The following is a 144,179-nucleotide window of genomic DNA, read 5'->3' on the forward strand; positions in this document are numbered from 1 at the left end:
ATATATATATAGACAGTTTAAACTTAAAGTTAAAATGCACTGAAATTTTTGGAACATTGTATTTAACTATTTTCATGTATTTTCTTCATCTTATGTATATGTAATATATTTGTATGCATCTATCTATAAATATGAGCTTTTTTAAAGCTTTAAAACTGAGTTGAAACTTTTGGGACATCCTATACAGGTAATTTGGGAGAAGCACTGTGAGGTAGGAAGATTGGATCAGGAAATGCTGCACATAGAAGATGATGCTTGACCTTGTCTTAAGGGAAATGAAGAATTGTCTGAATTGGAAATGAGGAGGAAGAGCATTCCATGCCTAGGGATAGGTAGGTCAGTAGAAAGGCACCAAGTATGTGAACAGAGAAAGACAGTTTGACTGGATAACAGAGTGTATGTAGCAGGAAGAGAAACAATAAGACTGGAAAGATAGATTGGGGTAAGGTAAGGAAAAGGTATAAAAAGGACCTTTGTGTTTATCCTGTAGACATCTATCTTACAGATAGATAGGAGGAGCTAGACTGGTCCTGGAGTCAGTCTTTATGAGTTCAAATTTAACCTCACATTATTTGTTATGGGATCCTAAATAAATGACTTCATGCTGTTTGCCTCATTTTTCCCATTTTTAAATAAGCTGAAGAAGGAAATGACAAACTAATCTAGTATCTTTGTCAGCCTCCCTGCCTAAAACAAACAAATGAACCCAAATAGAGTCACAGAATTGAATACAACTGAATAGCAATAAAGATTATAATGTAGGGTTGAAGGACCAGTGCCCAGATCATGTTGTTTCTTTTTAACATGTGTGTGCCAAGAAACATGGCATAGAGGGAAGGCAACTTCATTCTGTCTGAACTTCACTCTCAGAATCTTGAGCAAGTCGCTCAGTCTCAAAACTTACTTTTCCTCACCTGTAAAATGGGGGAACTACACTCAATGATCTCCAAGGTCATTTTAGCTCAGAGGATCCTAGAAATAAAACTCCCTAAAAAGGTTAATCCCATTATCTAAGGAACAAGCCATAAAGTTGGAAGAAGGGAACTAAGATTAGCAGGGGATAGCTCTATAATAGGAATAGCTGACATTTATATAGGATTTTGTCATAACAACAAAAATAAATGTAATTTTAAAAGATAAACAAGGAGATTACATTTTGCTAAAAGGTAGCACAGATAATGAGTTGATATCAGTATTAAATATATGTCTATATGTTATGGCATCCAAATTCTTAAAGGAAAATTCATTGAATTATTGGAAGAAATAGATAATAAAAGTGTAATAATGGAAACCTCAGTTTATTCTCAATTCTGCATGGTATGTTCACAAAAAATCGATCCAGTGTTACACACATATAAATATAGAAATATTTACACACACAATAAAGTCACAAATAAATATAGAAAATCAGAAATAGTAAATACATTTTATTTAATTAAGAAATAAATAAAGTATTTCTACAAAGTCTCTAGGGGAAAAAAAGCCTAGATATGTGAATTTCTTTTTTTATTTAAAAACCTGAGGAGAAAAGCCAGCTGCACCCGAGTTAAATTGTTTACTAACTCTCCTGTTCCTCTGAAATCCATTCCCTCCTTATTAATGGATTTTAGATCATGTGCTGAGGCCATTTGGGTTTATCCATTTTGGCACTGGCTACCACTAGGATAGATAAGTGGGAAGAAGATACAGTATATTTCCTTACTCTTCAAGACTCCTACATTAAACAAGGTAATGTAACTGATGAGAGAAACTTTTCCCCCAAGTGCTTGTTTGTTTTTTGGTTATATAAAAATATGTACTTTATATGATGTCTGCCCACTAAGCTATCAATGCTTTCTTTTGCTCTGCCTAGAAAACCTTGTAGTTCTAATTGCTCTGTGACTTATATCAATTCTTTTCTGTATGCTGATAATTCAATAAAAAAATTTTTTTAAATTAAATATAAATTCTGGCAACTTGTACTAAATTTTCTCTTTAAAGAACCTGACAAGCTAACTTCTTTATAGGTCAAGAAATCTTTAAGCTTAGAAGAGAGAATAATAAGAGTAATAATAACAACAAAAATAATAGTTAGCATTTATATAGTGTTTTAAGGTCAAAAGAGTACTTTATACAAATATTATTTCATTTGATCCCCACACAACCCTGTGAGATAAATGATATCATCAGCCTCGTTTTTGCAGATAAAGAAACTGAAGCTGAGAGAAATGTGCCTTATCCAGGACCAGCCAAGTAAATGTTTAAGACCAAATTTGAACTTGGGCCTTTCTGACTTCAATTCAGTGTTCCACTTGCTGCATCACTGTCTAAGAGATGACCAAAAAGTACCATTAATTCAGTTCAAAAATCATTTATTAAATGCATAAGGTATCAGAGATACAGGGACAAAAATGACCAAGTGTTCAAAAATGGATCTTGGAGGACCTTAAGTTTTATAGAAAATTACAACATGCCAACAAATAAGTAAAAAGAAAGCAAATTGGAGACAGAGGAAGAAATACCAACTAAGGAGATCAGGAAAAGCATCCCATAGGAAGTAATAAGAAACTGACCCTTGAATGAAGAAAGCTAGAGATCTAAGGAATAGAAGATGAGGAGGCTGCAGTATAGATGGAGGGAACAGGATATAAAAGGGTAGAGAGGTAGGAGAAATGGTTTGGGGCATTTGACAAAGTCAGACTTGGCCAGATCCTGGAATCTTGCAAAAATGAATGTTGAAAATTGTCATTCGGACAAAAGCAGCTACACCCAAAGAAAGAACACTGGGAAACGAATGTAAACTATCTGCATTTTTGTTTTTCTTCCCGGATTAGTTATACCTTCTGAATCCAATTCTCCCTACGCAACAAGAGAACTGTTCGGTTCTGCAAACATATATTGTATCTAGGATATACTGCAACATATCCAACATATAAAGGACTACTTGCCATCTAGGGGAGGGGGTGGAGGGAGGGAGGGGGAAAAAAATCGGAACAGAAACGAGTGTCAATATAATGTAATTATTAAATAAAAAATTAAAAAAAAAAAAAGAAAATTGTCATTACATGTATTTAGGAAAAAAAAAATACTATTGAGGAAAAAAAAAATGAAGAGAAGCTCATAGTGTGAAATAAGCTTGCAGTGGTAGTTTGGATCTAGACTGTATTGGCCTTTAAATGTGTATTTTTCCAATTTGTAAAAGAAATGAGTTAGGGGAATTCCATTCAACAAGCTCTAGTTAAGCACCTATTAATAAATAGCCTTATTTGGCTTGAAGATTGGAGGTAAAGAATGTTGGGGGTGATGGTGGGGAGGGTGGCCATACCAGTGGGATAGCCAAATGATCCCGGGCAAATCAATTAACTTTTATTTGCCTTAGTTTCATCATTTGTAAAATGGGAATAAACACCTCCATTCCAAAATGTTCATGTGAAGTATATTTTTCCTTCCACACTGCAACTTTCCCCCTCAAGGTTTCCATATATCTAGAGTTGGCATAAGAAATTAAATGGGTGTGGGGGGTGTGGAGTTTTGTGAAAGTCACAGACAACTCATGAAGACCAGCAGATGATACAGGAAAAGTTTAGAAACTCAAAAATGCATAAATATATGGATAGTATTGTATAATATCAGCTTATTTTATCTTTTCATACCATAAAATTCAGATTTCTTCTCTGGTACAAAAGAAAGGCTCAATAATTTTAAATGGGTTTTCAAGATCAAGGGCTGCCATGCCCCAAACCACTGCAAAGTGGAAGGAATAACTGTACTTATCCCAAACCTGTAGTAGAGCTTGTATTGGTCTGATGAGCCACAGTCAGATACATTGTGCCTTGACTCCAAATAATGTATTTTTTGAGAATGTGGGACAATAATAGCACCACTTTCTGGGGTTGTTGTAAGGATCAAATTAATTTGATATTTGTAAAGCACTTTAAAAACTTTAATAAATACTAGTAATTTTTATTACTTCTATTAAGTAGATAGGTACTACTATTAAATAGAGCAAAGTGATTATACCACTTTTCCAATCAAATCCAAAAATAAATATTCCAATAAAGTCTTCATTCTAAGATGTTAGTAAATGTGTTTCTTCTCCCAAAAATATCTCTCAGTCAATTAGTCAATAAACATTTGTTAAGTACCTACTGTGCACTAAAGCAGTTAGGGTTAAGGAGAATAGAACACTAGGCTGTCTCAACTGGAGACAGAATTGGAAAAAGAATTGGATGAACCACTCAATATCTTTGCCAAGAAAATCTCAAATAGGGCCGTGGAGGATTGGACATGACTGAAACATACAACAACATTAACCATGTGCTGAGCTCTGAGGATACAGACAAAACCAAGAAGATAACCTGCATCCTCAAGGAGTTGATAGTCTAATGGAGGAGGCAACATGTAAGAACAATAGACAATATACATGGCTAAATATGGAGATTAACAAAAGAGTCACTAGCTTTAAGAGAGATTGGGAAAGGCTTCCTGTAGAAAACAGAATTTTAGTTGGCACTGGGAGGAAGCCAGGAGGCAGAGAAGGGAAGATAGAGCATTCCAGGCATGTGGAACAGCTAGATACTATGCCTGTAGCCAAGAAATGAAGTGTCTAGTTCATGGAATAATAAGGAGGTGTTATTAGATAGAACAGTGTGTAGCAGGAAGGTATAGGAAAACTGGGAAAGATCTGGACTCTGAATACCCAATAAAGAATTCTGTGTTTGATCCTGGAAATGAGAGCCATGTTAATTTATTGAATTGGGGCATGACTTGGTCAATTCTGTGTTTTAATATCACTTTGACAGCTGTGTGGAGAATGGATTGGAGTGGGAAGACTTGAGGTAAGCACACCCACCAACAGACTATTGCAATAGTCCAGCTGTGCAATCAGGCTTGTGTCAGAGGGGAGAAGAGGGATATTATGAACATAAAATTGACAACAAACTGGATATAGAGGGTGAGAGATCTGAAGATGACATCTAGATTGCAAGCTTGAGACACTGGAGGAGGGTGGTTTCCTCAACTATAATGTGGAAGCTATGGGAAAAGAAGAGTTGAATTTGGCTGTGAATGTGTTGAGTTTAAGAGGTCTATAAAACGTTCAGTTCCATAAATCCAAGATAGAGATTTTGAGTTTAAGAGAGTTTTGGGATTAGGAGAGAGTTTAGGACTGGATAAATAGATTTAAGAATCATCTGCAAAGAGATAACAATTGAATCCCTAGGAACTGATTAGATCACCTACTTGACCCTTCCTCCCACCTACTGAATTCTATGTCACACCCACCATTAGCAGGGCGTGACCAGGATATGATTTAACAAAGGAGACTAAAGGAATGATCACATAGGTAGGGAGAGAATGAAAAGATCAGTTATGAAAACTTAAGGGACAAGAAAGTATCTAGAGGAAGAGCATGAATGACAATGTCAAAGGCTGGAGAGAGTTCAAGAAAAATGAAAACATAGATTTGGCAATTAAGAGATTGTTAGCCTCTGATCAAGCTACTAGATCTATATGCCAAAGAGAAAAAAACAAAAAAGAACCTATAAATACAAAAATATTTATAGTAGTTCTTTTATTAGTGGTGGCAACTGCAAGAGTGAGAGTCAGAAAATCAGGAAGTGAGGGATAGGAGATTAGAATAAAAACAGAATAGGGTTTGGGGTTATAAGGGAGAGGTGGAAGGACAATAGATTGTGAGCAGATAGAGGAATTTTAAAAATGCATAAACACAGATGTGAAAAATTGTGGGTGAGGGCAGGGTCAAAAGTATGCCCTTCTAAGGAATTAAAAATTAAATGGATGCCCATCAATTGGGGAATGGCTGAATAAATTATGGTGTATGAATATAATGGAATATTATTGTTCTATAAGAAATGATGAACAGGTCGATTTCAGAAAAGCCTGGAAAAACACATAACCGATACTGAGTGAAGTGAGCAGAACTAGTATATTGTACACAGTAAGATGAACATTGTATGATAATCAACTATGATGGACATGACCCTTCTCAGCAACACAATAATCCAAGAAGGAATCATTGTCATCCACATCGAGAGAAAGAACTATGGATATGAATAAAAGCATCCTATTTTCACCTTTTTGTTTTGTTTGTTTGTTTTCTCATGGTTTCCCCTTTTGTTCTGATTTTTCTTTCCCAAGACAACATATATGGAAAGATTAAAAATGATTGTACGCTCACAGCAACAAGATTATGTGATGATCAACTTTGATGGGCATGGCTCTTTTCAACAACGAAATGATTCAGGCCAATTCCAATAGACCTGTAATGGAGAGAGAGTATCTGCAACAAGAGGACTGTGGGAATTGAGTATGGACCACAACATAGTATTTTCATTCTTTTTGTTGTTTACTTGCATTTTATTTTCTCTCTTTTTTCCCCCCTTTTGAGCTGACTTTTCTTATGCAGCATAAACATGGAAATATGTATAGAAGAATTGCACATGTTTAACACATTGGGTTATTTGCTGTCTAGGGGAGGGGAGTGGGGGAAAGACTGAGAGAAAAATTTGAAATAAAATGTTTTTCAAGAATGAATGTTGGGAACTATTATTTTAAAAAAGAAAAAAAAATGATTGTACATGTATAACTTGTATCAGATTGCTTGCTTTTTGGGGAGAAGAAAGGTGAGGGAGGGAGAGAGAAAAAAAATTTGGAACTCAAAAGCTTACAAAAATGAATGATGAAAACTACCTTTACATGTAATTAGAAAAGCAAAATGCTATTAAAATGGGAAAAGAATATATAGGTCCATCCCTGTGTGTAGCTGAGGTGGATTGGAAATATAGGTCATAGAAAGCATGTTTTTAAAAAATGAGAGATAAGCAAGCATTTGAGAAACCATCAATATGGAAACTGAAGTATTATGTCAAGAAGTGACATAATGAGGAGGCAGCTAGGTGGCGGTGGATAGAGCATCAGCCCTGAAGTCAGGGAAACCTGAATTCAAATCTGACCTAAGACACTTAACGCTTCCTACCTGTGTGACCCTGGGCAAATCACTGAACTCCAATTGCCTCAGCAAAAAAAGAAAAAGAATTGGAGTGGAAACACCATGAGCCAGGAACTGATGTCATCATAGAAAGAAATGAGTCTCTTGGAGGTCAATAGACCAACGGCCACCAAAATTTTGATTGAATGATAGATGGCTATCTTTTGTTTTTGAAGAGTACTAAAATGATATCCCTATGTTGGGGCCAAGGAACACTGTGCCCAACTGTGGCTGATCAGACCAATATAAGCTAGGACTGTTCTAACATAGGTCCAGCACAGAGAGTCCACATGAGGACATAGAAGTATGGTTAGAGTGAACACAGCTTACTGAGTAATGGAGGATACCTGGAAGGTAAGGGGGTACAAAGATAATTCCAACACATAATTCCACAACCAGTGAGTCTGAAAATGAGCCAGAGTGCTTCCAATGCTGGAAAAAGTGGCCAGAGAGGTTACTTCATCAGGAGAAAGCTAGGGAAGGAGGGGTATGCTAAAACCAGCTCAAACTGTCCTGCAAGAGCAATTGTTAAAATGTCATTGTAAGCATTTATACCTCAGAAATCTGCAAATGCTACAAATCTGGGCTTGACTCATTGTTTTGTTAATTGTTTAGAGTGCTAGAGAAAATCCTAATAATGCAGATTCGATTTAGAAATATGGGATGGGCACTTTTGGGGGCAGAATGGGGTAGGAAGTTGGTTGTTAAACATTTACTACCACTTTTCTAGAGCCAGGTTTCGGTGAGAGCCAAAAGATAAAAGGAGTGGGAAAGGAAAACATTTAATATCAAAGTAGGTTTGTTACCTACCAAGCAATATTCCAGAGTACAGTGGAAGGGGTGGGCAGCTCTAGAGTATCTCATTGGGGTAGGCTGAATTGAAGGGAAAGGGAGTGCGGGAAGGAGAATAGGATTTGTGTCATGACAGCCCAGGATTCAAGATCACTGGGATGGATAGGGTATGTATGGCTGATTCAAGTTTATTAATTGGACTGAAACTTAGCTGGAAAGGATAGCCAAAAAGATAAGAGGTCAAAGGCCTAGAAAGGAAAGTATAAAACTATTAATGATTGCTGAATGAGTTCTGGAGAGTTATTATCTCAAGGGGTTTGATCTTAGGGTGGTGGCTCTTGAGTGTTAGCCTGGAAACCAATGGGAGGAGCTATTTGAATAGTGTTAGTCTCCTATCCTAGCAGGCTGGGCTGAGAACAGGAAATAGATGAAGAAAGTAGGAAGGAACGTCTTCTCTCCCCCTCCCCATACAAAGGGTCCCCTTCAAGTAGGAAGAGGTCAGCCAAGGAGAATGAGACTACCTAGGTGTCTTTCCAGACCCCTCAAGCAGGAAGGGGCCAGGTCTAGAGACAGTCTTATGGCAAAGGCCCCAAGAAGCATTTAGCCCCAAAGCAGGGATTCTTGTTGGAGTAGAAAAAAGACAGTTGAAGATTAATAGATCCCAGTCCTAGTCCTACACCAGTGGTGTGACTTAAATTCTCATAGCTAAGTGAAGAAGCTGCATTAGATAATCTGTAGACTTCCTTCCAGCTCTGTGAGTCTAAGGAAAGGTAAAGCTTAGGGTTGGTGGGAGAGGAATTTAGGGTCAGTGATCTCAAATCCTACCAGTTGGGTGAATGGTGAAATAAATAGAGATCAACATGGAATCCTTCACTTAAATTCAATAAGTCAACATCACGAATGCAATAAAGAAAAGATGGCGGAGCTTCAGCTTGACATTTCATAAGGAAAGGACATGGGAGTTTTAGAGGATTGACTACAAACCTCAGTATGAGTCAAATGTGCAAGCTAGTAGTATTTAAATCCCCCTACACAGGTGAAGGCTTAGAAGCAAAAGCAACAAACCCACAAATCAATAACAAAGATAATGAGAAAATTACCATCATTTCCATAATAATTTTTAATATGGACTCTAACCATAACCTGTGGCATGAAAAACCATTGTTGTAATTCAACTACAAAAACTAATAACTAATCCTTGTGAAATCATGGGCTATATGAAAACAAGTTTGTCATAGAAGAGAGAAGTGTCAGCTTTGCTCTACTCTGTCCCGATCAGGCCGTTGGGTTTGAAGTTCTAATTCTGGGTCCCACAAATTTGGAAGGAAATTGGCTAGCTATGTATGTATGTATGTATGTATGTATGTAAAACAAAGCAGCTAAAGCAATGAGGAACCCTGAGGTCATGCTATCCATGGAAAGGTTAAAGAAATCCAGGTTATTTATCTTGGACAAGATATAACTTAGAAGAGGAATATGAGAGAGGTCTGTAGGCATTTGAAGAGCTGTCAAGTTCTCCTTGAACATTCATTCATCATTCAAGCCCTAAAGGGAAGAATTAAAGTCAATAGGGAGAAGCTATAAAGGGGCAAATTTGGGTTTGACTTAAGAAAAAATTACAGTGAGCACAGAATGGGTTGAGTCAGAGATAGAGGGTTGTTTTTTTGTTTTTGTTTTTTTTTTTTCCAATGGAGCTCTTGATGGCTCAGGGAGCTTTTAGGAAAACTTAATCCAGGATGAATTAGGTCACTTCTAAAACTATACAGTAGAAAGTGGGTTGGATTTGGAAGCAGAGGACCTAGGTTCAAATCTCAGCTCTGCCACACAAGATCTATGAGATTTTAAAGCAGTCTTTTAACTTCTCTGTACTTCACAGTGGCAGCTAAGATAGATAGAGTGGATAGAATATAGGCCTGAAGTCAGAAAGACTCATCTTCCTGAGTTCAAATGTGGCCTCAGATATTTATTTATTAGTTGTGTGATCCTGGGCAAGTCACCTAATCCTATTTGCTTCAGTTTTCTCATCTGTCAAGTGAGTTGGAGAAAGAAATAGAAAACCACTCCAGTTATCTCTCCCAAGAAAACCCCAAATGGGTTAAGAAAAATTAGACACCTCAACCACAACTAAAGACTTCATTGTAAAAATGAGGGGGTTGACCAGTGCTGTCAAATTCCAAAAGAAATGGATTTCTGCAGTCCATGTTAATTTAGAAAAGCACAAATTAACATTATCTATGTTGCAATGTACTTTCATTTATTTTATTAAACATTTCCCAGTTATATTTTAATCTGTTTCAGGCTGAACTTGAAAGTCTTGCAGGCTAAATGAAACTCACCAGTTCCCAGTTTGATTCCTCTGAGCTAGATGACTTTCTTTTTTGTTTTGTTTATTTGTTTATTTTATTTTATTTTAATAACTTTTTATTGACAGAACCCATGCCAGGGTAATTTTTTACAGCATTATCCCTTGCACTCACTTCTGTTCCAATTTTTCCCCTCTCTCCCTCCACCCCCTCCCCGAGATGGCAAGCAGCTAGATGACTTTCTAAGATAAAACTGTGGCTCTGTGATTCTGACTTTTTTGTTTTTGGAGGCCAATCCAACAGTTCATTAGAGAGGATACAGCCCTAAAGAGTGACTGTCACTGCAGGGACTAAATAATCTGAGCATTGCATCGCAGTTGAAAATGCTGGCCAAGACTTTTACTTTTGGGGTATTGAGGTATCTTGCCTTCCAGTACGAGGTAATTACTCAAAAAGCTGCTGCTACTGATCCAACTAATCAGGCTAAGCAGGTGTAATAATAAGACTTAAACAATACAAAGTGGTTCCGCTCAGTACCAGTTAAGGAACCACCATAGAATGATCAAGTTAGGCTTGCTGAGAATCCAAGGAAAATGAAATGGAAATCAGGATTAACATCTTCCCACCTTCAACTCTTGTTGAAAAAATAATTATCCCTAATATACTTCCCATTTCTTGGGACAATCAATCAATATTTATTAAGCTCCTGGTTCTGAGCTAAGCTACAAAAAGAGGCAAAAGATAGTTCCTGCCCTCCTAGAGCTTACAGTTGAATGGGGGAGAGAATATGCAAATAAATATATACAGAGTATGCTACATACAGCAAAAATAGGAAATAATTAAGGAAGGCTTTAGAATTAAGTAAGGCTGGGGAAAGCCTCTAGTAAAAGAAGGGATTTAAAAAGTAACTTAAAAGGATATTTACGAAGGTCAGCAGGTGGAACCTTTGGAGCAAGGAGAACTTCTTCCTGGCATGGTAGACAGTCCAAGAAAATGCCCCGGGCTAGGTTATGCAAAATGAGACAGACATATATTTTTGGACATGGCCAACCTGCTGATTTCTTTTCCTTAATAAGGAAACATTCTCTTGGATGAATGAGAGTCATTGGAAGATGACTTTTTTTTTTAATTAAGAAAAATAAGCTTTAAAGAGTGGGATCATACTTAAATCCTTTCTTAAGGGCATCTAGGAATAGAAAAACCAATGACCAACCAGTTGTCTATGATTCTTGGAAGTCTCCTATTCATTTGCCCACTAGGGTTGATCATTATTTATTCTGTTTTTCCTTATCAAGGCAGAAAATGGTAAGTCATTATTCTGAAGATGTCTCCCCTCTCCTACCCACTTCTCATTTTTTCCTCTCCCTTTCCTAGTCAACTGAAGTAACAGCCTGAAACAAATACTCCCTCCAGTCCTGTCTGAGTTCTCTCTCTTTAAACACAGACCTAGGTGCTGGATGTATCTGGAATGCCAGATAAGGAAGCTCACTAGACACCTGTTAGGTAGGTGGAGAGAGCTGACCTTTCACCTTCCTGTTTCTTAGTAGCAGGTACCTTATTAGTGTCCGACTCTTCCTAAGATGTGCTCATGAAAATCTGTCTAGACTTGCTGGGTGATGTCAGTACTAGTCAAGATAAAGGACTTTGTCAGCGGGTCCCAGACCAGAAATACTACCTGGGCACACCTGTTTCCACTTTGTGTCATTTCTATATTCTGCAATCAAAATCAACTTGAACTTTTGGGTGGAGACTCATGGGGAAAATGACTTCCTTCTCCCTCCAGCTCTCTCTATGCTTTTCCCTACTTGGCTTGAACTAAATGACTAAATACCACCAACCTTTTGATCATATGATATTTAATACACAGCCATGTATGAGATGATGGGTGAGACCACACCGGCAGGTAGGTGAGTATCTTCCCAATGACTAACTTGTGAGAAACTGAAGCTAGGATGCCCTCTCAGTTCTTGAAAATTCTGTCTAGTAACCCAGCATAAAGATTATTTGGCTTCCTTGGTGGAGTTGCCTAACCAATGAGAACTCCCCCAAAAGGAAGGGGACTGGATTTGGAGTTAGAAATACTGTGTATGAATTCTGGCTCAGCTGCTAAGTCATGTGACCTTGAACAAGCCCCTTTGTTGTGCTGAGCCTCAATTTGACTGTCTGTAAAATGGGAAGCTTGTACCTGTGAGAGCTGCAGCAAATTTCATGTCCTCTTTGTGACTCAGTTTCTTCATCTAGGAAATGAAGGGGTTGATGATATTGATATTCCTAGCGATAACTCTCACCATGCAATCTGAGGGAGACTATTTAACCCCTCTTTAAAGGGATAATAACCATATTACTTGCCTCAAAGGGTAATTGTGAGAAAAATGTTGCAGAAATGTAAGGACTCATTCTTCTGGAGTTTTCTACAACCCCATGGCTAACTGCCATTTTAGCTACCAATTCCCATATGGGTTGAGGTCTATAACTGGAAAGCTCTTGGACTTTGTAAAGGCTAAAAGGAAGTGACATTCCTTTATGATAAGCCTTTCCCTGCCCTATTCCAATCACCTCAGAACAATAGAGATTACATTGGACAGCTGGTGAGATGATGTTTTAACCCACACACACCTGAGGGTTATAATCTGTGCTCAGCTCTTTCTCCTCGACCTCTCTGCCAGCCACACTGGTCTATCTGCTGTTCCCCAAACACAGTATTCTCCCTCTCCCTTCTTCATGCTCTTCCTCCTCATTTCTGCCTCTTGGAATCCCTGTCTATGAAGCTCATCTCAAATGCCATTGATCCCTTCTTGCTTCTAAAATGACCTTATACTGTGGATGATAAATTAATTTTTCAGTACAGCTTTTTATTTTCAAAGTATATGGAAAGATAGTTTTCAACATGTTGCTGTGTACAATATTCTCTTGGTTGTACTCACTTCACTTAGCATCAGTTCATATAAGTCTCTCCAGATCTTTCTGAAATCCTCCTGCTGATCACTTCTTATAGAGCAATCATATTTTATCATTTTCATATACCATAACTTATTCAGCCATTCCTCAGCTGATGGCCATCCACTCAGTTTCCAGTTCCTTGCCACTACAAAAAGGGCTGCTACAAACCTTTTTGTATATATGGGTTCCCTGCCCTTTTTTGTGATCTCTTTGGGATACAGACCTAGGAGAGACATTGGAATGAAGGCTATGTACAGTTTAATAGCCCTTTGGACATAGTCTGGATGATAATTTAGAACTAGAACCACCATTAGAGTAACTCCAGTCCAACCCATTTTACAGATTAAGAAACTGAGACCCAGATAATTTAAATGGCTTACCCAATGTCACATAATAGTAAGTGGAACTTTATAAAGTTTTAATCGACTTATTTGTATAAATGTTGCTTCTTCTTCAAAAGGATATAAATTCCATCAGAACAAAATTATATTGTAGCTCTAGCACTTGGCACAGTGCTTGACACATTGTATGACTTAAATGTTGTTTTTTTTTTTTAATGAACGGAGGAACTCTGAATAATTTAACCTAACCTAGAAGAGGTCTTTGGATTTGGCAATGAAAAAGTTGAACAGTCTTTGCACATAGGAGAGGCTTATTGATTGAATCTCCATATAGTAAAAAGCTTCTTTCTCATCTGTCCCCTTCTCATTATTCTTGTGAACACTTTCCTACTTTCACAAAATTATTTCCTCAGAGCACAGATCTGATGAGTTCACTCCTTTGCTCAATCATTTGTGGTGACTCTCTATTACCTCTAGGATCAAATACAAACTCCTCTCTGGCATTTCAGACGCTTCACAACTTGGCTCCATCGCTCTTCATGGACTCTACAATCCAGCCTGGCTGGGGTTCTTATTATTTTCCCACAAAATAATCCATTTTAAGCCAAGCTTTGATTTACTTCCAGACCTGGAATGCTCTCCCTCTTCCCCTTTGACTCTTTCTCTTCATTTTACGCCCAGTTCATATTGTCCATGGTTACACAGTCAATCATTATTAGGGTTGGGCTTCTAACGCAATTCTAAACTCCTAGGCTACCACCTATTTATTACTTAATATTTGCTGTACTAAAAAGGCCACCTTTTGTGACTTTACTTTCTGAAATTTGGGTATGTATTTCATGGAGGTAAAATGATTGGGGGCAATCTATATCTAACTTAATTTAATCTAGAGCTATTTCCTAGACTTTGGAACTTGGAAGGAAGGATCCTGAGTTTCATGAAACAGGAAATGGAGTCATTGCAGATATAAAAAATGATAGAGGCAGGAATAGTTAAGCAATTAAAAAAAAAAGCCAAAGTCCAAAGTCAAGGCATGGAGAGCTGAAACTAAGTATGAAAGTTGTATTGATCTTGCTGAGTGTGGTGACGATTGATGTATATACTTCTGGACTTAGTGCAGCTGTGGGAGTAAATAAGGGTCTGAGAGATGCTGTTGTGTGTCATAGGATCATATGGTCAAAGTCCAGGGCTGTGTTTCTGTTGCCATGGCATGGATCCACCCTCCCCTACCTGACTAGGTTCGCATTTGCTGGTAAAGAATGATGCCAGCTGAAATGTAAAATATTCCCAGCTACGGACGCAAAAGGACTGAAGAGCAGGAACTTGTCAAACAAATATATTAATAGGGGATTTGTACTCGACGCCCTCCAAAACAGAAATCATTTTTGTCTACCATTCTACAAATTGGATTAGACTCAACTATTTACTGCTTACTCCCTAATATATCAATTGTGCTAGATCAAATGCTCATTTTCAAAACAAGCTTTTTAATAGACTTGACTGTACTTGGTATATATTGTGAATTTACGATGTCTGACTTTAGCAGCACCATCCATTTACCCAGTTTCCCATATCTGCCATTTTTGAGTCTTCCCTTTCTTTTTTTATGGCCTGTCAAAGAATCTTAAAGAGTCAAGAATCCTCTCCACAACATAACTGCTGAGTGTTTGGCCATCCAGCCTTTGCTTGAAGACCTCTGATGAGAAGGAGTCTTCTACTTCCCGAGGCAGGCTTTTTCCCTTTTGGACAGCTCTATTGATGAACTTTTTCCTTCTGTCTATCCCAGGTTTGCTTGACCATGATTTGCCCCTCTTAGATCCTAGTTGCAAAATGAATAATCTCTCTTCCACATGACACGGTCATTCAAATACTTGAAGACAGTTACTATGTACCCATATCTTTTTTTTTTTTTCCAAATTAAACATTTCTAATTCCATCAATTAATCCCTGTATGGCATATACTTGAGGTTCTTTACAATTATGGTTGCCATCCTCTGGATTCCTTCCAGTTTGACAGTATATTCTTTTTAAAAAATTTTAAATAGTATTTTATTTTTCCAAATACATGCAAATATAGTTTTTGCCATTCACCTCTGCAAAACCTTGTGTTCCAAAATTTTCTCCTTCTCTTCCCCCTCATCTCCCATCCCCTCCCTTCTCCCCTCCCCCAGATAACAAACAAACAATAAAGGTTAAACATTATCTGTATATTTCTCCTAAAATATAATAGCATCTGAAACAGAATGCTTTCTTTGCAGAGGTGAGGGAGAATAAGTATAGAACCCCATATGGAAAATTGAGTTGATTTGTTTTGCTGAATTGCTTTTTTTCTAGTTCTTTCTTTTGTTATAACTGAAGTCTTGCTGGATAGGGAAGGAGTTATGTATTTGGAAATAAAGGTAATGTAAAAAAAAGTATAAAATTAAAACAATTAAAGTGTATTGAATAAATGAATCCTTGCATTCATAACTATGTTTTAGGTGGTTATTATCAGAGAAAATATACTTATCCCACATAATCTTATTTTCTATAGCCTATGAGTTTTCCCCATATAATTACATAACAGTAACTTTTGCCATAGAACCTTGTTTCATACTCATATGTCTCTATGTTGACACAAACCATGTACTTTTCATCTTTTCATATAGCTATATAATGACAACTCTACCTATATAACTTCTTTGTAAAAGGTGAAATTTTTATAATAATAACCATGATTACAGAGAAGCTAAAGGACTCGACTAATTATCACACAAGTGATAAGAATCAGAGGCAGGGTTTGAATTTGGATCCTCTGATTCCACAGCAAGTGTTCTTTCTCCTATATTATGCTATTTTCCTCTGCCATAGCAAACCAACTTCCATATTTTCATCATTCTTCCTACTCAGCACTATATTAGTAGGTTGCCACTGTGGACCTTCTCTTAGGGAGGCCAATGTAGAAATTGCCTTTTAGTAGGGAATGATGGTTTTCCTTAGACAGAGGGAAGGTTATGTAGCTTCAGACCCCCCTTGACCCTCTGCCTCCATGTCCCATATCCCTGGTTGAGTAAGCATGATCGGGCACCAGCGTTCATAATCACTTCCTCTTTCCCAAACTAAGATTTTGGTTCTTCCCTTTCTCAGCACCCATAGAGAAAATAGGTAATAGGAACTTTCTTGGTAGATGTTCCTCTTTTTAAAAAAACGTTTAGTCACAATTGTCTTTTTTTTTTTTTAAGAAAAATTAGACAAAAGGCCAAAAATAGGCCCTCTGTTAATACTATATTATACCATTTGTGAAGTTCCTTGTCTTTTGAAACCAAAAACATCCATTCATCTGCTGGAACCATAATCTCAACTGAGGCAGTTTTTCAAATTGGGTTACGTCAGCTTAGACCCCTCACCTATAAAATGAGGGGAATGGACGGAGGTCCCATCCAGTAATGGGATGCCATGATGATGATGGAAATGATATTCAAATCCAACAAGAGTTCATTTCGTGCCTTCTGTGATCAGAGTCCCATACTCACATTCCAGGAAATGCAGATTTTAAATAAGACAAAGTCTTTGAGAAGCACTGGTGCCTAAATTTGTAATCAAGAGGACCTGAGTTTGCATCCTATAGTAAGCAGATATTCTCTGAGTTCCTCTGGGCAGGCCATTTCAGCGCTTGGGCCTCAGTTTACTCCTGTAAAATGAGACTGTTGGAAGAGAGTCAGTCAGTCAATCAGTATTTAGAAAGCACCTATGTACTAGGCACTGAGTTATTTGATGAGAAAACAAAGCAAGGCAAAAGACAGTCCCTGTCCTCAAAGAGCTTACAGTCTATTGAGGGAGACAATATACAAAAAACTACATATCAAGAAGATATGTATTCGGGACAATTGAGTGGTCTCATAGTGGGAAGATCTTATGACCCCCTCATGGAGAATGCAGCTAATTTGGGGATAAGAACAACACAGATCATGTGAATTCTGAATCATACATGATAAGGGCCTTAGTGACAAAATAGTGTTCTTTAAGGAAGTTGGAAAGAAAAAAAAATCATTTTAATGATAGCAAGATTAGTTTATGTCTCCGATGGTGGAAGGGGAAGTGGGGTCCTCTGTATGAGGTTTCTTTGGGGGACTTGCTTTGCCTAGACTATATTCAAATATCTCTAGTGAATATTTATGGTATGATGGGTTTCTAATAAGTCTATTAAAAATCTGCTTTAAAAAGGTCTCCCATTGCATCTGGGCCATCTCCAGCCATCCAGATCCACATCTGGCCACTGGACTCAGATGACTTTGGAGAGGAAAGTGAGACTGGTGACCTAGCATAGTCCTCCCTCACTTAATTCCAGTTCACTTGCATGTCATAGCATCTCCTTCCTGATGTCTTGGAGCTCTTTGAGAATGAAAGCAACAGTAGAGAAGTTAGTTCAAAATATTCCTGAGAAACCCTCCTCATTCTCAATACACTCAGTGCTTCTTTATTCTTAAGAAACATCTTTTATCACCGGCCCTAGGGGATTCCCCTTTAAGAGTAGCCTTCCATGGCTCTCGATTTGAAGTGGGAATAATTCTGCCTTTGGCGTCAGGAGATATCCAAATACCTTGTTGTCCAGTGCCTTCTAGCTGTGTGACATGTGGGCATGTCCCTTAATCTCTCTGAGTCTCAGTTTCCACTGCTGTGAAATTTTTATAATAATAACCATGATTACAACATTGTCATCCCCTTTCCTCCCCCTCTCCTGGTTTCCCTTGGTTTTCTGCTCAGATCCCAGATTCTTCAAGAGGTCTTTCTCAGTCCCTACCACCACTATAACTTTTCCAGTGAGACTAGCTGCTGTCTTCTTTGCATACATCTTATGTACATAATTGTTTTCATCTTGTCATTCCTAGTTCCTATAAGATGGTGAGTTCCTTGAGGGCTGAAGCTAGGTTTTTGCCTTTCTCTGGATCCTCAATACTTGGTGCAGTGCCCAACACACTTTTATCAATTATAAAATATTAATTATATTTTTTATTAAGCTAATGTTTAATAAGTGCTTATTGACTGACTGTAGAAGCTATTTTTCAGGGTTACTGTGAGGATCAAATCAAATTTATTTGAAGTGGGGCAGCTGAGTGGCTCAGTGGACAAGAGTACCAGCCCTGAAGTCAGGAGGATCTGAGTTCAGATTTGACCTCAAGTACTTAATACTTCCTAGCTGCTGTGTGACCCTGGGCAAGTCACTTAACCCCAATTGCCTTAGCAAAATATATATATAGAGAGAGATATATTTGAAGTGATCTATAAACTTGGGAAGACAATAGAAATGTCAGTTTCAAAAGGAGGGTAGAGCTGGAAACACTGATATCTCAGGTTGGCCTTTCAGACTGGCCAGAAGGAAAAAAGTTTACAAGGCAATGTCCAAATTCAATTCAACAGGTATGCAGATATGAAGACTTAAAGTATGGAACACTTCTTGTCCAGCTGGCCCTGTATCCTCTCTCATGGAAAAAGAAGAATCAATATCCAGGGCATGGTGGGTATGATTCCTCAGAATTAAGTAGGGGATTGCCTCCCTTCTGCCCTCCTCTGATATCTACTGATATCTGAGAGAAAAAGAGACACAGAGACAGAGGGATAGACAAAGGGATAGACAGAGAGAGAGAGAGAGAGAGAGAAAGAGAGAGAGAAAGAGAGAGAGAGAGAGAGAGAAAGTGAGAGAGAGAGAAAGGAAAAGGGAGTGGCTTTGAGAAAAGCAGTCTCAGAATGGGAAAGCAAACCAAAGCCCTTTGAACTCCATCCAGCCCCTGATGAGAATCTCTGGAACGTCCTTGACAAGTGGGTCATCCATTTGCTGGAACCCACAACCTCCCATGACAGTTGAAGAGCTACAGTTCACAGTTCTTCAGATTCTCTTAATGAACTCTTACAGACTCTTTGAATGATATTACCATACCACAGAACCTATCACAGAGATGCGGCTTTTTTTTTGTTTTGTTTTGTTTTTTGTTTTTTCCAGGCTGCAATGGCTTTGGCCAGAGAATTCATCACCCTTTTGGTTGGATCCAAATGTCTTTCCTCTTGCTACAGATACAGACAGGATGCTTCATCATGGCTTGAAGATAGCACTGATTTCTCCAAACCTGGGACAGAAGATTGTAGACTTTGGCTACAATAATTCTGGCCTTGGTGTCAGGAGATACGCAAATACCTTGTCTTTAGTGCTTTCTAGCTGTGTAATAAGGGGCACATCCCTTAATAGGCACATCCCTTAATCTCTCTGAGCCTCAATTTTCACTTCTGTAAAATGGAGTAACAATTCCCTTCCCTTCTCTCCTGGTTTTCCTTGCTTTTCTCCTCAGATTCTATCTTCTACAAGAGGTCTTTCTCACCATGCTTTTCCAGTGAAAATTACTTCCATTTTCTTTGCATACATCTTATCTGTACATAATTGTTTTCATCTTGTCATTCTTATAAGATTGGAAAGGTTTTAAGTTGGGAAGGAAGTACAATTTCTTATTTCTTCTCAACTAATTATTTAGCATTGTTTTGATTTTTAAAATTCTTTCCATTTGCATTATTGTATAATCATTGTATAGATTATTTTCTTACTTCTTATATTACACTTAACAGTTCATATAAGTCTTCATTTGCTTTTCTGTATTCTTTATATTCTTTGTTTCTTATAGCATAGGGGCACAAAGAAAGGCAAAAGACTATTTCTGCTTTTGAGGACACTTTAGTGGGGAAGACAACATGAAAACAATTACATGAATAAGATATATGCAGGATAAATTAGAGATAATTTGTAGAGGAAGAGCATTGAGGTGGAACAGTGGACAGAATGCTAGGCCTGAAGCTGGGAAGATTCAGCTTCCTGAATTCAAATCTGACCTCAGACATTGTTTGCCTCAGTTTTCTCATCTGTAAAATGAGCTGGAGAAGGAAATGGCAAAACATTTCAGTCAGGGTCTTTGCCAAGAAAACCCCAAATGAGCTCATGAAGAGCAGGACACAACTTTTTTTTTTTTTTTTTTAAATTTTATTTTATTTAATAATAACTTTGTATTGACAGAATCCATGCCAGGATAATTTTTACACGACATTATCCCTTGCAATCACTTATGTTTCGTTTTTTCCCCTCCCTCCCTCCTCCCCCCCCCAGGATGGCAAGCAGTCCTATATATGTTAAATATGTTGCAGTATATCCTAGATACAATACATATTTGCAGAACCGAACAGTTCTCTTGTTGCACAGGGAGAATTGGATTCAGAAGGTAAAAATAACTCGGGAAGAAAATCAAAAATGCAAATAGTTCACATTCATTTCCCAGTATTCCTTCTTTGGGTGTAGCTGTTTCTGTCCATCATTTCTCCAATGAAACTCAGTTAAGTCTCTTTGTCAGAGAAATCCACTTCCATCAGAATACATCCTCATACAATATCGTTGTCGAAGTGTATAATGATCTCCTGGTTCTGCTCATCTCACTTAGCATCAGTCCATGTAGGTCTCTCCAAGCCTCTCTGTATTCGTCCTGCTGGTCATTCCTTACAGAGCAATAATATTCCATAACATTCATATACCACAATTTACCAGGACACAACTTAAGTGATTGAACAAGAAAAGAGAAGGGGTGGGGAAAGGTTTTTGTCGGAAATTGGATTTGAAGGAAGGCAGCAAGATTTGGGGGCATCTGTGAGAAAGACAGAGTCACTAGATCACAGACTATGTAGGGTTAAGGGATTAAAAAACTGGAAAGGTAGAAAAAGGCTTTGAATGCCAAACAGATCAAATATCCAGACCTAGAGGGTGTAGGGAGCTACTGAAGTTTGTAGAATAATGGATTGACCTGATCAGATGTGTGCATTAGGTTAATTTGACAGCTTAACGACTGATGGATAGAAGTGAAAGAGACTCGAGGCAATTAAACCAACTACAGGCTATAGAAATAATCCAAGTGTGAGGAGATAAGGGCTTACATGAATATGATGGTAGTATGGAAGGAAAAAAAAAGCAGATTATGAAGGTGAGATTGGATGTGAGGGAAGAGAAAGAGTAAAGAGTCAAGGATGAGACTGATTGTCAGTCTGTTTGTGGGACTTTTTGTTTGTTTATTTGATCATTCTTCCAAATTATTTCCTGACTTTGTTAGCTTTGAGCTCCTGTGGGGTGAAATATTTGGGCTTACTTTTTGTCCTCCTTCCCCTACTTGTCTGGGATTGTATTATTCCAGGATATCTATGACAGCTCAGGTTGTGTGGTCTGGGGGGAAGGTTTGCCATTGCCATTGCCCTCCTGGTCTGAGCTCTGAAAGTTCCTGACTTATGTTTGGGTCTGAGCAAATTGAGTGGCTTGTCCCTGATTGGAGTTCCAGAAGACAACCACAAAAAATTGGAGTACTCCAAAAAACAAAACAAAACAAAAAAAAAACAAACCATGAGATGTGCAAATTTAGAACATTCTCCATTCTAAATACTCATATAGACGATTTGTGCCTGACTGTGGTAGAGTCTTCTGAACTCATAATGGTCTGATCAGCCACAATCAAACACAGGGTACCTTGATCCCAATGTAGCGATGTCATTTTGTCTTCTCCAAGAACAAAGGACAACAACCAATCAACCAACAGATTACTTCTGGGAATCTTTGCATGTCTGGAGTTACTGAACAGCATGCCTCGCACTGGATCTGGGATTTCTGCCCTGAATATTTCTCTTTTTCTTAAAGCTGTTTATTTTCAAAATGTATGCATAGTTTTCAACACTCACTCTTGCAAAACTTCGCGTTCCAATATGCGGGAACTCACAGAAATGAGTTCTTGCTCTGTTCCCAGAGTCAGAGCCACAAAAATATTGTTTGCTCAACTTGTTATTCACTCACTCAATGGCTAGGGTTCACAACTGCTCCTTTCTACCACCCCTCCTCAGTTCTGGATCTGTAATCCCAAAATGGTTAGGGGTAGGGCCAAGAGATGGCACCTGCTCTAGCAGTCTGTACAATTTCAGGACCCCCTTTGGCATGGCTCTAGGGATCAGCCTCGACCCTTTTTTCAGTCCTTGGACTCTGGAAAACTGTGTGGTACACATACCCCACTTCTAGTATTCTCATATTTCTGTGCCCATTTCCCTGTGCTGAACTGAGCTAGAAAACAAATTTCTTGGGATGCTTTTTTCTTAGATTTTCCAATCAGGATTCATGATTTTTTAGATCTCCTGGAGAGATGTGATCAGGAAGTTGGATTGTAACTTGCTATTGCACCATCTTGGTTCCTAGTATACTTCCCTTTATTACAAAAGAGATTCTGGAAAGGAAGGAGGAAGAGAGTTGCTGGGATGTGATGGAATTTTTTTTTAAAAGAACACCAATGAAACATTTGGACTGCATTAGTTATACAAAGCAAAATGATTTTATGACATGTCCAGAGGAAAAGGATGGATGGGGCCAGGCACTTGGGGCAGAGCAGTTGCCTCATTCCCAGATGTTCTATGGAACTGAAGCTTTTTCATTAGAGAAAGGAAGGGGACCAATTCCTCCACTTGCCCGAGCTGAAGCAAGAGAAGAGGAAGGCACAAGCAGAGGAGGAGGTGATTCTCTGGTCTGAAAGTAGCTGCTCCCAAGTCAAGGAGGAGAACCTCTATCTTTATTCTCTCTTCTTTCTCCTTCAGTCAGAAGGTTTTTGGGGGATTTTCCCAAAGGAGAGAATTAAGAGCTGTGGCTTCACAAGGAAAAAGATTGGGTACATGTCTATAATCTCTCCTTCTAGAGAGGTAGGCTGAGGCTGGTAGGATTCTCAAGCTGGAGAATTTGGGACTGCAATTAAAGCTAACTCTAGCACCAACATAGTGATCCCCTGTAGGCAGAAGGCCACCGGGTTGCCTAAAAAGAAGTGAAACAGCCTAGGATGGAAATGGAGCCAACCAAAGCTCAGTACAAATCAGCAGTGAGATTAGATTCAGGAATGATTTCATAATGATCATGATAATAAATAGTTAAACTCTTTTGCCAAATATATCTGATGAGTCTGTAATTCGAGTCAATTCCACTTCAAAGACACTTCTTCTCCCCATCCTTTTCCTCCCAGGGCCATTGAGTTTAAGCCTTCACTTTCCCAGATCTGCAAATTATCCTTCTAATTATGCAAAATTAATTATCCTTACAAAGTTATGCCATCACATTATTTCTGCTATAAATCTCCCTTGGCTCCCTATTACCCTTGGAATAAATTCAAACTCCTTTGTTCAACAGTCAACAATCTGGCACCACCCTCCTTTATGAGCCTTATATCATACTCTTCCTCTCCATCTAGATAACATAAATAACTTCTTCATCTATTTCCTCATCAGTAAACTTAGGAAGGTGAATGGGAAGGTGGACTATGTGACCTTTTAGATGCCTGATATTAACAGTCTCTGACTTGAGAAACAGAATAAGACATAGGGTTTTGGATCTGAGCAGTGTGGAAATATATCTTGACTATAGTATTTGGGTTTTTTTTTTAATTCAAATTTTATTTAATTTTTAACTCCAAATTCTCTCTTCTCTTTCCCACCCATTAACAAAACAAACAAAATCTATTACAAATATATATATAGTTAAGCAAAACAAACCCCCACATTACCTATGCCATATAGGCATCCATTGGATCCTATATCCGTTAAGTATATATACATATACACACACATCCATTAAGTATACACACACACACACACACACACACACACACACACACACACACACATATATATATACGTATGTGGGGAAAGAGGTAGACTTCTGGAATTCTGGTTCATCATTGTATTGATTAGTGTTCCTAAGCCTTTCAAAGTTGATCATCTTTACAATATTACAGTTACTGCATAAGTTCTCTTGATCTTGCTCACTTTATTTTATATCTATTCGTCCAAGTCTTCTCCAGTTTTTCTGAAACTATCACCTTCATTCTTTTTTTTTTTTCCTCTTTTTTCTTATATGGCAATTGGGATTAAGTGACTTGTCCAGAATCACATAGTAAATGTCAAGTGTCTGAAGTTGGATTCAAACTCCAGGGCTGGTGCTCTATCATGGAGTTGCCTTACCTTCATTATTTCTTCCAGCACACTAGTATTCCACACATTCAGATACCATTACTTGTTTAATCATTCTCCAGTTAATGGGCACCCTTTCGGTTTCCCTTTCTTTGTCACCATGGAAAGAGCTGTTGACAATATTTTTATATATGTGAATCCTTTTTCTCTATGATCTTTTTGGGATAACGTCCTGGTAAGAATATTGCTAGTTGACTGTGGCTACTCATAACAAGAGATTTCCTTTTCTTTTTCCATTGTAGGAAATGAGAGGAAGAGAAAGGTAGGTCAGAGCTCTATTTGGGTCCTATCTCCTCCATAGACTCTTCCTTGACTACCTCAGTTTCCTCATCTAGAAAAGAAGTCATTAGAACTAATTTATAACATGTATTGATTGCCTGCTGTGAGATACAAAATTTAGGTAAGAGATAATCCCTGCTCCCATGAAGCTTACAGTCTAGTCCAAGGATACATTCTGTAAACAAGTAGTTATATCAATTGATATTAAATATAGCTGTATAAAGGTATCTGAAAAATAGCAACATTTATGAATTAGTGGGTTGGAGAATGAGGAAGAAGATCTTTTGGAAGGGGAGGAAGGAGAAGAAAGAGGAGACAGCAGGATGCCAGCTGCTTCTGAAATAGGCTTTAAAGGATGAATTGGAATTCTTTAGGTCAGGTGGGGAAGGGAAAAAGTATTCCAGGGAAAGATCACTCTGATCAAAGGTGGTGAGGTGGGAAGGTATTAGACACCTAGGTGTGGAAGGGAAAAGGGAGAAGATGGTGAATATTCCAGGTTTACTCCATAGTGGAGTACTTGTGGAAAAAGAATACCCACCTGAGTGTGGAAGGGAAAAGGGAAAAGATGATGAATATTCCAATTTTGCTCCACAATGGAGTACTTGTGAAGAAAAAATATACAATAAGACTTAAAAGGTATTGTGGCTCCAGGTTAGGAAGGCAGAGGTCTTAGATGCCAGACAGAAGAGTATGTATTTCACCCAGTCAGTAATTTAGAGTCATTAAAGGGCTTGGGGCAGAGGAATCTGTGCATAAGAAAACAATATCTGTCAGTAGCGTAAAAAGTGGTTTGGAGAGAGAGACAGAATAGATGCCTTTTGATGGGGAGGGCAACTAATAGTGAAGCAGATGGAACACTGGACTTGGAGTCAGCCAAATCTGAATCCAAATCATGCCTAACGCTTACAAGCGATGTGACCTTGGACAGGTCACTTAACCCTGTTTGCCTCAGTTTACTCACCTGTAAAATGAGCTAGAGAAGGAAATGGCAAACCACTTTAGTTTCTCTGTCAAGAAAATCCCAAAGGTGATCATGAAGAGTTAGATATGACTGAATAATAACAAAGATGAGGAGGTAGCAAAAGTTGCTGATGATCTTCCAGGTCCTCTCCAGCCTTTTATATGATCTGTGGTTCGGTATATATTAAAAGATTTCCCTTCCCCCATTCCCAAATCACCCAATGTCACTCTTGTTTCATAAGTCTAATTTTTGTTTTTTCAATTAAATTGAAGACTGTATGGCTAATCAAAAGAGTTCTGAACTTAGGAGAAAGCTCTGTTCATATCCCCCTCTAACTCTCACCTGTTGTACCTCTGGGCAAATCACTTAATATCTCTGAATCATGTGTAAAATGTGAGCAATAATATGGAACATATGGATAGCTTCTACCTTATAGTGTTGTTGTTAGGATCCAGTGAGGTCATCTAAGAATGAAGTGCTTTATATAAAGAAATAAAGGGTTCAACTATTATTTATTGTTGATTTCTTGAAGTCAAAGGCTGAGTCTTACATTTCTGCATCTGTCTATACATATTTTGCCCACATACGTCCATAGAAAATCTGGAAGTTCTGGACAATGTGCTGCAGATTTTCCTGTAGGTTAAAAAAAACCCAACTAAAACATTCTTTGGGTGCAAGGATAGCTCATGAATATTGTGTCACAGTCTTGGCAATGTGGTTGGACTGATTGTCTCCCTTTCTGATCATACATTTCCTAAGATGATGTCTTATAAACCACATCCTTCTACCTTGGATAACTTAGTATCTGCCTGTCACCCTCTCTGGTTTAGTTTACCCACTCAGTTTTGGAACTCTGCCCTGAGGTTAAGCTCATAGGTAAGTGGGTGTAAATTCACATAATAGACTTTTTTTTTTTTTTTTTTTTTTTTAGCTAGTTGCTAACTGGCCCAGACCAAGTTTTGCATCAGGACAACCTGGGAGATTTTAATCCTTATTTATCCCGTTAACTATCTCCCTTTTCATTCTTCCTCTCAGAGTAGTAATCAAATATATTCAACCATTTTATTTAGTTAGATGAGCTATTGTATAGAATACTGGTCTTGGAGTCAGGAAGTCAAATGCAAACTCAAGTCACTTAAACTCTGTCTTATTTTCTTCATCTGCGAAATGCATCTAATAATAGAACCTACCTAACCAAGTTGTTATAAAAACCAAATGAAATAATATTTGTAAAGCCCTTTGAAAACCTTAAGGGATTATATAAATGTCAGTTATTATTATTATTATTATAGTCATTGTTATTACCATTGTTTCTTTTCCCCCCATTGGTTTACTTTTGTTACTCCATTATATTCCATAATGGCAAAAGTTTTAATTTTCATTTACTTCTTTAGCTTCTTTTTTTAAAAACATGTTTCCACATTAGTCATGTTGTAAAAGAAGAATCAGCACAAAAGGGGAAAACCACAAGAAAGAAAAAACAACGAAAAAGGTAAAAATGGTACGTTTCGATCTGCATTCAGACTCCATAGTTCTTTTTTTTTTTTTTTTTTTTTTTTGGCTGTGAATGGTATTTTCATTATGAGTCTCTTGTAATTATGTAATCTTTTTTTTTTTTTTTTTTTTTTTTGCTGAAAAGAGCTAAATCTATCAAAATTGGTCATTCTAGCAATATTACTGTTACTGTGTGAAATGTTCTGGTTCTGCTTACTTTGCTCAACATCAGTTCATGTAAGTCCAAATTTTTCTGAAATCTGCCTGTTCATCATTTCTTATAGGAAAAGAGTATTCCATTACATTCATATACCACAATTTGTTCAGCCATTCCCCAAGTGATGGGCATCCACTCAATTTCCAATTCTTTGCCACAACAAAGAGAGCTGCTATAAACATTTTTGTTTTGTTTTGTTTTTGCTAGGCAATTGACTTCAAATGACTTGCTTGGTGTCACATAATTAGTGTTGAGTGATGCTGGATTTGAATTCGGGTCCTCCTGACTTCAGGGCTGGCTTTCTATCCATTTTGTTTCTTTTCCCCCACATTGGTTTACTTTTGTTACTCCACTATATTCCATAATGGCAAAAGTTTTCATTTTCATTTACTTCTTTAGCTTCTTTTTTAAAAACATGTTTCCACATTAGTCATGTTGTGAAAGAAGAATCAGCACAAAGGGGGAAAACCACAAGAAAGAAAAAAACAACAAAAAAGGTAAAAATGGTACGTTTCGATCTGCATTCAGACTTTTATTACCTCTATAAACATTTTTGTACATATGGGTTCTTTTCCATTTTTTTAAATGATGTCTTTGAAATAGAGATCTAGTAGAGGTATTGCTGGGTCAGAGGGTATGCATAATTTTATAGCTCTTTGGGTATAGTTCCAAATTGCTTTCCAGAATGGTTGGATCAGTTCATCATCAATGCCTTAGTGTCCCAAATTTCCCCGAATCCTCTCCAACATTTATCATTTATCTATTCTGACAGAATAGCTGTGAGGTGGTACTTCAGTTATTTTAATTTTCATTTCTCTAATCAATAGCGATTTAGAGTACTTTTTCATATGATTAGGCAGCTTTAATTTCTTCATCTGAAAACTGTCTGTTCGTATTCTTTGACCCTTTATCAATTAGGGAATGACTTGTATTCTTATAATTAACACTGCTTCTTAAAACTTGACAACTTGACAAAGATGACAAAAGATGGGAAGAGTTAATATTGGAAAGAGTGTGGGAAGAAAGACACAGTAATGTCCTGTGAGTTCATTCTGGAAAGCAATTATGCAAACCAAGGGACCCAAATGTTTATATTCTTTAACCCAGAGATTTCACTACCAGGCACATGCATCAAGAAGTAAAAACAAAGTCCTCCAAATACACCAAAATATAGAGCTGCACTTTTTGTGGATCTAAGAAATGGAAACAAAGTAGATGCCCATTATTTGAGAAATTGTGGTATATGAATGTAACAGAATGTGATATATGAAAAGCAATAACTGATGCAAAATTAAGTAAGCAGAGACAAGAAAATAGTATACAAAATATCAATGTAAATGGAAAGAAGAATCACCACAAAATCATACAAATGAATGTTAATAAAAAGAGACATGGGAAGAGCCTCTCCCCTACTATTTTGCAGAAGCCAAAGAATCAAAAGTATAGAATACTACTTTAAAAAAATTTTTTCAATACATATTTATGGGTTTTGTCGGCTATATTTTTCTTTTAAAAATTCCTTTGCTGAATGGGATGGCTTTGGGGAGGGGGGGGATAGATATAGAGAAAATTTAGGGAGTGTAAAAAACAAAGTTGATAAAGAATAAAATTGATGGAAAATAATAATAACAAAGAAAATTGTCAACATCAGGAAACAGGGACATGATTGTCAATTTCCATGGTTCCACCTACCAAATAACTATATAAAACTCCCTTCAAGCACCACACCATCATTCCAATATGCTCATCTCATTTCCCTCTTTTCATCCCAATTGTCTAGTATACAACCTAATGTGTAAAAAATGCTAAATGAATGCTTTTCATTCATTTGTTCCCTCACAGACTGCTGCTTACACATTATCCCCTTTCTTCTCCCATCATGAATTTTTCAATTATCCTTAAATCATCTCCAACACTACTCCCCTGCTTATATTCTAGATTCATCCGTGTGTTAGATGGGGAGTCATCGGAGATAAAGCTGGAAAGATAGGGTGGTACCAGATTGTGGAGTACGTGCCAGTTTAGGCAGGAATCACTGGTAGAGACTGACCCTCCAATTCTTGTCTGGTCAGTTCTGCAGGGAGCTTCCAAATTGAGTAGCTTATCTGATAGTGGGGAGGAAGTATTCTAGGTTTTATTTAGGTCCAGAGTTAGAGGACCACATGAAGAAGATGGGGGCTTCAGGTCAGATGGTGAATAAAGACTTTCCTAATTGTCTAAAGGGGACTGGGACACTCAGGAGGTTTGAATTTGGTCTCTCTAGACCTGTTTCTCTCTCTCAATACCTGTAGTACTTTGGGTGTAATTAATGTTTCTGGCCTTATTTCTTCATCTATAAAACGAAGAGGTTGGACTAAGATCCATTCTATCCAAAAATAGAGCATTTATTAAGCACTTACTATGTGTCTTAATTCTAGTACCTTCTCTCTGCTAGGACATGCAGTGGTTAGAGCACTGGGCCTGAAGTTAAGACCTGAGGTCAAATATGGCTTCAGATACTTATTAGTGATATAACCCAGATAAATAGCATAGTGCCTGACACATAGTAGGCATTATATAAATGTTAATTATTTTTATTATTTACCCTGTAAATAATTTGCTTTGTCTATATTTCTTGGCATGTTTTCTCCCCTATAGGCTTTTAAGCTCTTTGAGGGAAAAACTGTTTGTCTTCTGCCTCTTTTGGTATCCTTAGCTCTTAGCTCAGTCATTAGAACACATATTAATAAATGTAAATTAATGAAGGTTTATTACTGATCTGGATATTTTCCTCTTTCCTCAAGGAGTTTTCCTTATACATAGGGAAGGCTACACTTAAAGGTGGGCTAGGAAAGGAGGAATTTAGTGAGGGAAGCTTTTGTAGAGATTAATTAATTGTCTAGTTCAATTTCCTTATTTTGTCACTGAGGAAACTGAGAGTAACCACCAAGTATTAATTAGCAGTCAGAATTCTAATCCAGGTCCTCTGACAATAAATTAACAGTGAAATTATGTTATATACCCCATTATTTTGCCCATCTTACTGAGGAGAAAATGTAGGCAGTGACTTGCCCAGGATCACAATATCATTATAGGTCACATAGATGGTATGTCTCCAGGCCCAACCCTCTGTCCCCTACTGTATAAGTTTGGAATACCTAGGACAGATGGAAACATAATAATATCAACAATGACAATACCTACCAGCACTTCAATAGCACATATTATGTGTCAGACATTAATATTGTGCAATTTGGGGATAAGAACTATTTGACAAAAACTGTTGGGAAAACAAAAACGGTACGCCAAAACTAACAATTTACATGGGATTTACATGAACTGATGCAGAGTGAGCAGAATCAGGAGAACATTGTACACAGTAACAGCAATGTTATGCGATGATAAACTTTGCATGAGTTAGCTCTTCTCAGCAATACAATAATCCAAGATAATTCCAAAGGATTCATGATGAAACATATCCATCTCCACAGAAAGAACTGATTGAAGTGTACTTTTTTCTTTCTTTTTTTTCCCTTGTATTTTTTTCTGGTCTGTTTTCTTTCACAATATGACTAAAATAGGAATATATTTTACGTGATTGTACATGTACAACCTATATCACATTGTTGACCATTTCAGGACAGCAAGAGGGGAGGAAGGAAGAGAATTTCAACTAAAATTTTTTTAAAGGAATTAAAAAATTGTTTTTACATATATTTGGGAATAAATAATAATTATTAATTATTACTTTAAAAATACTTTACAAATAGAGTCTCATTTGATCCTCACAAGAACCTTAGAAGTAGGTGCTATTTCTCTTTCTTACAGATGAGAAAACATAGACAGAGATTAAATAATTTGCCCATCTACAAAGCCAATATGTGTGATACAGGATGTCAGCACAGATCACACAGCTAGCATGTGCCTCCAGGCCTCCCTATCCCCTATGCCACCAGATGATCATTTGCAGTATCTCTACTACCTATTTACAAGCATGTCTGCCACAGATCAGATGTATCTTTAAAACGGTGTCAAAGATCCAGGACTAGATTTGGGAGACCTTCCTCCAACCAGTACCTCCCTGGGAGAGGAGTGAGTCCTATAACTTCTTCCACAAGTACCCCAAATCCTGGACTCCCTGCCAATCTCACCCTACTTCTTTCCTGAAGGAGGTATAGCTGCAAGTCTCCACATGCCTAGGTTGCTAGGCTTGAGTTTCAGAAGCCAGATTCAAATATAAACAAGAGGAAAGGGATCAGATTTCACAACCTCTGAACTGGGGCAGAGGTTGCAGAATTCTCAAGCCATAATCGGCTCTAGATTGATTCTGGGGCCTCTATTGGGAACCCCACGAACACCTACTGATGCTGATGGGGGACGGAGAAGGGGGAAGAGAGAATTTTTAATTAATATACTGTCTTCTCACCTTTCCTTTTCTCTTCTCCTGAGAGAAGCCACGAGGTGGTGAAAAGTGGGCAGATCCTTCCCTCCAAGCCTTGATGTTTTATTTGCCAAATGAAGATGCAAGAGGAGGGGTTTGAATCCTTTTTTGTGATTTGGGCTGCTCTCGGACCCCTTCTCAGGGTGATATTAAAGATAATATAAATTGAAGAAAATACTAAATTTCATTTGGAAGCTGGTAAAAATAAATTTTAAAAAATATACTTTCCTTCTAGGGGCATTGAAATTGACATTGAGGACTCCCTGAAACTTATCCATGAACCCCAGGTGAGGATCACATCCAGCTTTCACATGCTGGGATCCTTTGTCCTTGAGCATTTACACGGGTGCTGCTAAAGGGAGCTGCTCTCTTCTGCCCTCTACTGGTCAGACCAAGGGATAGTTTGTCAGCGCTTTTAAATAAAAAGAACTTATCAAGTACTTCCTGGCTTGCCAGACATTGTACTTAGTGTTGGGGGGAAAGAGAAGAGGGCCTTGGATGCTGAAATGTTTTAGAACCTAAATGTGCATGAAGAAAGCTGTAGAAATTTCTCACTAAAAGAGCTCTTTTTGGGAAGTGAGTCTAGGAATGGGAAAGGGGAACACATAAGGAGGTGGGCGTGGAGGGGTGGGGCGGGTGGGGAGGTGTTGCTCCCCCCCTTTTGTTTTTAAACCAGGGAGGAGCTAATTAAGCCTCTTGGTTGGGTGTTAAATGGAGGAAGTTTCTGAAATCAGGAAATAAAAAGAAAGATGGGCGTGGAATTTTCCCATTGTCTAGAATTTCTACATATTGGGCCATCATCTGCCTGTAAAGGTAGAAAAACCCGTACTTTGGACCACTGTTGATGCAAATCCTTGGGGAGGCTGAGAAAGCAGCAGGAAAAAAATGTTTTCCCAGTGATTATCACCCTAATGGGCCCCTTCCTAGGCTGTTAGGAAGTATAATACTTGGCTCATCATGGGGGGTGGGGTCTGGGCATGGGGGCAGGGGTGGGTCCCTTCTTAAGAGTATGCACCAATCCCCAGAGAGAAAATCCTATTTTCTAGGTCCCTTTCCCTATGGCCCAAATACAGTGTGACCCAAAAAGCTTGTTAAAGCCAGTTTTTGAAACACTCTAATGTTTTGCTAAATAGGTTTGTTCATCAGGGAAGGGAAAACATTTCCCATCTCTCACAAAGGTGATGGGGTGGAGAATGTTGCTTTACCCTATTAGGCGTGGCTTTTACATAACTCTCTGTTGCAAGGCAGGGTTGGGATGGATTTATTGGAAAGTGACTTTTATTTTCCCAAAAGCATCCATAAAATTGAATGACTTTATTTTTAAAAGTAGGGTTGCTCAGCATTTTTATGGAACTGTTTTGTATGACTTCACATGTGCCTTCTCAATGGGGAGGGGGGGAGAAGGCAGAGAATCTGAAACTCAAAGTTTTAAAAACAAAGGTAAAAATTGTTTTATATGTAATTGGGGAAAATATTAAATTAAAAAATTAGAGTTTCTCAGTGGTAAACATTTTATAACCCCCAACTCCTATACAACTCTTGGTCTGAAATCCATTGTATGGGAGTTTCAGCACATTTGGTGGGACAGAGATATATTCTGGATCTGACTCCCACATGATGAAACTTTTCTACCTGTGCAGGTCAGCACCTTCTCTGCAATTTATACAGAAGAGGCCTGAGATGTTAAATGACTTACCCAATGTCACAAAGTCAGTAAGTAGCAGAGACACAATCCCAGGTCTTTAAGGCCAGCCACTTATTATTCAGTCATTTCCAGTCAAGTCCAACTCTTCATGATCCCATTTGGCAGAGATACTGGAGAGCTTAGCCATTTCCTTCTCCAGCTCATTTTACAGATGAGGAAACTGAGGCAAGCAAGGTGAAGGGACTTGCACAAAGTCACACAGCTAGTACTTGTCTGAGGCTGGATGAGAACTCAGAAAGATGACTATTTCTTAACTTTATCTACTTTATTACCTAGCAGCCACTATGCCATGTAGCAAGTGGCCCAAGTGGTAATGGTGACTGTAATAGCATTCAATTGCAATTTTCCATGTTACAGCAAGTATTTCATTTTTCTATCTACAACCTATGGCAATTTTTTTGAAAATTACCTTTCATGACGTTGTCCCCAAATTTCCCCCATCCTCCTTTCTGCCTTAACTCTGAGGGAACTCTTACCCTGGATAGATGGGGTCCATCAGGATATAGATATACACATATATAATTTTTTTTTTGACAAGGCAATTGAGATTCAGTGACTTGCATAGGATCACATAACTAGCATTAAGTGCCTGAGACCTGAACTCAGGTCCTCCTGACTTCAGGACCAGCATTCTAAACACTGCACCACCTAGCTGCCCCCATTAGGACACTTTTTAAAGTGTTCTGTGATCAAGTTAGTTTTGAGAACACAGAACTAAAATCACCCCTTTCTCCAATACACCTTCCCTTTGCTTACTGTGTCTATATATAGATATGTAGACATATATAACTATCTAGATGTTTATTTGTTGTTCAATTATTTCAGTTGGACCTGAGTTTTTGGGATCCCATTTGAGGTTTTCTTGGCAAAGATACTGGTTTGCCATTTTTTTTCCAGTTCATTTTACAGATGAGGAAACTGAGGGCTCAGCCCCAGCTTGAAAAGAACAGAGCTGGGCCTCAAACAGTTCTAGAAACAAACCATACTCAATCCCCTAGGAAGAAGGGGGAAACTGTCTGAGATTCTCTTTCAGCCTCATTTCACAAATGAAGGACTGAGCCTTCATAACAGAGGTGTGACTATCCTAAAAAAAATTCACAGTTGAGCAGAACCTACGTTTTGAACTCCTACAAAATCCAGTGCCCTTTCCCCATTCCAGGGCGCTTCTGTAGCTTTATATCAAAGCGCTGGGTCAAGTCCCACCTAAATTATGTTTACTACAATCCCCCCCAAAACTGGATTTGGTTGAGCTGAATGCTTAGCACATTGAAGTCATTTACCAAATGCTTCCTGATTTGATTTTTAATCATTTCATCCTAGTTCCTTCTCAAAGCAATCCGTAGAGAATCATATTTGAGTCTGTTCTGGTCCCCACTCCCAAATACCCAGAATGTCTGGAAGGCTGGAAGGCCAGCTTCAACCACAGCTGAGGTACTCCTTATCTCCTCCAGACTTGGAACTCAAGTTACTGAGTGACAGTTTGTACAAGGGAAGATCGAGTTTCTTTCTTTGCTTGGGTTTGTAGAAAGGGGAGGGGAAAGCCCCAGATAAGGGGATGCAGGTGTGAAAAGACAGTGAAAAGGGCCAGGACTTTTGTTGTTGGGTGGCAGCCCCAGAAATCCTCAGAAAAGACATCTAATCCTTTCCTAATCTTATCAGAGGCCCAAGATGGGGGATTTCCAGGAGTGAGTCTTACCAGGAACACCCTGGTACCAAGAGGCAGCCAGGTGGTAGAATAGACATTGGAAGACTATATTGGGGGGAGGGATAAAGTGGGAGGGTAGCCCTAGATCCTCCTCTGATTAAAGGAGCCAGCACAATCCCCACAAAGGATCTTCCCATCCCCCTCTCATTGCAACCCAATACCCACCCATCCTTCTAAAACTAAACTAAAAACCCTTAAGTTAGTGAATTTCTGAGGTTCATAGGCCTAGAAGTAAGTAGCATGGACTTATTCAGACACTCACTAGCTGTGTGACCCTGAGCATGTCATTGAATCTCAGTTTCTTTACTTGTAGAAAAGGAAAAATTAATGGTGTTTATGTCACAGGATGGGAGGTTCACAAGAACCACAAGTAGTCCAAGTGATTATGGGATGCTAAATAGGATCACCAAGGCAATAAGAAGCACCAGAATCAAGATGTAAATGTAGGTCCTCTGAATTGAGTGGGTAATCTTTCCTACTGCTCCATTCCTTATTGTAAGGATCAAATAAAATGATAAGTGCCATGAAAATCTATGGGAATATTAAGCATTATCATCTTGAACAACCCCTCCCTTACTTTTATCAGTGAATTAAAAGAAACCTAGAAAGAGGTTAAGGAATCTGGGTTTGAGTTTCGCCTAACCCATATTAACAAATCTCTTCGTTAAGCCCCAGTTTCCTTAACTGTGGGAGAATAGAAGCAGGTAGTTGCTCAGTGGATAGATCCCAGGTCTACAGTCAGAAAGTCCTGAATTCAAATTCAGACTGAGACACTGGCTGTGTGATCCTGGCCAAATCACTTTTTGCCTTGGCCCATTGGAGCAGAAAATGGCAAACCATACCCGTATCTTTGCTAGTAAACCCCCAAGAATAGTATGGGCCACAAGGGTAACTCAACAACTCTCAGAAGGGGCTAAGTAGGATTACTTGCTTCCAGGGTTGTGGAGAGAAGTGCTTCGTAAACATTTGTAAACAAAGCTTTGTAAACACTTAAGGGCTAGAGAAATCTCAGCCCTACAAAATAAAATCACTTGCTTGGACTCTCACTTCCCCTTTCTACTTAGTCAGGAGAGAAAGAAAAGAGAAGTTCCCCTTAGAAAATTCTACTACTTCCTCCCATACTTTTGTTAAGTTTCTTTAATAAAAAGTTTTGGTATTATTTAACATGACACTTCGCCTACTTCACACACACATACACACATATATATTTTTAAAAAAAACACAGAAGTAATCTACCAGTATTCTATATATAAAAAAAAAAATGTTGTCATTGTCTTAGGAAAAAAACAAAACAGAACAAAATAACCTCCAGTGGCTATTTGATGGAGATGATTTCATCATCTTCTGGGCTCCATCCTTTCCTCCAAATGCAGAAAGAAATGAACTAGAGATGGCCAGCCTCTCTCTGGCCATTGTTTGGCTTCTGTCTCCAAATATAGGGTAGAAGAGAATGGAGAGATGACCACTAGTAGAAGCAGCCATTGTGCATGGCTAAGTGTCACTCTGGGCCTTCAGAGGTCCAGGTAAATGGCCAGGAGACAGCAATGGGCAGAGATTTAGAGTAGGACGAGTGTTGATTATCTCCAGATTCAAAGAAGGATCCCAGCTCAGTCTGCCATTTTTCTTTCCTTGGGAAGAGACAGATCTGCTGTCTAGGCTGTCCTAGGCCAAATTTCCATCAGATTCAGCCAGGTTTTTAAGTGAGAAAAGTGCTCACATTTAAGTCACTTTCTTGACAAATTCAGGAGGCTTGAAACAAGGAGTCACTTTATCTCTGAGGTACAGCGGGCTGCTCGGAGGAGCGGGGTCCGGAGAGCAAGAAATGAATTCTGTCCTGGGCACGAAGGCCCTCCGCTAGTCATCTTCCCCTCCGCCGTACATGTCGGCCAGCTTCTTAAATCGATTGCCCCACTCATTCAGATAGTCGTAATCCTGGTTCTGATCCGAGTTGGAAGATGTTAGGGAGCTCAGGGAGGCTGCGTCCGAACCACTTCCTTCATAGTCAAACACCAGCAGGGAGTCATAGGGCGGAGCCGTGGGGTCGCTGTTGGCTGCTTTCAGGTTCTGCAGAACACAGAGCACCCAGGAAGTTACTAAGCCCAAGAGGCAGCCTCTGCCTTCCACCCTGCCCAGCAGAGCCACCCCCTCCCCCCATCCCCCAGGAGGGTCTGAGGGTTTAAAGCAGGAGAGACCCATTGCCTGGAGAATGGCTATGGAAAGTGGGGATCCCTCTGTCATGGAGAGCCTCCCCTCCCAACCACTCCTGGATGGGTTGTGCCTAAGATACCTAGAAAGTCTAACAGTAACTGAATATAAATATGCTACATATGATATAATATGTGTTATAACTTGATGGTATAATATAATAATAATTTAATATAACAATGTTACATAATGGAATATGTAACATCACATATGTATGTTTGTATGTGTGGAGGGTGAGGGAGAGACAGACAGGTAGATGGGGTAGGGGGAGAAAGGGAGAAGAAGAGAGGAAGAGAGGAGGAGGGAGGGAAAGAAAGAAGAACAGACAAACAGAGACAGAGAGAGACACACAGAGACAGGAAAGACAGATAGACAGAAACAGAGAGACAGAGATAGAAAACAGAGAAAGACTAACAGACAGAGACAGAGAAAAAGAGAGAGAGAGGGAGAGAAAGGGAGAGAGAGAGAGAGTGAGTTTCTAACTCTCAGATAAAGAAGTTAAGAGCCAGAGAAAAGTGACTTCCTTTTGTCAGTGAAGTAATAATAGGGAGCCCCATTAACACATTTAGTTTGGGAGGAGCTGAATGTTCCATCTCCTATTACCTTCACGTACAAATTCAAATGAAAGCTACCTTTACATTAAGGATGACTGACAAAGCTTTTAAGCTTCCTTAAAGCCTTGTCTCAAATGACAGTTGTTGTTTTCCCCCCACAGGTGTGTGTACAGTTGAGTTGGGGCTGGAGGATGTTACTGAGTAGAAAGAAACCAAGCTGAGTTCCTGAGGCGGCCCCTCAGAACAAGAGCCAGGGTAGGCTCTTTAGAGAAAAGGGCTGCCAGCATTCCCATGGGGTCTCCTGCCTCCTTGTAGCATACAGGGTTCATACCTTCTTACTCCCTCTTAGAGGGTCAAGGGGCCAGCCAGTTTCTCACCTTGATATCCTGGTCCCTTCTGGCCCAGGTAACAAAGATTAAAGCCTCCACATTACAAAAATTGGAAAAGCGGAGGGTCAAAGATCCTATGAATGTAAAAGTGACTCATCACCTAGTCCAAAATGCCTCGTTTTATAGATAAAGAAGCAGATCCTGAGAGGTCCAACATCACAGAGGTGGCAATGGTAGAACCAGTATTCACACCCAAGTCTCTTAACTACAAATCTAAGGCTCTTTTTTTGGTGCCATGAAGATGAGAGTCAATAGCAAAGGTAGAATCAGAACTGAGGCATTTGGAGCTGTAACCCAAGACTGTCCCTTTGCGTATGTTTATTGTTGAATTTTTTTCCTTATTATTGACCCATGATAGAATTAGAGCTAAAGGGCAGAAAATAAGTCTCCCCAAGCTGGCCAAGCAGCAAAGGATGCCAGGTTCTTTACTGTATGACACATGGCCTCAAATATAGACCAGTCCTTGTAAAAGGGAAGGAGATGGTGCATGATGGGGTAGAATGCTGTATATAGTGATGGACTTGCTCAGTTTTGTTGAACTGTTCTCCCCTTTCAAAATTTTTTGTTATAAGAGATGATTCTCTTGGGGCGAGTGTGGGATGGGGAATTGGGGACTGGGGGTTGGAGAAGATATAAAGATAACATATATGTATGCATATGTGTGTGTGTATGTATATGTATGTGTCTATGTATGTGTGTGTGTATATATATGTATATGTATGTATATATATATTTAAAGAAGAGAAACTGAAGACCCACATTCATCTGATGGACCATCTGGGGGAAATAGGGTAAATCCTGTCCTCACCTCAATGATGAAGTTGCCAATCTCATCTGGGTTGGCTGGGCGTGGCCGGTAGAAGGGGGGAGGGATGAAGGTGGGTACCACATCATTTCTGAGGATTACTTCAGGTCGGGAATCCAGGCCTCTATGAAGCTGAGTAATGTCATAGTCCTTTTGAGGAAGAAAGAGAACATATGAATTAGGGGCCCACCCTTGAATCCCAAACCTCCAAACCCTGCCACCTGTCTGTTTGGTTTATGTAGTGAAGCTCAGTTGGGAGGGGTCTGAGATTTCTGAAGCCCTTGTCATATCTCCACCATACACATGACAGAGAGGATCTTGGGATGAATGAAGAGAGCTCAGAAAATTGACTTGTGGGGTTAAGAGAGACCAAAGGAAAGTTTTAACCACCTTTGGGTTGGGGATCATTTCTATAGGGAGTAGCCAATGAATTCAGGGTGACTGAGACAGGGAGGTTCCCTTTCCCAATCCCAACTCCCCGAACATCAGAATCCCCAACCTGGTCCTCTTCACCGCCGCCTTCCTCGCCATAGTAGAAAACGTTGTCCCGGGTGTCATCCTCGGGAAGCAGGAGGGGCTCCTTCAAGTTCCTCTTCCTTCTCACCAACAACAGGAGGGCAAGCAGCAGGACTAGAAAAGAGAGAACATAAAGCTCCAAATCCCATAAGGATAACAGTAGTAGCAGTAATAATAATAATGATAGCAGTTAACATTTACATAGCATTTACTGTGTGCCTCTGTTAACCACTTTACACAATTTGGTCCTCACAACAGTTCTGGGAGGTAGGTATATTATCATCCCTATGTTACAGATGAGGAAACAGACCAAGCAGAAACATTGGAGGTTAGAAAACCAAATGACTTGCCTAGGATCATACAGCCAATGCAGGTCAGAGGTAAGACATAAATTGAGGGTTCCCAGGTTCTGAGAGCTGCCTCATAATTAAATAATAAATGATACCTCCAGCACCTAGAACAGAGCCTGGGATATAGTAGATGCTTAATAAATGTTTGTTGACTGATTTTTTAAAAAGCACAAAAATCATGCAAAAATCGGTGATTTGGGAAGAGGATGTTCCTAGACTTTCAGAAACTGCATACAGTAAGCACTCACTCAACAAGGCCAAAACAGCTCCCAGCACAGGTAAGACGAAGCCGCCCTTCCAGGCCCCAGGACAGATGGAAACGTGGCCCTCACAGTCACACACTTTTGCCTTGATCACAGTCAGCTGGTCTTTGCCATGGTTGTCATACAGAGTAAGATGGACTTCATAATCATCACTCTTCAGAAATTTCTTCAGTGACAAGGCAACAGCATCTCCTGTGGGGAGGGGGGGGGGGACATTGTGGATGTCTTAACATGGATGGAAAAGGCAATAAAACTCACAGCCTCAGATGTCTAAGCACAAAGTGTGGGGAAGAGAAACTGGGAAGGACAACCAGGATGGTGAGAGACCTCAAGAACTTGTTGGAAGAGCTGGGGATGGTTAGCCTGAGGTGGGGCAGGGAGGACACTGGGAAGCAGGATCTCTGTTGTCTTCAAGTATCTAAAGAGTTTTCTTATAGATGATAAACTATACTTGTTCTGCTTGGGCCCCAAAGGGGAGGACTAGGAATGGTGAGTAGGGAACAATGAGTCAATTTAAAAAATGAGGTAGGATCTTGCCTTGATAATCAGAAAAACTCCTTCCCAATCAGATGAGAGTTATCTATGAAAAATGGAGTGGGGCTACCTGGAGAGAAAGGGTTTCTAGCTCCCTTGAGTTTTACAAGCAAAAGCTGAATGGCCATTTGTCAAGATGCTATGGTGGGGATTTTTGGGTTCAGGTATAGATTGGACCAGATGGTCCAAGTTCCTTCCAAAAAGTTCCTTTTAACTCTGAGACTTGGAGGTGGAGATGAGGAACATAACATTTCCCATTCACAATGCATCTTATAAGTATTCCCTCTTTCCCTACTCGTAAGACCCCTGTGAAGTAGGTAACATAAGTGTGATTGTTCTAATTTTAAAGATGTAGACTCAAAAAGTCAGGAGAGAAAGTAAAGGCTTTACAGGTGGAAGGAAAATACTTCATGTCACTCTGCTCTAGGGGCCTAGGGAGCTCAATACTGGTGATGGATACAACCTCCCTGCAAACATCAAGGACAACAGCTCTATACTTATGGTAAGTTACCTCTCTCATTCATTTCCGCATTCCAGTAAATATCAGAATCGTGTGTGAGCTGGGCCCGGAAAGGGGAGGTATGAGGGGGCAGGTCCTTGTCCGTGATGTTTAGCACCTGGGGAACAGTGTTTTGGTTGCAGACGGTGATCTGGCGAAGCTCCGGGATGGGACCGTGGTCATTCACGTCCAAGAGAGTCAGTAGGAGAGTGCCGGTACCAGTGGCGGGAGGGATTCCTGGTTATAATTACCCATACACATATACATGAGTGACTTTTAATGATGTTTTCTGCCTGAGGGCCACTCTGGGGTTCAGTTTCTGGGGTTGAGCAGTAGGGATGCTTTTGTTAATCTTAACCTCTAGAAGAAGCTTTAGGGGAACATGCCCATCCCTTCCCATCCTTCCCCACCAATTGCACTAGCATCTCTCAGTTCCTCAAATACTCTATCTTTATTCCAACACTTCCAAGACTAGGATAAACCCTACCCAGGATTCCGGGATGACCTGTGAGGATACAACCATGCTAATGTTAGCATGAGCAAATGCCACATGTCCATACCCACATACAACATTGGAATACAAGACCAAATCTTGGAAACCGTCAATAATCCTTTACTACAGTCATTTATGAATTAACATCAAAGTGATCATTGGAAATTATTTACTGAGCTAGTAAGATACAGTTCAAGAAAGAGAGAGAGAGACAGACAGACAGACACAGAGAGAAACAGAGAGAGAGGAGAGAGAGAGAGAGGAAGGGAGGAAGGGAGAGAAAGGGGAAGGGAGGGAGGGAGAAAGAGAGAGAGAGAGAGAGAGAGAGAGAGAGAGAGAGAGAGAGAGAGAGAGAAAGAGAGAGAGAAAGAGAGAGACAGAGAGAGAGAGAGAGAGAGAGAGAGAGAGAGAATGAATGAGAATTCTGTTATTTGGCTGGGAACTCTTACCATCATCAGTGGCCAAGACTATGACCCTGTAGGTGTTATTGGTGACAAACATCTCATCTTCCCTGTCTAGGAGGCCCTTGGAGGTGATATCTCCACTGTCTGGATGAATCATTAGCCACCCTGCAGGGTCACTCAGAATTTGATAGCTAGGAAATGAAAGCATAAAAATAGGTAAGAGACTATTCCTGGAGGGCAGCTCAGGCTATTTGGTTGTTTGAGAGTAAAGAAGAGGAAAGGACCCTTAGCCAGGTAGAAAAAAGACCAAAAGCCTTTCCAAACGTCAAGCCCTTCCCCATTCCTAGTAGTTCTATCTTACCTACCCCCAAGGTGAGGTAGGGGAGGGCAGAAAAAATAAAAATTACGTCAGGGATTTGATTCAGCTCAATTCTATTCCTTTCAAGGAGCATTTACCAAGCACCAGTGCTAGGCACTGTGTTAAGCTCTAGTGTATAAGCTCTATAAAGAAAAGCAAAAATAATCCTGCCCTCAAGGAGCTTACCATCTAATGGGTATCGTGCTCTAATTAAATATTTACCATGTACCAAACACTGAACTGGGGATACAAAACTGAATAGGTCCAACAATGGCAGCCTTCAGGGAAGGCTAGGGAAGAAGGAAACAAACAACATACATAAATATAAGTAAATATAAAGTTCCATAGAGTAGGCACAGACTCAGCCACAACTTTGGCACATGTTAGCTGCGTGATCCTGGGCTAACCTCCTGAATGTTCTCAGGCCACTCTCTAAAATTATTGGCAGAAAGAGTTTTGTAAACCAATCAAATCACAACAAGGGAGGGCAAGGAGGGAGGGGGAAATGACATTTTGGAGTGAGGGGGAAGGAAATCAGACAAGACCTCATATAGGATTTGAATCTTGCGTAAACTTAGGGATTCCAAGAGGTAGAGCTGACAAAGAAGGCATTCTGCCTTCTGAAAAGAGGGCACAGACTGTACAAAGGGATACAGAATGAAAAAGCATTTTTTAGGGCCTTTTGTACAGGAAACAGCAAACAAGCTAGGTTGGCTAGAATATAATGTGTAAAGAGAGAGAAATGGAAAAGAAGCATGGAAAGAGAGGTTGGGCCAGAGTGTGAAGTGTTTTTAAATACTCAACAGGGATGCTTTAGAACATTATATTCCCTTTCTCATCAAGAGCTGGGAACACAAGAAAAGGAGATGTGTGCTGTCCAAGAAACGTGCTGTTCTAGACGTACATCTCAGACAGAGTGGAAGTTGCTAGGTGCTGGGCAAAAAGTCATTCTGAAATACCTGAGCTTCTGGTTTTGCTGTTTGTCAGGGTCCTGGGCTGCGTAGGTGCAGATTTTTTCCCCTATAGGTGCACCCTCATGGACTTCCACCACTTTAGTGGGTGGGAGGAAGGCGGGTGCTTCATTCACATCCACCACATGCACCGTCACTGTGGCTGTGGACGTAGGCAGCTTCACCACGAAGGGATCCTCATTGGATACCACAATGTAAAGAATGAACTGGTTCTTGGTCTCGAAGTCCAAACCCTGAAGGGAGAAACAAAAGGTCCTCATCCTGAGGGAGGTCTTCATCCTGCCAGAACTTTGTGGAAGGGAATGAGAGCATGACCAAGTATCTCTTTAGCAGCACTCTATGGTTGGGAGGGAAGGGGAACAATTGCACCTTTGAGACCACTGGACCCTAGGGGCCTGCTGATGGTCTTCTTTGCTCCCTAAGACTCCTGTGATTCTCCCCAGAGATAATGGTATAAGGTCCTTACAGACCAGATGGAGAACTAATAGCCTAGACATTTTTTTTTTTTTTTGATTCAGCAAAAATTTATTAAGCAGCCATTCTGTGCTGGGTACAGATTTCTAGCATTAGGAATCCAAGAGAAAAATGAAAGGAATCTTTCTTTGAACAAACAAGTGAGCGTTTTTTTTTTTTAATTTAACTTTTTTAATCGCTTTTTATTTATAAGTTATATGTATGGATAATTTTACAGCATTGACAATCGCCAAACCTTTTGTTCCAATTTTCCCCCTCCTTCCCCCCACTCCCTCCCCTAGATGGCAGGATGATCAGTAGATGTTAAATATATTAAAGTATAAATTAGATACAAAATAAGTATACATGACCAAACCGTTATTTTGCGTACAAAAAGAATTGGACTCTGAAATATTGTACAATTAGCCTGTGAAGGAAATCCAAAGTGCAGGCAGGCAAAAATATAGGGAGTGGGAATTCAATGTAAGGAGTTCTCCCAGAATTCTTTCGCTGGGCATAGCTGGTTCAGTTCATTACTGCTCCATTGGAACTGATTTGCTTCATTTCATTTAATTTTATTTTTATATCACCTTTCTTTTCTATTATAAAAGTCAAGAGGTTTTTTTAAGAATGGATTTTTACTGATGTCTTTTGTTTATACCTCTCCTACATTTTCCTTTTAATTCTCCTTTCTCCCCCTCCCAGAGAGCCATTCTTTAAACTAGCTCTTTTAATATATATTTATGTATACACAAATATAAAACATTCAGCATAACTAATCAGTGCAGAAAAAAAAATCTTACATTATCTGCAACATTCTAAACCCATAAGCCTTCACCTCTGAAAAGGAGAAAAGAGGGCAAGTGTCTTCTCATATCTAGTCCAGAGTTTTGTTTTTGTTTCATTTTGATGAAGCTATTGGGGTTACATGAGTTGCCCAGGGTCACACAGTTAGTAAGTATTACATATCTGAGATCACATTTGAACTCAAGTCCTCTTAACTCCAGGGCTGGTGCTCTTTCCATTGCACTACCTAGCTGCCCTGAGAGATTTTTTTTTAAGTACCAGAAAAATATCCAAAAATCATATTCCTTGGTGAATGGTCTAAGGACGCATTCTCTTGGTTTTGTGTGAAGAAAAAGGACTTTTGATCTTGGCTGCTATATATGCTTACCTTCTTGGTCGTTAAGATGCCCTGGTTGTTCTCTGGGTCTGTAGTTATGGCGAAGTGACCCCCCTCATCTCCTTGTATGATCTGATAAACTGCTCTCCATGCTGGTGTGTTGGAAGCATCCAGGTCTGTCACAGTCAACCTTTGAACTTCCACCCCAACCTTGTTCTCAGGCACTTCAGCTACATACTGTCAAAAGCAAAAAGTTCAGAGTCATCTTAGACCCAGCCTGGCCACTTACCATGAGAAACCTAGTGTGGCCTCCACCGTCCTGCTCATTTCCCCAATCTCTAAAGAAGCCAATTTTTTTGCCCTGATTCCAGTATTTTGAGTCTTGTTTCTCTGCCAAATCAGGAAGGAGCCACAAATGGCCCAAATAACCAAGGGGATACCTCCTTTGGTAGAAGGGTCATTGGCCCAGATCATCAAGAGCCTCCCATAAAGTGGGAGGATAATTGGTTCATGTCATCCAGAACCTCCTGAGATACAGATACCCATATGGTAGGAAGGTCATTGGTCCAGACCACCTAGAACCTCCTGAGATACAGATACCCATATGGTAGGAGGGTCATTGGTCCAGACCACCTAGAACCTCCTGAGATACAGATACCCATATGGTAAGAGGGTCATTGGTCCAGACCACCTAGAACCTCCTGAGATACAGATACCCATATGGTAGGAGGGTCATTGGTCCAGACCACCAAGAGCCTCTTGGGGTCTAGATACCCAGAAGGCAGGAGTCATTGGTCCAGAACACCAGCAGCCTCTGTGCCAACTGTTGGGAGCTTGAGATCTGCTCTCTGGTCAACTGCAGTCTCTTCTACCCATCTCTAGCTGAGGCCCAAAGTACAAGACAAAAGGATGATGGTGGAGGGGTTGAGAAGGAAGGGCTGGTATAATAGTATCCCCCTTGGCATTGGGAGTCATCTGAAGGCTCACGGGAATAGAAATGTAGGGAACCTTAGAAGCCATAAAGACCCAACCCTTTATTTTACAGAGGGGACTGAGGCAGGGGTTAGGTGACTTGCCCAGTCACACAAATAGGAAAAATCCCAAGAAGGAAGGCCTTCCTCACTCAAGGCCATCCAAAGGATCCGTGACTACACGCCACCTTGTGGCCCAAGAGGAATCCAGCATAGGAGTCAAGAGCTCCAAGGACCTTGGCTCAGAGGTGGTAGGTGGGTCCCGGATGACTCTTAGAATTGACCTTAGAGGTCATTCAAGCCTGAGTCCTTCCCCTTACAAATGAGGAAAATGAAGCCCTGAGAGGCAGTAAGTGATTTGTCCAAGGTCTAACGGGTCATAAATAACAGACTTGGGGTTCAAATCCAGGTTTTAAGACTCCTGATTAAGGGTCTCTTCAGGAGACTACTCTGCATTGCCTAGGATGCTGACACAGTGATTCCAGAAGTGCGCCCAGAGGGGCTGGTTTGGAGAATTTCAGTCCTCCTCATCCTGGTGAGGGAGGAAGGAAGGATGTTACCTTTGGGGGATCAAACACAGGCGCATTATCATTGGAGTCCCCAATCTCCACCACGGCTGATGCTGTCGTTGCTAGGCCTTCTCCTTCCATGTCTGCAGCCTGGATGGTCAGTGTGTACTCAGCCACCCTCTGTTGGGGGAGAAAAAGGAAGGGTGAAGAGTCCCATTCCAGCTGTGGTTGGAGAAAGTTCTCACAGGACTCTTACATTGCCAACTGGAAAGAGCCCTACAGGACACCAAACCCATTCACCCCCCGCCCCCCCATTTTTCACATTTGGAAACTGAGGCCCACAGAGGAAGTAACTTGCCCTAATTTTTATTGCTGCCCATGTACTCTGCCACTCAGTGACATTCGCAGTTCTTTAAATAAGATGCTTCATCTGCTGACTACTACGACCATTTTCTCTGTCTGTGCCCCATATTTGCTAGTCTCCCAACTATCTCGAATCTGCCTCACTAGTCCCCAACTTCCTTCAAGCTCAGCTAAAATCCCACCATCTTATCATTAGTGTCTTCCCTTTGTTGAATATATCTCCAATTATTTTGTCTCCAACATGTGTGTACAAAGATGTTTGCACATCATCTCCCATGTTAGACTGGGGGCTCTTTGAAGATAAGAATTGCCTCTTGCCTTTCTTTGTATCTCTAGCACTAAGCATGGTGCCCAGAACATGGGAGGCACTTAATAAAGACTTGATGACTTGATTTGCTTGAGGGCCTAAGTGATTGCAGGATTCAAACTCAGATCCTGATCCCCAAATCCCATGCTCTTTCTACTAAGGTAGGCTTCCTCTCAGCCCTAGCTGGTACTACCATGGCTTATCTGGTGGCACCCCGACATCCCTCTAGGGAACTGGGATTTGATTGAGCGTAGGAAAAAATACAAGTCCCACCAGGAGCCTACCTTCTCATTTCTCTCCTTATGTCCTCCTGGACTGGGCTAAAGTCAGAACAGGGATATAACCTTACCACTCTTGCCCACCACCCTCCTTTCCCCAATCGGATTCCTTCAAGCTTCATAGCCCACCAAGAAGGCTGTTCTGTTAGTTTCGCCTCCCCTCTGAACAAGAATTGACCTAGTTACAGAAACAGTTCACCCCAATCAGCCCAAAGACAGACTGATCACTGGTTTCTGGTCTAAAACTAAACTACAATTGGGAAATAGAGGGGCAATCGAATTCTCAGAGTAATTACAAATACCCCTTCCATATTGGAGGGAGCTGGGTGATTAGAGATATGACACCTTGTGATATGGAAAATCTGCATAAAACTTTTTTGGCTCTTTTTTTTTTTTGAATATATGTACAGATAGTTTTCAACATTCACTTTGCAAGTCTTTGTGTTCCAATATTTTCTCCCCTCTCCCTAAGACAGCAAGTAACATGCAATTCTTCCAAACTTATTTCTATATTTATCACGTTGTGCAAGAAAAATTAAGTAAAAAGGGAAAAAACAAATAACAACAACAAAAATGTGAAAATACTATGCCTTTGGTCTATATTCAGTGTCTATTGTACTCTCTCTGGATGTGGATGGCACTTTCTATCACAGATCTATTGGAATTTTGGCTCTTCTTACTAGAGAAGAAGCTGAATTTTTTCTTTCTTTGAGAGAGCGCGTTGCCATTATGTAATGTCATACATATATTTTATGCGTGTCTGAGTTGCTAAACTTTTTCTGTTTTATCTTCTGGCCTTTCTTTATTGTTTGTGGCTTCTGCAAAACTCCCCCCAAATTCCCATTTAATTACTTATGCCTACTGAACTCAAGTGATATATTTACACTCCATCATAATGTGGAAGAGATATTTGCATCTAGTCATTCATTTGGGACAAACTTATGAATTGAGGTGTGATATGGTAATGATTCAATGTGACTGGGGTAGGGATTAGAATGCCTAAGGGGAAAATAACATATGCATTCATTTCACAGCTTCCTCTCCCAAAGATGAAGAGTTTTGGAGGGCTCATTTAGCAAGCGACTAATTAGGCCAGCAGGAGGCTATGTTAAGCAACCCCCATTTTCCCCCAGAAAACTTAGATCCTCTCAACTGAGAGCCTTGAGGAATTTGGGAAACACAAGGTAATGGCATAAATGCCCTCATTCTCCTGCAAAGAAGTCAATGCACTTCTAGGTCGTTAGACTGAGTTTCTCCAGAAAAAAGATTTTTGAGTTTAAGGGGCAAAGAACCACCATGACGGACTGACCTCTCTGTCCAAGCCACTGGCAATCACACTAATGGTCCCAGTCTCTCGATGGATGGTAAACATGTGGTCATGAGGTTCCTTGGGTTTCTGGTCCAGTATGAAGTAAGCAATTGCTCCATTGTGGGTGTTGGGATCATCCGCATCTGTGGCCGATACCTGCATCACAGAGGTACCTGGGGGAGAAAAAGAAGCAGGCTCTGATGCTACCTTGCTTGGGAGACTTCATTTCCTGGACTAGTAAATTACTGAACTGGAGAGAGGAAGAAAGATCAAGAGAGAGAACTGACTACTACGGACAACTTTCCATCCCCTGGATCCTTCCAGCTAGTCCCAGTTTCCTATTTCCAGGAAGGGAATATTATTTCAATCAACAGCATTAACCAAGGGGATGCCTCTGGTTTTTCCTCTTCCTCCCCCTTACCAGGCATGGCTCCTTCCGTAACGCTCCCCCTAAAGACCTCCTGGGTGAACTGAGGCTTGTTGTCATTCTGGTCAATCACCACAATGGAGATGTTCATGGGTTCTTCCACAGAGGCGCCATTCTCAGACACTGCATGTCCAAATAGCTGAGGGGAAAGATTTAATATTACTTCCTTTTCTGGATAATAAAGGTGCTGGAGTAGGAGGTCACTAAGGGCCCTTCCAGCTCTCCCATTCTCAAACCTAGGGAGTCTTCAAAATGTGGTCCAGGAATAGGAGTTGCTGAGACCCTTTCAGAGGGAGTGTGTCAAATAAGTCATAACTATTTTTATAATACTACTAGACTTTACATTTCTAATATAGTCAATAGCCACAAGTATAATTCACAAAAAAAGCTCTTTGTGTGTGTGTGTGTATGAGGGTTCTCCATAATTTTTTAAGACTCTAAAAGAGATCTGTTCTGACACCAAAAAATTAAAGAGGTGCTGCTTTAATCCTAAAATTGAAATTATAGTAAGTTCATTCCAACAAGTATTGTTCATTTGCTCTATTTCACAGATGCAAGGAAAAAAATTTGCTCTCAAGGATTTTATATTTTTCAGGGGGTGGGAGGTGTACAATACATGAAAAATTCAAAAAGTGATTTCTGGCAGGGAACAGGAAAATGACTAATAATTGAAGTGTCTCATAGATGGCCCATGAAGTGAAATTCGAAGAATCTAGAGATTCTGAGAGGCAGATATGAAGAAGGAAGGGATTGCACGCATGGTGGTGGTGGTGGTGGGAACAACAGAAGCAAAGGCATGGGGTTAAGAGATGAACCAGAGCACCAGATGACAGGGAAATGTGACTGGAAATCAGCTCTTGGCCCAGAATACCCATTCCAAGCATTCCCCCTTCAGGATGCTCTTCATTTCTATTCCTCTAGGGGGAGCATTTTTTGAGGTCATCCCCGTAATCTACCTCATACTTAGCAATTTTCTCCCGGTCCAGTGGCTGGTTCACCAGCAACCATCCTGTCTCCTTCTCAATGGTGAAGACCCCTTCAGGGGGGCTATCGGCCCCTGGTCCCGTGATGCTGTAGAAGATCTTAGTGGCTTTGTCCTTGTTGGATTTGAGCTGGAAGCAAAAGAGAAGTTGAAAGGGGGCGATTAGGAGAGTCACAACTCCCACTGACATGGCACTGAAAGTTTACCAAAAGAGTATTATTATACTCATTTTAAAGATGAAGAAACTGAGGCTGAAAAAAGCATCAACAACTTAATGGCAGTCACATACCTAATAAGTGTCAGAGCCAGGATAGAAACTAAACAGAAATAGCTCCAGACCCCAGGGACTGTAACCTGAGCACCAGAAATCATGTAGCTGGAAAATGATGGTTTTGGGGAGGGGTCACTGAATTAGCATTATAAATATCTTGGACTCTAAAGCCAGTTCTCCCACTTACTGACTGCATCACTTAACTACATACAATAATAATATCCAAAGACTGGAAGGCCAGATGACTTTTATCAGGAAAGGAAATTCCTTGTGTGGGAATTCCCTCCACTAAAGGAGATCATAATTTATGTTTTGTTTGGTTTTCAATTAAGGTACTTCCCTCTCCCCTCCAAAATTTCTTTAAGTTACATATATGCAATTTTCCACTCTTACCCTCCTGTCCCCCAAACTTAGAATGTAAACTCCTAGGGGTCTGGGACTATTTTCTTTCAAAAATAATCTTTGCATCTGGCAGGCACATAGCAGATACAATGTAAACATTAGCTACCATTATCATTAGGATTTGTTATCTCTTCCTCCTTTTGCCTTTCCATTTGAACAATAATTAAAGAAAACCTTCATAACCAATATGTATAATCCAGGAAAACAATTTACTCCATTGCCCACGTCCAAAAATGTATGTCTGTTTCTGCATCTAAAGTCCAACATCTCTGGTGGGTAGCATGCTTCCTCGTCAGCTTTCATAATTTATCACTACACTGATCAGAGTTCTAAAATCTTTCAGTTTTTTTCCTCTAAAATGTTGCCAATGTATAAATCTTTCCCTGAGTTCTACTTCCTTCCCTATATCACTAGATACAAGTCTTACCATGATTCTCTGATGTCATCCCTTTCATCATTTCTTAATAATGCAATAATATTCCATTACATTCAGATAGCATAACATGCTATTATTTTCCAACAATTAACTATTTTCCAATTGATGGACACCCTCTTGGTTTCCAGTTAATTGCTACTACTAAAAGAGTGGCCATAAGCATTTTGAACTTTTTAGGGTATAGATCTCACGGTAATGTAGCTGAGTCAAAGGTTTTGTGTTCCCACTATCTTTTTAGTCATAGTTCTGAATAAATATGATTCTAAGGAAGTCTGAGTTGTCGAGTTTCCAAAAACATCCTCTTGGAAAGACCAAATATAGCTTTATGATTTTGTGGGGCTTTCCAGAATTGTTGGATCAATTTATATCTCTACCTGCGTGCCTGTTTTCTTAGTTCCCTCCAACATTTTCTTTTTTTCTTTTTTGGTCATTTCTGCCAGCCTGATGGATGTGAGAAGAAACTTTAGAGTTGAATTAATTTGTATTTCTCTGAGTATTAGTGGTTTGGAACCTTGTTTATAAGTTGGATTTCTTTTTGAAAATGGCCTGTTCATATTCTTTGACCATCTAGCTGTTGGGGAATAGTTCTTACTCTTATAAATTTAAATCAGTTTCTTATATATCTTGGCTATGAGACTTTTATTGGAGAAATTTGCTCAAAGATTTTCCCCACTTACCAGTTTCCCTTCCAATATTTACTGCATGAGTTTTATTTAAGTAAAACCTTCTAAATTTTTATATAATCAAAATCATCCATTTTATCTTCCTCAACCTTTGTTGGGTCATGAATTCTTCCCCATTCAAAGATTTGAAAGGTAACTCCTTCCTTGTTCTTCTAATTATGGTATCTCTTTTTACATCTAAATCTTATATCTATTTGGAGTTTATTTTGATAAGTAGTGTGAAATGTTTGTCTTTAAGTTCTGCCAGATATTTTTCCAGTTTTTGTGAAACAGTAAGTTTGTACCTCAGTTACTAAGGATCTTAGGCTTCTAAGTTCATTATTTCTATATGTGGTATACCTAATCAATCCCATCCTATCCTCTTGGACTTTCTCTTCTTTTTGCTCCCCATCCTCTTCTTTACAGATAAAGTGGTAAAAAGAGGGAGTTTGCCTGAACTGTGATCTATGTTTTCTTTTCCTTTTCTTTTTTTTTAATAGCTTTTTATTTACAAGTTATATGTATGGGTAATTTTACAGCATTGACAATTGCCAAACCTTTTGTTCCAATTTTTCCCCTCCTTCTTCCCACCCCTTCCCCTAGATGGCAGGATGACCAGTAGATGTTAAATATGAAATGTTTCCTTTTTCGGTTGTATTTCTTCTCTTTCCCTTATTCTGCTCCTTACCCTAAGACCTTACTCTTTCTTTCTTTCCTCTTAACACGTCCCTTCACATTCTTATTTCCAGCATTTGAGTTTTATTTATGACTATTCCTTTAATTCACCCCTCTATCAGCCTTCTTTGTTCCTAACACTAATTATCTTTTTGAATGTAATGTGTTTCAATACTGAAATCTCTTTGAGTATTATATGTATATAATACATATGTATGTATAATATATGTATATATATAATTGTGTTCCATTTTCCTAGTTTGATGGAAGTGAAATTGATGGGATTACCATTCTTTCCATCGTTTCTTCCATGTTTAAATATTCTTCATCTCATTCAACTCTGTAATGTGGTAATGATTTTTTTTTCTTCCAATTTCCTCCAATATAGTCCATGAACCCTCTCATTTCTATTTTTTTTGAAACCATTGAAATAAAACAAAACTATGCCCAGAGGACACTTCCATGTCTTATGATCAACAAGGTAATGAATCAGACATTTTTTCCAATCGTCACAACCTCTCCAAAATAGGAACTATGTACAAGAGACAAAGCAATTTCAGAAATCTCAATTTCAGAAATGTAGAACACTCAGAATGAAAATAACATGAAAACTCAATGAATTTAACAACAGTAAATTATAATCCCTGACTCACACTCCATCCCCAGCTGCCCAAACTGTGGGCTGCACAAGTTGACCCAGAGGAAACAGAACTCTATGTCCTTTCCCTCCAGTGTCTTGAAAATCTAAAGGAAAGAAGCTTGTTCAAGTTGTGACAACAGTGCATCACTGATCTTTGCCCATTCATTTCAAGAATTCCAGGAAATTTTCATTTATGACTTCTTGAAATATGGTATAGAAACAAACCTTTTTTTTTTGGTCATGATTTTCAGATAATCCAATTATTCTTACATTATCTTTCTTTGATCCATTTTCTAAGTTAATTGCTTTTGATATCTTTCTTACATTTTTTCTATCCCTTGCCTACCTTTTAATTAAATTTTTTAAAAAGATACTATTAAGTGGAAAAATATTTCTTTTTTTCATTGAATTGTTTTCTATTTGATTCACTCTAATTTTCAAGGCACCCAGGTGAATAAGGTTTCCCACCATCTGATCTATGGTATCAATTCTTTTTTGTCATTCTTTCCTTGTTAATCCATTGTGTATCTTGTTTCATTTCTTCCAGGTACTCTTGTAATCCTGGTGGCTGGGCATTTTTTTTTTCTCTGAAACTCTATTTGTATAAGAGATCATAAAAAAAGAAAAAAGGACCCAGTTATGCAAAAGTGTTTGTAGCAGCCCTTTTTATAGCAGCAAGAAACTGGACATTGGGTGACCATCAGTTGGAGAATGGCTGAATAAGTTATGGTATATGAATGTTATAGATTATTGTTTATAAGAACTGATGATCAGGATGACTTCAGAAAGACCTGGAGAGACTTACATGTGAAGTGAACAGAACCAAGAGAACATTTTACACAAAAACAACAAGATTATGTGATGACTCTGATGGCTCTTTTCAACAGTGAAATAATTCAGCCAATTCCAATACGCTTGTGATTGAGAGAGTCATCTGCACCCAGAGAGAGGACTCTGGGGACTGAATATGGATCACAATATAGTATTTTCATCTTTGTTGTGGTTTGCTTCCTTGTTCTTTTCATTCTCATTTTTTCCTTTTTTGATCTGATTTTTCCTGTGCAGCATGATATATGTGGAAATATGTTTAGAAGAATTGCACATGTTTAAGCTATATTGGATTACTTGCTGTTTAAGGAAGAGGGAAAAAATTTGGAACACAGGGTTTTGCAAGGGTGAATGTTGAAAACGATCTTTGCATATATTTTCAAAATAAAAAGCTCTTATTAAAAAAAAAAAAAAAACTTGTACTTGCTACAGGATGGTCCCTTTAAGCTTTCACCTTTGGTCTCTCTCAGGAGAAGTATTTCTTCATCATGCTTGGTTTTTCCTCTGGTTTGCTCACCTCACTGGTCTCAGCATGAACCAAGCTCCATTCCTGTATGCCTGAATAATGTAAATCTTCCTTGGTCTTGAGGTTGATGTCCCACTTTCTAAAGGATTTTTTGGCCTTGCTTCCTGTTGCGGTTTGGACCCAGGCTGCTTGATATTAGACTAGGCCAGAGCTGCCTGAATGATGCTCATGGCCTTTATTCTTCCTTAGTTCAGGATTCCAGTGGCCCTGCCATCGAGGGCTTTGTCTCCTGATGCTACAAGTCCTTGTAGCAGGTCTCTCAGGCCATTTGCACATCCTTATTGAGGGGCTTAGGTCTGCTTCTTCACTGACCTCTGCCTAAAGCCCTTCTCTGCCTTTCTCTCCCTACTAACCCCTACCAGCTTCTGGGGCTGCTCTCACTGAGCTCTTGCCACGGAATTTTAGGTTTTACTCTATGCTGGCCTCCATCAAGGGTCTCCCTTTTGCTGCTAGGGCTATGCTTCCCAAGTCAGATTCCACCACTGGATTCCAGGGCTTTTTCCACTTAAGCTCTTCCTGGGGTCTTTGCATTCATTGTTGGGCTCTTCAGGGGACACAAAAGTCCTTCCTCCTCTCCTGCTTTTTTTTTTTTTTTACTTTAGGCTTTTGCAGGGTTTCTAGTTAGCCTTCCACATAAACGTGGGTTGAGTGGAGAATTCTACAGTTGATTCTCCTAATTTTTATTTTAGCTGTTTTAAAGTTTTTCTCTGAAATGTTTGTGGGAGAACTGGGCTCCTCTAGGTCCAAATACTCCACCATCTTCCCAGAAGTCCTTTTAGAAGGTAAATCTTAGAAAGTTACTAAGTTATGCACAAGTGAAATAACTGGCCTTGAGGCACATGGCTAGAAAGGTCCTTTTCATGTAAGCCTAGCCCTCTAAACATTAGCCATGACTGCTTTAATAATAGTAATAACTTCATCAATTATTGTCATTATTATTATTCAATAGAACTCCCACTTAATTGATATATGGAACTTCTCATAAAAAAATTCCCTTTATGAAAGGAGACTGGCAACTATAACATAATAATAACAATAATTTGTTTAATATCAATGAAACAGAGAATGAGACTACTCTCAGGCAGCTGTAGAAAGCCGCATACCTCTTTAGTAAAAAAGAGAAAGATGAGAGATGAATAGACTTTCTTGGAACACATGATTAACACTCTATTAACACTTTTTGGAACAAAGAAACGTCGCTTTTCTCAGCCACTATCAGGGCTGAAAACAAACAAACACCATCAGACGTATCTCTTGTAACCCAAAGTGGTATATTTCTAGATACAACCTATAGATGACCAGACCCAAGAATGAGATCATGAGTGAGATCCACGGGAAGTCAAGTCAAAAATGGCTATTCAGGATCCAATCATTGCCACCAAAAAACGACAGAAGGATTATTCTTATGAAGCCCTGACTTAGTATTGAAAATCAAATATTCAATGAAGCATTGTGGCCCTTTACTACAGATGGTTGAAAATTCAGCACCTGCCAAATATTTAACAAGATGTAAGATGGTGCCTTAAATGATCCATCAGAAACTCTCCATCTTTTATGGAGCGACAGTTAAACTTCCATACTTACTACAAATATAGACTTCAGAACATCCTGGAGAACTCAATCAGTAAATCTTATTACAACCAGACCCAATTTCTGCCCCCAAATCACCTGTACATAACACTGAGACATAAAAATCCAAGAATGATGCTGTAGCAGATGTTGCTGTATCAAATCCTCATAATCTTGCCATACTGCGAGGTACAAAAAAACTCTCCAAAAAGAGACTTAACAAAGGAGGTTAAAATCAAGGGGGAATTAGGATGAGATCCCAGTGCCTCAAGCATTGACAAAGCAGGTAGAGCCATACCTGATTCAGCTTCTGGGGAAAAGGACCCTTCCCATTTTCAGAAACAGAAATCGGTGGTACGACCCATTCCCTCTTTCGTCTCCGGAGAGTGCGTTTGGAGGGGGAAGACTTCAGTACCTGACTTTCCTAAGAAAAGAGGCAAAGATTCTTTATTATAGACATGAAAATAGCTGTTATACACACACACACACACACACACACACACACACACACACACACACACACCACTTTCCCACTCCTCCCCCAAATACTTACCTCTCCAAGAATTTTTATCCTCCTTATTTTATAAGCAGGATATCTGTGTTATAAGATCCCTCCCAGCTCTGATATTCCATGTTCTACAGTCCCTCCCAGCTCTGCCATTTCATGTCCTAGGGTTCCTCCCAGACCTGACATTCCATGTTCTAAGGTTCCTCCCAATTCTGACATTTAGTTCTGTCATTTTGTGCTCTAAGATCTCTCCCATTTCTGACATTCTCTGTCCTAAAGGCAGTTCTGACCTAATGCCCAGTTCTGATCTAGAACTTAGAAGATCTACAGTTATTTGCATAATAACCCTTTTTAATCATTTAACCTCTGGTTTACCTCAGTTTCTCCACCTACAAAATGGTGGGAGGTTATAACTCTCACCTTGCAGGGTTATTAGGATGATCAATAAGATAATAATTGTAAAGTGCTTAACATAGTTCCTGACACACAGTAGGCATTCTATAAATATTCTAGCTAGTTAGCAGTGGTGGTAGTACTATGAGAGAGAGTGAGCTCAGAAGCTGTAAAATGCTTTGAGGGCATTTGGACCCAGGAAACAGGGAGCCCGTTAGTCCAAAATGCCAAAGTGGAGGTAGATTAGATCTGTGGCCAACTTTGTAAAGCGAGATCTGGTATACGGTGGGGGATTCTGGGCCCCTGGGCCAAATAACTCCCCAGAGATACAGAAAATTCTGATTTCAACTTTCTGTCTAACACTAAAAAATCTGGAGAAAAAATGGAAAGTTACTCATTCCTGCTTATTCACTTTGTCCTGATACCTGCTTAATCATATTAAGCATTATTAACATTTCTATAATTTAAGGTTTGCAAAATTCTATAATTGTTAAATACTTTGCAGATATTATCTTATTTGATCCTCACTCACAACCATACTGCAAAAGTAAGTGCAATGATTATCCCCATTTTACAGACGAGGAAACTGAGGCAGAAAGCAGGTAAGTGAATTCCCCCAGGATCATATAGCAAGTAAGTGCCTGAGGCTAGATTTGAATTCAGACCTTTCTGAGCCAGATAAGGCTCCTATTCTGCCTTGCTGCTCTTCCCATTTCCCATCCTGCTAAGAGCCAATCAGAGCCCAGATACACCCCCATGTTACAACTAAATAGTCTTGCTGTGTGCTCCTGTTACCTCTTCAGAGGGGTCCTGCCTTCTCATTACTGTCACGGTGACAGAGGCTTCCCGGCCACTTGAGCCTCTGGTATAGATGGAGAAAGTCCTTCTGTCCTGCAGGGACATTGGCTGTTTCACCAGGATCATCCCATCACTCCTCAAGGTGAAATGGTCATCTGTGCTAATCAGCTCTGGCACCTGTCCAGGACACTTGATCAAGGCCACTGAGAAAAGAAGGAAAAGAAGAACATCAGAAAAAGGGCGATTCCAAAGGAAATCCCCCAAATCCAGACAGACATGCCTCTGGCATGCTAAAGGGAAAAAACCTACCCCTGATCCACCAAACCCAACATGATGAGAGTTCATGGTTTCATATACAACCCTCTTTTTAGTTCTTTATGTACCACAATGTTCATATATGATTTAGGTTCAGAGCCAAAAAAGAAAATTTAAAAACAAATAGAAAAAAAAAGAAAGGGAGACATAGAGATACTAAAGAAGGGAAAGGGACCTGTATGTGCCAAAATGTTTGTAGCAGCCCTGTTTGTAGTGGCTAGAAGCTGGAAAATGAAAGGATGTCCATCAATTGGAGAATGGTTGAGTAAATTGTAGTATATGAACGTTATGGAATATTACTGTTCTGTAAGGAATGACCAGCAGGATGAATACAGAGAGGACTGGCGAGACTTACATGAACTGATGCTGAGTGAAATGAGCAGAACTAGGAGATCATTATATACCTCAACAATGATACTGTTTGAGGATGTATTCTGATGGAAGTGGTTTTCTTCGATAAAGAGAGCTAATTCAGTCTCAATTGATCAAGGATGGACAGAAGCAGCTACACCCAAAGAAAGAACACTGGGAAATGAATATAAACTGCTTGCATTTTTGTTTTTCTTCCCGGGTTATTTCTACCTTCTGAATCCAATTCTCCCTGTGCAACAAGAAAACTGCTCGGTTCTGCACACATATATTGTATCTAGGATATACTGTAACCTATTTAACATGTAAAGGACTGCTTGCCATCTGGGGGAAAGGGTGGAGGGAGGGAGGGGAAAAATCGGGACAGAAGTGAATGCAAGGAATAATGCTGTAAAAAAAATTACCCTGGCATGGGTTCTATCAATAAAATGTTATTAAAAAAAAAAAAAAAAAGAAAGAAAGAAAGGGAGAAGGGGGTGTTCCCAGGGCTGGAGGTCCTTCTGGGAAAACACTTGATAAGATAAGAGCTATTCAACTCATCCCCATAAATGAGAGACTTAACTGGGGTATAGCAAACTGTGCTTTGTTAAGGTATCATTTTTAGAAAGCTTCTCTCTTTCATACCCATACTTTTCCCAGCTCTTCCTTCCTTTTTTTCTCTGTCCCCTCCCCTCTCTCTTTCCTTCCTTCCCTCTTTCTCTCTCTCCTTCCTTCTCTTTTCTTCTCTCTCTCCTTCCTGCTCTCTTTCCTTCTTTCTTTCTCTTCCTTTTTTTATCTCCTCCTCCTCCTCCTTCTCTTCCTCCTCCTCTTCTTTCTTCTTTTCTTCCTCCTCTTCCTCCCCTTCTTCCCTTTCTGTATCTCTGTCTGTCTTTATCTGTCCCTTCCTTGAGGGAAAGGAAAGCAGAATGTTGCATGAAAGGATCATGATAGAAGGGGTGTGTGTGTGTGTGTGTGTACCAGATGCAATCCTTCTAAATGTGACCCCTGAACAACAAATAACAACATATCCCAGTTTACTCTTTGCATAGTTATTAAGACCAGGAACTCTGAAACACAGGTTTGGACTAGCCGACCCTAGAAAACTTCACAAAAGTCAGAAAAATGCAAAGGTCCCATCAAGATTCCAAGCAAAGAAAATGCAAAAATGGCACCTGCCCCTAAGAAAATGAGGGAAACAATGTACACAAATCAGAATATGTAAAGAAAGTACAGAATAAGTGGAAACTAACTTCACAGGGAATGGCACTCAATAACATTAATAATTAGAACAGCTACCATTTATAAAGCACCTACTGTGTGCCCAGCACTGTGCCAAGAACTTTACAATTAATATTTCATTTGATCCTTAAAACAACCCTGGGAGATGGGTGCTACTATTATCTTCTTCTTACTGATGAAATGTTTCATTTCACTGGGTTTAACAGAGTTTAAATGGTCACAGAGAAATTTAGTATCTGAGGCCAGGTTTTAATTCAGGTCATCCTGACATTAATTCTGGCACTCTATCCACTGCACTGCATAGCCTCTGGGTGAGATGTGTCAGGAAAAACTAAGTCTGAAATAGAATTCTAAGTCAATTATTCGTGTGTGACAATGGACAGGTAATTTAATTTCTATGCCTGAGTTTTTCCTTCATAAAATGGAGGCAAAGAAAGTGCCAGTTTCATGGGGTTGTTTTGAGGATCAAATGAGTTAAAATGTATCAAGTACTTATCAAACCTTAAGAGGTGATATAAATACTAGCTATTATTATTATTATCATTGGAAGCTAGGTATTCTTTTTTATTTTGATAGGAAAAATAGGAAAATGCACTTTTTAATTCCTTTTGTTTAATTTTCTTTTCAAAAGCAAAGGATACAATCACACAATGCTACAAAAATGCAATAAAAGTTTATAAAAGTTAAATTCTTTTTTGTTTGGTGTTTAAAAGGAGAAAAAAAGTATCCGATCCAATATTTGTGTAATGATTCTGTAAGCTGTGCATTTTGTAATTCCTTCAAAACCCATTCAGAAGTTAGGGCGTAACAATTCTCACATTTATTATATTCATAGCATTTATAACAAGATGGAATCTCAGAGATCCCTTTGTAAATAAAACAACAAAGGTGTTATAGATTTAGAAGCAGGCTGGACCTTCCCGAGTCCATCCAGCTTAGTCCCCCTAGAGAGAACTGAGGCACAAAACAGAAGTGAGTAGCCCACTCACCCAGATTTAAACCCACATTTTCTGCCTCCAGATCTGAACCTTCCATCCCTTTGCTCCCATCCACAGAGAAGGTTTACCCTGCTTTTCCCTTGTGAGCAAAGACTCTGGAGTTAGGAGGCGTCACCTGCAGCCAGACCACAGAGGAATCCTGTCCTGGCTCACTGAGTCCATCATCTCCCATGGAAGAAAAGGCAGAACCAAGAAGCATGTCTCTATCTGGGGAAGGGAGAGAAGGCTGGACAAGAAATACACAGGCGTTTGCCTGTGGTGCTTCCAATGAGCCCTAGACATCATTCAGAAAACACCAGAGGCTCACGTGTGCAACAGAATGAGATCTTTTGGTGAAAAGGTTGAAATGAGCCTCTGGAAAGAGCTGATCACCTAGAAACCAGTTTCGCCTCCATGACGATATCCCTGTGGTAGAGAGTATCAGCTGTGTGACACATAGCCTCGGGGAGGGGAAAACTGGACCTGAGCTAAGTTTAATCTGGGGAGGGATCTGCCTGCCCCAGCAGGCCCTGGTAGTTAGGCAGGAAGCAGACAGTTCAAAGAGAATTACTATTTTAAGATCCAAGACCTGCTACAAACATTTTTGCACATGTAGGTCCTTGTCTCTTTATGGGCACAAGTGTTTGTGGCAGCCCTTTTTGTAGTGGCAAGGAAGTGGAAACCGAGTGGATGCCCATCGGTTGGGGAATGACTAAGTTGTGGTATATGAATGTAATGGAATATTATTATTCTATAAGAAATGACCAGCAATCTGATTTATAAGAGACCTGGAGAGACTTACATGCTAAGTGAAGTGAGGAGAACCAAGAGACCATCTGTACACAGCAACAACAAGATTAGGTGATGATCAGCTGTGATAGCTCTTTTCAACAATGAGGTCATTCAGGCCAGTTCCAATGACCTTGTGATAGAGAGAGCCATTTGCACCCAGAGGACTGTGGGGACTAATTGTGGATCACAACATAGTTTTTTCATGTTTTTAATTGTTTGCTTGCTTGTTTTTTCTTTCTCATTTTTTTTCCTCTTTTGATCTGAATTTTATTGTGCAAAATAATTGTGAAAATACGTATAGAAGAAAAAAAAATCCAAGGACAAACTTGCCTCTGTTCTTTTCCCTTAGATCTAATGACAAGTTTTTTGGGACAGTTTCCTTGGAGTTCATACACAGCTCTAGACTTGAAGTTAAGGTGCAAATTTGGGTTCCAGTTCCAACACTAACTTGGAAGTAAGTCACATCACTTGAGTTGCAGTTTATTTATCTGTCAAAATAAGTATAAGAACTTTCCCATTTCCCTCAGCCATGTAAGTCTTGTTTCCTTTGGTTTAACAATCCTAACCCTTGTTTTTCATCTTCATTAAGACTTCTAATCCCCCTGTCCTTCTTTCCCAGGTCATCAATCTGATTTCTCATCCTTCCTTCTCATCTAGACCACTTGGTGAACTTGACATTGTCTTCTATTCAAGTTCCTTTCCTCATCCTATGACCTACTAAGTCTCCCAAGCCCCAGCCTTGTTTACTCATAGCATCTTCTGTCTTTTTCCCACTCACTGCTACTGAATAAAGCAAAAAAAAAATTTATAAAATTATGCTGAGTCCAAATTTGTGTTACGCAATTCCAACAGGGCTGTTACCAAAAGGAGCAAGATATTCCTTTTGTGCTTCCTTTATTGACTCACCATCTTACCACAAATGGCTCCTCTATACCTTTTTATCCTTCCTCACTCCTCTCATGGTTCCTCCTACCCCCACTTTCTCAACTGAGAACCTTTCTTTCCTCATATGTCACCAAAAATTTGGAGACCATTTGCTGTGAATTCCTTCTTTTCTCTTCTTCCTATCTCCTATCACTCAAGTGCCTTCTGCCACTATCTCTTCCCTCACTCTTGTCTTAAGTGAAGAGACAGGCAGCCCTTCTTATGAAAACAAAACCTTCTACAGATACAGGAGATGCTATTTAATCCCATTTCCCTCAACAGATTGCCTTTTCTATTCATTTTCATTCCTCTATCTTCTGGCTGCATCTTACTGCCTAAAAACACCCAAGTCTTCCCCATCTGTAGAAGAGAAGTTACTAAGATGTTAATTAACAAATTCTAATATTCCTTTTCTTCTCTCTCTCCCTTCCTTTGTTCAGTTCTCTCTCTCCCTCACTCTGTTCACTTCTCTGTCTTCCCCCTTCCCTTCTCTACCTCCCTCCTCTCTTTTCTTTTATCAACTTGTCTTTCTTCCTTCCCTCCTCCCTCTCCCTCTCTCTCTCTTCCCTCCTCTCCCTTTCCCCTCTCTCTCTGTCCCCTCTCCCTCCCCTTCTCCTTCTCTATCTCTCCCTTACTCTCTTCCTCTCTCCCCCTTCCTCTCTTCCTCCCTTTCCCTTCCTTTCTTTCTCCCTCCCTTCTTCCACTTCTCTGTCTCTGTCTATCTCATCAACCAGGCTTAAGTGACTTGCCTAGAGTCACAGAGCTATATTTGTCTGAGGCGCCCGATTTGAACTCAGGCTCTCCTGACTCCAAGACTGGTGCTTTATCCATTGCTCCATCCATCGGCCCCTGATTCCTCCTTTCTCAGTCCTCATTCTTCTAGATTTCTCTATAGCCTTTGTCACTCTTGATCACCACCTTCTCCTTGAAAGTCTCTTGGTTTTACACACACTCCTCTCTCCTGGTTTTCCTCTTACCTATCCAACCATCTTTCCTCAGTCCCCTTTCAGAGATCTTTATCCAGGTCACATTTGTTAACCATGGCTGTTCCTTAAAACTCTCTCCTGGGCCCTCTTCTCTTCTCCTTTTACCTATTTCCCTGGGTGATCTAATGGGCTCCCATGGATTCAATTATCATCTCTATGCAAATGATTTTCAGATCTATTTATTCAGCACTAATCTCTCACCTGAACTCCAAGCTCAAACCTCCAACTTTCAGTTGGATATCTGGAACCAGATGCTTCATAAACATCTTGAATTCAACATGTCCAAAACTGAACTAATTATCTTTCCCCCCAAACCCTCCCTTCTTCCAAACTTCCTATTATAGTTGAGAGTACCAACATCATTTGAAATCTAGGTGTCAATCTCAATTTAACTCTCCTGATGTTCACCATGTTCAATCTTTTGCCAAGTCCTGTCAATTTTATCTTCCTCACACCTCTCTTCTGAGAGGTCTGTCACCAATCTCACATAAACCATATGATTTCACAACTAGATTATTGCAATAGTCTGTGCCTCCTACACACCTATCAGATTGGGTAGGATGACAGGAAAAGATAATACTGAATGTTGGAGGGGAAAACTGGGACACTGATACATTGTTGGTGGAATTGTGAACACATCCAGCCATTCTGGAGAGCAATTTGGAACTATGCTCAAGAAGTTATCAAACCGTGCATACCCTTTGATCCAGCAGTGCTATTACTGGGCTTATACCCCAAAGAGATACTAAAGAAGGGAAAGGGACCTGTATGTGCCAAAATGTTTGTGGCAGGTCTCTTTGTAGTGGCCAGAAACTGGAAATTGAAAGGATGCCCCTCAATTGGAGAATGGCTGAATAAATTGTGGTATATGAATGTTATGGAATGTTATTGTTCTGTAAGAAACGATCAGTAGGATGATTTTAGAAAGGCCTGGAGAGACTTACATGAACTGATGCTGAGTGAAATGAGCAGAACCAGATCATTGTACATGGGAATAACAAGATTATGTGGTGATCAATTCTGATGGACGTGGCGCTCTTCAACAATGAGATGAACCAAATCAATTTCATTTGTTCAACAATGAAGAGAACCAGCTACATCCAGCTGGTATATGGGTGTACTGGGAAATGAGTGTGAACCACTACATAGCATTTCCACTCCCTCTGTTTTTGTCTGCTTGCACTTTTGATTTCCTTCTCAGTTTAATTTTACCTTATTTCTAAGTCTGATTCTTCTTGTGCATCAAAATAACTGTATGGACATGTATACATATATTGTATTTAACATATACTTTAACATATTTAACATGTATTGGACTACCTGCCATCTGGGGGAGGGGATGGGGAGAAGGAGGGACAAAGTTGGAACAGAAGGTTTTGTAAGGATCAATGTTGAAAAATTAACCATGCATATATCTTGTAAATAAAAAGCTATGATAAAAAAAATAGTATGCCTCAAATCTTTCCCTACTCTAATCCAATCTCTGCTCATCTACCAAACAGATCTTCCTTAAAGAACAGATCTGATCATGGTAGTCCCTTATTCAGTAAGCTCCTGTAGCTCCCCAGTACCTCCAGGACCAAATAGAAAATGATCTGATTGGCTTTTAAAGCATTATATAACTTAATACATCACTACCTTTTCTAATCTTCTTGCATCTTATTCACCCCCCATATACTCTAGGTTCTAGTGACTTTTTTGCTATTCTTTTCATAAAACATACCATCTCTCCTGCTTCCAACTTCACTGATTGTCCTCAGTACCTACAATGCTCTTCCTCCTGGCTTCCTACAAGTTTTAATTAAAATCCCACATTATTCAGGAACCCTTTCCTGGTCAGTTCCCACTGCTAATAGCTTCCCTCTGAGATTATCTTTCATTTATACTCATGTTAACACCGTCTCCCCCATTAGTGGATGAACCTCTTGGGGTAGGGACTTTTTTTGTATCCCCAGGACTTAGCTTAGTGCCTGGTACTTGATAAATCCTTGTTGACCAATTGATTTGCAAGGACGTAGAAACTTAAATTTTTCCTACTCAGGAAGGATCCTTAATTTTAAAAAAGTCAGAAGTTACAAAAGGCTCTCAGTCCTTCTCTATTTATAGTATTTCACTTAAGCAAGGTGATTTCCATTAAAATCTTCAATTACCTCATCCTGGCGGGGAGATGCTTTTGGCTTCTCAAAAGTTATGGCAGAAGGACACAAGTTCTGGCAAGTTCTATGCCAAGCTGAGAAGGCCTCTAAAGGGTGCCTGGCAATGCCCATTGGCAGGAGACCAACCTAGCTAAGCTTGGGGAAAAGTTTATCACCAGATCGGCCACAGAGTAATGAATTTCTTGGCTGAAGCAACTCATGAGGATTGGTGGAGGAAGTATTTCCACTGCAAAGATCACAGATCTTTGAATAAAGGAGGAAACCATTAATAGAGAGAATGCGGGATTTGCCTAAAATTGTTTAGCCTAAATTAACTTGCTGAGGAGCAGCTAAGATTGCCAGGCAAATTTGGATGGGAAGAGTGGATAGTGGAACAAACCAGAAGATAGCATGTTCTGGGGACTGTGAAATGGGAAAGAAGAGGACTTGTGACCCAGAGTATGTGTCCCTGAGGCACAGCTGGCCAAAAAAGGGAAGGCCCAGGAAAGAGCCATCACCATGATACAAGATCCTGAGATTTGGGATAGCTAGATGGTACAGTGGATAGAGCATCAGCCTTGGAGTCAGGAGAACCTGACTTCAAATCTGCCCTCAGATGCTTAACACTTATTAGCTATGTGACCCTGAGTAAGTCACTTAACCCTAATTGCCTTTAAGAAAAAAACAAACAAACCACAAACAAAAAAAAGGTCCTGAAGGTGATGGCTTGAGTGGAACAGTTTGGGAGATCCAGGATAGTACTTGGGGAAGAAATATTCTCCCTTATATGAGATCTCTGGGGCAAAAGCTCAGTTACTCTACCTTAGTTATAGCTTTATAATATAGTTAGTGATGGAACCTAGAATTTGGGTCTCTTTCTTGTCTCCTCAGACTTTTTCCAATGTTCCCTGATGCCCCTAATTATACTTCCCCATTCTTAAAACTTTCTCTTTTCTAAATAATGTTTTAGCTCTGGTTATTTGAAGAGATTATTCAATCAGCTTAAATGATGCTCCAAATCTGCTGAGGTGCTGGACTTTTCAAGTCTCTCAGCAAGAAGTTAGTAGATTAATTGACTCTTATAAACAATAGACCCCAGACACCTCTCATATCATGCTGCTGTGTAAATCAATTAATCAATCAGCAAGCATTGTTTAAGAACTTACAGTATTTCAGCAAAATAACTGTATGGACGTGTATACATATATTGTATTTAACTTATACTTTAACATATTTAACATGTGTGGGTCGACCTGCCGTCTAGGGGGAAGGAGGGGAAAAGTTGGAACAAAAGGATTTGCAACTGTCAATGCTGAAAAATTACCTATGCATATATCTCATAAATAAAAAGCTTAATAATTTTAAAAATGGCAAAAAAAAAAAAAAGAACTTACAGTATTTATCAGGCACTATGCTAAGCACTGTGAATACGAAAAAAAGGCAAAAATATTCCCTGCCCTTAAAGGAATTCTACCAACAATAAATGATTAGGTAAATATATGTTCCGAGTAGATGGCCAGTAACTGTAGAATAGAAGGCCCTCCCTAATAGCTGGAGGAGACCAGGACAAGCCCATAGATTACAGCAGAACCCAATACAACTTCCTTCTGGGAAAGGCTGTCACTCTCCCCAGGAATGAAGCAATAGATATAGGTTATTAGGATCCACGGGCTACAAATCTGGCTCAAGTAGGGTAAAAGGGCTCATTTTTCTCTACACGGAAATGATAGCACAGTCAGACTGTCTCACTGGACAGCTACCATCCCAGACAAGTGTTCTAAGAAGCAGAAGTGGTTAGGGCTGGTGATGGAGAAGTGTGGGAGGGAGGAGTAACCGCCCCTCTTCCTTCTTCCAAGACAAGCATTCAAAACCCAACAAGCTGGAGGATCCAACTATCTCATTTCTAGTCAGTATCCACTTAAGCTCTTCGGGGATTGAAACTGTTTCTCTTTTAGGAAATCTAACAGAAACAATGAATACTTAATATCCTCGTTCTACTTTGACAACAAGTAGGGAGTGCTGGTCTACCTTTATGGAACCCAGCGAACCCGAAGCACAAGGAGGAAGCACGAGGGATTGCTTCTTGAGCTCTGGAGCCATGGCTAGCTCAAGTCTGACCAGCGTTTTGTTCCAATCTTTCCCAAAAAGGCCAGTCCTGCCGAGGACTACAAGCTGGGAGGAGGGGGGCAGTGCTGCTGCCGCTGCAGCTACATAGCAGCCCTGCCCCGGATGTTTGCTCACACGCTTGTAAGAACAAGAGCCGCTTCCCTGAAAGGCAGCCACTGAGTCACTGGGAAGGCAGGCTGGTGGTAAACCCGAAGCCTCAGGGGCCGTCCGACTCCCCTTGCGCCAGTTCCATTTCCTGTCATCTGATTGCATCATTCCTTTCAACGTGAAATTGATCTGAATTCCACCTTTATCATCACTCATCCCCCCTTCTCCCACAAGTCCCTGATATGATGCTGCTGAAGAAGCTGGATTTCTGTTTCCCCCGACAGCCTTGGGCAAAAGCAAGTCCGGTCAGCCCGGGCGGACCTCAGCGAAGTCATGGGAGCCGAGTTCTGCCTCGGGCCTTCCCACCGAGAGATAAATACCCACCGAGCACGGGACCAGGCTAGACCGCGGGGCGCCAACGCGGGGGAGCTCGGGATCTGGCTGGGCGTTTACATGTGGGAAAGTACGGCCAGGGTCCTGCTGCTGACGTCATCGATCAGAAAGCACTCGGGACCCAGCTCCTACATGCCGGACTCTGGGCTCAGCCCCAGAGATAGAAGCAAAAGAAGCCCCGGCCCTCAAAAAGCTTCCGTTCTAATGGAGAGAGAATATTCCCATTGGGGAAGGAAAAAAAGCATTTACATAGTGCCTACTGTGTACCAAAGTACTAATAATGATATAAGTTTTTTTTATGGTTTGCAATCACTTCACATACATTATTTCATTTGATCCTCACAATGACCCTGTAAGGTAAGTGCTACAATTATTCCTATTTCACAAATGAGGAAACTGGGGGTAAAAGAGATTAAATGACTTGCCCAGGATTACACAATCAATAGCTGCCTGAGGCAGGATTTAAACTCAGCTCTTTCTGATGTCAAGTCCACTGCCTTCCTTCCAGTTCTAGGATCATAAAATATTAGGATGCCTCAGTATTCCAATCCATAAAGGGGGGCTAAAATGACTTGCCCTGGGACAGCTACATGGTGCAATGCATAGAGCATTGCCCCTGAAGTCAGGAGGACAGAGTTCAAATCCAGCCTCAGATACTTATTAGCCTGCGACCCTAAGCAAATCTGATAACCTCCAAAAAAAAAAAAAAACCAAAAAGTAAAGAAAAGGAGAGAGGGAGAGAGAAAAGAAGAAGGAAGAAAGAAAGGAAGGAGGGAGGATGGAATGGAAAGAAGGGAGAGAAGGGAAAGAAGGAAGAGAGGAAGGAAAAAAGAAAAGAACCCATCCTATCTATTTCACAGTAGTACTGTTGTGAGTACTGCAGTAGATAAGACTCTGGGTTTGGAGTCAGGAAGCCCTGAGTTCAAATCCTTCCTCAGTTATTACTACTACTACTGCTACTACTATTGTATGACATGAATAAATCATTTAACTTCTCAGGGCCTCAGTTTCCTTGTCTGTAAATTGATGGGGCTGGACCTGGCAACCTCAATTGGTCCCTTCCAGCCCCAAGTCTATGATAGCATGAAATGAAAGTGTAGAATTTAGAGAAAAGCCAGAGTCACTGACCAAACATAATTGTAGGTGGTAGGGGGGAGTGTGAACTAAAATTCTTGGGTGGGCTTACAGGACAATCAGCGCACCCATTTGTATCCAGATGAGGAGGAAGTCAGAGGAACTTGAAAGGCCCTGGATGGTTTTCAAAGTTCCCCTCTAAATAATGCAAGGCTCCCTTCCCCATCCAGGGAAACTTGGCCCCCCATCTTGAACAGGAGCCATGAACGAAGCTTGGGCAAGAAGGTACAAATCCCTGCAGGAAAAGAGCCCCCAGAAAGTGCCAAGTGCCCATGAGCTTATCAGGCCTGAGAACCAGGGGGCGAGACCTCACCCAAACTCTCTGCTCTGGGGTAATGTATTTTTCCTCCTGGTATTGCACAAACACTCCCGCTGCTCCCTCCAGGGAGGGCCAGGAACTTGGACAGTCTGGGATCCTGGGTACTGCACTTCCTGCAGCTGGACCTTCATCTTCTCAGTTGGAAGATGGGCACGTTCTCTCTCTCTTTTTTTAATTGAAGCTTTTCATTTTCATAACACATGCAAGGATAATTTTCTAGCATTCACCTTTGCAAAATCTTCCCTAAATGGCAAGTAATCCAATATATGTTAAACATGGTAAAATATATGGTAAATCCAGTATAGGCATACATATTTATACAATTATTGTGCTGCACAAAAAAAAAAAATCAGATCAAAAAGAAAAAATGAGAAAGAAAATAAAATGCAAGCAAATGGCAATAAAAGAGTGAGAATGCTATGTTGTGGTCCACACTCAGTTCTCACAGTCCTTTCTGTGGGTGCAGATGGCTCTCTTCATCACAAGATCATCAGGAGTGGTCTGGATCATCTCATTGTTGAGAAGAGCCACATCCAGAAGATGGGCATTCTCAACTGACCTCGGGAGAGGAAAAGAAAAATGTTCCTTGTAACAAAGAGGTTCACAGATATGGACTAAGAGACGATTTGAGCCCTCTGATTTGACAGAGAAGTAAACAGAGGCTGGGAGGGGATAAGTTATTTACTAAGAAGGCCACTCAGAGAGCAGCCACCCAGGCCTTCAGTTTCCGAGTCTAGGCTAAACCCAACAAACATTGAGTATTTAAGAGCAGAAGTCCCCTTAGACACAAAGCATAAACAGACTTTCTTTCATAGAAGAGCTCACATTTACAAAGACCCTTTCTATCCATCTCTCTGAGTCTCACAACAGTCCTGTGAGATATGAAAGATGATTATTTTCAGTTTACAGATAGGGAAACTGAGTCCTGAGAAGGTGTAATCTGGTAGTGTCTGATGAATTGAACCTGGCTTCTTGATTCCAAGGCTGGTGTTCCACACCCACTATACCATGTTGTAGAGATACTTCCCTTTAGGAGCTTATCAAATAAGCAGAAATATCTGCTCTAACACAGGGGATATTGGGAAGGGGGAGGTAAGGGATGGAAAGAGATCCAGGACTAAACCAAGAGGGGATCTTAGCATTTCTTCTGCATTAAAACTGAGCTGGATTAACCCACAAGAAAAATGGGAGAGCGAAAAGGGTAGTTCCCTGGGAAAAGCCTCTTCTCTCCAGAGCAGCATCCCCAGAGGGCTGGGCCATCCCTCTTATTCCCTGATGGGGACAAAACAGCAACAGAGACAAGAAACCACGTAGTTCATAGGCCCTTGGAGATTTACAGGCAGAGCTGGGCTATTCCTCTGTGGGACTGTTGCTGTCTCCTAGCTCTGGGTCAAGTCTGGAAACTGCCTCTTCTACGATACCAGACCCACACCCAGAAACTCCAGTCTTTTCAGGAGAGAACCAGAGCCACTCTTTATCTAGCCAAGAGGCAGCCTGGTAGATAGGGATGAAAAGGGGACCTTGGAGGAGGTATCAAAGGATTTGAATTTTAACCTCACTAGTTAGATGACCTAATTTCCTTTCTCTGAATTTGTAGGATTCAGAGCTCAGAAAGAAGCTTAGAGATATTCTAAATGAAATCATCCATTTTACAGACAAGAAAACTGATTCCAGATCATCAGGACATGTCTTCTATTGCAGACCATACAACTTCGGCAGTTTTTTTGTTGAAAAGACAGGGAGAATATTGCACATTGTCAGATGAAGTCAATTTTGTCCAAGTTTTGTTTAACTTTTTTTTTTCTTTGAAAGGAAGGAAGGCTGTTGGAGGGGATGTGGAGAAGGTGTATATAAGAATTAATTATGATGTAAAAGCAAAAAAACTTTTCAATGAAATTTTGAAGGAAAAAAATGAAGGAGGGATATCTAAGATTCTCTCCAGCTCTAAAGTTCCCTACTTATATTTATTCAGTGTATTATCATGGGGTAGAAGAGTTAAAAGATGAGAGCCTCATTGCCCACTTGGGGGGATAACTAGCCTTTGAAATACATGCTGTGGAAAGTCAAGTCTGGCTTTTAAAGCTGGTAACTTCCCTTTTATATCTTTCTTAATCATTTGTAATGGCATTCTGGGGAAGAAAGAAGGCAGTGGGGAGGGATGGAGTAGAAAAAAGGAGAAATCAGGAAAACTGGGGAGAATAGGAAGAGAAAAAAGGATGGAGAGGAAAGTCGTCAGATTCTAGCTCACGGACTGTGTCTTTCTATCTGAAATGTGTCCAATTTTCAATTTAAGCTATGGCACTTCTTCCCTCTCCACCCCCCCCAGAAAGGTCTCTGAACCTTCCCTCTCCTCCTGACTGTCTCTGTTGTGAGGGTGCAGGAAGCTGTGTTTCTCTTAATTGCCTGCGTGGGATGGGCCAAAGAGACTGAAGGGATTTGGGCCCCCCTGCCTGCAGAAACATGATGAGACCCGTCTTGCTTGAAAGAAGTAAAGTTGGAAACACTGGCCAAGATTTTAAAAGTCTACCACGGACAAGTAACATCGAGACCTCAGCTGAGTCCTTATAATTATCAAGCCTCTTCCGTTCCCCCACCTCCCAAGCTTATTGCTTTCTTGTTAATTATGAATAATAGGACTTGGTTCCTAAGACAGCTTTATTTGTATATAGGTGGATACGTGTGTATTTATATATGTGTGTGCATACATGTACATATGTATGTTTACATATGTCTATTGCATAGTGTACATATGTATATACACACATGTATGTATACATGTATATGTATATGAGTGTGTATATTTATAGCATACTTTCAAAATACTATACAATAATAATATTAGAGAGGCTACAAAATTTCCTTTAATTGTGCAGGGGAAGTACTTGACTTCCTCGCTGCTATGCCAGATTTCATGAAAACATTCCCAGATTATCTAGATATTCCCATCAGTCCTTAGATCTGGTGATGGGGAGAAGCTACAAGAAGATAATAATATTGTAACATTTATATAGTGTTTTAAGGTTGGCAAAGGGATTTCCATGTTATTGTTTAGTCTTAAAAACCTGGGATGTAGAGGCTATCATGATTCCCATTTTATGGAGCATGAGATTGAGCAAAGTTATTCTACTAGTAAATATCGAAGGTGGGATTTGGATTCAGCTTTTCCTGATTCAGAATCCAGTACAATAAGAGGTTGGTATGGACCCTAAGGAAACTCTCTAGCCCCTGCTGGACTACAAGTATGGTTTTTTTTGTTGACTGGACAGGTTTGGGGAAACGAGAGGGGGCCCAGAAGGGCAGGACATGTCTACAGGGGTTGAGGGAATCTTTAAGTCTTTCTCACAAACAAAACCTCTGAGGTTCAAGCATTCCCTTAAGAGAATAGAGGCAGAAGTCCAATCCAGAAAGACCAAAGTGACCTTTTCCCATACTGGAAGGAACAAGGGTACTGGGTCCAGTTTGTCAGGAGCCAAGGAGCATAGGCTGAGTAATGGGAATGGACAAACCCAAAGAAAGATCCTAAAAATCTCTGTAGGGGAAATATGCTGCAGAAGCTCCAGCTCACTAGATTGTGGCTCAAAGTCAGAAGCATAAAAATCACTCCCAGGGCCCTCCATCATTTTCTAGGGGCTGACACAAGTCTATTCACTTTCCCTGACTTATAATTAGTCTTCTGAATCTCCTGGCTTACAGAGGGAGTTGGTGACAATACCCTGGGGAGTGGGGGTGGCCACAGTGCGAGTAGGGGGTGGCAGAAAGATACCAGATACTTCTGGTTTCACATTATGGGGGCGCTGGGGAGGGTCACCAGAGAAGTAAAAACAATTTTCTCAAAGTGTTCACTTCAGGACACAGCCTCTGACATCAGAGTAACAATAACAAGAGCTCACATTTCTCTAAGTTTTCCTAAACCTCAGGTCTGACCTTGTCATTCCCACCCAACAGCTAGTCAATCAATTCAATAAACATTTACTCACAATAATAGTTAACATTTATATAGTGTCTACTACGTGTCAGGCACCATGTGAAGCACTTCATAATAATCCCACCAAAGCACCTACTATGTGCCAAGGATTATACTAAACCTTGTAAAATTATTTTCTCATTAAAGTGTCCACTATGTGCCAGCCACTGTTCTAAGCTCTGTGCCATGATTATCTTCTTAAAAGACCTTCTACATGCCAAGCACTGTGCTAAAGCACTTTACAATGATTATCTCCTTAAAAGTGCCTACTGCGTGCCAGCTACTCTTCTAAGCTCTTTACAATGATCATCTTTTTAAAGGACCTACTACATGGCAAACACTATGCTAAAGCACTTTACAATGATTATCTTCTTAAAGGGCCTACTGTGTGCCAGCCACTCTTCTAAGCTCTTTACAATGATTATCTTCTTAAAGTGCCTCCTATATTCCAAATACTGGAATTGGTGCTAAAGCACTTTACAATGATTATCTCCTTAAAGTGCCAGTGTTCTCAGCTCTTTACAATGATTGATTATTTCCTTTAACTGTATGCCAGGCACTGTGCTAAGCACTTTATAATTACTCATCAAAGTATCTACAATGTGCTAAGCCTTGTATAATAATTTTCTCATTTAAGTGCCTACTATGTGCCCACCACTGTTCTAAGCTCTTTACAATGATTATCTTCTTAAAGTGCCTACTGTGGGCCAGGCACTGTGCTAAAGCACTTTACAATTATTATCAATTATATCAAAGTGCCTACTAAATGCCAAGCATTCTGGTTAGCATGTTACAGTGGTTATCTCCTTAAAGTGCCTACTATGTGCCAGGCACTATACTAAGCACAGGAGTTACAAAGAGCATGAACGCCAGAGTTTCTATTACTCTTGGGATCAAATCCTCTGGCATTTAATATTCTTCCCAAGCCTAACCCTTCCCTTTCTTCACTTTACAGTATTGTTTCCTTACTTCCACACACACTTTCTTTTTTAAATTTATTTACACTTTTATTTATCAGCAACATTTTTTTTATTATAGCTTTTTATTTACAAAACATATGCATGGGTAATTTTTCAGCACTGACCCCTGCAAAATCTTCTGTTCCAACTTTTCCCTTTCTTCCTCCCCTAGATGGCAGATAGACCCATACATGTTAAATATGTTAAAGTATATGTTAAATACAACATATGTATTATATTTATACAGTTGTCTTGCTACACAAGAAAAATTGGATTTAGAAAGAAGGTAAAACCAACCTGGGAAGAAAAACAAAACTGCAAGCAAACAACAACAGAAAGAGTTCCACACTTTCAACAGTCTGACTGCATTCTCCTCCCTGATTCTGTCTCCATTGTACTCTACTCTGTACAACCACTGGCTTCCTTCAAGACTCAAATTCCAATTTCTCTTTTCCCAATCATTTCTCAGTCCTTTCGCTCTAAAATAACTCTGTGTTTGTACTATCAAGAGCTATATCTTTTTCTGCAAACCTGTGAGTCTTTTGTAGACGCTAGCTAATATCGTCTGTTTGTAGTTACTTGCACATTGTCCACTAGTAGCCCCCTTCTTGCCCCCTTCCTCTAGTAGCATCTTAAGGGAAGGAGTCAGATTTATTTATTTTTTCTTTCTTGGTACCCTTAGTACTTAGCACAGGACCTAGCACAAGTGCTTGTGAATTGGCTGTAGTATTTTAAGGTTGACCAAGCACTTTCTTCACAACTAACAGCCCTGTGAGGTAGGAAATACAAGAACTATCAACTCCATTTTATGGACGAGTAAACTTAAGATTTAAAGAGCCAAAGGAGTTTGTGAAGGGTCACCAGTGGTACAAGTCAGAAAACACATACAGGTTTTTGCTGGCTGCTCATACAAAATTCTTCCCCCTGCACTAGAGAGTGGAGCTAGAATCAGACAGACCTGAATTCAAATCCCACCTCAGACACTCTGTGATTCTGAGCAAGTCACTTCACGTGTTTGTAAGAAAAGGTAATATCCTTAGTTGTCAAAGTGAAATTGTTGTTAGGATCAAATGAGATAATCAATATAAAGCACCTGGCACCTTCTAAGTGCTATGGAAATGTTAATTATTATTATTATTATTTTGTTGAGGCAGTTGGGCTTAAGTGACTTGCTCAAGGTCATACAACTCAGTAAATGGTAAGTGTCTGAGGCTGGATTTGAACTCAGATCCTCCTGACTCTAGGTGTTTTATTTATTGTGCCATCTTGCTGCCCCTGGCAGCATTACATTGGTATTGCATACATAAATTATTACATCAATATCACACACATGAATTATGATATTAGCTTTATATACTTGTGTTATTACCTTAGCATTACATGTATTGTTATTACAAAGCCTTGGACCTGAAGTCAGGAGGACCTAGGTTCAAGTCCTGTTTAGTAGTAATGGGTCCATAGGCAAATCACTGAAATTCAGTCTACCTCAGTTTCCTTGTTTATAAAATGAGGGGATTGGACTTGATGGCTTTTAAGGTTCCTTCTAGTCCTAAATCTACAGTCTTATAAAAAATCCATTGTGCAAGTGAGTGAATTGATTATATTATCATTTATATTATAATGTGTAAAATTGTATTATAAATTTATAACATAAAACAAAATTATATTATAAATATTCAAATATAAACTAGACAAGAATATATTAGAAATATATAAATAAAATAAAATCATATTATAAATATATAAATATAAAATAGATAAAATTACATTATAAATAGGTAACAAACATAAAATCACATTATTAATATATAAATAGAAAAAATTATATTATACATATATAATGTAAAAGGTCTGTTATAAAACTAGTTATGTATTATGATATAACATAGAAAATAATAAGATGCCCTTGGCCACATGATCATAACCAAGTTTACCACTTCCTTAATTTAAAACTTTTTCTTTCCATAGGAGACAGATCTTAATTTCCCCAGGACGGTACAATTAGAAACAGATTTGGTTAAAGCTGACCTCATACACAGACACCCCAAGAAACGAATGGCAGTTTTTAGAAATAACCACGAGACTCCATGAAGTTGCATCTAACTTATTCTGAGCACAGGGATTTGGTTCCCCTTTTGTTTGCCACAGAGCTTCAAGCATCCTTAGCTGGATTCCAAATCCATCAGGGGCCTTGCGCCCCAGTGGCCGGCCTTTTAGAGCAGGTCTGACGGGCGTTCCATCAGTGAAATTAATGACAGAATGATCTTGGACTCGTTCTCAGTTACGGGTACCCAGCTCCCACCCCCACACTAGAATTCTATTCCTCCACTCCAATGTCAGCAAGAACTCTCTCACAGTGTCCTTGGGTGGAGGGGAGGGAGAGTGGGAGGCAGCCTTGGGGTTACATTCCAAATCCACCCAGGAGGGATAGATATTGGCAAGGATGACAAATTCAAGTTTAAATAGTTGTCAAGCTATAACCCAGTTACCCTTCTCACCCTACCCCCTCTTCCTCCCCAGGTACCACAGTAAGCCCCAGGTTAATAGCTGCTGACCTGTTCTCCCCAGCAATCTGATCCCTGTAGCTGATGGTTCCCAAGATAAGCACAAAATGGCTGCAGGGCCCCCCAGCTCCATCCCCAGGCCCAAGAAACTGGAATGCAGGGGCTTTCATGCCTTAAGTGGAAGGGATATGATGGGAGTCAGGGGGCCAAGGAGGGCTAGAATTACACGTCAAAAGTTAACCATTTCCAACCTTTCAGAACAGTCTCACCTTCTCAGGCTTGGTTTTAGAGGGATAACAGAGTTTGATTTTATTCTTCCCCAATTCTCCTACTCTCTAAAGGTTCCCAGAATGTCTCTGTATCTGACACATACAATATATAAATTTAGTTAACCTCAATAGCTTTGGTTTCCTCATTGATAAAATGAGAGAATATGGACTCTGTGGCAGCTCAGGTCCTATCCACCTCGAAACCCCCAGAACCACAAGCAATTCAGGATGCAGGACGGGTACCAGAGCCTTTGACACCAGTGTCAAGGGGGAAGAAGAAGGAAAACACTAGCCTGGAAGAGGGACAAGGGTATAGAGAAAAAGCACCAGCTAAGCTAGCCTAGCACAATTAAGGCTGTTTAGTGCTATTAAAGACCTTAAGAGATGATATGGGAAAAACATATAACTGCAGGGAACCAGTTTAATCTCTCCACTTGTCCAAACCACAAAGCTACTGACTTCAAAGCTCTCCCTGCCAGTAGCCAGAAACAATCTAAAGTAAAGAAGGTATTCTTGTATTTAAAATCTAAATTCTAATGCTAAACTATTCCCTAGAGAATATTTTAATGGGAGACTGTTCTTAACTTTGTGTGTCACAGAATCCTTTGGGAGAATGGTCAAGCCCCTACTCGGGGGTTTAAAATGCTTAAATCCTTAAATGCACAAAATAAAATATATGGGAATACAAAGGAAACCAATCTTATTGAAATAGTTATCATTTTTTTTTTTTAATTCACAGACCCTAGGTTAAAATCCTCTGATTCAATCTAATCCTTTGTTTCACAAAAAAGGAAACTGAGGGGCAGGGAAATGAATCAGTCTGCCCAGGTCACCTAGCTGGGTTAACAACAGATTTTAGCCTAGAAGCCAAGTGTCTTCGATCCAGCAAAGTGTCCTTTAGTCTGACCCAGGCTGTCTGGCCCATCTTCAATGGCCAAGCCCAGGAAAAGCTACGTCAGCCTCCCCTCCCCTTCGCCTTTGACTCCCAATTTGGATATTAAGGAACAATGGACATCGAACACTGAATTAGGTCTTTTCTTCCAGTTGCTGTGGTTGATAGAACAGTGACCTTCCCAGAAATACTAGCAAAACTCCCTTTTTTTTTTTCCCAGATAACAACTCACTTAGAGAAATTTTTTTCCCTGAAAAGAAATATCCAGGAACACTTGAAAATGAAAATTACTTTTCTTCTTTAGGGAAAGTCCCAGGAGCTCTTGGAGTCTAGTCACAAGTTGGAAGTAATGGATTAGTTCTCCTAAAGACAAGGTGACACCTTCAGAGGAAATAGGGGTCTGAGCACACCCTTGGGAAGATGGGGGTGGGGTACAGAGAACATTCTGTAGAACTGGGAAAAAAATAAATCTACACAGCCAGATTTGGGACAGAAACCCTGAAACTACTTCTTAGCATATGGCCCTAGGCCAGGAGGTACATAGGAAAAAAACATTAAAAATTCATCCTTTGCTATTCAGACCACAGCTCTCTGAATGGAGACAATTTGTCCTCAATACCAAATACTCTGAAATGGAATAAACAACACTTTCCTAGCCTCCAATCTTCCTATATACCTCTTATGATAATAACCAATATTTAAATTTTTTTTTTTTATAGTTTGCAAAATGCTTTAGCTAGTCTCTTATATGAACCTCAGATCCACCCTGGAAGGTAGGTAGTTGAGAGGTTATCATTAGCTCTGTTTAAGATTCTGATAGGGCAATCAACTTGTCTGTGGTGGTCACATAGTTAGTAAAATATCCAATAAGGGGATCTAAAGCCAGGTCTTCTTGACCTCACTCAAGAATAATAAAGCTTTGAATTCAAAAAATTTAAAAAATGTTTAAAACCGTATTTGCATGTAATTTTGGAAAAATATTATTTAAAGAAAGAATACTAAAATTTTGTAAATAAATAATAAATTAAGTAGAATTGGGATTTGGGAGTCCCAGAATCTACCCTTTCAGTTATAAAGATACAATCAGAATCCAAGGACCCTCTTCCATGGGGGCCAGCGTTCTACCCACAATACCACAGGGGCTCTTTTAGATAGGTTCCTACTAAGCTTCCAGCTTCAGGAGTTCCGGAGAAACTCCTTCCTTTCTTTCCCAATGGGAAATGAAGGACACCCAGGACTCTGTAGCCTAGAAACAGGAAACTCTGCAATAGAATGGGAAGGGAGACCAGTGGTTTGGGACCTATCCCCAGAGGGGCCAATCTCATGATGAGACAGGAAGGAGTTTAAAGCAATCAACAGCAGTGCTGCTGAAAAGCGTGCCTTTTCTATGGCAAGGCTACAGAACAATGCTTTCTAAGGTGTGGCTTTCTACCCAGCAGATTTATGGGACTCAGAGTTACTCTCATGTTAGGGAAAAATTCAAACTGAGCAGCAGTTGCATCTCGAAGCCATCCAGCATTAGAAGACAGACTTCATATTCTAGAGGGGCTTTTGGAAGAACCACTTGGAAGCTCCCTTCCTCTTCTTAGGACTGGAGGCTTCTGGCCAAATACAGTTCTGTTCAATGATAATGCACTAACCTGCAGCTGGCGGGCCAGCTGGGGCAGGAGCCACGATTCAGCATCATCGATAAAAGGATTTTTTTTTTTTTTAACTGTCATTATGAAAAATTTCCCTAGAGTTACCCTCTGTCTTGGTGAGATAATATTTTGAGTCTATCAAAAGACATATTACTCAATCAGAGTACTAATCAATTCCTATCAGCTTTCCTCCTTCTGGCTTGTTTCAAGGGCTCCATATAGAGCACAGGTCACTCTAAAATCTACCTTAACAGTCTACCAGAATTCACTGCTCTCACAGCATAAGCGGGGACATTGCATTGATGTGGAAAAAAGTAGTTTCTTCTAGGTCAGCGTTCTTAATTTCACCAACCAAATCTCAGTAACTCAACTGTAGTGTAGGAAGGACAGTTCATTGAGTTTATCATAAACTCTAGGAATAGGTGGTTTTACTCAGACCCTGATCTGAGCCCTCATTCTGACAAGTGGAATCTGGAATTCCCAACCCCCTCTTCTGCTTAGGAAGAGTTTAACTATTCCTGATCTGGGTCAGTGAAAATTGCATATTTAAGAAGAGAGAATTATTTCTAGAGACCCTCTTCTTAAAAAAAAATCCCCTCAAGTCTGCTTTCTGCCTTTGCAGCACAAACACTTGCATCCGGGTACTCTCTCTTCCCCTTCCCAGAGTCTACCCTTAGAAAAAGACAAATTCATTCATACTAGGTTGTCAAAGACTAATAAGGAGCATGGTACTAAGCATTTTACTTCTGTTTTTCTGTTCTCAAAAATGTGGTCTGCCAAGATCCTTGGAAGAGTCCCAAGGTCAAAATGAGTTTCATAATAATAATAGTAATAATAATGTTAAGCTCTTTGGGGTCCTCAGTAATTTTTAACAGTGCAAAGGGGTGTTGAGATCTCAAAGTCTGAGAATTACTGCTTTAGCAGAACAAAACTTAATGCCAAAGGAAAGAGTCTTTTAATTTAAAAAGTTCAGGGTTCTGTAAGGAGGCCAGTAGGAGAAGGTTCTCTTTACTCCTGACACAGGAGCATAAGACTTGCAGCACAAGACTTTAGCTAGCACCTAGTCCAAGCTTTTTGAATTCTACTTTCTATGTCCCAACTTTGGGCTTTTTTTGGGGGGGGGGTTCCCACGAAGAGAAGAAGAAGTTTGGGGGAGGGAAGTTGGGGAAATTAAAAAACAGGATCAGAGCAGTTAAAGGGCTTTGGAAAATAAGAAACACCATACGAATACAAGGTATTATTATGCTCCAGAAAGCTTTTAGCTCAATTTGTGGAACAAAAGTGGCATGTGTAGCCTCCAGGCTACCAAGAACCAAAGAATTTATTCTAACTCATAGCTAGAAGGGTAACAGGTGAGCTTTTGAATGCTTTCATGATCACTTTCAACTAGGATAGGCTGTCCTAACAGTGGATTCAAGCCTGGGTGATTAACAAGTTGGCAACAGAATGGGAATAGAAAAAACATGGGCATAGAATTGAGGGGACCAAACTGCTGCACATGGGACTTTGAGAAAGTCATTCCTCTAGGGCTTCATTTGTGCTTATTTGTGAAATGGGGAGTTTGGACAAATTGATCAAAGATCTCCATCCAATATTCACTTTGTGCCTAGTAGAGAGGCATTGTAGTCTAATGAACAGAGTACCACACTTGACTCCCAGGAAGACCTGTTCCTAACTGTGTGATCAGGAATAAGTTATTTAACAGCATTGTTCACTCTCCAAGAAGACTGTGCCATCAGGGAGGTGAGCCAGGGCATGCAAGTGAATTGGATTTAAGTGAGGGAGGCTGTGCAGACACCAGTCTTTCTTTCCCCTTTGGAGCCATCTGGATCTAGTGTCAAGATCTGGATGACTGGAGATGGTCCTACTTTGCCTCAAGCAAATCCCAAAAGTCTGGCCACTAAGAAATAGCTATAGAGATCTTTTGTTTATGTTCTTAATAGAGGACTAAGGGTTCTGATGAAAAAAAAAAAAACACCAAAAACAAATCACTTAGAATCCTATTCCATTAACCAAATAAACAGCTTCTTTCTTCCAAATGATCCAAACAGATCCTGCTGTTCTTTCCTTCTCAAAAAGGCTAGCCTATGATGCATTTTCAGGTTAGATTAGGTTGGGGTAAAGCTGTTCCTAGGATTCCTCCAGAATCCCAGCAGGGGGATTTAGGAGAAGTTAAGGATAAAGAGAAGTGAATTCAGCTTACTGGCTGGACAAGTCTTTGTTTTATTATAAAGCTGTTTTCCTGGCAGCTGGTACTCATTTCACTGCCATAAACCAGACAATTAAGAATACTGTATTTCCTCAAAAGGTATAAAATGCCTGATGTGATCGGGAGGCTCTCACCAGCAAAAACCTCTCCCTCCCTCTATAAACGAAGTGTGAAATGTACACCTAAATTCCCCGTGGTCCTTCTCTTTGTCCTCCTAGCATAGCCTCAAACTCTGTTTGAGGAGGTGACAAGTCTTCCAAATCCTTCCTGAAGATAAGGTAGGGAGATAATGCACGGGCTACTATTAGGAGATTCCATTAAGAGATTCCAGCACACTCCTGGGCACTTCTAAGGACACACACACACACAAACACAAACACAGAAAGGACCCAATCTGCAGTTCGGAACAGGGATTTGGCAAAGCCTTAGATTGGTTAGCAATAAAGCTTCCATGGGGAGCCGGAATTTGATTTGGGACGTTGCCCAAGTTAACATTTTACAGGTTGGCGTGGTTACAGTTTGTTAGCCAGCCAGTAATAAGCCTGCACTCAAGAATTCAAAGTTTATGAGGCATGGCCTCTTAATGCTTTTCCTCTGGACCCCACAGCAGAGGGTTTAGAGAACTTTTCTAGCAAGGGTGTTAATTGTTCTGACAATCTGCTAAGTTATTTAGGGAAAGCCTTTGCAAAGACTCAAAAGGCTTGCAGTTGGATGTTTAGAAGACAAAGGATATAGTCATTCTGATCTCTCCCTACATAGGGCACCCACAAAATCCAGTTATATTTTAGCTGCTTTGCTATTGTGTGACCTTGAGTGGTCTGGACCTCAATTTGCTCTTCAGTAAAATGGGGACACAGCCTGCCAGCACTACCTCAACCAAACTCAGCATTGTTATAGGAGAAGCAGTTGTCGAATCTTCAGAATTGTGAAATATTGTTAAAATGAAGGAGCTGCAGGCGCTAGATAGTTTCTGAAATCCAGCTTTTTTGGGGAACCTAGGAAAATCCTATGCAAGTTGCTTCTCTGGAACAAGGTGCAGGAAGGGAGAGACAGGAAGGCGATGTGGTGTAATAACAAGATCTCTAGCTCTAGAATCAACTGAGCTGGATTGAAATCCCAACTGTGCCTCTTACTACCCCTATGATCTTGGTCAAGTCACCAGCTTAGAGGTTTCTTTCTCTGCCAAATAAGGCAGTTGGTTTAGAGATGACTCCCAAGGTCCCTTTCAGTTCTAAATCTATGAATACAAATTTAACTAGTCCAAAAGAAGCTGACGCCACAAATCCAAATCAGAAGCAAGAACAACTTCAATTCTTTGTTGATTTGAAGGCTTCACACTTCTCATTGGCTCTCTAAGTATCAGAGATGACCTCTCCTAGATCCACAAGTTTTCTTCCCATCTCCCAATTCTAACTGTACTAAGTAAGGGTGACCCAGTGATTATGGGGCCGTCAAAAGTGTTCTTTGATCTCCAGTTCTTTACATTAACCTCTCTTCCCGGGCAAACCCTCCCCAGAAACCTTCCAGACCTTTTGTTATTTACATAACATGACCAAACTAAAGTGACTAAAGGGGTCTGCTGGGTGAGTAATTGCTCATTCCCGGACCCAGAGAGAGGTGTCCTATTGCAAAAGTTTCCAGGGATGGTTTTGGGCGAGAAGTCACTCCAGCAAGGGAAGGGTTAAAAGTGCATTCCAGCTGCTGGGGAAGGAGGGGGTGCAGAGAGCAGAAACAGACCTCTTCTGTTTCAAACACAATGCACATTTCACAAAGCCCCGGCCCCCATTTGTGGCAATTAGGAGCCTAGTAGGGGAGCCTGGTTGTGCTCATCCCCACACCTGCACTTTGGGTCTGCGCCCGCCCCTGGAGGCTGCGAAAGGAATGTTGGGCAGAGCTGCCCGAGCCAGACCCCGAGGGCGAAGCAAAGATAAACCGTTTCCTTTCCCTAGGATCAAAGCCCGAGGAGGTTCAGCTCAGGCCCACGCCAGGCTATGCTGGGCTAGCGCCAATGCCTGGAAGATCTACCCAGAGATGGGGGGTGGGGTGGGGAGCTTACGGGGGTCGGGAAGAGAAGGCACAGACCTTGCAAGCTAGTAGGGGCATGGAGCAAAGGAAGCAGCCTGACGGCCCGAGCTGTTCCCTTCTTTGGGGGAGAAAGGCAGAGCCCCCAGGGTCCAACAGAGCCCACACCGTGGCTCCAGTGTCCCCACTGTGGGGGGCGGGGAGAGCTGGGCCCAGAGACTACTTTCTCTAATGCTGGCTCTTGCTCCCCTCCCTCCCCCCAAGCCGGAGCAGCAGAGGGGGCAGGAAGGGGCTGACAGCAGCCACCTCCCAGGGGCGGAGTCCCGGCTTTGTCCGGGACAAGAGAGAAGAGTCAACACTAGTGTTCTTTCCTCACCTCCCCCTACCCCCCCATCCCTGAGGCACCTGTGCCAGGTGTGAAGGAGGTCCCACTCACTCCCTGCCTCCCCTCTGCCCCTCCCCAGCCTCAGACTGAGTCTGGTGGAGGTCCGGGTGTCAGTCCTGGTGTGGATCAAGGAGGATGGGGGTGTCTTACCTTGCCCCAACTCCTGGCCAGGCTCCAGACCCGTTTTTCCAACAGAGAAGGTGACCTCGGGCTCTCCGAATACCTCCCGGCATGGCTCGGACTCCACGCAAAGAAGTCCGCAAAACTGTTTGGGGGAAGGGCAGAAATTAGAGCCCGATCCAGGCTCCCCCAAAATATATTTCCCATCTAGCCCCCGGCCTTTTCTCTTTCCCTCCGCTCTCCCTTCTGAGTTGTCCCCTAACTCTCAGAGGTCTCGGGTCTTCCTCAGCTACCCGGGGATTCTGGGGAGTCCCCGACCCTCAGCCTCGCTCCGAAGACTGTTTCCGAAGGAGCCGGGCGCCTCGAGGGGGAGGCCCTCCAACCCACGAGGGAAGAGCCTCCCCAAGTCGGGCCAAGGGGCAGCAGCTTTCTTTACCTGGAGGAGGACCGGGAGCAAGCAACCCCGGGCGAGGAGCCTCATGGTGAGAGGGAGGAGGCGTGGAGGGCGCTCCGCAGTTACCCCGAGGGCTCAGATCTCAGGCTCCACTCGGCTCCGCTCCCCGCTGAGGAGTCAGGCTGCGCGCCCCACCGCCGCGCTCCAGTTCTCAGCACCAGCGAGGGCTGAGGGAGAAGGAGGGAACCAGGTAAGCGACCAAGCGCGTGGTGATTGGCCCAGCCCCGCGAGGCCCCGCCCCTACTTACTGGAGGGGCCCGCAGGTGGGGCCCCAGCTTGCGGGTTGGCCTGGGGGCGGGGACCCGCGTTGGGCTGCGGGCAGAGGCCGCCACTCGGGTCCCCTGGGACTGGAGCTAGATGCTCGGCCTTTCCCCTGATCCCCCGCAGCCTCGACTGCTAAACCCGGGAGAGACGTCTGGGATGAGAGAGGAGAGAGGAGAGCTGGGCTGGGCGAAGGAGCAGACCCCTTCATCCCTCGCCGGCGGCGTGGGTTCTCGGGTATCCCTCGGCGTCTTAGCCATTCTGGGCTCCGAGGAGGCACCGGCTTGTACTCAACCCTCAGCCCGCACATCCCCTCCCACTTCTAAACTGAAAGTCCCTGGCTCCCCAGTCCCCAAGGTGAGCTCAGAGTAACACCGCGCCAGGCTTACAGTCACTGGGGAAGCCACTGAATTTCACCCCTTCCACCCCTACTGGTGTAAACTGAGGCTCACGGAGACGGACGTTGCCCATCGTCACATGGCTAGTTAATGGGCGAGAAAGGCTGCTTCTGAAAGAAGCGAGCAGAAGCAGGAGAACAGGATACCCCAAAACAGCAAGATTGCATGATGATCAACGGATAGAATTGGCTCTTCTCAGCAATAAAGTGATGCAAGACAATTCCAAGAGACGGGGTGGAAAATACTATCTTCATCCAGACAGATAACTGTAGAGATCGAATGTGAATCAAAGCATGCTATTTTCACTTTTCTTTGTTTGTTTTTGCCCTTTTGTTCTGCTTTCCCCCCCCCCCCACAACCTAATATGGACAGATGTTTGAAATGATTGTATATGTATAATCTATATCAGATTGTTTGCTGTCTTGGAAAGAGGGGAGGTAAGAGAAGGAGGGAGAAAAACATTTGGAACTCAAAATCTTCAAAAATGAATGTTCAGAACTATCTTTACATGTAATTGGAAAAAATTTTAATAGCAGAGAAGGGATTAGAATCTAGGCCTTCTGGCTTCAAAACCAGTATTCTTTTGATTGGAGAATGGTTGAACAAGCTATGACATATGAATAGAAGGAATTTGATGGTGTTATAAGAAATTGTGAAAGGAAAGGTTTCAGAGTGAAGAGAGCAGAATCAGAGCAATCTAGCTAGTTACAACGATTTGAGGGGACCTAAGAACCGATCTGGATCAATCAAGATTTCCAAAGCAGGAGGAAGCATATTGCCTTCCTCCTGCCAGAGAAATGATGTGCTCATAAATAGTAAATATGTATTTTCAGACATGATCAGTGTGGGGATTTGTTTTGGTGGACCATGCATATTAATTTACAAGAGTTTTATTTTTTCTTTTTTTCAGTAGCGGAGGGGAAAGGGAAAAGAAGAAGGAATTAGAATTGCAAAACAAAAAGAAAGAAAGAAAGAATAAGAAAGAAAGAAAAAAGGGTCATTGAAGCATTTTTTTTTTGGCTAAACTGCACAGAAGTCTAGAAAGGATCACAGATGAACAGCACAGATTTAAAAGTTTTATATTGAGTTTAGATTATGAATTATTTATAAGTTTTATATTCATATTTATATTAGATGTTTTAGAAGAAAAATAAACTATGTAATAGGGATTTCTAGTTTGACTTACAATCTTCCTTTTTAGCTTATTATGGCTATAGAACTCCTAATTTTATTTGCTGTTAGGGAAAGAAATTTTATTTTAAAGAATAAAATAAATCAATTAGATTCCCAGTGTTGGATTTGATCTTTATTCAGTCATTTGCTACCTGTGTGATCTACAAGTTACATCACTTTTCTGGGCTTCAGTTTCCTCATTCTTAAAATAAGAGAGTCACTTTCAGTTCTAAAAATCCTTTAACTACTAAGAATGCAGTGGTCAGGATTGTAGGAAACTCCCTTTCCTAAATGCGTGAAGGGAGTGGTAAAAGGAGAGGAAGGTTGCCTTTTGCTCCTGTTCCCTGCCACCCCGTCATCTTTAAAATGGGGAGTTCTCATTAGATTAATTCGATAAGCATTTATTATGTGGTAAACTGGAGGTAGCTATAGCAGGATTCATGCCCTCATTGTTGTTCAGTTGTTTCAGTCCAACTCTTCCTGGAGACATTTTGGGCTCGTGGTGTGTGTGTGTGTGTGTGTGTGTGTGTGTGTGTGTGTGTGTGTGTGTATTATGATACTGGAGTATCAGGAGGTAGAAAAGGGGGAAAGCTAGTCCTTCATCTATATGGCTCTCTCTGGGGGAAAAGTTTAAAAGTATTGGTTAACATTAAGTTTTTTGGTTATCTGTATATTTAACCTTATATTTTTCCATTTTGTTTTTCACTGAACAAGCATATATATATATTTTTTACCTTCCCCTCCCCCTTCAATTTAAGAGAAAAAAGAAAAACAAAGCCTTTGAAACAAACATGTATGTCCAAGCAAGACAAATTCCCACATGGCTCATGTCCCAAAGTGTGTCTTTATTCTGCACCCTAAATCCACTCCTCTTTGTCAGGAGGAGGATAGCATGCTTTATCCTTGGTACTCTCTCTAGAATGAATCCCGATTGGCCCAATATTGCATAGATCAGCTGTAGATTTAAACAGCATGGAGGTGGAATACCATATAGCATGCTGAACTGGAGAATCAAGGCATTCTAATCCTCCCTAATATTCTTACTGACTTTGACCCTAGACAAGTCCCTTCAATTTCCTCTTCAGTAAAATGGGGATAATAATAGTACCTACTCTGAATGAGATAATCTATATAACATATTTTGCCAACCTTAAGACCCTATAGGAATGTTTATTTTCCTCATTTCCTTCTAATCCCACCTAAATTCCCTCCTTCTGCAAAAAGCCTTTAGTGCTCCTTAATCTCAGTGTCTTACTTTGAGATTACCCCCAATTTATGTTATACAACTTGTTTGTACATGGTTGGTCATAAATCGTCTTCCTTCTTAGACTGTGAGCTCCTGGAGAAAGGGGATTACTTTGAATTTCTTTGTATTCCCAGTGCCTACCATATTTTGTTGCTGAGTCGTGTATGACTGCTCTTGATCTCATTTGGAGTTTTCTTGGCAAAGATACTGGAGGGATTTCCTTCTCCAGCTCATTTTACAGATAAGGAAATCGAGGCAAATAGGGGTAAGTGACTAGATCAGAAGTCACACAGGTAATTAAGTGTTTTGAGACTGGAAAATGAGTTTTCCTCCCCCCAGGCAGGGCACTCTATGCTTTGGGCCACCTGGCTGCTTGTCTAGTAGGTGCTTAATAAATGAGAGTTGAACGACTGCCTGGAATTGGAAGGGTGATAGGGACCTTAGTTTCCCTGCTTTCACTTGACTCAAGCCAATCAAACAATAAACATTTATTTAGAGCCTACGATGTGTTGGGCATTGGGCTAAGAAAGTGTTGGAGACAGACCAGGGAAAAAGCTACCCCTGCCCTCAAGGAGTTTACAATCTAATGAAGGAATTTACAGCACAATGCACTTTTAACCAGATCTCAGTTTCTATCCCAGGCCTTTTCTGATGCCTCTGAACTGCTAATGCTTTCCTTTTCCAGCTCACTTTCAGCTAGTCTGTATATGATTCATATTTGCACAAATAGAAAAATACATTATACAATTTGTCTCTTCCCTTAGAATGTACAAGATTTGTGTTCTTGCCTTTCTTTGTATACCCAGTGCTTAGCCCAGTGCCTGGCACACAGTCAGCATTCAATAAATACTTGTTGAGTAAATGGAGACTTAACACATTGAAGCTTCTATTTAAACACTTGTTAGTTAATTAAATGGATGCCAGTGTGAGGGAGGATTATAGAAGGGATCCCTAGAAAGCCGCTAGTTGAATTAGATGACCTTCAGGGTCTCCTCCAAATCCAGTTCTGGGCTTCTGAGAAGCCCAGGAGAAAGTAGGAGAAAGTACCACAAATCCTTGCTTCTGGGGAGGGAGTAAAATTGGATGCTCGCAGGCAGTCTCATTAAATGCATGAAGTTTGTGCAGGGTGTCTGAGCACAGAATGTAAAGGGAGCAGAAAACTTGTGTGCTTCCCATCCCCACCTGGGGGAAATTTTATGAGCCAGAGAAAGATGTTAAATAAATGCAAAGTAGCCCCATGCTCTCAGTAGTCTTTCCCCAGGAGTAGGACCCTGCTCCTTATTTTCTGCTTATTCCGGACCTGCCTCCGTCCTCTGGGGGGAGGTGCTGAAGCCATTAGCCAGATAGTTAAACATAAACTGAGCTTGGTGAAATAGCCATCATTAAGTAAACACCCTGCTGGAGAGAGATCCAGAGCTCTCATTTCCTCCCAGACACTTAGCATCCTTTCCAGCGGTCAGATGGGAGGTCCATTTAACACACCAATAAATTGAAAAATCACATTTTTGGCCACATCACTCCTTCCTCCATGCCTACCATCATCAGAAATCACACAACACATATGTCAATAAGCATTTATTAAGCACCTATTATGTTCCAAACACTGGTTAAGTGCTGGGGCTACAAAAAAGGATAAAAGAGAAAAACTATACAAATAAGATCTGTAGGAGAGAGGAATCATACATAGTTGATAGGGGAAAGGTTCTAACATTAAGGGAAGATTAGGAAAGGTTTCCTGTAGGTGTAAGTTTTTTGTTTTATTTTATTTTATTTTTTTTAGTTTTAGTTTTAGGTTTTTGTTTTGTTTTGTTTTTTGTTTTTTTAAGCGCACAGGAGGAGGGAGAAGCATTCTAAGCATAGGACACAAACCAGAGAAAATGCCCACAGTCTGCAGACAGTGTCTTGTGTGAGGAGCATAGAGACTAGTGTCTCTAATTCTCAGAGTAGTAGGGTATGTAAGGTATATATATATATATCAGACAGTGTCTTGTGTGAGGAGCATAGAGACTAGTGTCTCTAATTCTCAGAGTAGTAGGGGAATGTAAGGTGTATATATATATAACAGGTGGTTAGACCTGTATTTTAAGAAGATCATTTTGCCAGCTGAGTGGAGGATGGATTAGAGTGAGAAGAGACTTGAAGTGGGGGTAATCAATTACAAGGCTATTGTAGGAGTCCAGACATGAAATGATGAAGACCTGTAACAGAGTGATGGCAGTCAGAGGAAAGAAGGACACATTTAGAAGAGATGTTACAGAGGTAAAATCTATAGGACTTGACAACAGATTGGGGAGGGGAAGAGAGAGAGAGAGAGAGAGAGAGAGAGAGAGAGAGAGAGAGAGAGAGAGAGAGAGAGAGAGAGAGAGAGAGAGAGAGAGAGAGAAAGAGAGAGAGAGATGAGAATGATACACCTAGGTTATAGATTCTATCCACCACAGAAGCTTTCAGGATGGCATTGCCCTTCACAGTAATAGGGAAGTTTAGAAAGGAGGAGGGTTTGAGGGAAAAGATAGTGAGTTTAGTTTTGGACATGCTGAGTTTAAGATATTTATGAGACATCTAGTTTGAAATGTTAAATAAACATTTAGTGATGTGAAACTGGAGGGTTAAGAGAGAGATTAGGGTTGGATAATTAGACCTGAGAATCATCATCACAGAACAGACATATGAAGCCATGGAAACTGATGAAATAACCAAGGGAAATACTGTAGATGGAGAAGAGAAGTCCCAAAATAAAGGTCTAGGTAACATCTAGTTAGTGGGTAAGACCTGAATCAAGATCCAGCAAAGAAGACTGAGAAAGAATGGTTAGATGGGCAGGAGGAGAACCAGGAGGGAACAAGGTCACAAAATAGATAAGCATCAAGAAGAGGGTGATTGACAACAGCTGTAGAGAGGTCAGGAAGGATGCAGATTGAAGAAAAGCCATTAGATTGGGTAATTAAGAGATCAGAGGTAATGTTACAGAATGCTCTCTGCAAAGGGAGCAGAAAACTTGTCTGCTGACAAGCAGAGAGGAATTGCAATTGAATGATAAGGTCAAGAGTCAGATTGCAGGGAGTTAGGGAGAGGATGAGAGGAAAGAAAATGATGGTAACTTGTAGACAGCCTTTCTGGGTTGAGAAACAAAATAGAGAAGAGATATGGGACAGGTGGTGGGTATGGAATGATTAAATTAAGGTTTTTGTTTGTTTGATTTTTTTAGATTGGAGAAGACATATTCATTTATAGGCAGCAAGGAAGCAACCAGGAGACACCAAGAAATTGGAGGTCAGTGTTGAGAGTGCTTAGTTAGGATGATGGGAGGCAATCTGCTAGAAAAGACAGGATGGAATGGGATTTCTCGTATGTATAGAAGCATTTGCCTGGGCAAGGAGAAGGACCATTTTTTTATTGAGACAGGGATGAAGAATATAGTGGCAAAAAGGTATCTAGGGAATGTGAGATGAAGAAGAAGACAGAAGAGGGATCACCAGCAAATGGCCTCAATTTTTTCAGTGAAATATGAGGAAAGGCTTCCAGCTGAGAGGGTGAACAAAGGGAGAATCATGAGAGATTTAACGAAGGATAAAAAGACTTGTGGTAAATAGAAAATTTGTTAGTAGAAAAAGGATTGCCTTGCCAATAGTGAGGGTGTAGGTGAGGTCGTATAATATAAATCTTTTAGGGACTCAGCCTGATTTCATAGTGTTTCCAGCTCTATTCAGTGGCTCATGTGTAGGAGCAAAGGCAGTAAATGATCCAAGCAAGATTGGAAGTACTGTGTATGATGTGGCAGAGGACTGAAGAAAAGACAGTTTAGTGCCAGGGTCAAAATGGGAAAGAGAAGAGAATGTAGAAGAGCTTGAGAAAGAACTGAGGGGTCAGGAAATGGAGGTTACAATGGGGTTGAAGAACAGAGTTTGAGGTAGCAAGGCAGAGAGTTGAAATAATAATTATGATCAGCCAAGAGAATGTCAGAATTTATGAACATGGAAGTGGGGTATTTGTGAACCATCAATAGTGTGACCACCTATATGAATATTATAGAAAATTATTGTTCTGTAAGAAATGACCAGCAGGATGATTTCAGAGAGGCTTGAAGAGACTTACATAAACTGATGCTGAGTGAAATGAGCAGGACCAGGAGATCATCATATACTTCAACAGCAATACTATATGATGATCAATTCTGATGAAAGTGGCCATCTCCAGCAATGAGATGAACCAAATCAGTTCCAATAGAGCAGTAATGAACTGAACCAGCTACACCCAGCAAAAGAACTCTGGGAGATGACTATGAATCACTACATAGAATTCCCAATCCCTCTATTTTTGTCCGCCTGCACTTTTGATTTCCTTCACAGGCTAATTGTACACTATTTCAAAGTCCGATTCTTTTTGTACAGCAAAATAACTATATGGACATGTATACATATATTGTATTTAACTTATACTCTAACATATTTAACGTGTATTGGTCATTCTGCCACCTGCGGGAAGGGGTGAGGAGAAGGAGGAGAAAAATTGGAACAAAAGGTTTTGCAATTGTCAATGCTGAAAAATTACCCATGCATATATCTTGTAAATAAAAAGCTATAATAAAAAAATTAGCGTGATCACCTTTGTGTGTGGCAGAGATGGAATAGAAGTCATGGGAAACGAATATGTTGAAGAATGTTGATTAGGATATTTGATGGAGTATCAAAAAGTAAGGAGGTAAAATCAATAAATAAGGAGGTAAAAAGACTAAGGCACTGGACTCATTGAAGAAAAGGAAGACTGTCTTGGAGATCAATAACCAGGATTTTGATTGGGTGATGTAAACTGAATGAATCTCAAAGAGGAGAAATTACTGATTGATAGTGGTAGAAGGAAAACCTGGAAGTGGCAAGTGGCAAGAATGAGTTGAGGGGAATGAGTGAAAGTATAGCCAATCCTGGAAAGGAGAACCACAGAATTTGTCCCATCAGGAGTTGGTAAGGTCTCAGTGAGAACCCTTGGTCACGGCAGAAATTGGATTCGGGTCCAAGTCCTTGGTACCACACTACGTCTCATAAAGTCCATTCCCTAAAGCACAGAGTAGGGCTTCAGTTGTTCCATACAGTAGGCAGGAGAGTCTATGCTAACAAGATGAGCAACCCATCACATCTGTGGAGGAGAAATATTCAGAGTAACATCGGCATTTCCTATGCATTTTGATCTGCAACTTTTCTAGGAAAGAGCACTGGGGTGCTATAGGACAAAGAAGAGATCTTTCCCGATCCTCTTCTGTGTATCATCTTCCTTTCTAGTATAAGGAGTATCTGAGAGCCATTTGGACCAAGGGCTGGAATGGAATGTTTTCTAGGCAAATGATTTAATGATCAGCTCTCCCCTGGGCCATTGATGGGGCGAATATACAGATCAGAACCAAAATCAATAATGACGGCAAATCATTGCCCCAGAGAAACTGACAAATTAAAATTCAACAAATGTTTATTGTGCAATTCCTCTGAATGTCATCAGGCTGAGTGCTAGGGATGCAAAGAGCAGGTATTCCCTCCAACCTCAGCCATGACTAGGGTGGGACCGTCAGTGTAATGGTGCTACACAGTTTAGCTACACAGTGCTCCAGAAATGACTAGTAATAACTAGAGTCTAGCCATAAAGTTTAAAAATTGATTTCCTGAGTTTTCCTATCCCTACCCACACGTGGCTCCTGTCCTATCTGACCAAATAGATTATCAACTTTAAGATGAAGTCTGTCTTTTTCTTATGTGTAACCCCCCTGCTTAGCAAAGTGCCTGACACATGTGGTTGTTGTTATTCAATTGTTTTAATGGTATCCAATGTTTCCTGACCACATTTGGGATTTTCTTGCCAAAGACACTGGAATTTCTCCAGCTCCTTTTACAGATGAGGAAACTGAGGTAAACAGACTTGTCCAGGGTCACATTTGAACTTGGGTCCTCCCGACTTCAAGCCTGATGTCCTTTCCACTACGCCACCTAAATGCCCTTTTGGCACATAGTAGACGCTTAATAAGTGATTATTGGATTTTGAATTGAAATGACTCTGTGCTACTTGGGTGTGGTTGGGGACAGGCAGCAGGGATCATTTTCTTTTCATAACCACTCCATCTTCGGCAATGGCTGTTCCCTCAAAAAAGTAGGAACTTCAGTCATACCCCCTCCCCTATTTCACTCAACTTGTTACTTTTGGCTCCACTTCCAGAAGTATAGACCCATTTATTTCTTCTTATTGTTTGAGACTCCTATGTTCTAATGTAAATTCTCCATACTCTGTCTCTTCAATGTGCTATGTAAGCCTTCCTCTAATTCTCTTGACATTGTGAAGATAAAAATGTTTCATGCTGGCTCCCTCATCGATTATCCCTTGTTCCTTTTACTGACATCCTTTCCTGGCAAATACTTCTCTGATGCTCTCCCTTTTGCTGATTCTCTTGAGCAGTTTTCTGGCAATGCATCAGGACTTGCTTGTATCTGCCACTCACGTGTTCTTCCAACAATCCTTTGGGTGACCCCTAACTTTAATTCTTCAAAGACAATGGTATTTGGTGGCCAGCATTCCTGGAAGAATAGGGATGTTAAAAAGGGGAGGTTTATATATCTGGGAAAGGCTTGGAGACATTAAGAACATGGCACTGTTCCCCACAGGCAATCTAGTCCACCATGCTCTTCCCATTAAATTCCTCACCCAACTTCAGGTTCCTCCTAAGATCAATGTCTATCCAGCTGTCTATCATAATCTGGACAAGGGCTGGGGAAATGGGCATAAAAGAGAACCCAGCTCCTGGCTTCTGAAAAATCTTAGTCCACAAAAAGGACTAGTACTTATAAAAAAAGATGAAGGAGGAGAAGGAAGAGGAGAAAAAGAAGAAAAAAGACAAGAAGTAGGAAAAGGAAGAGAAGGAGAAGGAGGAAATGAAGAAGATGAAGAAAGAAGGAAGAAGGAAAAGGAAAAAGAAGAAGGAAGAAGGAAAAGGAAAAAGAAGAAAGAAGAAGAAAGAAGGCGAAGGAAGAAGAAAGATGATGATGACCATGACAACAATGTCAATTATTAAGAGCTATTTCACCCAACCAATAAATTGACAACCTAAATAATATGGATGAATATTCACAAAATTTAAATTTTTCAGAATACTAATTGCAATTAAGTAATCCTATCTTAGTCACAGAAATTGAATGTCATAAATAAATTCCCAACAGAAAAGAAATTAGGGCCTGATAGATTTACAAATGAATTCTACCAAAAATTTAAAGAACAATTCCAACAATACATAAACTAAAAAAAAAAGCAAAGAAAGACTCCTACAAAATTTCTTCTATGGCACAAATACAATCTCGATATATAAGCTAGGGAGAGTCCCATTAGACAAAGAAAAATATATGCCAATTTCCCTAATGAATATTAATGCAAAGATTTTAAATAAAATATAAGCAAGGATATTACAGCAATAGTTCAAAGATCATTTGCCATGACCAGACTGGATTTATACCAGGAATGCAGAAGTGGTTCAATATTAGGAAAACTGTAAATATATTTTACCATATTAATAACAAAAACACAAAAAGCATGTGATTATTTCAGTAGATCCAGAAAATGCTTTTGACAAATACCCATTGCTTTATTCCTCTGTTACTTCTAAACCCTAGAAAGCCCATGAATAGAGAATTCCCTAAAATAAGAATTAGTATCTATCTAAAACCAAGAGTAAGTACTATCTGTAATGGGGTTAAACTAGAAGAAGCCTTTCCAGTAAGATCAGAAGTGAAACAAAATTGTATGTTATCATCATGTCTATTCAATATTATATTGGAAATGCTAACTATGGCAATAAAATAAGAAAAAGAAGTTGAAACAATAAGTATAAGCAAATAAAAAATAAAACTCTCACTTTTGCAAATGATATGATGGGTTACTTAAAGAATGCTTGAGAAACAACTAAAAACTAATTAAAACAACTAATTTCAACAAAGCTGTAGGAAATGAACTTCAACCACATATATTATAATCATTTCTGCATATTTCCAACAAAATCTAGCAGGAAAAGAGAAAAAGTCCATTTAAAGTAACTATGGAGAGCAGCTAAGTGGTGCAGTGGATAGAGCACCAGCCCTGAAGTTAGAAGGACCTGAGTTCAAATTTGACCAAAGACACTTAACACTGCCTAGCTGTGTGACTCTGGGCAAGTCACTTAACCCCAATTGCCTCTGGGAAAAAAATAAAATAAATAATAATAATAATAAATAAAGTAACTATGGACATTCATCAAAAGACAAACAAGAATATAGGAACACAATTACAAAATACTCTTCACATGAATTAAGATTCAAATAATTGCATAAAGATTAATTGCTCATGTTTGGCTGAGCCAATGTAATGAAAATGACAACACTATCTCAACTAATTTACTTACCAAACTGCAAAAGAATTACTATTGAGCTAAAAAAATATATAACAACATTCATTTGAAGGAATAAAAGATTAAGAATAGCAAGGGAAACAATGGGAAAAAACTGGGGGAGTAGAGAAGAAAAGAGTCCTAATAGTCCTACATTTCAAATTATATTAAAATCTGTAATTATTTTTAAAAATTGTACTGCATAAGAAATAAGTTGTTCAGTGGAACATATTACATACCTAATATAAGAAACAAATGGATATAGTAATTTAGTATTTGAAAAACTCAAAAGATCCGAGAAACTGGGACAAGTACTCATTATTCATCAAAAACTGCTGGGAAAACTGGAAAGAGTTCTGACAGAAACTATGTATAGACCAACATCTCACATCATATACCAAAATATGATTTTGATGTAAAGAGGGTGACATTGTAAACAAATTAATGGAGTGTGGAAGAAATTAACTGTCAGATTCACGGACAGGAGAAAAGTTCATGATCAAACAAGAAATAGAGAAGTTCATAGGAGGCAAATAGTAAATTAAATTAATAATAAGTAATTGAATAAGTAATTTTATGTAATTAAAATTATATAACATTTAAAAGATTTTATTAAAAATAGTTAAAACTAGAAGAAAAGCAGGAAAAAACTGCGCTAAGTTTCTGATATCATTTCATTTTTAAGATTGGAAATGAGTCAAATTTACTGTAAGAATCATTTCCCAATTGATAAATAGTGAAAGGATATGAATAGGTGGTTTTCAGAGAAAGAAATCCAAATTATTCAAACACATATAGGAAAAAATTCTCTAAATCATTAATAGAGAAATACAAATTAAAACAGTTCTGAGGTTGAATTTGTCTAAGATAACAAATAAGGAAAATGTCAAATACTAGAGGGGCTGTGGAAAACAGACATACTAATGCATTGTTGATGGAACTGTGAAGGATCCAGATATTCTGGAAAGCAATTTGGAAATATGCCTAAAAAGTTATTGAACTATACACTCCCTTTGACCCAGTATTAATGTTACTAGGTCTAAACTCCAAAGAGATCAAAGAAAGAAGAAAAAGACCAACCTATACAAAAGCATTTATTGCATTTCCTTTTGTGGTAGCAAAGAACTGGGAACTTGAGAAATGCCTATCAATAAGAAATGAATGACTAAACAAATTATGGAATATAAATATGATGGAATATCTGCATCCAGAAAAATAACTCTGGAGATTGATTATAAATCAACACATATTATGTTCACTTTTTTTTTCTACTTTTTTGTTCTTTCCCGTAGTTTTCCCTTTTTGTTCTGATTTTTTTCTCTCCCAACATGATTCATAAAGAAATGTGTATTAAAAAGTTAATATACATGTATAACTAGAAAAAATAAAGAAATGAATAAAGAAAAATAGATATGATGGAATACTACTGTGGTTTAAGAAATAATGAAAGAGATTGTTTCAGAAAAACTTGAGAAGACTTAGAATTGTAGTGAAGTCAAGTGGACATAACCAGGAGAACAATTTATACAGTAATGGCAATATTACAAAGAAAATCAACTTTGATAGGATTACCTCTAATCAATACATTGATGAAGCACAATTCTGAATTTAATCTCATGATAAAGCATGCTATGCACCTTCAGATAGAGAACTAGTGGATGTTGAGTACAGATTGAAGAAGAATATTTTCCTTTCTTCCTCCCTCCCTTCCTTCTTTCCCTCCCTCACCCCCCTTCCTTTTCTTCTTTCCTTCCTTCCTTCCTTCCTTCCTTCCTTCCTTCCTTCCTTCCTTCCTTCCTTCCTTCCTTCCTTCCTTCCTTCCTTCCTTCCTTCTTTTCTTCCTTCCTTCCTTCCTTCTTTTCTTCCTTCTTTCCTTCCTTCTTTTCTTCCTTCCTTCCTTCCTTCTTTTCGTCCTTCTTTTCTTCCTTCCTTCCTTCCTTCCTTCCTTCCTTCCTTCCTTCCTTCCTTCCTTCTTTTCTTCCTTCCTTCCTTCCTTCTTTTCTTCCTTCCTTCCTTCCTTCCTCATGCTTAAAATCAGGAGATGATGAAGTGTCTTGTGTAAAGAGATCTGTATCACTGGGAACTTGAGAGGAGGCAGAAATTAGGGGATCGGGCCTCTGGTATTCTTTTGTAATAGGATAGACCTGGGGGCCAAGCCACCGGGGCTTCTACAAGTCAGGCATTTTCAGAGAAAGTGGACCCTTGGGGAAACCAGAGCAAAGTTCCCAGGGTCAGTGGTGAGGGTCAGGCACCAAATCCAAGGTTAGCGTGGAGGGCCAGCACCCCGGGGACCCCTCTCTGTCTAGGGGAGCCCTGCTTTCTCCAGCTGGGGTGTGCAGAACTTAGGCTTTCACCACTGGGGACTCTGGCCCAGGGAAAAATTATCCCAGCCCAGCTGCTGTGGCCAGAATAAAAGTGGAGAAAGGAATGCTACTGTTAAAGAGACTCTAACATGATGGGGCCCATGCAGTGCAGTGGATAGAGCACCAGGTCTGGCAGGGAGAACTGAGTTCAAATTCAGCCTCAGACACTTCCTAGCTTTGTGATCACCCTGTTTTTACTCAGTTTTCTCATCTGTAAAAGGAGCGGAAATGGCAAACCACTGAAGTATCTTTGGCAAGAAAATCTCAAATGGGGTCACCAAGAACAACACATGATTGAAATGACTGAACAACAACAGAGCATGATGGGGAGAGAGGGCACACCTTAAGAAATCAAAATAATTTAATTAATTAAAGATTAATGTACAATGCAAATAATTGCACATTTCCTAAGTTAAAGGCTTAAGATTGCTTGTAATGATGAGGCCCCCAGGCTATCTGTTCCAGCCTTGTGCTCATTACAGGAGGTAGAGACTGATGTCCCCCTGTGTAACGAGCTGGGCAAGGGAAGACCCAGATTCTAGTCTCAACCCTGTAAGGACTCCCTTCCTTAGCCGGCCCCCGACCCCTTTATAACTGCTTCTCCTATCACCATCTCACAGGGCTACTGGCAGGCCCCATTAGGTTGGACCGATCAGTGAACATCTCTCTAAAGAGCTGAGTCTCTCTGCTTGGAGTAGTCTCCATTGGGCTCAGAGCTCAGGATTGATCCCCATTCCTTGGCACTTGAGGCACTTGCTCTGCAGTTATTAAATCATTCGTTAGGCAACCATGGCTTCTCCCATTTCCCAAGAAGGTAGCGCCAGTAGGATTTACTCTAGGGGTTCCTCTGTTTAAGAAGAATGAAGTTGGGGTTCTTCAAGAGCTTGCTCTAGCTTCTCCAGCCAGCTTTATGGGCTGGAGGGAAGGAAACTGCTGGTAGGAAGGGACTCCTCCCCCTCTTTCTTCCTTCCCCAGGGACTACAATTAGAAGTTTGTTTGTGAGGAGAACTCATTCCAGCTCTGCCAGTGGGAAGGGTGGGAAGGCAGAATATCTTTATCTGGATTAGATTAATTATCGGATGCCCTTCAAGTGAGTAGAGGATCAAAAGAGGCAGATCCATCCGTCTGCCGAAGGCACGACGCCAAACTCAAGCAGCGGACCTGGCTCCGGGACAAGGACCAGGTGCTGATGTTGGCTACGCCCATCCCAGCTCACCTGCCAATGGTACAACTTGGAACCATAGAAGCAGTTACAGGGTTCTTTATCAACCTGGTCCTTAAGTAAGAGGCTTTAGCTAGAAATTCTGGGCTTTCCATCAGAGTAAAAAAGAGACAAAAGTCCTTTTGGCAGTGGTTTGGGGTGGAGCGTTGGGTTGGACACCAGATTTGAGCTCTAGATCCAGATGGTAATGAGCCCTCCCCAAGAATCCCAGAGTTCTGGAGTCAGAGGGGAACTCGGCAGCTTTCTGACCCAACCCCCAGCCCCAAAAGGAAATACCACTATAGTGTATCCAGAAATGATGATCTAGGTTCTATTGCCCCAAAGACTTTCAATGATGGGCAGCTCATTACCCGCAGAAGCAAATGCTTCCACTTTTGGAGGGTTCTATTAAGACAATTTTCCTGACATTGAGCCTAAATTTCTCTCTTAGCTCTTAGTTCTGCCCTTTGGAAACAAACACGTCTTATCCCCCTTCCATATGACAGTCCTTCAAATTCTTATATAGAAGATTCATCCCCCTCCCTCATTAGGTGGCTCAGTGGATAGAGCAGTGGTTCTCAAAGTATGGTCTAGAGAATCCTGGGGATCTCTGAAACCCTTTTAGAGGGTCTACAAATTCAAAAATAGTTTTTATTTCCAATATAGTAAATGTCTATAAATATAATCCAGATAAACAAAAACTCTTTGGAGAGATCCTCAAAAATTTTTAATAGGATAAAGATACTGAAAACAAAAGTTTGAAAACCACTGGGATAGAGTCCTTTGTCTGAACTCAGAAAGGCTTGAGTTTACATCTGGTCTTAGCTCCTTGACCCTAGGCAAGTCACTTAACCTCTATCTGTCTCAGTTTCCTCATCTGTAAAATGGGGTATTCATAGTACTTATCTCAAAGAGTTATTGTGAGACTCACATAAGGCAATATTTATATGTGTTTAGCACAGTGCTTAGCACATAGTAGGTCTTATACATGAATGCTTGTTTTCTTTCTTTTTGAAGACAGATATCACTTCTTTCCTCCTATCCCAGTTCTAAAACTAAGCACAGTACCCTAAATGTTGTTTGAAGAGGACATATAGTATAGAATAGGACCATCAACTCCGTATTTCTGGAAGTTATTCCCTTTCTTAATGCAGCCCAAGATGGCATTCGCCTTTTTGGCTGCCTCTTCACTCTATTGACTCAAAGTTAATTTGCAATCCATTTGCCCATACTGCCAGACTGTTTAAACCAACTCTTTTCCATCTTCTGGTGAATCCAAGTATTTATCCCTATTGGGTTTCATCCTATATTATTCATACCTCTACAAACCCAAGTGTTATTCTTCTTTTACATATTTTCTTCTTTACCATCCCCATTCTCTCGCCACTTGTTTTCAATCTTCCCCTGGCTAGTGGCTGCTTCCTTACTGCCTACAAACCTGCCTGGGTCTCCCCCAGCCTCAAAAACTCTTTACTTGATCCATCTACTCCCGTTAACTGTTGTCTCCTGTTGCTCCTGCCCCTGGTGACTAAGTCCCTGGAGAAGGCAATCCACAATAGGTTCCTCCATCTGAGTTGCAGAGACTGGCTTCTGACTTCATCATTCAACCAGAACCACTTCCTCCAAAGTTCCTAGTGATCTCATAACTCAGTTGGCAGTTGTGAGCAGTTTTTTAAAGTAATATTTTATTTTTTCAAATACATGCAAAAATAGGTTTAACATTCACCTTTGCAAAACCTTGTGTTCCAAACTTTTCTCCCTCTCTCCTCCCTCCCCCTCTCCAACACGGCAAGCAATCAATATAGATTAAATATGTTCAATTCTTCTAAATATATTTCCATATTTGTCATGCTGCACAAGAAAAATCATACCAAAGAGGGAAAACAAGAAAAAACAAACAAACAAACAACAAAAGAAAGATGAAAATACTATGTTTTAATTCATATTCAGTCTCTATAGTTTTCTTTCTGAATGTGGATGACACTTTCCCTCCCAACTCTACTAGAATTGCCCTGAATCACCAATCTTCTTATATCATATGCCCCTCTATATTCTTTGTGATCTAGTGATACCAGCCATCTTGTTATTCTTCCCATAAGACCCCCCATCTTCAGATTCTATGCACTTTCTCTAGCTGCCCCCCAAATCTGGAACACTCCCCCTTCTCATCTCTACCTCCTAGCTTCCTTGGCTTCCTTCAAGTCCCTGCTAGAATCCTACTAGAAGCCTTTCCTGATTCCCCTTTTACCCTGATGCCTTCCTTCTATGATTATCTCCAATTTATCCTATCAAGATATCATCTATACCTAGTTACTTCATGTTGTCCCTCTCACTCCCCAAGAGACTGTGAGCTCCTTGAGTGCAGGGAATTTTTTTTTTCGATTGAAGCTTTTTATTTCCAAAATATATGCAAGGATAATTTTTCTCCATTGACCTCATGCAGGGAATGTTTTTGCCTTTCTCTGTATCTCTAGCTCTTGGCACAGTGCTTGGTATATGTTGCCATTTCAGTTCCAGTCATGTCTCACTTTCTGTGACCTCATCTGGGGTTTTCTTGGTAGAGATATGGGAGTGGTTTGCTATTTCTTCTCCAGCTCATATACAGATGAGGAAACTGAGGCAAGCACAGTTAAGTGATTTGCCAGAGTTGCACAGCTAATTGTCTGGGGCCAGATTTGAACTCAGAGAGATAAATCTTTCTGACTCCAGGTCTGGCGGTCTATCCACTGCACCACTTAGCATAGTAGATGCTTTATAAATATTTTTTGACTTACAATTAAGTACCACACATTGCTCTAGCTTGTCAAAATCTTTCAGTCCATCATTTAATTAATCCAAGTTTAGAGCCCAAGACTAGAGCATAGATGCGGCTTGGAGTCACCAACTAGGAAACCAAAAAAACTATTATTCCAGGGGTTACTGATAGATTTTGTGTAATGAATCCTTAAACAGTCTGGTGAAGTCTAGGGACTTCCCACAGTAATGTTCTTAAGGACATTAAATAAAACACAAAGGAAACCAATTATGGTCAAATGCATTTACCGAATACTTTAAAAAAAAAATCTATAGGCTCCATTTTAACAACACTTGCTCTTTTTGAAGTCAAGATATCTGGGTTTAAGGAATTCTTTGGGACTCTTTCCTCTGAAGAGGAAAATCCGTACTCCCTTTTTTTTTCTCCTTTCTTATCCCTTTCACCTTCTACTTCTACCCTTCCTTCTGTAAGCCTCCCCCTTTCCTATCTCCTTTCCCCTCCTACTTCCTTATAGGGTGAGACAAGTTTCCATACCAAACTATGTATGATATTCCCTCTTTGAGCCAAATCCAATGAGATTAAGGTTCAAACAATGATTATCCCCTTTCTTTCTTTCCCTCAATTGTAAGAGGTCTTTTTTGCCTCTTCATGTGATGCAATTTACTCCATTTTACCTCCCCTTTCCTTTTAGGACAATCCCTTTTCCACTCCTAGTTTCTTTTTTATATCATCTCATTAAACCTACACCCTCTAAGTATACCCCTGACAAATAGACAGTTCTTAAGAGTTACAGACATCATCTTGGGACTTTCTTCTCACTAGAAACCCAGGTGAGTGATAGGGAGTGATTGGTCCAACTATATTTTATATCTAGGACCCAACAAGGTATCATACTTGGGGACTTCTCTCCTGGGTAGCCCCATGGTAAGGGGAGGAGACAGGGGAACAGTCAGCTTTGGTTTAAACACTGCGAAGAGACCAAGATTTGCCAAAGACTTATTTTTAAAGCCCTATGAATCTGACAGCGACCGATGATGGTTCACAGAAAATTCCAACGTTCTCTGCCTGCTGCCGGAAGCTTTAATTATGAATCACTCTGTATGGGGGTAACAGGACAGAGCTTGTCTGTGGAGCTCAGCTACCATTACTGTCTGCTGGGGTTGTGCTGTTGTGGTTTATAATGTCTTGTCAAGTGAATTATAACCTTACGTGCATTCCAGGCCTTTTGGTCTCTGCAGATGACCTATGGAAGCTCTAGAATTGAGCTCTCAAATTCATCTCGGCCTTTTAAGCCTACCCAATCAATCAGGACAAGGGCCAGAGCAGCAGTAAGTACAAATTGCTGATACAGAAAGACACACAGAGCTTAGAGTAACTCAGCCCCTGGAACCAGCACGCACCAGGAACCACGGGGCAGGGGTGCCTTCCCACCACCCCCTCATCATAATTTCTTGGCTCTGTCCCGTTGCTGGAGGGGTGTATTTCCCTCATTCCGGATATAAGGTGAGGAGGGAGGGAGAAAAAGTTGGAACACAAGGTTTTTCAAGGGTGAATGTTGAAAACTATCTTTGCATGTATTTTGAAAAATAAAAAGTTATTATTATTTTTAAAAAGCTACTGGAATGGTTTGCCATTTCCTTCTTCAGGTCATTTGACAGATTGGGAAACAAAGGCAAACAGGGTTAAGTGACTTGCTCAGGAAGAGTTTTCCTGATTCCAGGACCCCCACTGTACCACTGTTACCAACAATGACTTACATGGAAGAAGTGGTGCGAGAAATACCATCTTGGGAGTATGGGATCAAAAAAGATGGCGGGCTGATCATGCAACAAAGAACAAGAGGTTTGGGGTGAGCAATCGGCCCTTGAGCCAAACTGCTCACCTTCTGCTTGTTTGCCTACCCAAGTGTTTTCCCATGCAGTCTACCCTCTACTCAGCTGTCAAATTAATCTTCCTAAATCACAAATATGACCATGCCCCCCAACAAACTCTGGTGTGTCTGTCTACCACTTCCAGAATCAAATACAAAATTCTCTGTTGGCATTCAAAACCTCCTCCATGTCCCTTTCCCCCCACCTCCTACATATTCTGTGGTCCATGGACTCCTTAACGTTCTTCCAGAAGACCTTCCATCCCCCAGCTCTGGCAGTTCGCCGGCTGGCTTAGGCCCAAAATGCTCTCCCTCTCCCAGCTTCTCTGCCTTCCTCCCCCTGCTACCCAGATCCTCCTTAATTCTAGTGCCTTCCCTTTGTGGGTTGTCTCCACTTCATCCTGTACCATGTTTGTACCTACTCCTTTGCCTGTCTCTCCCTCATTAGAGTGTGAGTTGTTGAGGGACTTTGTCTTTTTTTTTAATCTCCAGAACTCAGCACAATAGTAGGTACTTAATAGTAGTACATAGTAGGTACTTAATAAATGCTTATTGAAGAAACCCAGAAGAAGCTCCTTGGGTACTAGGTGGATACATGGGAGAGGGTTTATGAAAGGCCATGCATAAAAATCAGACAGGAAAAGAAGGACATAGCCACAGGCTGAGATCATGGAACCCAGAACTTTAGATTTAGAGATGGGTCCATTGGAGTACCAATATAAGGATTCTGGTAACTGGGGTCCTTGTGTATCTTCTGCTTTGGATCACCTCCCTTGTGTTTATCTTATTTGGGATGAAATTTCATACAATTGTCTCTGTTTACACACTAAGCTGATTTGATTCTGCAGCCTGGGATTCATTCATTCAGTACCTATAAGTTATAAAAAGGGCCTGTGGGATCTAGCCAGCTCTCACTGGTTATGGTCAGAAAAAGCCATATCTAAATCCTTCTCAGACACTTCCTAGGCAAATAATTAAGTTTGCCTTAATTTCTTTATCTTAAAAATGGAGGTAATAATAACACCTATCTCACAGGGTTGTTATGAGGATCACATGAGAGAATATTTGTAAAGCTCTTTGCAAAGCTTAAAGTGCTATATCAATGCTATTATAATTATTATTGGGCTATAAAGATAAAAAAATAAGTCTCCTATCAAATAGTTTACTTTCTAGTAGAGGAAAAATACAGCTACACAAAAAAGAATAATTTAATTAAGATTATAACTATATAATATAATTTGATGTAATGTAATATAATATGATATAATATGATACGATATAATATAATATTACAGTGATTAGGAACAAAGAAGAGATCCAGACTTGGTCATGAGTGGAAAGAAGGGTCAGAACTCCAGAGTTCAAACTAAACTTTGATTCCCAAAGATGATTTAGCTTCCTGTTATTCTTTTTTTTTTTTAAACCCATAGCCAGCTGGGTGGCAAGTGAATAGAGTTAGACCTGGAGTCGGAAAACCTGAGTTCCAGTTCGATGTCAGATACTTCTTAGCTGTGTGAACTTGGGCAAGTTATTTTATCTCTGTCTGTGCCCCAGTTTCCACATCTGTAAAATAGGAATAATAACAGCACCTGTGAGAACCAAATGAGATAATTTAAAGCACTCAGCACAGCACCTGGCACATGGTAAGCTCTGTATGGATACCTGTTCTCTTTCCTTCCTCCCCTACTTCTCCTTTCCCCCTTCTCCCTTCCTCATTTCAGAGGCTCGTGATACAAAATCAATCTCTTCCAGAGTGTGGGTGATCATGGACTATGGAACAAAGGCTCAGTTACAGCTGTTTGGAGGAGAGATGTCTGGAGTGAGAGTTGGGAGGGGAGGCAACTGGAAAGGACAGAATTTCACTAAACCTTAGCCCAACTATTGTACCACCAGATGGGATTCTCTTTAAGCCAACTGAATAACACCATCATCAACAACAATAATAATGTCTAAATTCAAAAAAAAACAAAAGAAGTCAAGGGATGGAACTGCCATTTTAACAGGATCAGGAGGTACCCGTGTTGACACAAGCCTGGGAGGTGTGCTCCCCAACTCTGATGTCTTCACTCCCAGAGGGCAGGGACCGAGGCTGCACCTGGGTGTTCTGTAGGGTCCTGTTCTCTAAGTAAAGATCAAACAAACCATCAAGGATTTTCTTGGAAGGGAATCAAAAGGGGTTCAGGGTTGGACTAGCCTACAAAGCAAAGCAGGGAATAGCATAGACTCAGGAGAATGGGTATGGCCACAAGCTAACTAGCTCCCCTGGAGGATGCAGAGAGGAGGGGGAGGATTGGGTGGTTGTTGGAGAGAAATGAGTTATTTGAGTAGCTGAAAAGGCTGTCAGATAATGCCTTCAATTCCAAAAGTTAAGTGTAAACCCACAGTCCCAGCTGGAGTGGTTGGGCTAGTGGTGGGGAAATTAGTGCGGTGGGGAGGGAAAAAAGCCCCCAGGTTGGTAAAGTACATTGAGATCCTAAGTAAAGGTGGCAGAGAGATTAAAAAAAACAAAAACACTTTTTTTTTATTGAGCAACTGCTCTTGCCAAGTTCTTACTAATTAATGATGATAAAAGTGCTTTGAAAATATGAAGAGCTGTAGAAATGCTAAACATGAATTATTCATGTCCTGGGGTATACTTAGCTTGAGAGGTCCTGTGGTCTAGGAGAGCTGGGCCCGGGGAGTCAGGAAGGTTGGGTTCTCTCTTTCTTTTTTAAATAAAATTCAATTTATTTTATTTTCAGTTCCAAGTTCTTTTCTCCTACTCAATGAGAAGATAAGAAAAACAAAACCCATTTCAAATATGCATAGTCATGTAAAACAAATTTTCAAATTAGTCATGTTCTCCCCTTCCCGCAAAAAATAATCAACAAGAAAGAAAAAATATGCTTCAATCTTCACTGAAAAGTCCTTCAGGTTTCCATCTGAAGATGGGTAGAATATTTCATTGTGAGTCCTTTGGAATTGTGTTACTAGAGTTATTAAATTTTTACAGTTGATTATCTTTACAATATTGCTGTTACCACGTAGATTGTTCTCTTGGTTCTGCTTACTTCACTTTGCATCAGTTCATACAAGCCTTCCCAAGCCTGGTTTCTCTTTTCAGTTTTTCCCTCCTTCTCCAGTATTGGATCTGGGAGAATGACCTTGATTTAGTTTCCTTGGGGAAGTGAGTTTGTTAGTTTATAAATGGGAATGGGAAACAGTAGGGGAAGATCTAGCTCTATACTTACCAGCTATGTGAACTTAGACAAATCACTTAAAAATCACTTGATCCAGGAGGATCACTATTACATCTATACCCCAAAGTATAGAAAAAGGAAAGAAAAAGGAAAAGGACAAAACTATTGACAGCTCTTTTTGTGATAGTAAAGAATTAGAAACTGAAGGGATACCCATTGATTGGAGAATGATTGACAAGTTATGATACATGAATGAAATGGAATGGTTATTATCCTTCCTGAGGAGGACCAAAATGACATCACTACATTGGAGTTAAGGTACAGTGTGTGAAAATTATGCTAGAAGAAATGATGAAGGGGATAGTCTCAGAAGAACTTGGGAAGACTTATGTAAACTGATGCAAAGTGAAGTAAGCAGAACCAGGAGAACAATTTATACAAAGACAACAATAGGGAAAAGACATAAAATGGAAAGAATTAGGAACTGATGAATACAATGATCTACCACAATTCCAAAGGACTCATGATGAAACATGTAATCTATCTCCAGATAAGAGAAGTGATGAACTCAGAGTGAGGATTGGAACATGTTTGTTCTTTACAATTTTTCTTGTTTTGGGGGAGGTGAGTGGAACATGGCTAATACAGAAATAAGTTTTACATGACTTCATATATAGAATGGATATTGCATTTCCTGTCTTCTCAAAGGGTAGGAGGGTAAAGAGGAGAAAATTTGGAACTGAAAGGAAAAATAAAATAAACTCTTGGTCTCATTTTTTCCTTTGTAAAATGAGGGAATTAGACTAATCAATCTCAAAGTCCCCTTATAGCTCCAGATCCTAAGATCCCTTTTCTCTTGGGTTGCAAGGGACTCCTCCCTTACTGTCAGTTCCCAAAAAAAGATAGGAAAGCAAGACCATAACAACGTGAAATGCCAAGATTCCATCTACCTGTTTCTGGTAAGAAAACACTTGACTGTCTACCCATTCCTTACCTGGGGCAATAGTTGAATAGCAGAGCAGAGCAAAGTCTCAACCTGTTTCTTTGAGCTCCTCCCAAATCCTAAAAGTCCCTGGCCTAACTCTTTCACTCTTCTCTTGGGTCAGGAAAACAGAAAAACTTTTTCTCTCTCTGTCTCTGACTCTGTCTGTCTCTTTGTCTCTGTCTCTCTCTGTTTCTCATCTCTGTTTTGTCTCTCTCTTCTCTGTTTCTCTCCCCCCTCCCCCGACTCTTTCTCTCTCTCTCTCTCCCCTCTATCTCTGTCTTCTTTTTGTTTCTCTGTGTCTCTATCTTTGTCTCTATTTCTCTTTGTCCCTGTTTCTTTCTCTTTCTCTCTCTGTCTCTGATTCTCTCTGTCTTTCTCTCTTTCTCTGTTTTGTCTCTCTCTTTTCTGTCTCTCTCTGTCTTGTCTCTGTTTCTCTCTTATTCTGTTTCTTTCTCTCTGTTTCTGTTTCTCTGTCTCTCTCTCTTCTGTCTTCTCTTTGTTTCTCTGTGTCTCTGTCTTTGTTTCTTCGTTTCTCTGTTTCTTTGTCTCTCTCTTCTCTGCCTCTGTCTTCTCTCTGTCTCTTTAACTCTGTCTTTCCTTTCCTTTCCTCTCTTCTTTCCTCTTTTCTTTTCTCTCCTCCCTCACTCTTGTTCTCCTCTCTTACCTCTTTCTCTACCCTCTCTTCCTTCTCCCTCCCATTTAATTTCTAGGGTTGGTGGATATTTTCAATATTTAAAAGGTCAGAAAACAGTAACTTTACTTGCAGGAGAACAAAAGTAGGGAGGGAGGGTCCAAACATGTTCACATTCTCTCTGGTCACCCATCTTCTCATCCCCCAAGATGAAATTTATCTCTTGCCTGCCTGTCACTTTCCCCTACTGGGGGAGGCAGGAATTGTTCAGGGAGTGGGTAGTCTGGCCCAGCCCCAGATCACCTGTATCCAAGAGCAGCCCCTCTTCCTCCTGTCCCTAGCAATGCTCCTTCTGAAGGCTTGTTAAAGGTTACTAAAGAGAGAGAGGGGAATTCAAAAATGCAAAGATAAAGAATGAGACTTTCAAAAAAAATTACACATGCAAATCAAATGAAACATTTGATTGTAAAACAAAGTACTCTATAGCAAAAACTATATTCTTTAATATAATTTAGTATAAATTTTTTTTTCTTAAGTTCCTAAGGAGGGAAAAGGGATCTCAGGTTGGGAGGAGGTGAAGAAGTACAACAGAGAGATTTCAGGATTTAGAATTATAGGCCCTGGGTTCAAACGCCACCTGTGTCACTTATTATTCTGTTACTTTTTTGTTAGAGGTAATTGAGGTTAACACACTTGCCCAGAGTCACATAGCTAGTAAGTAATCTGAGATTGGATTTGAAGTCAGATCCTCCTGATTCCAGGGCCAATACTTAATATACTCTTGTCTCATCACTTACTATCTTGAAACTGGGAAAGTCATTTCTCTTTTTTTGGTCTCAGTTTTCTGTAGAATTTCTGTAAAAATCTGTAAAAATTAGATGAACCTTCCAGTTCTAAATTAGTGATCCTAAAAAAAACTTTTTTAAAAATTAAAAAACCCCACAACTTCACAATGCTTGTCTGACAGATGTCACAAGGGATGTCCTTTCCCTTTCCTGGACATCGGGTAACTCCAGGTTTTGGCAGATGCTGGAGCCCCTCAGATTTCACAATGCTGGGTTGCTGGGACTAGAAGTAGAAGCCAGAGGCATGATTTCTCCCTGCCTTAATTTCTTTATTTCTAAAATGAAGAAAGATAATTCTAAGGAGATCATAGCTGGAATTCTCTTTAGATGTAGAGATCAAAAATGGCAACCAATCTAACCTATGTGCCTGGAAGGCAAATGGAAGATTCTTGGCACAGGAAAGAGATGGGAACTCATCCCTGCTTTCCTAGCACAGGCAGGTTAGCCAGTCTACAACACTTGTGCCTTATTCACATAATATTCACATAAACAATCTCCACAACAGGGATAAATTAAGGGTTGGTTATTTACTTTATAAGAGGATTGATTTTCTTCAATAGCATGCTCCTCCTGTGCATTTGGAAGATATCAGATTTACAAACAACTCTTTTGGGAGTATAAGTGTTGTACAAAGCAGGGCACACCTTTGTTTTTGGTGTTAATAATAGTAGCTTTTTATTTTTCAAAATACACGTAGAGATAGTTTTAGACATTCACCCTTGCAAAACCTTTTGTTCAGAATTTTTCTCCTTCTCTTTCTCCTTCCTCCCTCCACATCTTTGTTTTTATACCAATCCCTCAAAGGTTAAGCACCTACCTAAAGTTGTCATTGCTAGGCTATCTTCTTCTGTCCTTGTTCCTTTCTGCTGACTGTACTGCCCTGGTTTGGGGTGTATAATTTGTCAATTCTAGTGAATACGTAGATTTGGGAATAAAATTTTCTTGAGAATCCACATGTGTAAAAATGTTTGTGGCAGCCTTTTTTGTAGTGGCAAGGAACTGGAAACTGAGTGGATGTCCATCAGTGGGGGAATGGCTGAATAAACTGTGGTATATGAATGTTATGGAATATTATTGTTCTGTAAGAAATGATCAGGAGGATGATTTCAGAAAGACTTAAGAGAGATTTACGTGAACTGACACTGAATGAAGTGAGCAGAACCAGGAGATCATTGTACATGGCAACATCAGTATTGTACGACAATCAATTCTGATGGACTTGGCTCTTTTCAACAATGAGATGATTGATACCAGTTTCAAAGATCTTGTGATGAAGAAAGCCAGCTACACCCAAAGAGACGGCTGTGGGAACTGAATGTGGATCACAACATAACATTCTCACTTTTTTGGTTGTTGTTTGCATTTTGTTTTCTTACTCATTTGCTTTCCTTTTTGATCTGATTTTTCTTGTACAGCAAGAGAATTGTATATATTTGTTTACACATATTGGATTTAGCACGTATTTTATTTTATTTTATTTTTTTGCTGAGGCAATTAGGGTTAAGTGACTTGCCCAGGGTCACACAGCTAGGAAGAGTTAAGTGTAAATCTGAGGTCAGATTTGAACTCAGGTCCTCCTGACTACAGGGCAGGTGCTCTACCTACTACACCACCTAGCTGCCCTGGATTTAACATATATTTTAGCATGTATAACCTATATTGGATTGCTTGCCATCTAAGGGAGGGGGTAGGAGGAAGGAGGGGAAAATCTGAAACACAAGGCTATGCAAGGGTCAATGCTGAAAAATTATCCATACATAAGTTTTGAAAATAAAAAACTTTTTAAAAAAGGAAAAAAATAAATAAAATTTTCCTTGATTTGAGAGCCCACTCAACTCAGCAGTGAAAGTGATGGTGGCCCTAAAGGCCCTTCAGGCACAATGAAAGAAGTCTCTGATCCTAATATCATCTTAGAAACTCCAGATTTCCTTCATACTTTGGCCCAAGCCTATTTTTAGTTTCTTTTACCCACTCTCTTCTTCACCCTCCACTTCCAATCTGTTGGTCTCTACAATCTCATTGACTAACCTTCCTAAGGCACTTGTTCTGACCATATTTCTTTTTTAAAAAATTAAATTAAAATTTTTTAATCGACAAGAATTCACTTTCTCTTCCTCCCAGCATAACCTCCTACTCCCAGTTAAGAACAAAAACAAAACCCCTTTGTTGTATACTGTTATAAACAAGCATAGTTAAGCCAAAAAGAAAATTTCTGTGTTGGTGCTGTCCAAAAAAGTGTGTCATTCTGCATTATGAGTCCACCTCTTTATCAGGAGGTATTAGTCTTCTGTAATTGTGAGTTATCATTATGCTGAACAGAATTGCTAATCCTTTCAAAATTGTTTGCCTTTACCATATGGTTGTCTTTCTATAAATTACTCTCCTGGTCCTGTTCGCTTCAGTCTGTATTATTTAATACAAGTCTTCCCAAGTTTCTCTGAAACTATACCCTTAATATCCTTTTCATATAGCATAATGTATTCCACCACATTCATATATCATAACTCATTAAGCAGATCCCCAATTTATAGAGACCTATTCAGTTTCCCTTTCTTCCCACTTAAAAAAAAATAAATATCTTTGTACAGCTTTAGTTTGAGTTTATTTTCCTTAAGACTAATCCCTCCCCACTTTATTCTTCTAATTTTATGTATCTAGTGTTTAACACAGTGCTCGACATTTTCTAAAACAAATTCTTATTGACTAATTTTACCTCCTCCCTTCTCCTCTTTCCCTCCTATTTCCTTGTTGAATGAAAAGTATTTCTGAACCCAATTGTGTTTAAATGTGCATTCTTTCTTCCTTTGATCAGTTTATATGAGAATGAGGTTCAAGTGTCAGCTGCTCCCTTCTACTCTCTCCTCCTGTTTATTTAAATTTCTACTTGCTGCACCCTAATTATATGAGATAATGTTTCCTAACCTTTCTTTCCTTTTTCCTTCCTCTCCCAACTTATTCCTCTTTCTTCTATTTACTTTCTTTCCTCAAAATCATCAAGACATAACAGAATTATTCCTCAGGTATTGAATCTAATTAGATGTCCTCTAGGACCCCAGATGATGATAGGTATGGTTCAAAAGGGATATGTACATCACTTTACCATATTAGAACATAAGTACTTTATTCTTGTTGTCCTTGATTATTGTTCATTTGTGTTTACATTTTTATTTTTATCTTCATTTCCTGCAAGCAGGGGAAATCCAGTTTTGATGGATAAGTTATTCTTGGCTATAAGCCCATATGTTTTATCTGCTGCAAGATCATATTCCAGGTTCTCTGTGATTTTATGGTTTATGGCTGCTAAATCTTTTGTGATCTCAGAATCCTGTAGCTCCTCAAAATTTGAATTCCTTCTAGCTATTTGCAGTATTTTTTCTTTTGACCTGGAGATTCTGGATTTTGGCTTAAAGTTCCTGGAAGTTCTAATTTTGGGGTTCCTTTTATAAGGTAAACAGTGAATTCCTTCTGTTTCTACTTTGCCCTCTGGTTCTAAGAGATGTGGACAGTTTTAAGACTTCTTGAAATAGGATGCCTTATTTCTTGTTTTGACATTCAGGTATTAAATGGTCATGGCATTCAAGTATCCTGATGATCCTTTTTTCTCTCTCCTGCTTTCCAGGTCACTCATTTTGAGTTTTGAGATACCTTACATAGTTTTCTATTTTTAAAATTTTGCTTTTAATATTTCTTATTGTCTTATGAAGTCACTGGTTTCTATTTGGTCCATTCTAATTTTCAGGGAGTTTGTTGCTTGGGTAAAGATTCATATCTTTTGGACCAAGCTATTAATTCCCTTTTTAAAAACTTCTTTGTAATTAAGACAACTCTGAGGTACTATTACATATCTCTCAGATTGCTAAGATGAGAGGAAAAGATAATGATGAATGTTGGAGGGGATGTGGGGAAACTGGGATACTGATGCATTGCTGGTGGAGCTGTGAACTGATCTAACCATTCTGGGGAGCAATTTGGGACTATGCCCAAAGGACTATCAAACTGTGCATACCCTTTGATCCAGCAGTGTCTCTACTGGGCTTATATCCCAAAGGGATCTTAAAGGAGGGAAAGGGACTCACATGTGCAAAAATCTTTGTGGCAGCCCTTTGTAGTGACCAGAAACTGGAAACTGAATGGATGCCCATCAATTGGAGAATGGCTAAATAAAGTGTGGTATACAAATGTTATAGAATATTATTATTCTGTAAGAAATGACTAGCAGGATGATTTTAGAGAGGTCTGGAGAGACTTACATGAACTGATGCTAAATGAAATGAGCAGAACCAAGACATCATTGCACATAGCAGTAGCAAGATTATATAATGATCAACTTTGATGGACGTGGCTGTTTTTAACAATTAGATGATTCAGACCAGATCAATAGTCTTGTGATGAAGAGTCATCTGCTTCCAGAGAGAGGATTGTGGGAACTGAGTGTGTATCACAACATAGCATTCTCACTCTTTTTGTTGTTGTTTGCTTGCATTTTTTTTCACCTTTTCCCTTTTATCTGATTTTTCTTGTGCAGCATGATAATTTTGGAAATAGGTACAGAATTGCACATGTTTAATACATATTGGACTACTTTCCAGCTAGGGGAGGGAATGGAGGAAAGAGGAAAAAAATTTGAATCGCAAGATTTTGCAAGGGTGAATGTTGAAAATTATCTATGCATATGTTTTAAAAATAAACAGCTTTAGTAAAAAATTTCTTTGCACTTAATGGTATTTTCCCCTCAAATATTTGTAAAGAGAATTTTCAACATTCATTTCTTTTAAGATTTTGAATTTCAAAATTTTCTCCATCTCTCCTCCTCCCCATGACAACAAGCAATCCAATATAGGTTATGCACATATAATCACATTAAACCTATTTCTATATAATTCATGTTGTGAAAGAAGTGGAAAAATCATGAGAAAGAAAAAAACAAAACAAAAAGGTGGAAATATTATGCTTCAATTTACATTTAACCTCCATAGTTCTTTCTCTGGATGTGGATGACATTTTCCATCACAAACCATTTCATATTAATTCCCTTTTTAATTCTTTCTTTTACAGCTCTCATTTCATTTTTAATTTTTTCATTTAACCCTTTCATTTTATTTATCAAATTTTGTTTTGGTGGGTTCAGATTTCTTTATCATTTTACTATCAGTTATGGATTATGCTACATTAGCTTGATCTTCAGAGTTGATTTTTCCATTTTTCCTTTTGAAGTAGGTTAATCATTTACAAATATATATTAGTTCAGCCTTTCACTGAATATCTCAAAAAGCTTGACATCTTCCTGGTTCTGCAAACACTCTAAAAATTGCTTCATCTTGTAATATCAGGGGTTGAACTGCTGTTGCTGGTAGTACTCTGTCTGCATTTTTTGGGATTCTTGATAAGTGATGTCAGGCCTTGAAAGCTCATTGTTATTTGTACCCCCGAAGCCACCAGTAATGCAATGACCAAGAGTTTGGCCAATAACTGAGCCCACCGATATTCTCACTGTATGTAACGGTAGCCATTTGGGGCATCAAATTTGGCCATCTTAAGGATAGTAGGACAAGATGCAATTGCAGATAGTGGGGCTGCTAGTGGTGGGTGAATTGCTGGCAATGGCCCACTTCTCACTGGGAATGCCCAATAAATACAAATGGGACACAAGGCCATCCGAGAGGCTCCTGCTCCCCCAAGACATCGTTTGTTCCTAGGGCTAGAGAAAAAGGAAAAGTGATAGGGAAAAGTAGAATATAAATGGTTATGGTGTTTCCTTAGAAAAAACATTAAAAATAATTTTAATTAATGATTTTTTTTACATCATCATAGTTTCCCCCAGTATTTTTTCCTCTACCTCTGCCAGAGAGCCATCCCATATAACAAGCAGTATTTTTAAAAGACAATAAAAAATAGGAAGAAATCAACACAACCAATCAATACATTGAAAAACTCTGAAAATGGGCAATGTTCCACACCTATAGATACCCTATTTCTATAAAGGATTGGGTTGAAGGTATCTTCTTTTTTTTTCCTCCAAATCTCATCTTTTAGATTTAGAGCTGAAAAATTAATCTAAAAAGTAATCATCTACTAAATACTATAAAATAATCTTCTTTGCTAAAAATACTTTACCAAAGTTTACTAAAAATAATCTACTAAAACTTTTACCAAAAATTATCTTTCATATGTTGATGGATCTGTGGTCCCATGGATAGCAGTATTCCTTCTAATGATATAGATAGAAAGAGAATCATATTCTGTCATCCAATATGATTCTTACATAAATGCTGTACTTACTCCTTTATAGAACATCCATTGAATATGATGAAGGCCTCCCTCTTGTTCTCTTGAAACTTCATAGATGCCATTGGACCTGGATATTGTTACCATGTGACTGGTCCATTTTTTCCTGCCCACATTATTTATTGCTGTTGAGTCATTTCAGTTGTCTGATTCTTAGTCCTGTTTGGGTTTTCTTAGCAAAGGAACTAGCATGGTTTATTATTTCCTCCTCTAGCTCATTTTACAGATGAGGAAACTGAGTAACTTGCAATTAGTTTGAGGCCAGATTTGAACTCCAGAGGATGAGTCATTTTGACTTCAGGTCCAGAACTCCATGCCCTATGACACCACCAAACTTCCCAGTCCATATTTATTCTGATCCTTTAAACCATGATTCTTGATTGATGTTATAGTTTACTTGTTATATCCACCTTTTGCTTCTTCATTGCCTTTGGTAAATTTTGATTCTTCTGCAAATGTGATTATCCATAAATTATCACATCACCAGATGAATATTGTTTTAAAAAATATGTATCTCTCAGGAAGAAGTATGCTTGCTAAAAATGTTTACTTCTTCCAGGGCATACTGTAAATGAAAGTGAGATATCCCATAGATGATGAGGACTACCAGATATTTCTTTTTTGCAGAGGGCACTACCCTCATTCCCTTTCTTGGCTGGAATAGGGATTCAATTAAGATTTGGGTCATGTCAGAAGGTATCTTCTCTTAATCTTTATATGCAAATATTTTACTCTTGCTTTACAGGAATTCTGGTTGAATTTGTGCCCAAGATATGTTTTGCCTTGAAGCTTTGCTTGTGAATGATTTGTAATCATTTTCTTCTTCTGGGTTTAGGTTTTGAATCACCATAATTTTTTTAAAATAACTTTTTATTGACAGAACCCATGCCAGGGTAATTTTTTACAACATTATCCTTTGCACTCACTTCTGTTCCGATTTTTCCCCTCCCTCCTTCCACCCCCTCCCCCAAATGGCAAGTAGTCCTTTACATGTTAAATAGGTTACAGTATATCCTAGATACAATATATGTGTGCAGAACCGAACAGTTCTCTTGTTGCACAGGGAGAATTGGTTGAATCACCATAGTAACTTTTTATGGAGAATTTTATTTTTGTTCCCTCATTTTTCCAGCCTACTTCTTGACTTGTCTTATTTTAGGGCTAGACTCTGTATCCTTCTGGAGAGAGGGATTGGACTAGCCCTGCTGATGTTTTCTTGGAGGTATTGAGTGTTGTGTTATTCCAAGATCTCAGGGACAGCTTTAGCTTGGTCCTGGAAAGCTTTCAGTACTCCACAGTGGTCTGTTTCAGGGTAAAGTTGATAGTTGTCCCTCTGATCAGATCTCTGCAAGATCTGCTAAGAAACTCTGCAAGTTTCTGCTAAGCAACTCCCTTCTTTGGGGTTTTTTTGGGCAGAGACAGTGGAGTAGTTTGCTATTTTTTTTCCAGCTCATTTTACAGATGACAAAACTGAAGCAAACAGGGTTAAGTGACTTGCTCGGGGTCCTACAACCAGTAAGTGTGTGAGGTTGATTTGAACAGGAGGATGTCTTTCTGGTTCTAAGTCTAGTACTCTATTCACTTTGCCACCTAGATGCTGCTAGACTCAGCATCTATCAGCCAGCTGGAAAGTTCTCTTGGTTCTAAGTGACAGAACTGAAGGCTCCCCTTTGGGCTGGGATTCCTGCCTTGGTTATTCCCTCTTCAGATTGGGCTAGAAGCTAGAACTGAGATCCTGCTCTGCTCCTGGGGTCTGAGCCGCGCACCTGCTGTTTGCTCCTGGACTTGCCTCCCCTAGGACTTCACTCCTCTCCATTGCTTCTTACCCTAGAATATCACTGATTGCCTCTGTTGTCTGTCCTGTATCTATGACCCAGTAGAGTAGTAGCTGCCAGCTGTTCTTGCAATGGTGTCCCATTATGAATCTAGGACCTCATTTTACCCTTGGGCACAATTCCTGGGCGCTGGAATGCTCTTCAAGGGGGCAGTCCCAGGTGCCAACAAACTTCTCCAAGTCCCGATGCTTTCCCATATTAGAAAAATAACCTACTGTGACTCTTACTTGCTTGGATCAGGACTCAATCTGCAATATTTTCTAGATATGTTTGGAGGAGTTGAGAGCAAGTGAGTAGAGGGGAGCTCATTGTAATTCTTCCTGCTACTCTGCGATCTTCCATATTGCCTTTCTAGTAAATAACCTTCAGTGGCTCCTGATAGCCTCTGCAAATAAATTATAAGCCAATCTTGGCATTTAAGGCCTTCCACAATCTGGCTCTATTTTATCTTAACAGCCTTATCCCATACTTTTATCCCTTTGTGTACTTTTCAGTCAGCCAGACTGGATAACTCTCCAACTTCTGTTCTCAATGGGGACAGAGTCCTCCATTCCACTCCCAACTCTATCTGTTGATGCTCTTTTCTTCCTCCATGGCTCAACTAGAAGCCACCTCTTCCATGAAGCCCTTCCTGACTTTCCAAGTGCAACTGGTCTTTCCTGCCTCTAAATGCTCATAGACTTTAAATCAGACTTCTCCTTTGCGTTTATCATGCTTATTTGGGTGCATGTCTTTTCCTCAATGGTAGAATGTTTGAGAATAAGGTCTGCACCATCTTGGAATCATGGAATTTAAAGGTAAAAAGCAAAGTTAAGAGATCATTTATAGGTGTTTTGATGTTCCTAAAGGGTTTTGTACCAAATAAACCTTAGAAATGTACTTATTTGGGTGCATGTCTTTTCCTCAATGGTGGAATCTTTGAGAATAAGGTCTCCACCATCTTGGAATCATATAATTTAAAGGTTAAAGCAAAGTTAAAGATCATTTATAGGTATCTTGATGTCCCTACAGTGTTTTGCACAGAATAAACTCTAGAAGTGTTCTTTGGAGTGAGCAAATGAATGGATTATTAGACTCCAGAGCATGTTCTGTGGCTACTCTAAGACCAGCAGAAATCAGGATGGCTGAAGATCACATCTCCCACCAAAGGACATCACATCATGAGAAGCCTCTAAACTCACTCTTGGGGAATTTCTCACTTCTTCTCCATCTAGATAATCTTGGAACTTTATTATCTGTACCAACCACTGTATTTTCCTCGACCCCTACAGAAGCAAAGTTCACAAGACTCAAAGAATGAATGGCTTTATTTACAAGTCAAAGAAAACAAACCAGCTCACAGAGAGTATCGGGAAAACAATGGCACCCACTTATGGTCAGTGCTCTCCCAGAAGTCTCAGTCTCTTCAACCACCCTGTTGCCCATAGTATGTCTCCTACTGAGGAGCAGATAATCACTCTTTGTCGGGCGCTTCCCCAGCCAGCTGTATAGCCAGCCATTACCTACTGGTCTGCCTACAGTTCTCCAAAGCTCCCAGAAGAGGACAAGAGGATGCCATGTCTCCTCAGGGTCCCTAGCCCCACTGAAGATCTGCCTGAAGATCATTGGCTTTCTTCTCCCCCTCTTGAACTGTCCCACTCAGGGGTCAGTCCCATAGCCATGGGATGTCTTCCAGAGTTCCCTTATCTTGGTGGAGACCTTACCACCTCTAGGTGTGAATGCAATGGCAAACAAAGGGGGCCCATGCTGGAGTTCTCCCTGGAGTTCCATTTCTGTCCACCTCCATTAGATTTTATGCTGTTTTTTGCCCAGCATTTAACACAGTTTCTGGCAAATAACTGTGCTTAATAAATGTTTACCGATGGGCTAAGTTCTAGCCTTAAAGGAACCATTTCCAGTGGCCAGAAACATTCTGCCCCTATATATCTCACATCCATACCAAGTTAGGTGTGCATGGTCCCACAGCCTACAGGCTCTCTCCCTCAGTATTCAGACAGTATTCATGAGTCTGGATTTGGCACTTTTAATCATTATAGGGAAACAAGTACTGGCTCTGACTCAGAAGAGCTGGGTTGGATGCTGCCTCTGTCAGCCTGTGTGATATAAGGCAAATCACAATTTCTTTGGTCTTCAGTTTCATTGTAGAATGAAAGCATTGGACTAGATAACCTTTGAGGCCCTGTTCAGCTGTTACGATCCTATAACCTATAACCCATAACCCACTATGTCTCCGTGTGTCCCCCATTTCATTGTAAATTCCTTGACAACAGGGGCTGTCCTTTCTTATTTTTATCCCCAGTACTTAAGCACAGTTCTTGGTACATGGTAGGACTTAATAAAAGTTTACTGACTCTCGAAAGTGCCTTGGCCTCCAACCAAATTTGGCTCTTCAGATTAACCAAGGCTGCTTCCTATGCCATTTGGAATAGACGGATGGGAGTGGGAACAGGGGTGTGCCAAGGGTTTCCTTGGCATTGCCACATGGAGGGGGGAACAAAGGTTTGCCATCCATATGGCTTTAGAATCACAAACTCTGAGAGCTGAAAAGTACTCGGCGATCATCTACAGATGAGGAAACAGATCCAGAGTGCCTAAGTGACCTTGCTAAAGTTAGAAGCAAAGATTAGTGTTGCACCATCCCACACTCCTCCCACTATAAAGTATAGTGAAGATGGGCCAACTCTGGAGACTTACAATTTCAACCAAACCAGCTCTGGGAAGAAAAGAATCAGTTATTGCTGAAACAAATAGAATGACTCAGACCCCTTCCTTTCTCCTCCCTTTTCTTCCCCCCGGGCTCTAAAGGCTCTGGGAGGGAGATGAGGACAATGGTGGCTACAGTGTTCCCTGGGGAACGGAACCTTCTCAGGTTTCAGGGGGAGTGACTTTGCCCTCCCACTATCCTCCTAGTGCTATCACCCCTAGGTGCCCATTCACACACCCAGCCTCTTGAGGAGAGAAGGTTGGCAAGGGTCACTTCACAATGAAACCATTGGCCATGGGCTTCTCCCCACAGTGAACACTCCATAAATGGTGCTATATAGAACTCTCTCCATCTTCCAGAGGCCAGACCATTTGAATCATCTTCTGAAATCTGGGAAGGGAATCTAAAAACCCTAAGGGCTGGAAATGGGTGAGGAGGGAAAGGAAATAGCAGGAACAGCAGATTTCCTCAAACTCTAGGACAAGCCATAATTGCTGAGCTCAGGTGCTTTCTCTGTGCTTTTCTAGACTGAAAGCAATGGCCTTCATGGATTGGGCCAAGAGTTTTAACTAATTAAAGCTTTACCTCAAACTAACCTCTGTCATCCAAAGGGCAGAATTGTGGCTTATTACTCCCTATGAGAAGAATGGAGGTGTATCATCATTCCTTCCCAACAATAGCTCATACTTTAAGCTCATACTTAAAGCTCAACTTTAAGGTTTATAAAGTACTTTGCTCATAATAACTCTGGAAGGAAGGGTTAATACCCTAGTACTTACAAAAACCCAATAATTGAAGTGATTGTGAAGTATTTGAACTAAGATATGAATCAAAGTCTTTTCTGACCCTGATTCAATATTTTTTTCCATAATCCTCTCCAATTCTTGTCCTTGTCTTAAAATACCCATAGTTTACCTACCCAACAGCAATTTTGATTTTTTAAATTTATTATATAACACCCAGGCTGTTCATCTATTATGTTTTGTTTTCACTACATGGTGGATCCAGTTTTAGTGACCATACATTATCTGAGGCTTTTTTTTTAGGCTCTCTTTGAGTACTTCCAACATAACAATATGGCACAGCCAGTTTAGAAGCAAAATTCATTTTCCTATTGTTGTTGGGCTTACTTGGGGTTTCTCCTTCTCTTCAATATATCCCTGATTATCTACTATTCATCCTAATACCATTCTCCTGGACTATTAGAATAATCTATTTGATCTCTTTTATCAAACTCTTCCTCCATTCCATCCTCCATATAACTGCCAAAGTCATTTCCCCAAAGCACAGGTCTGACTGTGTAGCCACTTTGCTCAACAAAGTTCAGTAGCTATTGCCTCAAGGATCAGATGTAAGCCCTGTTGGACATTAAAGCTTATTTATAGTTTCACCTCTCTACTTGTTGGTTTTCTTACACTTTGCTCCACTCTAAGAACACAGTTCTGACATACTGGCTTCCTGCTGTTCTGTACCCAGGACCCCCTAGCTCCCATCTTGGTATTTTTTGTACTGGTGATCCTCCATTCCTGGAATGCTGAAATTCATCTCTACCTCTAGGAATCCGAGTTCCATTTTTGAGGCAATCAGGGTTAAGTGACTTACCTCAGATCACCCAGTTGGTAAGTGTCTTAAGGCTGCATTTAAACTTAGGTCCCTCCTGACCCTGGCTCTGGTGCTTTATGCCCTGTGCCACCTAACTGCCCCTTTCTGAGTACCTTAAACACTCAACAGAAGTATCACATTTTATAGAACACCTTTCCTAACTCACCCTGCCCTTCTCCCCCATTAATGACCTCTTCCCCATAATTACCTTATTATATTCATTTAAAATGTATTATACATAAATACATATTGCCTTCATTATAACAAAAGCTTCTGGAGGTAAGGAACTATTTCACTTTTATTTTTTTGTATCTCTAAGATGTAAAACAATTCCTTGCATATAGTGAATGCTTAATAAAATACCTGAAGAACAATGCATTTATTCTTCTAAAATAGCAGTATTCTGCGATTCCTAAGCATGGAACCTTCAAGGAGAATACTGGTTTTCAAAGATGGCCTTCTGCAGTCCATGATGGGTAACAATCTAGCCCCACAAGACTTGACTTTTGCACAGCATCTTGGATTTAGGGCTCAGAGAGGACCTAATCCATTATCTTAGTTTGAGGCCCAGAGAGACTGAATGACCATCCCTGATCACACCAAAAGCAATGACCGAGCTGGGATTTAAACTCTACTTCTGTCGTTCCATTTCCAATACTCTCCATCATATCTGTGCTAGAGGCAGCATGACATCCTGGTTGGCAGTGCTAGATTAGGAGTCAGAGGCTCTGATTTCAAATCTTACTTCAAAGTAAGAGTTGCGACGTAATGAGCTGAATGATTATGGGGGGAAGCCCTCTCTTTGAGCCAGTTTCATTCTCTACAAAATGAGAAAGTTGGGTTGGTGACCTATTTCTAAGGCTCTAGCTACAATCATAAAATGCTATAAGCCTATAAATTTCTAGAGTAGAATTTGGGCATCACTGGGGATGACAGACATTTTGGAGGAGGCTTTCCCAGTTACTTCTTGACTAGGAGCCTGCCTACTGTTTTGAAGATTGGATCCCCATCCAGGATAGCCATCTACCTACAAATGCATCCGGACACCCTAAAACGCCTGTCAGTGTGAGGAGAGAGCAGTGCTTTGGGGAAAGACTTTGGCAGTTATGTGGAGAATGGAATAGAGGAAGTGTCTGATGCAGGGAGACCAAACAGGTTATTCTAATAGTCCAGGGGAACAGTATCAGAAGAGAATCAGGGATATGTCAAAGGAAAGTAGAGACTCTGAGCAATCTCAACAAGCAACAGGAAAACGCATGTTGGTTTTAAATATTGTCAGATCATTCTGATGATGGAAGTTAACCACAGGGCTGCTTTTCTCCAGCCCCAGACTCAAGAACAGGAAAATGCTCAAGAAGGGACAGATGTCCCTGATGAGCCAAACAGTCGGATGTCCTTTTCCATAAGAAGAAGCCATTGGGGCAGGACATGGAGATTGGAGAATTCAAAAAGAAGCCTTTATTAGACTGGAGCACCACAAGGCTGGTGGCGGGGAGGGGCTCTACCTCCTGGTTTCTCCTCCCTAGAAAGAATGCGGAAGAAAGAGGAGCCAGGAGGCAGCAGCATCCCCTGGCCTGGGCTCAGCAGCTTCTGGGAAAGGTCCGCTCCCCACTCCCGGAGATGTGTGGGAACAAGTTGTAAATTGTTAGACTGACTTCATCCCTGTTGAATCAGGGCTTGTGCCCGGGGGGATTTAGGTAACTGCTGCAGATGAGCAGATGACAAACTGTCTGCAAGAGCAGAGTCAAGGCTGAGCGTGAAAGACAAAAACTAATACCTAATAGCTTGGAATTTAACGTTCGGTTCTAAACTTCCTCCTGAGCGCTGGCAGATGGTTGGGAAAGATGGAAGGACCGAGCTCACCTAGCTCCCTTGCTTGCCCTATCCCTCCCCCTGGTGGTCGAGAGAAGCCTTTTAAAAGGCTAACAGATACTAAACTTTGTACACACTCAGATAGATACATAATAAACACATAAAACCATAGATACATAATAAATTAAATACACAAATCCTAAAAAAACTGGCATAGGCTAAATAAACTGTATAAGGATACAGCTCAAATAAACCGACATATGTATATGTGACCAAATACATACATAATACTAAATAAGTGATATGCAGTATATATACCAAATACTTACATTTTAAATAAACTGGTGTATGTATATATAAGGATATATCTCAAATACATATGTAAATCAATATATTATGTGTGTGTAACCAATATATATAATAAACTAAATACTAAATATATACATAATACTAAATATATCTCTACACTAATATTCATATATACATAACATCTATACCAATATCTCTATATATACTAAATAAAATGGCAGCACTTGATGACCAGGTCATCTAATAAGTTCAATGGTCTCTCTGTTAACATCAAGCTGCCTCCACAGGGAGACGGTTTTGTTCCTGCTTTAATCTGTGAGTTTTCCTTAATTTGTTATTATCCAAATATTTTTACTAGAAATGAAACAGGATGCTGCTGACTAAAAGGTTCTCTTGTACATCCCCTCCCCTAGATGGCAAGTAGGCGAATATGTATTAAACATGTGCAATTCTGTATATATTTCCACAATTACCATGCTGCACAAGAAAAATCAGATAAGAAGGAAAAAGTGAAAAAAAATGCAAGCAAATAACAACAAAAAGAGTGAGAATGTTATGTTGTGATCCCCACTCAGTCCCACAGTCCTCTCTCTGGATGCAGATGACTCTCTTCATCACAAAACTATTGGAACTTCCCTGAATCATGTAATTGTTGAAAACAGCCACGTCCCTCAGAGTTGATCATGCATAATCTTGTTTCCAAGTACAGTGATCTCCTGATTCTGCTCATTTCACTTAGCATTAGTTCATGTTAGTCTCTCCAGGTTTCTCTGAAATCATCCTGCTGGTCGTTTCTTATAGAACAATAATATTCCATAACATTCACATACCACAATTTATTCAGCTATTCCTCTATTGATGGGCATCCACTCAGTTTCGAGTTTCTGGTCGCTACAAAGAGAGCTGCCACAAATATTCTTGCACATGTGGGTCCCTTTCTCTCCTTTAAGATCTCTTTGGGACATAAGCCCAGTAGTAGCATTGCTGGGTCAAAGGGTATGAACAGTTTGATAACTTTTTGAGCGTAGTTCCAGATTGCTCTCCAGAATGGCTGGATGTATTCACAATTCCGCCAGCAATGCATCAGTGTCCCAGTTTCCCCCCCATCCCCTCCAACATTTGTCATTATCTTTTCCTGTCATCTTAGCCAATCTGACAGGTGAGTAGTGGTATCTCAGAGTTGTCTTAATTTGCATTTCTCTGATCAATAGTGATTTAGAGCATGTTTTCATATGACAAGAAATAGCTTCAATTTCTTCATATGAAAATTGTCTGTTCATATCCTTTGACCATTTATCAATTGGAGAATGGCTTGATTTCATATAAATTTGGTCAATTCTCTATATATTTTAGAAATAAAACCTTTGAATGTAAAAATGTTTTCCCAGTTTATTGCTTCCTTTCTAGTCTAAAACAAGAGTAATTTCATAGGTCATCTTGTCTTACAATGCTTAAGATAAATATAAGAAAAATCAAGCCTCCCACTCAATAACTATATAGTTTGTTTAAGAAAGAAAAGAAATTCTATAAAGGACTCAACAAGAATCTTCAAATTAAATCAATAGTTATCTCTTCCATATCTTGGGGTTAGGAGTACAGCACCCTTATCATCTGGAAAATCTGTATACAAATTTTGACCTTTCTTTTGTACCAGAGAAGTCTGAATTATAATGGTATTAATAAGTAAAACATGTCGATATTATATAATGCTATACATTTAAGTTTATGCATTTTTGAGTTTCTAAACTTTTCTGAGTCGTTTGCTGGTTTGCATGTGTCATCAGTGGCTTCCACAAAACTCCCCCCAAATTCCGGTCTAATTTTATTTAGCCAAACTTCAATACATCAAAACTGTGATAAGGAAAATCTTAATCTGGAAGGAATGTATGGACAATATATATTTAAATACTTATTGACTTCAGTGCAAGGTAAGTATAGTAGAGGATGCTTCTCCCCTCAAAAAAACACCCCACAATAACCAGGTTGGGAAACATGACTTAGGATCAAAAAATGAATTCATAGACTTTTAGATAACATAGAAATCATGTCTACATATGATGAATAGTTTTCTTTTTTGATTAACACAATTTTTTCTTCTTCCAGCCTTCTCTGCCCCAACCAGAAAAAAGAAAAAGAAAAACAAAACCTTTGTTAAAAAAAAAATGCAGTCAAACAAAACAAATTTCTGCCTTGCCCATGTTCCAAAATATGTCTCATTCTACATCCTGACTCTATGACCTCTTTGTTAATTGAGTAGCATCTTCATCATCAATCCTTTTGAATCATGGCTTTTCTTGGAGTCTTTCTTTTGAAAATGTCTTTTAAATATTCTTGCATAAATTGTTCTTCCATTTACAAATCTTCCTAGGTTTCTCTGAAACAATCTATTTTTGTTATTTCATACAATAAAAGAGTTTTCCATTAATTAATTCATATAACAAAATTTGTTCAAAACATTCCCCCAATTAGTAGCACCCCTTTAGTTGCTAGTTCTTTGCCACTACAAAACAAAGCTGTTATTTTTTTTTTGTATAAATGGGTCTTTTTTTCTTTTCCCTTAGTGTCTCTGGGTACTTAGATCTGTCAGTAGTATCACTGGATCAAAGATTATATACAATTTAGTGACTTTGGGAACATAGTTCTAAATTCATGTTCAGAATGGTTAGAAATTCACAACAACCAACATTAATGTGCCTATTTTTCCACAGCACTTCCAATATCTATCATTTACCCTTTTTATCATGAATGTTGTTTTCCAAGAAGAGCATCAGAAGGTGCTGGACATGGCAAATACTGAATAATATAATTTTTAAAAATGAAATTTGCTGTATCTTGGGGGGAATGTCTGATTATCAGTGTATCATTTATCAATCAGCCCTTTTCAGTGAGACCAAGATCAAAATAAACATCAAATTAGAAGTTTTAAAAAAAGATAAAGCTTGAAATTAAAATAGCCTTGACAAGACCTATTTAAGCAAGCTACTGATGCTGAAAAATGGGAAATATATAAAGAAACAGATACCCACCCACATGGACTATAACCATTTTGAAAAGAGGCTTAACTTATAATGCAAACCATTGTCTGACAGGGAAAAAAGAATTTACAAATCAATTAAACCTGCAAATATTTGATGTTCTTGCTAAAAATAAGGTAGGCAAGGATTGCTTTAAATATTAAAACTTTCTGCAAATTCTTATTAGGATATTTGTGAACAGCATCATTTCATAAAATACAAAAATTGAGGAAAGAATTTTTTAATTTAATAACTTTTCCCCCAAATTACATGTAAAAACAAATTTTAACATTCGCTTGAAATTTTTTTTCGTATTCCATATTCTCGCCTTCCCTTCCTCTCCTCTCCCATCCCTGAGAAGACAAGCAATTTGATATAGGTTATATATGTACAGTCATGTAAAACATATTTCATGTTAGTCATGTTGTATAACATGATCCAAAAAGCCCCAAGAAAAATAAAGAAAAAACATGCTTCAATTTGTACTCAGACTCCATCAGTTGGATGGATAATATTCTTTGGAGATGGGATAGCATTTTTCATCATAAGTCTTTCAGAACTATCTTGGATCATCATATCGCTGAAAATAGCTAAGTCACTCACAGTTGATCATCATACAATATTGCTTTATTGTGTACAGTGTTCTCTTGGTTCTGTTCATTTCCCTTTGCCATCAGTTCACGTAAGTCCAGGTTTTCTTAGAGCATCCTGGCTCATCATTTTTTACAGCATAAGAGTATTCCATCCCAATTATATACAACAACTTGTTCAGCCATTCCCCAATTGATGGGCATCTGGAGGAAAAATTTACTAAGTGTCTATCATGTGCCAGGCAATGACGAAACAAAGAAAAAATGGAAATCTCTCCTGCCCTCAAGAAGCCAACACTTTTTGTTAGAAGAAACAACCCCTACCTAGTTCAGGATAAAATAGGTATAAAATAAACATAAGGCAATTTTTTGGGGGGGAGCACTAGGGGAATGAAGAAAGGCTGTTGAGAGTGAACCTTGAAGGAAACGAAGGATGCTAAGATGGAGTGAATTTCAGGTAAGGGGAAGTGATCCAGCAGGAGTGCCATCCAGTTTGGCTGGAGTGTTGAGATTGGATGAGAAGGGCAGGTTGGGAAGGGATGTGAACATTTATAGGTTCTTTTTATATATGTATAGATACTATTTCATGTCTTCCTTTATATGTTTACATATACCATTTTATATGTTCTTTTATATGCTGGAATATTATATATTTAGCTCTAGAGAAATGGGGAGCCACTCAAGCTTGCAGAGTATAAAGTAACATGGTCAGATCTGCACCTTAGAGAAAATATGGCAGTTGTAGAGTGGGCAGATTGGAGAGATGAGGCAGGGAGCCGGGAAAGGGTGAGGAGGTTCTGAACTAGGGTAGGAACCCATACAAAGAAGCAGCCAGATACAAGAGATAGGGAAAGCTTTGGTAAGATTTGGCAACTAACCGGTTAGCTCTGCAGGGTTAGGGTTAGCTAGGGGACTGGATGGTGGTTCAGATGGTTTGGGAGGAAAAAAACAAGTTCTGATCTGGGCACGTTGTATCTGAGATGCCCATGGGACAACTAACACAAATACTTTTTAGCTATGAATCACAGAGAACCACAATCTCCCAAAAATAAAGTCACTCAGAGGCCAATGGAGGCACATATGCTGGGCCCAGGTCGATGATGGAATTACTAGATATTTCAGAGAAAAGAAAGGTCATTTCCAGCAGATGGAATTTAGGTATGTTTCATGAAGATGGAGCCATCTGAGCTGGATTATGAGGGATGGACATCATTGTGGCAGATGGTGTTCCAGATGGGGGAAATTGTGCAGTTCAGTTTGGTTAAAATACAAGGGCAGAAAAACACGAGGGAAGATGGGGGAATGAGAAGTTCAGTTTGGTTAAAATACAAGGGCAGAAAAACACGAGGGAAGATGGGGGAATGAGAAGTTCAGTTTGGTTAAAATACAAGGGCAGAAAAACACGAGGGAAGATGGGGGAATGAGAAGTTCAGTTTGGTTAAAATACAAGGGCAGGAAAACACGAGGGAAGATGGGGGAATGAGAAGTTCAGTTTGGTTAAAATACAAGGGCAGGAAAACACGATGGAAGATGGGGGAATGAGAAGTTCAGTTTGGTTAAAATACAAGGGCAGGAAAACACGATGGAAGATGGGGGAATGAGAAGTTCAGTTTGGTTAAAATACAAGGGCAGGAAAACACGAGGGAAGATGGGGGAACGAGAAGTTCAGTTTGGTTAAAATACAAGGATGGGAAAACACGAGGGAAGATGGAGGAATGAGAAGTTCAGTTTGGTTAAAATTTGTGTCAAGAGATTAATGGAAATATGCATTTACCATATACTGATAACTCACTATTGTTATCCTAAGCTAACTGTGGTTTTTCAGGTATAGAAGGATACAAGTCAAATCATTTTAATTCAATAAGCATTTATTAAACACATGTTCAAGGCACTGTTCTGGGAGTGAGATACAAGGACTTTAAAAACAAACCAAATCATTCCTTGCCCTCAAGGAGCTTAAATTCTACTGGAAATGAAATTTTATAAGACAACTGGCTAGACATCAATCTGGAAAAAGTGGTCAGAGTCTACTCTGGACATGCTGAATAGAGAACAGACACAAAGCCTACAACAGACTAACTCGGACACTAGAGAACCACGGACAGTTAGTTTGAAGGTGAGCAAGCCTATATTTAGCTTGTGAGTGAATATGTATAATTTCCTGGAAAATCTTTATTACGCTATTAAATCTTTCAGATCCTGTTTCCCCTTTGGGAGAACCCTACCCCAAATTCTAAGACCCATTCATGGAAAAAGGAATTTGGTAAGATCTCTACCAACCAGTATCATGTCCACGGTAAGGAATCCATGGTAAGAAATCCTACATAACTGTAAGAAAGTCTCTGAGGCTTGGTTCCACCTCATCTTGTAAGAAAAGTGCTATATAAAAATGAACTATTAGTAAACCACTACCACAGGTTTATACAAGCCAGAATTTGACACCTTTAATCACCAAAGGTAATGAGGTTCTGTCTGTCTGTCTCTCTCTCTCTGTCTCTCTCTGTCTCTCTCTCTCTCCAGGAAGAACTACTCCAGGTAAATTCAGCTTCATGGGTGCTGATTAAATATTAAGAAAAATATTAAGTAGGACTCCAAGAGCAAACATCTCTGTCTCCCCCCCAACCCCCATGCCAAATAATTACCTTGTCTTTCTTCACTTTCTTCTCGCCACGTTCATAGGATGATCATGATCTCACACCAGAAACTCCAAAATGAGACATCTGCCAGAAAATCCAAACCTCAGATGGACCTTCCAATACCTCTCCCTCGCGGGTCAACATTTATTCGCAGCTTAAGTCAATTCAAGGTGTAACTGAATTACAATTCTGAGCCAGGGGCACTCACTTAATTGGAGGGTGGAAGGTTGGAGACGAGGGCAACCATTAAATTGTCTCTTTTTATCAATTATTGCTGGGTTTTGAAGTACGGTCTTCATCCATTTGTGACATGTACTGGCCTTGGGGTATCTGCCAGTAGGCAGAGACAGAGAGGCAGAGACATGCGGGGACAGAGAAAAAGGCCAAACTGTTCTCAGTCTATAGCAGGAAATTTGAAAATTATAACTTGGGGCAATGGATGAAGGTATAATATTGGTGCTGTTATCAGGGACACCCCTTCCTCGCCATGATTCTGACTGAGGCACGTTATCACTGAGAGACACGGAAAAGGGAGACCCAGAAAGGCCCTGGAGGATATCCCATGGGACACATAATTTCAGACCATCTGGAGGTCAAAAGATACCTTCATCTTTGGGGAAGAGGAAACAGGTGGGAAAAACGGACATTGTCTACAGGAACTACTGCTCGGGCCGGTTCTGGTTTCTAAACGGTTCCCTTCATATCTGAGGCCATTTTGGGGAAAGCCCTTCCTCTTTCCAATGATCGGGTCCCAGCCAGTCTGAGCCATCAGCCAGAGGTTCCTAGCCAAGAGTCAATGACTCTGGGTTCCCTCTCTTGGCTTCGTTTTTCTCTCCCAAGCTTCCCTTCTCCCAGTTGTCCCTCTGGGCTACGTTCTCATTATTTGTCCCTCATTCTCTCCTTTTTCCTCAGAATCTCGAGCCTCCAGAGACCACCAACCACACACAAGGCCTGAAGCAGGAAGGAGGTGCCTGGAGGGGCTACCAGAGGCCCCTCAGAACTACCAGCTGAAGGAGAAGTCCCCAAAGAGGGGGGCAGGGGAGGCGGCAGCCGGGACTGGGCCGGGCCTCCACCCTGGCTCCTCTCCCAGCCTCCTCCCGGCCTAGCCTGACTCAGGCCGTGTCTGACTGGCTGGGCCACGTCCCTCCCCCGGCCTCCGCAGGCCCTAAGCTGGGGAGGAGCCAGCTCCTGTTGTCCTGGGGCCTCCCCCTGGAGAGGTTTTCCTTCCACTGGGCCAAGGGCACTGCAAGCTTCTGCCTCCCTCTGCACTGGGCCCCATCAGGGCAGTCCACACCTGGGTGGGTAGAACAGGGGCTCCTGCCGCCAGGATGTCAGGGGCTGGGCCGGGGGGAAGGGAGAGAGTGACTTGGACCCAGAGGGAGCTGCCACAGCAGGAACAACTCAGGGCCCTTAGCTGCTTGGGGCAGGGTTGGTTCTCATGGGGCACAGGGAAGAAATGCTTTAATTTCCCATGTGTGGGAAGCCCAGCCCGATCAAGGCTTTTCCTCCCCCCTCTCTGAGAGCCAAGGTTCAGGAGAGATGACCTCTGGCCTCTGGCCCTCAGGCTGCTGGGGCACCACCTCCCAGTTGAACTCTCTGAGCCCGGGCCTGGTGATTCAGAGCCAGGCTGGATCGGGACAGCACCCTAGGGATCCTCCCCTAGCTTTCTGTAGGTAGCCTGTCCCATGAGTGCTCAGCGGCTGCTCCTGGTCCAGCAACATCTCCACCCCGGAGAGGTAAGGGGGACTTCCCAGGACTGGGGGAGATTCCCAGGTGGCCTGGGGGCTGGCACGGGCAAGGGGCCGGAGGAAGGTTCCCGCCTGGTCTAGGCTAGCTCAGCCCCTGGCCGGGGGCCTCTGTCTGTGGCTCCTTGTAAACCTGTCACCTGAGACGTCCCCCCCTCCTGGGCTCTGCTTCTCCTCCAGGAGCATAAACCAGCTCCATAAAAGCTCAAAGTCGGCCCGCCGCCCACAGCCCAGGGCACGCTGCTCTCACAGAAGGCTCTGTGGGCCTCCCGCGTGAGCCCGGAGGACGGGCTGGGCTCTTAGGAAGGGAGCTCAGGGGCCCAAGCCCTTTTCAGAGCACTTTCAACTCTGCAAATGCTTTCTGTACGTCACCTGGTTTGCTCCTCCCAACAGCCCTGTGAGGCAGGTGCTGTTACCCCCATTTTATAGAGGGGGATACTGAGGCCTAGAGGTGAAGTGGCTGGCCAGGTCCCAGAGACAGCCAAAGGCAGAGGTGGGTTTCCAACCTAGATCTCTCCTAGATCTCTCCGAGCCAGGCTCTGAGCTCAGGAGGCGGCTCTCTCCCCTTCAGGTTTCTAAGGCCTTGTGGGGAGGGGGGTTGTGTGCACAAGAGGGGGCACTTGTTTGCCCTGTAAAGAGATGCCTAATCATGGCAATGATGCAGGCCCGGCCGCTCTCAGCAAACACCCCCGCACGGGGCATTGGGGGCAGCCAGGCTGGGGGTGGGGGCAGGAAGGGCGGCCGTCCCCGGCTGCTCCCTACATCCCGCTCCCCACACAGAGCCGAGCCATGGAGGTGAAGAGCAGCCCCCTGACCACACATGTACTGGACACTGCCTCGGGCCTTCCGGCCCAGGGTCTCTGCCTGCGCCTCTTCAGGCTTGGAGAGGGGAATCAGCACTGGACCGAGCTGAGGAAAAGGTGAGGGGGCGAGCGGGACCTGCCCGTGTGAGGAGGGGGACGGGAGAGAAAGGAAGCTGGGCCGGGGGCAGGAGGTGGGCATCTCCTGGGGGTGGGGGGCTCAGAGCTCAGGTCTCAGGGGCACTGCGGTTTTCTGAGGCCATTTCAGAGCCTGAGCTTTCTGCCAAAGGGGCAGCAACATGGGCTGGGGACAACTGGAAGCTTGGCTAGAGAGCTGGGGAGGGACCTCAGGGGCCCACGCCCGAAGGAGGACCCAGCATTCCCGGTGGCCCCCAGATCCCAGGACAGGGCCCAGCTAACGAGGGTGCTCTGGGCTTTTCTTCATCTGTGAGCTGTCTCCTCCTAGTGGTCATTTCTGATGGACCGGGGTTCACTTTGGGTCTAAATTCACCCTTTTGGGGAATGCTTTGATCGGGTTCCAAGTTAAGAAAAATTAATACTTAAGCTGGGTGTCAGCCATTAAGGGCTGAAGCATCCATGACCGTTTTGGGGGGTTGGCGTGGCTAACGCTGGCTGCTTGGGGTGCAGCTGGGCTGATGGTGTGCGCCTGCTTCAGACAGCTCCCCCTCCCCCGGGGCCGGAGGCTGGCCTCTGCCCAAGGCCCTCAGGGCCCCTCCCCAGGGTCCCGGCCGGAGGGGGAGAGCCGTGGCCTGAGCCCGGCGGGAGCCCCTGCCTTTTCTGAGCCCTCCTGCTCTCCTTTCCCTAGTTACACCAATGCTGACGGCCGCTGCCCCGGGCTTCTGACTCCTGAACAAATGACGGCCGGCACCTACAAGCTCTTCTTTGACACTGAAGGTTATTGGAAAAAGATGGGACAAACCAGCTTCTATCCCTATGTGGAGGTAAGGGCTGACGGGGAAGGTAAAAGGAGCAGGGGTCGGGTTGGGGGAGTCGGTGGTGGGCGCCAGGCTCGGCCCTGCAATCGTGGAGTCGCTGGCACTCGTGCAGCCCTCGAATCTCACTTATCCTCATGACCACCCAACAGCCAGGGGCTCTTATCACCCCCATTTTACAGATGAAGGGACTGAGGCAGGGACTTGCCCAGGATCAGCTGGCTAGGCTAGAACTCATCCCGACTCCAGGCCCGGCGCTGTGCCCCACAGCATCCCCCTGCAAGACCCTAAAAACCCCCGGAGCTCTCCAGGCTTGCCTGTCCCCAGTGACTCTTGTCCAAACGTACCTCATGGGCTGGAAGCCTGTCTTATTTTCCCATGGCAGACTTTTTTTTTTTCAAATGAGAAAGCAAAAAAGGAAAAAATCTGCCTAAGGGGCGTTGGAAGCCTGTCTGCCCAGCAGCATCCGGCCAGAGGCCTCTGAACTCCCAGGAGAAAGGCAGAGGCCAGGGCGCTGAGCCAGTTAGGCGGGGTGCCATCCCGCCCCTCCCCCAGGGAGATGCCCCTTCTGCACGCCCGCTCTCCCCAGGGCTGCTCTACCTCTGACTCCCCTCTGCAGGGCAGAGCCCAGACCGCCTGCTGGCCTGCCTCCAGCTGTCTAGGGCCCGCTCCTGATCACCCAGAGCCCATCAAAATCCTCCCTCCGCGTGAGAAGGGTCTCCACATCCGGAGCCCGTCCGGAAGGAGCCTCCTGCTCCCTGGGGGGCTGCGAGGATTGACCTGGGGCTGCGCTCCCTCAGGATCCGCCCCCTGGCTCACTCACCTGCCTGAGTCCCGCCCGCCCACTGCTTCTGTCTCTCAGGTTGTTTTCACCATCACAAACGAGGCCCAAAAGCTCCACGTGCCCCTGCTGCTGAGTCCGTTCTCCTACACCACCTACAGAGGAAGCTAGACAGCCAAGAACCAGAGTGAGCCGCGGAGACCCAGCTCGGTCCGGAGCCGTCCGCCTCCCTGCCGACGAGCCCTGAGAGCGGGCCACCCGACAGATCAATAAATAATTCTGTGCTCATCTCTTGGCAGGGGCCGCTCGCTCCTTCACCGCCTCCCCGGGAGCCGAGAAATGCCCCCGGTGCCCCTGAAGACGGGGCTGGCCGTGGGCAGGTGGGGGCTGCCGAGGGCCAGGATCCCGGGGGAGGGGGGGTAAATAAGGAGAGGGGGGACGGCCGGCCGGGCTCTCCTGGCATCGCGGGGGGTCCGAGGTGGGTCTGAGGGGGCAGACCCTTGGGCAGGGGGCAGGCACCAACAACACGCAGCATGGTTTCACTCCCATACCCGGGCCCACTTTAATGCAGCCTTGAGACAGAACAAGGCAGAGACAGAGACAAGTTAAAAACTTTTCATCTGCTGAGGACACAGTTTTAGAAAAATAACCGACCTTAAGTCTATGAAAGGGGGGCATTCTAGTGCCATCATCTCTGGAGGCGTCGCCAGCCTCAGCCCCTCGGCTTGTGGAGGGGGGGAGAGAAGGGCAGGCCGTGCTCCATCCAGGCTACGTGGGCATGGAGACCAGCCCGGCGGGGCCGTGCCCCAGGGTCTGTCCTATGACTGAGGTCTCCAGAGGCCTGAAGCCCATGTTGTCCAGGGGGATGCCGAAGGCAGTGAGCTTGGCTTCATAGGTTCGCAGCAAGTCGTTGTGAGCCTGCAGGGAGGGAAAGGCAGGGGGGTCAGCAGAAGGCCCAGGATGGCCGGGGAGGCCGGCACTGACCTGGATGTTGTCCCATCATTCCTCTCCGCTCCCAATGGCTCCTCCATCCCAACCTAAAAGAACCTCCCTCGGGTCCCCCGGGCACCGGGCCCAGCCTGAAGAAGCAGCTCTTGTGCTGAGCTCCCGCCACCTCCAGCCCCTCTATCTCCCAGGCCAGGGACAGAGTCACTGTCAGGGACTGCACTGAGCAGCTAGGAACTCCTTTTTTAAATTTGCAAACCTTTTTCCTGTTTTTCTTTACATTATTAAGGACATCACACAAGCTGTTCTAACTTCATTTTACAAAAGTTCAGACAAGCCTTTCCAAGTTTCTCTGAATTCTCCGGATGCTTCACTTCTTTCTGCCTCAATACTAATTTTCGTTTGACAAACATGTATTTCTCATCCTCTCACCCCACACCCATTTAAAGAAAAAAAAAGAAAAACCAAAACCCTTGTTTCAAAGCTCCTTAGCCAAGCAAAACAGATTCCCATCTGTTGCATTAATATTCCATCATATTCAATCACAATTTATTCCTCGGATACTCGCTTTTGCCCCAATTTTTTGCTATTCTAGGATGTGCTGGGACAGCTGAATGACAGGCTGGACAGAGCATGGCCCTGGGTTCAAATACAGCCTCAGACACCTCACATACACTAGTTGTATGACCCTGGGCAAGTCACTTAATCCCAATGTGCTGCTGTCAGGAATTTGTATGTAGTGGCCTTTCTTTCCATCTCTGACCTCCCTGGAGGTCTTTCCCCAGCAGTGGTATGTGTGGTTCAGGGCCATTTTAGAATCGTTTTCTAGAATGGAGGCCCAATTCACAGTCCCGAGTATTATTCCCATCTTCCCACAGTCCCTACAATGTGCCTATTTTCAGCTTCTGTCACCTCTGGGGAAGAGACGACATCTCTGGACTGTTTCCACTGACATCTCTCTTATTATTAGTGACTTGGGTATTTGTTCATGTACTTGTTGTCAGCTGGGATTTCTGACATTTCTGTTTCACCTGGGGACAGCGTGCTCTCAAAAGCAAGAGAGCTAATGTTCCTTTGTCAACGCTTACGTGGCAGAAAGGTTGGATTACTGAAATTCAGGTAATCCCAAACCCCAGCCAGTATTCCAATCTTTTCCTTCTGCACTTTTTACCAGACTGTCAAAAAATCACACATAGATGTTCATCTTATTTTTCTCCAATTCTTAGGGGTGCGGAGAAAGTGAAGGATAACGTGGAGAAAGTGAAGGATAACGTGGAGAAAGTGAAGGAACTAAAGAGGAGCAGAGGCTCTCCAGCTTCATTAGAACATCCAGATTTCCCTCCAAGCTTCCCTTTGGGTTTATGTACAATGTGACCATAAGGAATGAGATCTCGAGGTCGAGATGTAGTGGGAGCTTCTAGGAACCGAGCTAGACCCACTGGCCCTTACCTACCCAGAGTGACACAGTTTGATAATCAAGTGCATATGCACAAAGACAGACAAGACCGAAAGCATCAGGGAAACATTAGGGGCTGAGAAAAGGGTTTGGGAGAATAAAAGCAGTGGCTGGTGTTGTGGTGGTGGGCAAGGAGATTAGAATGGGGGCAAAGAAAGAAGGCTGAGATGGAGCCATAGATACAGAAGCAATGTGAGTGCAGAACTAGCAAAACCAAGGTGGGCATGAGAGGGATCTGCCAGGGAATGAGCCAGCAGGTGCAGCCCCAATTATGGAGGGGAAAAGACTGGCATGCGGCATGGGCACCTGCATTTCATTTCTAAGGCCTAAGAATCCATCAATGTGGGTAACTGCCTTCATCAGTTCAGACTGTAAGCCCTCCCAAAGGTACCAAGGGTCACGGGCCTCTCTGATCCAGGCTGGTCCTCACACATCAGACACACTCTCCATCACTGGGCTTTTAAACCAAGACTTTCTATCTCTGGGGGACTGGCCTGAACAAAGACTTCTCGTGCTGCATTTGGATGCTGGTGCCCATTTTAACCCCATACAAGTCCTTTAGAGTAAACATCATAACAAGGTCACAATGTCATACAGTGTCATACCTGGTGGGTATCATACAACATTTGGAAATGCTGATGACTTATATGGGCTTATTTTATATCCTGCAATTTTGCTAAAATTAGTAAGTGCTTCTGGTAGTTTTTTAATTGACTCTCTAGAATTCTCTAAGTATATCATCATATCTGCAAAGAGCGATCATTTTATTTCCTCATTACTTACTCTAATCCTTTTAATTTCTTTTTTTTTTTTCTTATTACTAACCCTAGCATGTCTAGCACAATTTTAAGCAGTAATGATGATAGGAGACAATCTTGTTTCACCCTTGATCTTACTGGGAATGCTTCTAATTTATCCCCATTACATATAACACTTGCTGAGTATTTTAGACAGATGCTACTTATCATTTTAAGGAAAATTCCATTTACTCCTATGCTCTCTATAGTCTTTTTAATAGGAATGGATGTTATTTTGTCAAATGCTTTTTCTGCATCTATTGATATAATCATATGATTTCTGTTAGTTTGGTTATTGATATAGTCAATTATGCCAATAGTTCTCCTGATATTGACCAGCTCTGTATTCCTGGTATAAACCCACTTGGTCATAATGTATTATCCTGGTGACAAATTGCTGTAATCTCTTTGTTAATATTTTACTTAAGATTTTTGCACCAATATTCATGAGGGAAATTGATCTATAATTTTCTTTCTCTGTTTTAGCCCTTCCTGGTTTAGGTATCAGCACCTTATCTGTGTCATAAAAAGAATTTGGCAGGACTCCTCTTTTACCTATTTTTCCAAATAGTTTATATAGTACTGAAATTAGTTTCATTTAATTATCAGATTTATTGGCATACAGTTGGGAAAAATAGCTCTTAATTATTGCTTTAATTTCCTCTTCATTGGTGCTAAGTTCATCTTTTTCATTTTTGATACTAGTAAGTTAGTTTTCTTTTCTTTTTCTAATCTTATCTATGTTGTTGGTCTTTTCATAAAACCAACTCTTAGTTTTTTCTTACTTTCAGTTTTATTAATCTCTTCTTTGACTTTCAGAATTTCTAATTTGGTATTTAATTGGGGGCTTTTAATTTATTCTTTTTTCTAGCCTTTTTAGTTGCATGTCTAAATCATTGATCTTCTTCTTTCTCTATTTTATTAATGTAAGCATCTAGAGATATAAAATTTCCTCTAAGAACACTACTTTGCGTGCATCTCATAAGTTTTAGTATGTTTTCTCATAATTGTCATTCTCTTGGACGAAATTATCAATTGTTTCTATAATTTGTTGTTTCAGTGGGTGCCATACAAACCTAGAAGAGGGAAGCTCCCTCTGTCACCATAGCTCCAAGACAATTAAGCATTTAATCTGATCTAAGTTACTTCTGTAGGCTGCTTTCCCATCAAAGCTGCAAGGAGGCAACCCCCTGTGCCTGGTATTTCCAGGGTTTAACTCACTGACTGCTAAAGAGCAGAGTTAGAAAAACAGTGGACCAACTGACAGTGGTTAAAAGCATCTGGAGCAGCTGTATCCAATTATTTTAAGCAATATTTGTCTATAGCAATAATTCCTAAAGTGTGATATGGAAGACCCCAAATTTCGATGTGACCTGGAGAGAGAGCTTAAGGCCCGAAGTGACCAGGAAGAGAATCAAAGGTGATAAGGTTTAAAGAGCACATTTCCAAAAGAAAAACCAAAGGCTAAAGGTCCCCTAGAGGCAGCTAGAGATATGACCATAAGCCAGGACACCCTGACTGAGGTAGAAGAAAATGAAAACTAAAGTAGAAGTGAAAGAAAATCCAGAAACTTAATTAAGGTGGGCACCAAAGGAGCCCAAATCAATGCTGTGAATGAGATGAAGAATCTCTCGTGGGAGCTGATTAGCCAGAAGGAAGTTGACTTATAAAAATGATTATCTGAAGTCATTATTTACTGATATCTCTGTGCATGAGGCAGCTAGACAAAACTTGGAAATAAAGATTAATCAATAAATCGATTAATCGATAAATGTCACCTACTGCAATCTGAAAAAGAAAAAATAGTCCATTTCTGGTAAATCTCTTTTGGCAAAAGGGCCTCTAAAGGGCCACTGGCCACGAATGAGGCTCCAGGAGAACTGTCCTCTCTTCTCAAGGAGAGCAAGTGCCCATCTCCTAAGAACATGGAGACCACAGAGTTTTAGCAGATATGATACACATCTCCCTGAAAGTGAAGGTCATGTGAAGGTGAAAGTGATGGCCACCTCCATGGGCCATGTGTCTTTCTTGGAGTTATCCAGGTATTATTAAATGGCAGATCTATAGTCTAAAGTCAGAGCACCCACACAAAAAGTGGTATGGGAAGTGTGCAAAGACCCTGTAGCATGCCCTTCCTGGGCGCCAGGGCTCTCAGTCCTAATTCTGGGTAAGGGTAGGAAGGTGGGAAGTGAGGGGTGTCAGCAGAGAAGGTCCAAATGTTTTATAGACAGTCAGCACCCATGTCCCTTCCCTCTTGTTTGCCCAAGGCCTTACCCAGTCACCATCTCACCTTGCAAACACGGGCGAGCTCATACTGCAGGTCCTTGATAGTGCTGTTTTTAGAATCCAGGACATCCTGAAGAGGGAAATCAAAGAAGTCCACCATGAGACTTGAGACAAACGAAGAACTGCTAAGCCCCAAATATACACTAAAAAGAGAGCCTTGGACATGGGCGGGCAATCAAACACAACAGGCAATGTCCAGGAAGCCTCTGACCTCTGGCCCACAGCTGCTGTGACTGAATCTGCTGGTTTCAGAATAAAGGGGGGAGGGGGTTCTTTCTTGTCCTAGCAAGAGCAGCACTTGCCTCCTGCTTGTATTCCCCTCTGAGACAGAAATGTAAATGCGCTCTACATAACAATACTTGTTGGTCTAATGATATTTCTGACAGCTTCTTTTAGCTAATTAGTCTACCAAGTCTCTTCACTTTGATTAGGATGGGCCAGGAAAAGAGTCTTGGCAATGGAAAGTGCAGAACTGTTCTAGGTTCAAGGCCCGGAATTGAATAGTAGAGTTTAGACAAGTCATTTCAAAATGGCTCTTCTATCAAATGATAATAAAACACCAACATAATCCCTGGAGGGTGGGGAATAATCAGTTAATCCCTTGAGGTTCCTCCTTCCTCTGATACTTAGTATATTCCAGGTTTTCTGAGCAGAGTTTCAATAGAGGTACACAACCCTTTTCTGCCTCCATTCAGATTCTCATCACACAGGGCTATCTTTATCAATAAATGGATTAGGATAAAACATTGGAATCCATTTAGTCAGATATGTTTTATATTGACTCCAAAGAAAACAAAAGTTCCCATCAGAACCAGCTCCATTCTGCTTTCTAAACATGGGAGGGGGCCAGAACATGTCCTCCACAGAGGGGAAAGTTCTCTTGTCCTGCATGTTATTCACAACAGCTAATCCAATGCAAAAGTTGTTTAGCCTTATGCACAGTTGATAAAGCTTGTGCAGAGGCAGAGAGAGACCAGCAAATGAGTCCCATAGAATAATGATCAATATGTTGAGTCTTCCTCTGCCTTCATCACTTTTGGAGGCTTCAAAGGGCAAGGTTAATGGAGAGGACTCTACATGAGCACAGGAAGATGGCAGATATCCTGCCCACTTGTAGATAACCACAGAGGAAATTGAGGGCATCTTTCACAGCAGCGAACCCACAGAATATTAAAGTTAAGCAAACACATGCAAGTTAATTTTACATCAAGGAATGACCCTAAAATGGAAGCTCTAATGGTTATGATGACAGAAAAGCACCTCCACAAAAGAGTGAAGGCTGTATTCATGGGAAGCAATACAAAGTGCCAAGTGCAGGAAGACTTGCAGGGAAAGTCACTGTTCTGGTTCTAGTTCTGGATCTACCCCTGGGATAAGCAACTCAAAGCTTAAGACCAAACCCTGTCATGAATGCCCTATGTGAAATGTGGCAGCTGTTGCCACAGTATGTCAGCTCGCTGCCCGCCTCGGTTCTTCCCACAGTGCCATGAACCTGCTCAGCAGCAAGTTGGACACTGGGCTTCCTCAGACTCCCATCTGAGTCATGTCATTTGCTGTCTCACTATGTGGCTAGTTGTGTACCACCAATATGGCACAAGTGGAGCACTGAACCCAACAGAAAGCCAGCTGACAGCTCTCTTCACCACGCACTAGTTATGCACCAAGATCTGGTGCCTGTTCATGGTGGAGCCAGGAAAAAAGTAGACCATCAAAGAGACTTTTAAGACTTTCCTTTCTAACCTATATGTAACTGTCAAAAAGACACAGTTGGTTAAGAAGTTCCCATCGATATGATCAGGAAAATAATACCTAGAGCAGGACTGAGTCTGGAGAGAGCCCTCAAAAACAGGGCCACGGGGAATTGCTGTTGGGTTGCCTAAATTCCCCAATCTTAGGGGAAAGCACAGTGATCGGACCCCTGTGTCCTGCTCCATTAACAAGAAACCTTTTGAAGAGCCTGTACCTCCAGCTTTCGGGAGACCACCGCAAGGGCTTCGGGGTCAAGGTTGGAGGCAGAGAGGATCTCATTCATCTGCACTTCCTTCCTCTCCATCACATTCGAGAGGGTCATCAGCTTGCGCTCCAGGATCAGATTCTTAAAACCTGTTTTCTGCTGCACTTCTAGGATGGCCTTGCTGAATTTGGAATACAGGTCATCTCGTTCTTCTTGAACCTGGCTCAGGAGACAGGGACATGGGAGAAATCAAGTCATTTCCCAGGGAAATTTCATTAACAAGACTCACGGAATATGATTTGATGGAGAGAGAATGACATATATTTTTGTCACCTCTCTAATGATAATGGGTAATGACTATAGCAAACTAGATGACTCATGGTTTCTAACTGTAAACATGCTAACCAAATCTTAGATTTCATCCCAGTGTTTTAGTTGCCAATGACACCCAACTGCCTTTAAGGTAGGATATACAGGGAAGTTTCTAACATAGAATCGGCAGGAAATCCTTCTTTTTCATATAGACATTGTGAAAAGATCAGAACTTGGTGAAAACCAACAGAACCAGACTGAAAAGACAAGTGGCAGAGGGGAATGGGTGACTAGGCCCTATCTCAGAGAAAACGTGGAGTCTTCACCATTTAGATATGTCTTGGGCTAGTCAGTGGACAGTCCCATACCTTATTTCTCAGCTAATATCAGAACCATCATTTCAACCATGGGCAGCTCAGAGGGGCCATAGTACATAGAGTGCGGGACCTGGAGTTAGGAGTTCAGATCTGGCCTCAGATACTTCCTAGCTGTGTGACTCTGGGCCAATCACTTCACCCTGTTTACCCCAGTTTCCTCCTCTGTAAAATGGACTGGAAAAAGGAATAACAAACCACTCTTGTATCTCTGCCAAGAAAACGCCAAATAGATCAGAAATAATTGGACACAACTTAAGCAACTGAACAACATCTACCACAAGTATTTGCTGCATACTTTGGACTTTCAGGGCTATCCACAGAGAGAGAGAGAGAGAGAGAGAGAGAGAGAGAACAGTTTCACTATATGCCTGGAAATGGTTCGAGTTTCATAAACTTCAAACCTGGTACAAACACAATCAATTTGCTAAAGATTTCCCAAAATTAATAGACTCTATGGCTCGTGGGGCATAATGGATAGAACCCCAATGGGCTTGGATTAAGAAGATCTGAGTTCTAATGCATCCTCAAATACTAGCTGTG

General features: G+C 40.8%; 3 protein-coding genes across 8 annotated transcripts in view; 1 reads left to right on the forward strand and 2 right to left on the reverse strand.

The window, feature by feature from the left end:
• Positions 1–36,307: 36,307 nt before the first annotated feature.
• On the reverse strand, positions 36,308–85,348 carry CDH3 (cadherin 3). Its single transcript, XM_051974729.1, has 16 exons — positions 85,136–85,348; positions 84,730–84,844; positions 57,957–58,162; positions 56,559–56,684; positions 50,226–50,381; positions 49,264–49,408; positions 48,843–49,015; positions 46,637–46,765; positions 45,157–45,342; positions 43,518–43,762; positions 42,246–42,391; positions 41,316–41,540; positions 40,256–40,462; positions 39,641–39,771; positions 39,145–39,291; positions 36,308–37,252 (listed from the first exon to the last, which is right to left on the reverse strand). Exons 1-16 carry the CDS (start codon positions 85,178–85,180, stop codon positions 37,043–37,045), a joined length of 2,592 nt encoding a protein of 863 aa, XP_051830689.1. The 5' UTR covers positions 85,181–85,348; the 3' UTR covers positions 36,308–37,042.
• A 45,099-nt stretch (positions 85,349–130,447) lies between these two features.
• GAS8 (growth arrest specific 8) overlaps positions 130,448–144,179 on the reverse strand; it is a 36,393-nt gene continuing 22,661 nt past the window's right edge. For 4 of the 5 annotated variants that reach the window (XM_051974738.1, XM_051974735.1, XM_051974733.1 and 1 more), the window contains 5 exons: positions 142,960–143,169; positions 141,001–141,066; positions 136,167–136,430; positions 131,240–131,317; positions 130,448–131,153 (listed from right to left, as the gene is read on the reverse strand). In XM_051974738.1, coding sequence (XP_051830698.1) covers positions 136,281–136,430; positions 141,001–141,066; positions 142,960–143,169 — 426 coding nt within the window. In that variant the 3' untranslated portion in view covers positions 130,448–131,153; positions 131,240–131,317; positions 136,167–136,280. Of the gene's footprint in view, positions 131,154–131,239; positions 131,318–136,046; positions 136,431–141,000; positions 141,067–142,959; positions 143,170–144,179 lie in introns of those variants that run through there. The other variant, XM_051974734.1, reaches the window with a different exon arrangement.
• Positions 132,425–135,800, forward strand: LOC127547757 (5-hydroxyisourate hydrolase-like). Of its 2 annotated transcripts, none has more exons than XM_051974743.1 (4): positions 132,425–132,531; positions 133,759–133,898; positions 134,605–134,740; positions 135,594–135,800. In XM_051974743.1, the coding sequence occupies exons 2-4, from the start codon at positions 133,768–133,770 to the stop codon at positions 135,681–135,683; spliced, it is 357 nt and encodes a 118-aa protein (XP_051830703.1). In that variant the 5' UTR covers positions 132,425–132,531; positions 133,759–133,767; the 3' UTR covers positions 135,684–135,800. The 2 variants fall into 2 exon arrangements, with proteins under 2 accessions (XP_051830703.1, XP_051830702.1); XM_051974742.1 differs by lacking the exon at positions 132,425–132,531 and adding an exon at positions 132,834–132,969.

Source organism: Antechinus flavipes, chromosome 2 (assembly GCF_016432865.1).
Source record: "Antechinus flavipes isolate AdamAnt ecotype Samford, QLD, Australia chromosome 2, AdamAnt_v2, whole genome shotgun sequence".
Taxonomy (NCBI): Eukaryota; Metazoa; Chordata; class Mammalia; order Dasyuromorphia; family Dasyuridae; genus Antechinus; species Antechinus flavipes.

Coding starts and splice junctions, on each gene's coding strand:
- LOC127547757 (XM_051974742.1), top strand. CDS start 132,919: ATGAGTGCTCAGCGGCTGCTCCTGGTCCAGCAACATCTCCACCCCGGA. Junction 133,899..134,604: donor TGGACCGAGCTGAGGAAAAG/GTGAGGGGGCGA, acceptor TCCTTTCCCTAG/TTACACCAATGCTGACGGCC. Junction 134,741..135,593: donor GCTTCTATCCCTATGTGGAG/GTAAGGGCTGAC, acceptor TCTGTCTCTCAG/GTTGTTTTCACCATCACAAA.
- CDH3 (XM_051974729.1), bottom strand. CDS start 85,180: ATGAGGCTCCTCGCCCGGGGTTGCTTGCTCCCGGTCCTCCTCCAG. Junction 49,409..50,225: donor AGAAAATTGCTAAGTATGAG/GTAGATTACGGG, acceptor CTTTCCCCTCAG/CTATTTGGACATGCAGTGTC. Junction 40,463..41,315: donor TGCGGAAATGAATGAGAGAG/GTAACTTACCAT, acceptor CCCTCCCCACAG/GAGATGCTGTTGCCTTGTCA.